The 130,675-nt window shown below is 35.7% G+C and overlaps 5 protein-coding genes and 1 long non-coding RNA gene across 12 annotated transcripts in view; 3 read left to right on the plus strand and 3 right to left on the minus strand.

The window, feature by feature from the left end:
* Positions 1 to 14,302, minus strand: part of LOC125778360 (uncharacterized) — a 15,561-nt gene extending 1,259 nt beyond the window's left edge. Inside the window, exons 1-2 of the long non-coding RNA XR_007422653.1 lie at positions 13,302 to 14,302; positions 2,531 to 2,767 (exon numbers count right to left, since the gene is read on the minus strand). This is a non-coding gene — a long non-coding RNA (uncharacterized LOC125778360). The remainder of the gene's footprint in view (positions 1 to 2,530; positions 2,768 to 13,301) is intronic.
* A 19,238-nt stretch (positions 14,303 to 33,540) lies between these two features.
* Positions 33,541 to 35,287, minus strand: LOC105225112 (glycerate kinase). Its single transcript, XM_011203450.3, has 2 exons — positions 34,019 to 35,287; positions 33,541 to 33,953 (listed from the first exon to the last, which is right to left on the minus strand). Exons 1-2 carry the CDS (start codon positions 35,177 to 35,179, stop codon positions 33,618 to 33,620), a joined length of 1,497 nt encoding a protein of 498 aa, XP_011201752.2. The 5' UTR covers positions 35,180 to 35,287; the 3' UTR covers positions 33,541 to 33,617.
* Positions 35,288 to 37,356: 2,069 nt separating this feature from the next.
* LOC105225111 (pancreatic lipase-related protein 2) lies at positions 37,357 to 40,403 on the plus strand. The gene is made up of 6 exons (XM_011203449.4): positions 37,357 to 37,919; positions 37,981 to 38,092; positions 38,148 to 38,536; positions 38,593 to 38,778; positions 39,491 to 39,656; positions 39,720 to 40,403. The coding sequence occupies exons 1-6, from the start codon at positions 37,877 to 37,879 to the stop codon at positions 39,934 to 39,936; spliced, it is 1,113 nt and encodes a 370-aa protein (XP_011201751.2). The 5' UTR covers positions 37,357 to 37,876; the 3' UTR covers positions 39,937 to 40,403.
* LOC105225121 (inactive pancreatic lipase-related protein 1) lies at positions 40,181 to 45,352 on the plus strand. The gene is made up of 6 exons (XM_049454566.1): positions 40,181 to 40,220; positions 41,480 to 41,582; positions 41,640 to 42,028; positions 42,097 to 42,291; positions 42,351 to 42,522; positions 45,241 to 45,352. The coding sequence occupies exons 1-6, from the start codon at positions 40,181 to 40,183 to the stop codon at positions 45,350 to 45,352; spliced, it is 1,011 nt and encodes a 336-aa protein (XP_049310523.1).
* A 422-nt stretch (positions 45,353 to 45,774) lies between these two features.
* LOC105225110 (phospholipase A1 member A) lies at positions 45,775 to 73,394 on the plus strand. 5 transcript variants are annotated; one of them, XM_049455854.1, is made up of 5 exons: positions 45,775 to 46,088; positions 50,606 to 50,995; positions 71,177 to 71,887; positions 71,963 to 72,131; positions 72,902 to 73,394. In XM_049455854.1, the coding sequence occupies exons 2-5, from the start codon at positions 50,902 to 50,904 to the stop codon at positions 73,011 to 73,013; spliced, it is 1,086 nt and encodes a 361-aa protein (XP_049311811.1). In that variant the 5' UTR covers positions 45,775 to 46,088; positions 50,606 to 50,901; the 3' UTR covers positions 73,014 to 73,394. The 5 variants fall into 5 exon arrangements, with proteins under 5 accessions (XP_049311811.1, XP_049311815.1, XP_049311821.1 ...); XM_049455858.1 differs by having other exon boundaries at positions 50,677 to 50,995; XM_049455864.1 differs by having other exon boundaries at positions 45,775 to 46,042.
* Positions 73,395 to 87,228: 13,834 nt separating this feature from the next.
* Positions 87,229 to 114,068, minus strand: LOC105225120 (vesicular glutamate transporter 1). 3 transcript variants are annotated; one of them, XM_049455840.1, is made up of 10 exons: positions 114,018 to 114,068; positions 112,923 to 113,115; positions 109,124 to 109,794; positions 96,668 to 96,992; positions 91,453 to 91,689; positions 90,488 to 90,681; positions 89,960 to 90,419; positions 89,694 to 89,879; positions 88,596 to 88,796; positions 87,229 to 88,285 (listed from the first exon to the last, which is right to left on the minus strand). In XM_049455840.1, the coding sequence occupies exons 3-10, from the start codon at positions 109,171 to 109,173 to the stop codon at positions 87,995 to 87,997; spliced, it is 1,944 nt and encodes a 647-aa protein (XP_049311797.1). In that variant the 5' UTR covers positions 109,174 to 109,794; positions 112,923 to 113,115; positions 114,018 to 114,068; the 3' UTR covers positions 87,229 to 87,994. The 3 variants fall into 3 exon arrangements, with proteins under 3 accessions (XP_049311797.1, XP_049311798.1, XP_049311801.1); XM_049455841.1 differs by having other exon boundaries at positions 114,014 to 114,067; XM_049455844.1 differs by lacking the exon at positions 114,018 to 114,068 and adding an exon at positions 113,860 to 114,004.
* Between the last annotated feature and the right edge of the window lie 16,607 nt (positions 114,069 to 130,675).

A 130,675-nucleotide genomic window follows, 5' to 3' on the forward strand; every position in this document is an offset into this window, starting at 1 on the left:
TGAGCGAGCGCAGCAAGAAAAACAAATACTTATAATGAGAGAGAAAGAGTGAGTGCTTAAGGCTAAGTGCATAGTGAAATGTTGAGGAAAGATGTGGCAAGTTAAGTTGCTAGACTTTTATCGATATTGAAATTCTTAGAGGGATACTTGTCAAACCAACTATCCAGGTATGCAATTTCCAAGAGGCTTAATTGTGAAGCCAGCTGTCAACGATTACAATTTTCTAAAAAGATAGGTGTCAAAGTATACCATTTCCTAGAGGGATATCTGCCGAACTAACTGTCATCGTGTGGCATTTCTTAGAGGTGTGGTTGTCAAATCAGCTGTCAAAATATATACATTTTAGGGTTATAGCTGTTCGACTACCAGTAAAATTCTCTAGATAGATAGCTGTCAAGTCATATAACTTCGTAAAGAGAATAATTTCTTATAGGGACAGCTGTCAAACTAACTATCAAAAAATAAAATGTCCCAAAGACATAGAGGGATGTAAATCCGATAGATATATATAGAGAGGCAGCTGTCAAACTAGCTTTCATGGAATGGAATTCCCTAGAGGCTTCGTTGTAAAGCCAGCTGTTAAGGAATAAAATCTCCTTAAGGGATAGGTGTTAAAATATACAATTTCCTAGAGGAGTAGCTGCCAAACCAACTGCCATGGTACGGCATCTCAAATCAGCTGTCTAACTTTTTAAGGTTATAGCTGTTCAGCTGGTAGTACAATACTATAGACAGACAGCTGTCAAAGCATATAACTTCCTCATTGTCATATCTGTTCAGTCAGTCAGTAGAAGTTCCTAGAAAGATAGCTCTCAAAGTATAACATTTCAAATTGTAGAATTTCTTAAAGCGACAGCTGTCAAATTAACTGTCAAACTATGGAATTTTCTAGAGGGACTGCTGTTAAATCAGCTGTGTAAATATATAATTTCTTAGAAGGACAGCTGTCAAAGTATCCAGATGTTATAGAGAAAGCTGTCAAATTGTAGAATTTCTTATATGGACAGCTGTCAAACTAACTGTCAAACTCATTGCCAGCATTTGTAGAGATAATTTTAAATCCTTTAAATCACTTTTTCTCTAGTCTTTTGGCAGTACTTCAAAATGAAAAAGTTTTAAACCCAAAAAACGCTCCAAAATCCCTGTTTCTATGCAATACTTCCTTTATCTACACGTTTTACCCACCAAACAACCCTCTTCTTTACCTCTTTTACCTTGTCTCTCTTCATCACTCCACTATGCTCATAGCCTTATGCCGCGCACGTTTAATCGCATGCACAGCGCATGCCAAACTTGTTGCCTTCGCGAATTATCATAAAATCACGATACACTGTAGTGTCAGCACCTCTGTGTTGTGTGCTAGATGCACAGATCTGTAGCGGGTCCCTCATAAATATTCAACCGCAATGGGGATTACATTAATTTTTCCATTTGCTTTTTAGTTCGAATGTGCTTTTTTCAATCTAATAAACCATTGGCAACCGCGGCACCCATAATGATTTTTGCTATTTACTATACTTTCGCATATATACTATATTTGTTGTATTTGTTGCCGTGTGAAATGCATAAAATGGTTGACAATTATAAAATTAATTGTTTTAAAGTAATTGCAGTGCGAGGTGTTGGAGGTGAAAATTGGTTGTCGCATTAAATGAATGAATGAACAAAATGTTGCAAGTATTTAAAAGTAATTACACCTTTAATCCGCATTAGCGACAAATGACTTATTTTGAAAGCTTGCATTGGGAAAATATGATATTATTGGCTTAATGCTAATAAAATGTTAAAGAAATTGTAAAATAAAAAAAATATATATTTTTTTTTGGTGGACAAAAACATCGACTGGTCGGTAAAACCTACAGGAATATAGACGGGTAGTTTGAATAATTTAGTATCCCTGCCAATTAGATTTATATTTTTAAGATTGAGAAGGAAAATGGTAGGTTGCGATAGGGATACTGACGAAGAGGTAGAGACAAAAATATTAATAGTGTTAGAAATAGAGATGGAGATGGAGATAGAGACAGAGAACGAAATAGTGAAAGAGATTGAGATAGATTTAGATGCAAGTAGAGGTGGAGATTGAGATAGATATAGATATAGATAAAGGTGGAGATAGAGGTGGAGATGCAGATAAAGATAGAGATGAAGATAGTGCATAGTGGATCTGCGTGGAAATTATGCACAACTCTAAAAAGTATGTCAACGCAATTGCTTCTCTTTGCTTCACGAAGGAGAGTAGTCAAAAGCTATATAACATATTTATTATTTTTTAGCAAATTTTAGAAAAACATAGATTCTGCATAAATTTTACATGATATTTTTTTATTTAGTGCCTAAATTAGGCCATTTTTATATATTATGCAGTATGCATATTTAGTCAAGTCACAAACCTATTCGTATGAAGGTGAAATAGTTCCTATTACTTTATGTTCGACATTCGAATGGTTGAAAAAATTTTGAATTATTCCCTTTTCGTAACTTACAATTATAATTTTTTTACTTAAACTATCAATCTGTCTAAACTCACCACTTGTAAATTAGTTAAAATCCACAATTCCTTCGGCTGTAGTGACAATAACTTCCATATATGCGATATAATGAAAATCACATCCATTATCACATATTTAGCAGCACAGAAATCATTTCGTTGAATTTTAAACACTTCAAAATTTGTATTTTTTATATAAAAAGGTGAGCACAAAAAATTAAAAATCAAACACTTCTTTAGTTAAATTTTATTCGGGAAATCGTGGCGGTTAAAATCCTGGAAAAGTGTCAGAAAATTATTTTTTTTTAATTTTTTTATTATTTTTTTTTTTTTTTGTTTTTTTACACACGTATTTTTTGCGCTAAGCTAAATTGTTAAAAAAATATTATCAATTTTTTTCGGTGCCTTAATTTTTTTTAGAAAGTAAGCTAAAATTAAAACAGATTAAATTTCACAATTTACTATTTTTTTTTATTTTATAATTTTTTTTTTGTAAAGTAAATTGAATTTTATCAAAAAAATTTAGTGTACAGTGTGTATTTTAGCACTTTTTTATGGAAAATTATAAATTTTAATTTTTTATTACATTTTTTTAATGGTTTTTAATTTTTTTACAAGTATTAATTCCTGTTATTTTTATTTTTTTATTACTTTTAAATTTTATTAAATATTTTCAATTTTATTAATTTTTTTTTCAAACTACTATTTTTACTTTCTTTTTGTTAAAGCAAGCTCAATTAATTTGATTTTTATTAAAATTCTCAGTGTAACATCAAACTATTCTTCGCTTTTTTTTATGAAAAGAAAGCAAAAATTATTTTAAAAAAAACATATTTTAAAAAATTTGTTGAGATTGTTTCTTTTTTTACAAATTTTAATTTTTTAATACATTTTTTTGAATGTATTTAATTTTTTACTGTTATTTCATCCTGTTATTTTTATTACTTTTAAATTATATTAAATTTTTTCAGTGTAACTTTTTATTTTTATTTTTTTTGGAGAAAAGCAAGCTGAATTAGAAAAACTTCTTAAATTTTTTTAGTGTATTTTTTAACTTTTTTGCACTTTTTTAGTGAAAATTGAGATAAAATTATTTTAAAATATCTTAAAAAACAAATTTTAGATTATTGGTTTCGTATAATTTATTTATTTTTTAAGATTTTTTTTTCAATATATTTTATTTTTTTACTATTATTTCGTCCTGTTATTTTATTGCTTTTAATTTTTTTAATTTTGTAACATTTTTTTCAGTGTAATTTTGTGTTTATTTTTAGGACAACGCAAGGTAAATTAAGAAAAAATAAACTTCCTAAAAATTTTTTCAGTGTATTTTTGAACTTTCTTTTCAGTTTTCTTGTAAAAATTAAACACAAATTATTTTTAAAAAATTAAAAAAAAATTTAAAGTTTTTTATTTTTTAATTTTTTTTATAAATTTTTTTCAGTGTACTTAAAAAAAAATTTTAAAGCTTTTTATTTTTTAATTTTTTTATAAATTTTTTTCAGTGTATTTTAATTTTTTTTTTTACTCTTATTTATTCCTGTTATTTTGAAATATTTTCATGACCTTTTTTATTTTTATTGTTTTCTAATTATTTTTAAAATATTTTTATGGCACTTCACATAACATATTTCAAATATTTCGCGTCACATTCCACACAATTACGTTGGCATTTATGTAATTCGTCGTTACATGCATAATAAACAGGCGAGTTTCCTTTTCACGAGTATTAAGTATATTTCTTTCTCTTTATTTCTAAAACTTGGTAAAATTCACTTTTTAATAAGGCAACATTTTGTACAAGAAAATGTCATACTTCAAAAAGTAAGAAACAGAAGAGAGAAATGGAAATGCGACTCTAATGGGCGTTAGAAAATGTAGTATTTCCTTATTCAGCAAAATGTTGACCAATGAGTACATATCAATTACAAATAACTATACTGTAAGCGCCCAACACGCGCCAAACTAATGATCGGGAACAACAACAATAACAACACTAGGCGCCGTATCGCTTTATCGAGCAAATAAAGCCAGAAGGCGATGTAATGAGAAGGAAAAATGAAAATATTTAAAAACACTAAATAAAAATTTATATTAAAAAAAAAGTAAAATACAAAATTTTAAACAAAGATTAAAGAACAATTTTAATAATTTTTTAATTATTTAAGTTAAATCAATTTAATAAGCGCACTTTTCTGCATATAACTTTTGCTTCTATTCCTCGCTAAAATTTATTTATTTTCCATTACACGATAAATGAAACATTTGAAATCGCAATTGAACTATCACACCGCCGCGACGAGATCGGTTGAACGCCGCGCAATATCTATATATTCTGTGTATATGGGCGAGTAGGCTAGGCGCGGCTAAAGTTTGATAACTAGTGAGCTAGTGCGTTGTATAGCTATAGAGCGGCGCTTAGTGGCGCTTCGTGCACAGCGCTGACAGTTGGAACAAAGATCGCGCCAGTCAGCGAACGACAGCACGAACGCGCAACCGAGCGTTTTAGCGCTATAAACTTAATGTAGAATTTCGACGAACACCAGCTATGGCCGAATGATGCGCTATTTGCGTTAAAGTAGTGTGCGTAAGCGCCTAACTTCGTAGACTTCGTGCGCTGCACGATATGAAACATTTTAAGCTTAGTCGCTGTAGCGCTGTGTTAGTGTCAGACAAGTGACGGCCAGAAGTCGTATGGTGTGCGCGCAACTAAGCGCTGCGTGTGAGTATGTGTGAGCGCGCGCTTGTATTGCCGTTTGATAGTCAGCGCGCTCAAACGAAAAATCTAACGCGCGCAATACGCGTGTACATGTGTGAGTGTGCGAAAAACCGCAAAATAACTGAAAATGATATGCGCTTTGAGGCGCCGCACCTTACGAGACACCGCGCTGCGCGTATATACGAAGCGGGGAAAGGTGCGCGCGCGATCTTGAGACCTTTTTGCCAAACCGCAGACTATAACAGTTTCAGAGCGTACAGCACAGCGCTCAAGCGTCAATAAGAAGTGGAAGCCATTCTTATAAAATACACACACACACACACACACACGTACGCTTAACCTAAATTTTCTGCAATTAAACGATAAACGCACGCGACACGCTTGTGTAAGTCAACGCGCTTAAGCTTATTGCATTTCAAAAATATAATTTGTTACTAATTTGTACATTTAACATGCGGCGACACACTCATCTCACTTGCCGCTGTACACTCCGCTTGCTGCGCAGCTCTTTTTGCTTGAACTTGTTAATTTTTATTTTTGCTCTTGCTTTCCTCGTATTTTTATCGCTCTTTTCGCGCGCGCGCGCTCTTCCCTCGTCTGTTGCGGCTCGCAGCGCTAGCAGACGACAACTAATTAAAATCTTGCGCTTATTCGTCTGCAAGCGAATGCTAATCAACACTTGAAAACCAGCGGCTTTCGTCTTTTTTGTTGTTATAAGCAAAGTGGGAGCGCGTCTTTGAGATCGCGAGCTAAATAATTATTTAAGCGCGTACGCGCGCTTTTGAGCTCAGCAGAATTAAAGAAATAAATCAATAAGACGCGCTGCAATCTCAAGCCTTTCACGCCACTTTTCACCTACTTTCGTATCAATTTGGTCATAAAGCTTATTTTAGGCATCGGTTTTTTTAGTTTTCTTCACAGCATTGTATTTAGCGCAAGGCTTTCATATACATATGAGCGGTTTTGTATTATAGAAAATAAAAATCGGTTTTTGTTATTAAATCATTTAACTCATTCTTTGCTGCTTCTTTGTCTGCGAGATCACAAGCGCAATCCCAGTGATCGCTTGAAAATCAGCTAGAAACGAAAAGATTTCGATAATAGTACTCAAATAAGGCATCCACAGATCAACTATGTTGTTGAGCTTAAGCAGTGATATTCGTTGTTGCTTGTTGGCAAGAGAGCAGCGCTCAAACTTAGCATTTAAAGAAGTGACGAATCGAACACGACCATGCTTATTTTTAGTTTTGGTAATTTATACATATTTTCAATGCAAATTATTGTTGCAACAGCCTTGCTGGCTTCATTGTTTCGTGTTGTTTCTTATCACTGTAAATTTTTTTTTCGTTTTTATTATTTTATATTTTTGTTACTCAGCTTAGTTGCCGAGTGCGCTCTCTTATTTACAACTTAAACTACACTTACATATTCTCATAATTCCTACACTTTTGCACTTGGTTTGTTTATATTCTTGAAGGCGGCGTGTAAAGCACCGCCAAAGCGTCTCATATTTATTTATCAACAACTGTAACTAAGTAGAGAGATAGCACGTCTTTTTTAAAGAAACTAAGTACTACAAATACATTCATACCGTCACATACACTAGAGCACATAATAATGTTTATATTTAAAGATTTTCGTATAATCATATATTTAGTATAAACGCAGTTTTGAACAGAAGCGCATTAAGTGATTATGAGCACAGCGCTGCCAGACTATATTCGAACACACGAAAGGCGTGCCCATTTTCATTGCAGTAGTGTTAATGCTTTTTGGTTGGGAAAACGTAAACTTCAGAATAGATTTTTATATATTTTCGAGTAATATCAGGCGTCTATAACAGCTCTACAATAGTACACATACTTCTGAGGCAGTTTCTGATAAAATGTAAGACGTTTAAGATGCCATAAATATGTGCCGTTCAGTTTTATCCCGTAAAAGAGAGGAAGAGTTTAATTTGGTGTATGTAGTAGGTATCTTAACACAATTCACCCTGAACACCCCTAAATCAAGCGAAAATAGAAGAAGTAGAGAAGACTAGTTCAGAAAGAAGCCAATCTCGGCTGAGCTTGGTCCAGCGAATAAATTCTTAACGGCGGTCCCGTAGGGCCAGTCCGAGTTAGGGATTAGTACGTAGTTGTACTATTATGCAAGTTCAGCATGGTATTATAATCTATATTAGGCGTGGTTCCGAAAAAGGTGTACCCTTAGCGTACAGTCTGATTCGTCCATGTCGTCTAGGACTGACGGTATGTATGAAAGATCGATTCAAAAGCACTAAATTATGTTGATCTTACTTCATCTTAGCTCATGTTCGCCTATTGTAAACCACCATAGTCCTTTCTGACCTTTCGAACTGTGACGTAACAGTTAATATTTCGGAAACCCACTTACAAATCTCTACATCAACAAGATCATTGTAAGTCTTTATGCAGAGCTGCTCTAGTGTTTGACATTTAACGAGTCTATATTGCCGAAGCTTATCATTGAGCTTACATAAGGCTTCAAATTTTAGGAAGCTGAGTTTTTAATTTTAAATAAGAAACATAATAATTTCTGTAGTCCAGAAATCGGATAATAGAAAATGTACTATAACATACACATATCATTTCTCCGATTGTCCTTGACCCTGTTCAAGAACCGCATTCATATCTGCTATCGAAGCGAGTACATACATATTGTCTCGTTCACTAAGTAATTTCGTTTGATTTCGTTCCGTCAAATTCGATCTTGAGGATGTACCACCTCTTGGAAGGTATCTTGAGGTCGATATGAATTAAGCAAAATAGTTGATCAATGCAAATCGTTGAATACAAATTCAAGAGATTGTTGAAATATACAATTTGACTAACCCGACTGTTCCCAAGTACATACAACGAGGATTAATTTCGAAGCTTGACATATGAGTTTCTCATGTTTTTCCAGAACGAAATTTGCTTCTTCGCATTAACTACCGTGATTTTCTTACCAAACGTCAAACAAGTAGTTCCTTTTTTAAAGCGAGTGACGACGCAAAATGCATTGTTCACTAAAATGTAAAGCGCAAGAGATCATGATCTAAAAAGAATGAACTACACTACCACTTCGATAGGATAGGTTATCATTCTGACTGACATTTCAAAAGATTCAAGTTGTATTTTAAGCTCCTTAAAGAGAAAACGAAATTCCTTAGTGAACGACCCAGTAAATGATGAATAATATAGGAAACATGATATGTGAACTATTTCTGAGTGAAACATGCAGGTTTCAGGCTGGAAAATACTCTGGCTACACTTCTTCTTCTTTATAGGCGTAGACACCGCTTACACGGTTATAGTCGTGTTTACAACAGCGCGCCAGTCGAGCTAAAGTGTGAAGGCGAACCATTCCTACCTAGGGTTGGTTTGATACCCGCCACGTAAAAAAAAAATCAGTAAAAGGGAAACAAATTTGGCAACTCATTTAGAAAATATCTCCATTTATCTGTGGGCTCGGTACAAGGGATGACTATATGAGTATAATTTTTATTGAAGTTGGGTGTAAGGCTTTTCAGGGAAAAGTCAACTTATTCTCAGTTTTTAAGATATCGACCTTAAATTTTGCAGACGTTCTTTTCTCCAACAAACCGCTCATTTGTCAGAGCCCCAACTGATCGATCCAACTCAAGTCTTGATATGAAAAACTTTTTTATTTGATAAGTCATCTTCATGAAAACTTACGTGGTTTATTTTAAAAAGCAACGGTACAATTTCCGGATATATGGTTGAGATCGGGCCACTATAGCAAACAGCAGTCATACACACTGATCGATCGAAATTAAGAAAACGATCGTTTCGCACCCATGTATGCTATACACAATGCACCTAGGAAGGGTACTGTAGCTTTTATGGAGCCAAAGTTAACGTTTAAGATCTTACATAATTTATTTCACATTTCATTTGCTTACTGCTTTCGTCATAATTCGTATATATTTTAATTCGTTTTTTTTATTTTTTTTTTTGTTATTGAATCTTTGCCTTTTCAACACGACGCTCCAGCGCGCAAGTGACGACATTCCCCAGCCGCTAGTTGCGACAGCGCTTTTGCTCGCGCTGCTAATGCCGTTGCTGCTGCTGCTGCTGCAGCTGCTGTTGTTGTTGTTGCAACAAGTTATGCTCGTAATTAAAATATTGCACTTGTTTTTCCGATCCTCAATCATCGACGTCAGCATCACAGCAAAAAAAAAACATGTTTGTGTGTGCACAGCGGCCGGTGCTTAGCTTGTGGCAAAGAGCAGGGAGCACCCAGTCGTGTGGCGACATTGTCAGCGGCGGCGGTGTGTTGCAACAAACTTGGAAAAATGCTGACAGCAATAGCCAGCCGTTGCACCAACAGCAAAACAAAAAAACACAGCAGCAATAACAGCAACAACAACGTGACAACGTCAACAACAACAACACGGCAACGCCACTTGCTTACTGAGGTGCTACAGCATTTGGTTGTGGTAAAAATCGAAAACTCGTTCATCGGAATTTTCTAATAAACGACGGACACGACGGCCTGCGATCGAGAGTATTGAGCAAAGATCTGCTGATCGCCAGCAATAAGTTGTTGTTGCTGTTTTTTAAGCTGAATTTTGCGCAGCGGCAGTTAGAGGTGAACGTGCGGCAGCTGCAGCAGTGTGCAGTGCGTGGAACATTCCAAGGCACGCAATAATTTTAATAAGCACCTGGTTGCTGCTGTTGCTGCTGTTGTAGTTGCTGTTTTTGTTGTTGCTATTTGTGTTGTGCTGCGCTGTTGCTAAGTTGTTCATGCAAAACCGGCAATCACATAATTCTGTGTTTGAGATTTTGTATTTTTTGTTGTTGTATTTTTTTGTTTTTGTGTTGCGTTTTTTTGTTTTTTTGTTGCTTGTTTTTTGTTTCTGTTTTTCTTGCTCTTTGTTTTTGCTTTTGTTTTTCTTGTTTGTTGTTTGTTGTTTTTGTTATTTTTTAGGCGATGGAAAATTTTTACTCCAAATCAGAGCGCAAAAGTTGTTCAAGGCCGTAGGAGATACGAAAGAAAATGCAAAACAAAAGACGAAGAAAAACAACAGAAACAGGAAAATAGTGTTCGTCGAAGAAGAAGAAGAACTGCATTCCTATTGACATACATTGTAGTTAGATGCGAGTACTTCTTTGCTATTTAAAGATCGCTTGCACTAACATTGCACTGGGCAACAAGAAACTTGCGTATTATAACTTAGACAAGGTCTTACTTTTAGTTAAAATTCAATTTCTTAGCATAGTAATGCAACTAAGGAACGCCTGGGACCATAAAATTAAGTAATATTGTCGTCAAATCTGTTCAAAAAATATTTGTTCGACGAAAAAAGTTCTACTAATCCTAAATCAACTCTAAAAACCCACTGCTACACTGACAGTATTTTGTTTGCTCAAAGTTAGTATTACAGGCCAAGCGTACACCCGAACCATAAAAAATATTTTCGTTAAAATACAAGTTTTTTATGTCGAGATCTGAGCCTGGATGCACCAGTTAGTAGTCACCTGCTCACAGAGTCGGCCTATAGTATATAGCCACTGATATAAAGAAAGCTGTTTCATTACTGTAACTTCACGAAATTTGACATAGACAATTATCCAAAGTATTGTCACAATCTCCAAAAGCATTTTTCCGATCGGAAAACTGCAGCATATAGATTTAATACAAATATATGGAAAACTTTTTTCCCTGATAAGGTTTCTTCACGAAATTTTGCATAGATTACGATCTCAGTCATTACTACATTCTCCAAAAATATCTATATAGAAGCATTACGGTTCGCCAGTTCTCTATATGTATTCATCCTAATATTTTTGTTCGAAAATACTTGGAACTGAACTTTCTTATAACCTCTTGGCTTCTAGTATTCGGTAAATATGTCTATTAAGATTTAATCAGACTGAAAAATTATGATCGAGTAACAACAAATGGTTTTCCGGCTTTTTAGATTGCTCTAACCGGTCCACAAGTTACCCCTTAGCGCTGCAATCGCTCTCAAATTCACATTCCGTTGCGTAGTTGACGCGATCGTCACACTGACACAAAGCAGATACAATTTTTTTGTAAGAACAAGTAAGAAAGCGCTACGTACGGGTGCGACCGAACAACTCAAACTTTCATAGAGATTTCTAATATGTTGGCCGATATATGTGGTATAAAGTCACCTGTTAAGAATATGGGAGCTAATTCAACATTGCACGATTCAAGTCATTTTTGACACAGAGACATATTATTGTCAGGAAAAGATTATCCCTGAATTTCAATCATGTACATGTCTCTTACATTGACCGATATTTGCGGTAAAAAGTCAACTATAGGTACTGCGATCTAAATATTCGGTACTTAAGGGCTTGATCTGTTTTTTTCTTTCGATTTGGACAATTTTTGGCCATAACTTTAATTAAATTCTTCTTCGTCGTTTTCCGAGAGTGAAAGTTATGTGTTATATGTGAAGAAGGCGCGGTTGCATTCCGATTTCGCCCATTTTTGGACTGTGAAATGGGAATGTCAAAAGAATGTCATGTACCAAATTTGGTTGAATCCGACAGGACCGATCCCGAGATACGTTGTTTCCTAAAAATGGGCGGTGCCACGCCCACCGTTAAATTTTTTCCCCGGCTCCTATAAAGCTCTCTCATGCCATTTCGGGGGTAAAATGTAATGTTTCTGATGTAATTAGTTATTGATTTATAGCACTTTAAGTGGTTTTGAACAGTACCGTTATATGGGAAGGAGTCGAGATATCATCCGATTTCATCCATTTTCACACTATCGAGAGAAGTTTTTATAATATTTGATTTAGGCAAATTTGGTTCTTGTAGCTGTAGTGGTCTGGTAGATATATACACTTAACCCGTTAAAGGGCGCGGTCACGCCCACTTTTACAAAAATTTCACCCTACAGCCGTTAGTTGAACAAAACTATAATACTCTGTAGCAACATGTTGCAAGCGTATAAAAATTATTGCACCAAAAAGACAAAAAAAAACGTTTCTGACGCACTAAAAACAATAACAAAATATGGCGACACTGTAAAAGCGACAACAAAGCAAAGCAAAACAAAAAAGTAATAGAAACATATATATAAACAAGTTGAAGATATTCAAGATATTTATTGCTATTGATTATTATTGTTGTTCTTGTTTATAATATGTGTTTTAAGCGCTAGTGTTGTTGTTGCTGCTGCTGCTGTCCGTAGCTGTTTTAATTTGCGCGACTCGGCTGTTATTAGCATTTCAATAACTTCAACGCTCAACACAAAACATTTGTGGATTTCTTAGATACATTTTTGTTTGGAATTTTTGGCGTTTTTGAAGACTCTACACAAAGCGGTGTGTGAGCCTGTGTGCGCATGTGTGTGTGCTTTTTAGTATTTCTTTGCTGCTTTGTTTGAAATGCTTCAGGCTTTGGCTACAAGTTGCTGAAGTTGGTTTGCCTTGTCCGTTCAACGGCACACACATACACTAACAGGCATTTTTACACATACACTCATACACATACATGTGTGTTATATTACATGCATGACACTTGCGCACGATAGAGTGGCTTTGCCAAGCAAATAAACAAAGCGGAAAAACAACTTTTTTTAATTAATGCCTTAATTTAATTATTGTATTATGCTTTAGTGGCGCATTTTAGCTGCCGAAGCGAGAGCAGTTTTGCATACATTTTTCTTCACTTTTTGGTGATCTAATTTCATTTTTTTATTTTTTCCATTTTATAGATTTTTTTGTTGTTAAAAAATATTTTTTCGCACACTTTTTGGTTAGAAAAATTTGAAAGAATAGTAGAAATGGCAATAAATGCGCAATTTCTTGAGAAAAAAAATTAAAAAAAATAAAATAAAATTTCCTCACTCACTATAAGATTATAAAAATTCACAATTTATATTTCAATTTTTTTTTGATTTTGTTTCATTTTTTTATTTCATTTTTTCAATAATTAATTGATTTTGTTCTGCTTTTGAACTTGAATTTTATTATTTTTTTTTAATTTTAATTTTTATCTTCATTTCTTTACCACTTTTATATACACATATTTATATAAATGTCGTTTTATATATATATTTGTATATATGTACTCAAATACATACATTTATTTATATCAACTTTTCTTCAATTTCCACCGAAATCTTCCGCGTTCATAATTTTAAACTCGCTTGTCGCGCGTCGTCAACTATTCGGCCGTACTTTCTTCGCAGCTAGCCAAGGCTCCGTGTGTCCGGCCTTTCGTGTCCGTCTCGTATCGATCGATCGATTGGTCGTTGGTTACGTTACGCTACGCTACAGTGATTTGATCGGTCGCTACGTTTGACCAGATCAAAACGCCACTCCGCGCACGCACTCACTTTTTCGCTTTAGCCCGAACACTTTTTGTTGTTGTAATTTCTTTTTTTTTTGCTACAATAAAAATATTTACTATTTTACTTTTAGTATTTGTTGTTATTCATTGTATTTTAACTTATTGGATTTTTTTTTTCGTTCGCTTTCAGCTGCAACCGCATACGTTTTAAACTTGACTCGAGCTCGAGCGTCGCAGTCTCATACACTTCGTGCTTTGTTTTGCTACTAAACTTGGTCCAGCCCCAGTTCGCAACGACCAGCGCAACGCCAGCCGTCAATTGCCGTTCAGCGCTGTTTGGTATTTGGTTTCAGCTGCGAGACGATGCCAACACCGTCAACGACGACGACAGCCGCAACGCAGCGCCGAAGCTCATTTGTTTAACCACGACCGCGAAGTCGTCGCGTTGCTGTTGTAAACGCAAATGCCGTTGTTATTGTTGGTGCGAGTCAGAGCAACAAACCAGGCGACAACAGCAACATCAACAGCGCATTGGCAGCAGCTGCCGCTGTGAGCAACAGGCTTCAACGCATAGCAAGCGCAAGTAATGGTGGATAGCAACTGAACATGCGAGCGAACCAACGTTGGCAGCGTCGACGCAATATCGGCGGTGTTGACGTTGACGGCTGCCGCAGACAGCAGCAACAAGTTCAGCGCTATTATTGACGATTTTATTTAAATCATTTGCCCTGAATACACTGAGCAAAATTGTCGCACTTCACATATAAAGTCACTCGAAGCAAGCTTAAGCTTGGGTTGTGGTCGAATGACTTATATTTTGCACTGGATGAAAACAGAAAACTAATCGTGAAACCTTCGGGAGCTTCCAGATTTTCACATAGAGTTGCGAGAGCAATTCAAGATCTGTTGGGCAATCGGCTTTAGTATAACTTTTTCCCCTTTTGACGAATGCCTCGACATAGCGTGATCTATCTATACGGCAAACATGTCTCTTGAAGGGAAATGTCTGAGTTCACAAAAGAGGTTATGCTCAAAACATAAACAGAAGGTCTCAAGACAACTCGAGTGAACGAGAGCAATATGCTATTTCTACTGCAGTAAAAAGAGCTCATACATGTCAAGGCATCCACGGCGTCTCAACTTTTCTAAAAGGGCGTTAGTGCTACACTGGCTCTATAGAAACTGAATTTGGTGTTCTATTATTGGACGAACACAGATTTCGCCATATTTTTGGAATCAAGCTCTGATTTTCAAGATGTAACTCTTGCAGCCTTAAGATTGCAAAACAGTTTTTCGGGTAAGTCTTGTGAGATAATACTGAGCCTTCGACTTTTAAAGGTTTATTGAAGTGGCGCAGTTTACAAGTGTCTTAATAGTTGGGTTTGAAAAAAACCGCTCGTTCGCCGAAAATGCTCTAGCATTAATCTTGATTTAAAAATATGAGTCTTGACTGAACCAAATGTTTGGAAAAAGACGAGAACTGCTCTCTAGTTCGTACTAAGTGATTTTCCTTAAGGAATTTTCTCGGGTAAAAAACAGTCTTTTTTAAATTTTTTTTCATATATCGAACGCACGAGCTCTCAAGGCTGTATCTCCGAAACTATCTCTCGAATCAATTTGAAAATTTAGGGCAAAATTTCAGAGTTGTTGTTGAATTTAATAAGAACAAAAATTTTTTTGAGACCCGTAAACCCATGTAACCCCTAAATTTGCATAAGAAAAAAATCAGTGGTGCATATCAGTGAAACTTAGGCTAAATACCCAGTGGAATGAAAGAAATGCAAAAAAGAGAACAAAGAAAAGTCCTTATCCATTAAAATTAAGCATCCAAAAACTTGAAAAAAATGTTTTTAAATTGAGCTTGAAAAAATTTAAAAAATATCCATTCCAATTTTTCAGAATACCAAGGAAAGAAAAAAAGTTTTTTGCACCCACCATAATATAAGTTAAATATAAAAAGTGCGTTCCAAAGTAAAAAAAAAAAAAACAAAGCAGAACAAATGATTTTTTTCGGCAAATTTTTGCACAATCCAAAAGCATGTCGAACGAGTGTTTTAGCTCGTTGGCCGGTATGGCCGCCAGTATGCCGATGCAAGCCTTTTGAATGGCCTCTACGTCTGCATAACGCTTTCCTTTCATGGGCAAATGCATTTTTCCGAAAAGGAAGAAGTCGCATGGTGCCATATCAGGTGAATACGGTGAGTGGTTAATGGTTAAAATGTGATTTTTGGTCAAATAATCGGTCACAAGCGTCGATCGATGAGACGAATTTTGAACAATTTTTGGTCGTCAATCAATTTATGGGGAACAAACCGTGCACACACCTTTCGTAAGTCCAAATCTTCGGTCAAAATGCGATAAATCGATGTTTTGGAGATGTTCAATTCCATTTCCATGAATTTCAATTATGATTTCGGCTGATTTTTGATGAATTCACGCACAGTTTCGATGGAATTTCCGGTGATCACGGATTTTGATTGGCGCACATGTTGATCGTCATTTATGTCCTCACGACCACTTTGAAAACGTTGAAACCACTCGTGCACTCTGCTACGGGATAGGCAATCATCGCCATAAACTTGTTTCATCAATTGAAACGTTTCGGTAAAAGTTTTACCAATTTTAAAACAAAATTTAATGTTGGCTCTTTGTTCGAAGCTCATTTTCGCACCGATAACACAAACATACTGACACTTAAAACGCAATAACTTCACTTCCAATCAATGAAATGTCATGAAATTTTCACTGGACAATCGATAAAGATAGGAGATTCTAACGCACTAGTCGACATGTAGATGATGCCACCAGGGGGCGCTAAATTTAAAAAGTTTACTGTCCTGTCTTGTTTACTTTGGAACGCACCTTGTAGTATATGGTATATACATATATTAGGGTATTTTTTTTAACTATTAATTTTTTTCAGCCCCGTCACGAAATTTCCTTGAAAATACCTTAAAAAAATTCCCTGAAAATTTTAGCCCTTAATATTAACATTAAGAGCTGGAGCTGGCCATAGAAAATACACTACAATCGTGAGTTTTTATTTTTAAACTCCTACAGATCAGAGGTATTTTATGGCATCGCTTTGACTTTAGACGCATATCTCTCAGAATTGTTCACTCTACAAAAGTGCCCAGCACAACAAAGTCGTAACTCACACCGGCGAGGTAGTGCGGGGCTCTAAACCCGATTTTTCGAAGTATTTCGCGTTTTTTTGTATATATCTCGTAAATGACAGGAGCTATAGAAAAAATGTGCATGACAAATTTGTAGGAAATTTTATTTGCTATAAAAAAGGCTTGAGGTGAAAATCGCTATCATTGATACTTCTCGAGATATTCGGCTATTTTTGACTTCATATAAATAATTTTTTGCCGGAATTAAAATTAATATATATATATATTTCTTTTTTATTAAAAAATTTAAATAATAAAATTGAATTTTAAAAATAATTTTGCAATAACAGAAAATATTTTCAATTTGCTTAAGTTTTTTGTGCGGAAATTAAAATTAGTAAAATTATTTTTTTTTTATTTAAATTTGAATATTGAAAATAATTTTGCAACAATAATTTTTTTTTTTGCGGAAATTAAAATTAATTAAATTTTTTTTTTATTGGAAAAATTTTTATAATTCATATGAATCATAAATTTGAATTTTTAAAAATTATTTTGCAACAAAAAAATGTTTTCAGTTTGAAGCGAAAGCGCATGGCATGTATTCATCAATTTAGAGCGATTAAAAAAAATTATCGTGACTTGTTACTTCGCAAGCGCCAAGTGTTGTAATATCATTTACACTATTGAAATTGATATTTTCTTTGTTGTGGTTTGTGGTATAGTTTTGGTGACTTCGTATTTTGTTGTTGTTTTTTTCTTTTTGAATTCTTTTTTTTATTAATTTATAAGAGTTTTATTGGGACCTTGGACTACTTACATACATAAATATATTATATGGCATTTTATGTATTAGATTTATATTACCATTTTGTGCAATTTCTAAATTAATTTAATTTTTTATTTTTAATTATATTAATTTTTAATTTTAATTTTAAAATTTATTTATTTATTGTATGAACCTGTTGATCTACGAGTATGTATTGTCTGACAGCCAGTTTAATCTAACCTAACATACTTTAAAAGTCAACATAATTCGTAATTAATTGACAGCTCAAGCTTCATACTCCTAAATGTAGGCAATAAGCAAATAAAATTCACCATATCAAATTGAGGTGAATTAATATTATTTCTTATATGTGAAATTCAGCTCATTTCCAAAAATATGTACATTTTTTAAGCTCAGTTATTTTATGAATATCAAGCATATCTAAAAATGTTCATTGGTTAAACTGCTTTTGCTTCAAAATAAAGAATATCGTATATCGTAAATTTCTTCAGAACACCACAACTTTTTAAAGCGTTGATAACACAAAACACTTGATGAGTCATGAGACAGTTGTCAGTTTCAGCTATTTCCGGCATTTAAATGATATTAATTAAGACCGTAAGTCATGCAAAAATTTATTTTTATTTCTATGCTCTTTACGAAAAAAAATTATAATTTGTCCCCACTACAAACTAGTTTCAACAAAGCACTTTTTATTACTTGTATGCAAATAGTAACGCTTAATTATTAAATAATCGTATAATTAACTTTTGTAGCTATTTTTAAACAGCATACCACAACAAAGCACAACAATCAAAGGGAAAACACGGTATTGCCTTAGCTCCCACATGAACTGAGTACGCCTAGGCGTATGAGTAACATTTGAATGGCACTGAATTCTATGGAATTCTGTGTATGTATGTGTGTGTGTAAGCTGGTACTCATCGCATGCTGGCGTGAATGACTTTTAGCGATTGCATGTCTGCTATCGCGCAAAATTATCACGAATTAGGTTTTTTTAAATAATTCATAAGATTTTTTCTTTGTCGTTGCTCGTAAATCGCTTTGTGTTACACTTCTATACACTTGTTAGCAGCGGAGATTTTTCGCTTTTGCTTTAGTTGTTGCTTTGTTGTAGGAAATCATGTAATATGCTTTTTATCATAGAAAAATTAATATTTATATAAATATGCGCACATTTTGCTTCGATGTTGCAAAGCGTGTTGATTAAACTCAACTCGAATTTGTTAATGAACTTGTTGTGGGGAATTTGAGTGATTTTGTGTTCTAAAAATAAATTTTATTTAATTTACATGTAAATTTTATGAAGCATAGTTTTGTCAAAAAAAATTAGTTAGTTGTATTTAGATAACTTATATCTTTCTAAAATCTTTAATGTTATTTCAAATAATGAATCTGGAAAAAATATTTTTTTTTTACAATTTTTTTTTAAATTGAGATTAGTAATTAATTTGAAATAAAATTTAATTAATTAAATTAAAATTAAAAAAATTAAAATTTTGTTACTTAATAAAATTAAAATTAATTAATTTTAAATGAAATTATTTTTCAATTGAATAAATTAAAATTTGAAACATTTAAAAAAGTTATCTTTAAATTAAAAAAAAAAAATAATTTTAATTACATGAAAAAATTAAATAAATAAAAACTATAAAAATTTTTATTTAATTTTTTTCATTTAATTAAAACTTTTTTAATGCTTGTAAATTTTAATTTGATTTTAATTTATTTAATTCAAAACTAGTTCCACTTAAAGTAAATTAATTTCAATTTAATTTAAAAAAAAATTAATTAATAATGTACGTAATTAGTTAATTAATTTTTATTAAGTCAAATTAAGATAATTAATTAATTAACTAGTTTTTATTAAATCAAATTAAAATTAAAATTAAATTACGTAATAATTTTTAAAATAATTAATTAAGTAATTAATTTAATTAATTTATTTTTTTTTCAATTTTTTAGGTGAAATTAGTTAACATTTTTAATTTTATTAATTTAAATTTAATTTAAAAAAATTGAATTAGTCAATTAATTAATTTAATTTGGAAAAATAGCGTTCTTTTGCTTAATTTTTTTGTTTTTTTTTTCTATTACATATATGTACATATATACATATGTATGTATGTATATGTTCCATACATTCTTCAAAGAACTCATTATTAGAAATTTAGTTGGATTAATTGAAAATTATAATAAACGAATAAAAAGTAAACGATAATGCAACAACAAAAACAAATTTAACTTAGTTTACACTTGTTGTAAATGTACAAAACATACAAACACACAAACACCAACAGAGTGTATAAGTTGCCACTAGCGCATGTGCAATTGATTGTTGTAAAAAAAAACAATGCGACAGCTGTGGGCTATAAATTCTATAAATAAATTTGCAACAACAACAACAATATGTGTACTCGCACAATACAATGTACAAAAATAGTAACAACGAAACGACAACGACAACAATAATAGCAATAAAAACAACAATTAGTTGGAAACTGCTAAATAGTTGTACATATTTGCGATTGTAAACAATACCAGCAACAAATTGTTGTTGTTGTTGTTTTACATACTCTTAATAGCAACAAATTGTTGTAGTTGTTTTTTACATATATATACTCTTAATAATTTATATTTAATTTCAAAGTATAATGTGTTTAACTCGAATGTTTGTTGTTGTTGTTGCGATTTCTTTGTTACACTTGTAAGCAACGTGTAAAGTGTGTGTGACATGTGTTTTGTTGTTGTTGCATTTGTTTTTGTTTGTTGCGATTTGTTTACTGTTTTTTAGCTGGCTTTCAAAGCTGCCGCCTGGTGTTATTTTCCACTGCCCACAACAAACAGTAGCACTAGAGAAATAACAAGAACAATATTATTATTATTGTTGTTTTTTTTGTTTTATTTTTTGTAATTGCTCCATCCACTTGCATTGTTGCTACTGTTTGATTATGCATTGTTTGTGTGTGTGTGTATGCACAATTATATATTGTTGCTATTGTTGTTGTTGTGTGTGTGTTTTTTCGCAAGTAATAATTAGGTATATTTATTATGATTTATTGTTGTTATGCGATAGACATATGTACTGCCACGATAATGTGTGTACAAATGGCAATAGTTACAACAATAACAATAATATTTCACATACAAATATATACTATATGTATATTATATAACTTATATGTATATACATATATATATGTATTTATTTATTTGTCTACATCTGACACTTGAGCGAGTGGCAAATTCCCACTATGAACACAGCATTCTTGCACTTGCAAATTAGCTTGTCTACATTATGCTTATTATTACTGTTATGGGAGGAGAGAGATACAGATACATACATATGTACATATATGTATGTAGATATGTATACAAATATTTTTATTTTATATTTCTTTGAAATTCAATTAGTTCATGGCTTTCAAAGATAATTTAAATATGAATACATGAATTGTATATCTCGTTGGCGGCCTCGGCTACAGCAAGTGGCTGTGACATTTATCAACCAAAAGGGTTTTCCTAGAAATTATAATTGAGTAACTTACATATTTTATAAGTCATCACGATCTCCTCTAAATATTTTGTTGGGTTAATGTTGACACAAATGTCCAAGATCGATATAAAACGATTTAATCGACCCGTGCTTGACCCTAGAGACATTGGAAAACGGCAAAGCAAAGTTGTAGACCTAATAAGTAGGTTGCAGGCACTCGATTCGATGAGCCCAATTTTCGTGTACTTTTTCCACTAAATCAAGCTTCTAAAGCTTAAAGAGAGTCTGGTTTGATGCTAAAGACCAAAGACTTCAAATAATCATACAAAAAGTAATCTAATGGTGTTAAATCACAACTTCTTAGAGGGCATACGTTGTCCTAATTTCTTGAAATCTCGAACCTCCAAACTTTTCTCGCAATAATTCGATTGTTGCACCTGCTGTATGACACGTAACTCCGTCTTGTTAAAATCAGATATTGTCAAGATCAACTTCCTCCAATTGCGACCATAAAAAGTTGGTTATCATCGACCTGTACCACTTTCTATGTCGATAGTAAAGCTGTCACCAGCTTCGTTTTGAAAGAAGTACGGAGCGATGATTCCACCAGACCAAAAGCCACAACAAACTGTCAATTTAGGTGAATATAATGGTAATTCATGAATAGTTTGTGGATTTCCTTCGCATTAGAATCAATAGTTTTGTTTATTTACTGCACCGCTCTGATGAAAGGGAGCCCCATCGGAGAAGATGATTTTCTCAAAAACAATTGTTATCGTTTTCAAGTTGTTCCAAGGTAAAATCAGTAAAATCACACAGTGGTCCAATGGTTTCACTTCTTGAACAAGAACAATTTTATACGGATATACGCACAAATCCTTACTCAAAATCATCAAAAACACTTGCCTGAACGGCAGCCAGATTTTCATTACTTCGAGGGGTTCTTTGTCTTATTGGCTCTTGAATATTATGTAAAGAAAATGTTAGCTTTAAATTTTCAAAAATTCGGCTAATAGCGTGCACAGGTGGACGATTATTGCGACGATATTTTATTATTTTGATAATAAAAATGAATAATTTGAAATATTTTCGGATACGAAGAAAAAAATTAAAGTTCATGACATACTATATTAAAAATCGCCACATCGACATTTAGAAATCATATCATGCTTACTGAAAAACCCATCGTGAAGAGCTTTATATTTCTGGCACAGCCGAGGTTAACGTTTTTTCTGTTTTACTTTAGTATCTCGTAGCACGGGAGTTTGACAGGTAGGTGAGCAGGAGTACTGCTAGGATGTGTTCCATTAGCGCTGGATGCGCCATTTTGATGGTCTACCGTAGCACCGCTTTCATCTTGTTATCTCGTGTCTAATGGGTTCTAAGTACATATTTTTTTAAGGGTTTGTTGTAGCTGGGCATTGGCATAGACAATGGAAGATAGTTTCCATATTCCGTTCTTTGTTGGCTGGTGATTTTCATAGAATTATATTAAAAACTTGATTATGAGCCAAAGGGACTTTTTGACAACCGAAGACCATATTTAAATTGAGTTCACATTTCGCAAGATGTAGCTATAACAAAGAACACTAAGACTTTTAGAATTGATAGCTTAATACTTTTTTCAAAAATTTTTCCAAGTTATAACAACAATAACAACACTCGCTGAAAGTAATTCGTCATATTAATTGCATATGTACAAATATGAACGAATAATCCCACAAAGTTCAGTCTTCGAACTCATTAACCACAAGCGTTTTAATTTTTTTTTATAACATGAATCTGAACTATATAAATACATTATATACGAGTACATGCACTTACAACAATAACACACACACAGTAGCAATTCTAAAGTCGTCTTCATGTCTGGCCGAGCAATGCTCGAATTAAAAATATATGTGAGTTCTCATATGCATACATATGTCACTTGTATAACAAGCCAATGATGCCAAAAATATGAGTGTGCCTATGTATGTGTGAATGTGCGGCAGCTCCTCGTGAATTAAGCACACAAGCGGCTTGCCTCATTCATGCCACCGATGCCACACAACCTCAGCCGAGTACATCTGTGGAGTTTTTTCTTTTCTCTGCTTCATTTTTCTTCCACTAATTACGCATTTTTTTTCGAACATTGTTTCAAATAGCCACACTCGAGTACGCGCATCGAGGCGCAAATGAACAAGTCAATTAATTTAAAGCTTGTGTACTTGGCGCAGAGTGCCACGCATCGACACCAACACCAACATGACACTTCATTAGACAGCGACACTGCGACACTGCGGCCCGGCGTTGAGAATTTTACGACCAACACACGCACTTAAATGGTGATATGTTTTACTTGTGTGTGAGTGCTTTTGTGGCAGCCATTTGGGCATTCAACCAGTTCACTTGTCATCCAACCATTCATGCAGACCAACCGGCAGCAGGCAAACTGTGCGCACTTCGAGTGCCACGAACGCTTTTAATTAATAAATCAACGCGACATTTGCACTCTTCATACACATACGCACATGTGCCGGCACATATTCACACATATATACGCACACTGAAACTCAGGTCATTGATAAGCTTGAAGAACTCTTCAGGGTTCAGAAATGTCTTAATCGCTGAGGGAATTCGAAAACATGATGTGCAATTTAGCTTGTTGTTATTGTTAAAATCGATCCTTTTCGAGATTCCCTACTTTTTTAAAGAAGGAAAACAGAAACTTAAAATTTTATAGAATATGTTTATTATCATTCGAAAGAACATTTTTTGGCTTTTATTTTTTGAAAATTATCTCTGTCAAATGTTGGCCGCGGCTTCGTCTCAGATGGTCCATCTGTTGACTCCAATTTTCTATTTGAACGAGTCGTTCGAGCTTTTCCACTGGTAACTGGTGAATGACAAGCGTGATGTTTTGCTCCAACGCCTGAATCGAAGCGGGATTGTCCGCATAGACTTTAGGCTTTACATAACCCCACAAGAAAAAAGTCTTTTGGTGTGATATCACATGGTTTTGGCCAATCGACCGTTTCAAAAAGTGAAATTATCAGTTCCCCGGAATGTTCTCTCAATATATCCATTGATTGTTGTAATTTGTGGAAGGTGGCACCATCTTGTTGATACCAAATGTCGTCGAGATCACGAGCTTCAACTTCAGGCGTTATATAGTCGGCTATCATGGCGTGATAGTGGTCAATTTTGCTTGTTTACCCTTTGAGCCAGAAATGGGTCTCATCACTGAACAAAATTTGGCTCGAAAACGTCCGATCTTCTTGGAACATAGAACTAAGCTATGTCGCTTTGCAAGATCGAGCGGCTTCAGTTCTTGCACAAGCTGTTTTTTGTACGCTTCCAATTTAAGATTTCGACGCAAAATGTATCAAATCTTTCTATAAGTCAGTCCGAGAGGCTGCGAACGGCGCTATATCGACTCTTCACGGTCTTCGTGTACACTTTAATAATTTGAATATGCCACATACTCACAACCACCACCATATAAACGCACACCAATTATTTCAGTGGTGGCTGTCGGTGGCTGTTGCCGGGGTCGTAACACGCTTGCGCCGCCTATACGCCTACAACTATGCCATGTGCTATGTGCGGCGCGTTTACTGCAGACAAATTGACGCGCCAGCAATTGGACCAACACACAATTCCAAGTCTCATAATAATTTAAATTTAGACTCTGATCACAGGCAGCCAGTTTGGCAGGCAGCGAGTAGCCTCTAGCGGCTAGCGCGTAGCAAAAGCTGTGAAGAGCATAAGCAGAGCAATAAAAAGGCAATTGGCACACGAGCAACATTAAAATCCATCAAGAACAGCAAGCAGCAACATGAGCAATTAGCGACAGACACTTCACACGGAGGCGGGCGGAATGCCATAAAATCATAATAAAAATAAAATAAATTGAAAAAATAATAAGCGCTTGTGCTAATATATGCAGCATGTGAATTTTATTACACCATCGCGACATTGCTGCGGTGCGACGTCATGCGCTGCATGTGCTCGGCTTGCCATGTTCGTGTTGCTGCGGTGCGCGCATGCGTAGAAAGTGCGGAAACGGAAATGCTTTCGATGCGTGTGAGCGTGTGTGGTCATGTGTGGGCGTTTCGTGCCTACGCGTTCTGCGCGCTCGGGCGTTTTGCGCCATAATTGTCTTTCATGAGCGACAACTGAGCAATTTTACATGATAATTATGAAATATTTATTTATGGTTTCAATGGCAGCGCTGAGTTTTATGCGATTTTTTAGCACTTCCTGGATGCTGATGGAGGAAGTGATAAAAATTTAATTAGCACAAGTGCGTAAAATTAACTAGCCAGCTAGATAAGAGCTGCGATGAGGGTCAATGAGAAGAAAAAATTTCGAAAATTTTATTTTTTTTTTATTGTTTTTTTTTACACTTGAATTTTTGGTTTTTTTTAAAGGTGGAAAAAGAAATATAAATAAATTATTCTACAGAAAGTTTTGTTATTATTTGTGTTTTATCGAATATTTGGCGATCACATTATTGTTGTAACTTCACAGTAGGGAAAGGCTCTGTCTAACTAGGATCCAGCATAAATACCAACATCAGCCAGAAGAATCTCTCTTGTAACAGGTGCTATCATGTCCTTAGCCTTGAAATGTAGAACCATCTGTCGAAAAACCAAATCAAACGCTTTATAAGTCACTCAATATACCCGTTATGCTGTATGGAGCGGAAACATGGATGACAAATATGGAACATGGACGACGACGAACAGCCCGGCGGATTCCTTATGAAAGTTATTGAGAAAAACTCTCAGCAGGACTTCCAACTTCGATAAATAGATGAACTGGAACAGCACTGTGGAGGTATGGATTTAGTGTGGCGCATTAAAATACAGTTCCTTCCCCACCTGGTCTTTCCAACGGAGTTGAGATTTTCTTCTTCCTCTGCTTCCCCTGGCAGTTACTGCGTAGAATACTATCAGAGTTGGAGTGTTTTCATCCATTCGGTTGACATGACCTAGCTGGCTTAGCAGCCGTCTATTAGTTCAATGAACTATATCAAGGTCGTCGTATATCTCGTATAGCTCATCGTTCCATTAACTGCGGTATTCGCCGTGGCCAACGCGCAAAGGACCATAAATCTTCCGCAGAACCTTTCTCTCGAAAACTCGTAACGCCGACTCATCAGATGTTGTCACCGTTCAAGCCTCTGATGATGAGTGACTTGTAGAGTTTGGTCTTTGTTCGTCAGAAGAGGACCTTCAGACCCATTTGTTTCGCTTCCTTATCCATTCTGGAGAAAGCAGAACTAACGGTGCGGTCGTTGAGGCCCAATATATCAAAATCTTCGGCGTACGCCAGCAACTGTACAGAGTGTATGGAAGATTGGGCTTTCTCTATTCAGCTCTGTAGCTCGAACTATTTTCTCCAGGAGTTGACTGAAGAAGTCGCACGATAAGTAGTCACCTCGTCTGAAACCTCGTTTGGTATCGAGCGGCTCGGAGAGATCCTTTCTGATCCTTTCTGATCAAAAGCAACTTTGACATCGATGAATCGAATCGAAGGTGATGTGTGTCGATCCTCTTTTCACGAGTCTTTTCCAAGATTTAGCGCATGGTGAACCTGGTCAGATTTTAATTTCCCAGGTCTACTAATAATTTTTATAAGGCAATTAAAATGTGGAATAACGTCCCTGTACTTAGATCCGTCGATTTTTGAGCAACCCATGTACTTGTGACTCATTGAGTTTCTGAAACTCTTACCACTAACAAATTGTGTACGCCATTAAATTGGATCTACAGTAAATCTACGACTGCAATAACGCGAGTTAAAAACCAACAAACTCCTCTTCCAGCCAGAATTAGCTGAAAGTATTTGCAATCAAGTGGAGATTTCCAAAAACCGAAACAAGTTAAATCGAGAAAAAAGTGTGCCACCAATTAAAATAGCGAATAATACTTCAAAGCTTATAGTCACAACCCAAGCGTGATCACATCGCTTCGACCCTAGATATCTACATAAGTCCATATATGTATATGTATGTATGTAAATATGCCTGCATACTAATAGGCGCTTCAACCAGCGCCCGGCGCTCAAGCTCAAACTCATTAATGTGGCATCAATTAATGCAACTAATAAATTATGTGGCAATAACATGTGACAACAACAACCAAATGCCGTAAAACCAAAGAAATAAATTGCAGATAATAATAAATAAACGAACAAGCGCCAGGCGGCCACATACACACACATATGAATGGGTGTAGAGTGTACCATATACAAGTATAAGCATGTTCTTAGGAATGTGCGCTAATCAAGTGGGCGCTCGCAGAATATGGCAACTACCAAATGCGTGCAATCGCAATAGGGTCGTATAGCAACAGTCCGCATGATGCGGTTGTTGTTGTTGTTGTTGTTGCTAGCAGCCTAATAGCCACAGCCACAAGTGCGACAACGTGTTCGGCTGTTTGGTCCGCTGCTCGTCTACGGCGCGGCAGCCGGCTGTGTGGACTTGCCTCAGTGTCAGGCAGACACTTTGTGCTCAATTTTGCTAATGTAAAACAAAAACAACAATAATATTAATAATACAAGTGATAACTTTATTTTATTATATATGGTATGTGCCAACATAGGCGTGTCTAGAATGATTCTCTGAGGGTTACGTTGGTTTTCAGACCTCAAAAGAGGTTCAAGAAAAGTCCACTGGAGATAGTATTTGAAAATATATGTATAGAACATGGGGGTTCCATTAGACCTTTCTTTAACTAGTTCTTTATAGGTTTTACTGTAAGCTACAGCCTTCTTCTTTCACCTTTTCTTCAATTATTTTTCCAGGAAGCTGCAAATCCATCTGAAATATGATATAACTACGTTCTTATTTTTCTTTTCTGATCTCTGCGATGTCCACCAACTTGTTTTGCGTCATCTAGATACAAAAAATATTTCTAAGGCTTGTCGAGGATCCTCAACCCTTAATCCAATAACAGATCTGGTAAGTTGATATATTTTTACCTTTACCAATGACCCAAGCAGTTGAGCTTTAATCGGTCAAGATAGTTTTAGTTGTTGTTAGGTAAAATATACTGAAATTGTGAAACTCTATTACCGGATTTTAACCCGGAACTGTTCACTGTCGTAGTCACAATTGTGGTGATAGCGAGTCCTCTTTTGTTTATTGGAGTTCTCGATTACATAACTCCAGATCTTGAGTGCTAAAAGTAGTAGGTGTGCCTATATTAGGCATTTGAATCGGCAAAACTTGTTCCCACGACAGTCGGCCCGTTCCAAAGACAGTCGGGTCCACGTAACTGGAACGGACACGGACTTTTTAAGCGCTCAAAAACTGTCAGCTCGGCAGAATTCTGCCGCTTTAACAACAACAACACTTCTAACTTTCAAGAAACCGAGGAGGCGGTATTCAAGGCTTTTGAATAATAGATGTTAGATGAGAGTTGGACAAAAGAACCTGAGATACTTAATGAAAAAATCTGAAGAAGCTATGAACCAACACAGCAAATCTAATTTAGCCCCGTAGAATACCGATATTTAACAGGCAGTTGAGGGAACCAAGGCTAATGTAGGTTTTAAAAAGTACAAAGAAAACTAAGGACGACTTAATGAAAACAAGTCTGAGTTAAGACTTGAGAAGAAACAAATGAAATGTTTAAGGGCTTGGGGAATCCAATTTAAAAAAAGTGTTTGAGAACTGATCTGATGTGAAACCAGAACTGTCATGAAATTCAAGGAAAAAATACGAGTATTGTGTAGAGAAATCAAAAGTGGACTTGAATGAAATCGAATATGAACTTTAAAGAAAACAATATAATCTAATTGGGCTTGAAAGAATCAAGCCAGTAGGGATCAGAAAGAAGATAGTCTTTCAATAGATTGAGAGAACTAAGCGTGATGCTGACTTCAGAAAGAAGACTGAAGACTTGAAAACTTCGATAAAGACTTCTATTAAGGACTTGAAAAAAAATAAACTGCTTGATAATTACGAGAAAAACTTCTAGAAAGGATTTGGAAAAACAATTTGAAAAAAAGTTATTGAGAACTTTGAGAAGAAAATAGTATGTATATAAAAAAAAGAAAAGAGTTCTTGAAAGTCCGACATGAAACTTAAAGAGTTCAAGTTAATCTCGTATTATGGACTGGAGGAAAATAAGTCAGAAATATATAAAGAAAATAAGAGAGTTGTTGAAATAGTTCAAGGAAAATATAAAGAAATCAATAAAGTCCTTGAAAGTCTGACAAGAATCTTAAGGAGGACAAATTCATTTAAATAGACTGGAGAGAAAGAAGCTATAAGGGGTTTGCGATCAAATTCTTCAGATGCTTGAAAATTTTAAATTTGCTTAGCTTTCTTCGAGATTTCGACTTTATCACAGAGCATTTTCCGACACGATTCGAAAAATATACTTTAATGTCACTCAGAAGCACATAAGGTCTTTCGCATTATAGTCTGTATAAGATATTAAGGGTCGTATTCTCAATTTCTGTTTAGCAGTCAGCTGTCAGTTCATTTCTAGTTAAATAAAAAATTCTTACCGAGGAAGAGAGTCTGGGTTAAGTTCACCAGAACTGTGAGATGGTTGCTAACCAGACATTGAGGCTGTCCTAAGAAGATTTTAAGCTGGGTTTTAGTAGTATCAAAGGCTTCTGGCTTGAAATGCCTTAGGTAATAAGAAATCATATCTGGATGTAATTGTAACCCCCAAAGGCGCCCTCTGATAATCTTATTACCAAGTATGTGGGTACCATAAATAAGTATATTCTCACCTAAATTGCAAAATAGCGTAACATCACTTTTCAGAAATTTATAGGCGAAGTAAAAACGTTATAATAAAAACCATTCATATTGAAACAAAATTGGAATTTGGGTTATAAAATGGTTATATATCGGTTATCATATACCCATACACTTTGAAATTGGGTTATAAAATGGTTATATATTGGTTATCATATACCCATACACTTTGAAATTGGGTTATAAACTGGATATATGTATCTTGGTTATCATACAGTCATATTGAAACAAAATTTGAGTTTGGGTTATAAACTGGTTATATTTTGGTTATCATATACTCATACACTTTGAATTTGGGTTATAAAATGGTTATATATTGGTTATCATATACCCATACACTTTGAAATTGGGTTATAAACTGGATATATGTATCTTGGTTATCATACAGTCATATTGAAACAAAATTTGAGTTTTGGTTATAAAATGGTTATATATCGGTTATCAAACACTCATTAACCTGAATTTAGGTTATAAACTGGTTATATATTGGTTATCATACAGTCATATTGACGCCAAATTTGAGATTGGGTTATAAACTGGTTATATTTTGATTATCAAGCAATTTGAGTTTTGGTTATAAATTGGTTATCATACACTCATACACTATGAGTTTGGGTTATAAAATGGTTATATATTGGTTATTATATCTGATTTACGATTTTTTTGATGATACATTATTTTGCATTTTAGGCGACGATATGCTCAGTTCTCTTACTATCGTTTTACTACATATTCATATACATTTACATACTATCTACACACATACATGCAAATGTATTTTATATGCATATTTGAACAAATTCAATTGAACTTTGCTTTAGTTGATTTGTCACTTATTTGCATGCGAGAAGAAGGTTCACACTGCGGTCTCGATTCAATGGAGGACAAACAAATTGAACAGCGCAGCGATAAACATACACACATACACATAAGTAGACATACATACATACACATACATATAGTTGTTGATATGATACTGCTTTGTTATGTAGATACTCATGTATATATATTTATATACATACGTTTGTTTGTATGTGTGTGTCCATTTCAAACATATTTCCATGCAATTTTTCCAGCGAAGCGCCGATGATTCAACGCCGGCGCAATCATTTGCCATATTTGACACTAATTGTCATGTGAGGAATTTCACTTATGCGAATGTGTGGCAGTTATACTTGTACATACACACGCGTACATACATACAGATTTTCAAATATTTTTTAAGCAAAAGCATAAATTAGTAAAGCGAGTAATTGAGGAATTTCAATAAAAACGGAATTAAAATAAGTGCAAGAAAATTAACACGCAGCCGATTTGAAACATATGCACATATGTATGTATGCGTGTACGTATGTATTTACATACATATGTATGCGGGTATGCTACTAAGAAATTTATGATGACTCAAGGTTGTTGGTTGCTAATTAAAATTTTATCTGAATTCATAAAAAATGGACAAGCAGACAGGCAACAATCAGCGAAACAGACAATCAAAAAACTACAGGCCATTGTAAAGGGTGATCCATTTCGAGGTTCCCTACTTAAAGAAAAAAAAAACAACAGAAACTTCTAATTTAATGGCGAATGTTTATTATCATTCGAAGGAACATTCCTTCGCATTTATTTTTTGAAGATTATCTCTTTCAAATGTTGGCCGTAGCTACAGCTCAGATGGTCCATCCATAGAGTTAAATTGTCGCTAACTCGTTCGCCCATTTCGACTGTTAACTGGCGAATGAACGTGTGGTGTTTTGCTCCAAGACTTGAATCGAAGTGGGATTGGCCGCACAGACTTTAGACCTTACATATCCCCGCAGGAAATACTCCAACGGTGTGATATCATATTGGTGGCCAATCGATCGGTCCAAAACGTGAAATTATCTGCTCACCGAAGTGTTATCTCGCCATCTTGTTGTCGCAAGATCACGAGCTTCAATTTCAGGCATCAAATAGTCGGTTATAATGATGCTATCGTTATCGCTATTGTCGGTTATGTACTCATCGACATCATTTTTGAGGAAATTTGGACCGATGAATTCACAAACTACATCAAACCGTGGTTTTGTCATAATAAAGTGGCCACTCTTGAAACTCTTCAAGTTGGTCTTCCTTTCAAATCGACAATTTGGCTTGTTTACATACTCATTTAACCAGATCGGTCTCATGTCTGAACAAAAGTTGGCTCGAAAACGTCGGATCTTTCTGAAACCTTTCAAGAGCTCATAGAATGAGGACGCTTGGGACGGTCGAGTGGCTTCAGTTCTTGCCCAAGCTGTATTTTGTACGTTTTTAATTTAAGATCACGACGTTAAATGCGCCAAGTCGTTCCATACGTCAGTCCGAGTTGCTATGAACGCCGCCGAATTGATTCCCTACGGTCTTTGTGTACACTCTCAGCTACGGCTGTTATATTGTTTTCACTGCTTACTGGACGTGGTCTATTCGGTGAAACATTATCCAATAATCGTGTTTCGAATAGTACGCTCAGTAGGCCGATTTTTCCAGAATAATCAATCTTCGGGAACGGTGGGGATCATTTGCTTCATCCACGACAACCTTGACAATGTCGCTATCATATCTCATTCTCAAGGAATCTTCAGTTACGTTGACACCATCTGGTAAAGCCTAGAATCTTGTATTTCGCCTGATACTTCCCGCAGCAAAGTGAAGTCAGCACGACCGGAATAGTCACTATTTTCAGTCTGTACCAACGTGGCGGTGGATTTGAATGCTGCACATTTGTAAATGTCACTGGATCTGCAACATTGTGTTCAGTGGATCTTGCATCGTTCAAATATTCCAGATTCACCAGTATTTTCTGGTACCGTGTTCAGAATCGTCAGGTTTCTTCTGCAATGACAGTCTTCGTTCGGTATGGTCAATATACCACCGGTTTGGATTCCATCGCCAAAGACAGGTCTAAGACTTTCAGCTATAGGAGTAATACTCTATGTAGCCAGATTCGCGCGATTATACCAGCTAACAGCTCTACATAAACCAAAAAGTAAGAAGGTAGTGGTAAACCTTTTCGTGGACGGGACTGGGTGGTGAATAGAATTGCTTCTAAGCTTAGAAAGAATGGAAATAATCGTGTTGTCGAGGTTTGTCTCTACTCAATGGTCATGGCGTTGAAGGTTTAACATTAACTCTACAGTCACCCCTCCTTCACAAAAGTCTTAGCGAGTTCAGGTTCGTTGGAATCCTTAACGAAGGCTAAACAAACCGACCCGAGTTCCTTAACAATTTAGAAATTTTAGGTTAACCAATACAAGACCTAGTAAAACTCCGTGACGCCATCAATCTGTTTCGATCGGAACTGAATATATGTATATACGCCATTGCATAAATCGAGATTTCCAGGTTACAGCTTTTAATCGACTTCTGCTATGCTAATGAGGCGTTTATAGAGGGAATTGACTGAGGTCAATTGGAGAAAAGATTTAGAAACTCAACTATCGTATGGGGTTCATAACTCGATAATCAGTCCAGGACGACAGTTTTTGTTGTTGTTGTTGTAATAGCAGACAACATTCCTGAAGTAATTTGGAGGTATGATACCGGTTTGACAGTCCTCGGCGGGGAAAAAATCCAATTCCGATCCGTTTGGGTTACCTAGACCCGACTGTCGCGGGCACGGAGTTTCTTTTGTTCCTCTTGCACGACCACCAGTTCCGACCTGACTAAAAAAAAAGCATCTCCGAATAAACCCTGCAGTCTGCCTCAAGAATGTCTCAAGTATTAAAAGCTTTATGGACACAATATCCGGAAATTTCAAGTTTTCTGAGGCTAGCCCTGAAGGAATAACATAATAATAATAATAATGGGGTAAACACAAAAAAAAAAAAACAAAACAAACACAAATTTCTTTATATCACTTTACTGTACGACACATTATCTTAGTTTCCTTTCAACAAAACTTGTCCACCCCTACAATAAGACTAAACTACAAGCAACAATTGGAGATCCATCACGTTGGTGCCGGTGTGGCCAGTAATCACATGATATTCACCAGCTTTCAGGTTTTTATAAAAGTTGTACGAATCACTCTGCTGCAAGAAAGACTCCACATCGTCCAGAGTATTAGCGTTGTTCGCCAAAAAATCGCTTATCACTAAATCACAACCGATAGCGCCAGCCGCCGGCGTTGGACCATCAATGCCATCTGTACCGGCAGAGAGAAAGATAACGTTATTAAAGTCAGCATTCTCATAAGAAGTGATTGCCATGCGTAGAGCCAACTCCTGGTTGCGGCCACCCAAACCGGCACCGGTGACCTGAAATAAAAATGGAGGAAGGTTTATGCCCATATGCATAGTGTTATATGCATAATACAACTTACCTTAACGGTCGGTTCACCAGCCAAGATCAATAGCAGTGGCTTCTGTGTGCGCTCACACATGAGCAGTGTTTTTAAAAAATGCTGGAAGATGCGTGAATCGAATGGAAAGCGGCTTTTCAAATCGTTTTCATTTAAGTTACCTTTACGAAAATCACAAATGCTTTGCAAGAAGTCTGTATATTTGTTAACCAGCTGCTGTACTTCACCCTCAATCGTTGTGCTGGCTATAAATGGATTGTAGCCACATTTGAGCGCCTCCTGTACAGCTTGCGCTGTAGCTACGCGATTATCGCCCACCACGTAAACCGAGTTGTTGAGCGCTGGTGTCAACGGTTCCTTTGCCTCCGACACTTCCACTAATTCACGTATGTGCTCAGGCAAACCGGCAAATAAGTCATACTTTTCCAATATTTCCTTTGCTGTTGAACGCTTTGATATCACAGCACACGTTGGTCCACTTGCTATTATATCGACCGGATCGCCAACGACGTCACTGATAACAAACGAAATAACTGCAAAAGCTTTGCGTGCAGCCGCCGCCAAGCGTCCACCCTTGATGTCGGACAAGGCAATACGCACAACATTCATCTCATCAATGCTGGCACCACAGTTGGCTAACCGCCGCACCAATTGCATTTTTTCGCCCAGCGTTAGCGGCGGTCGCGGTAATGGTAACAATGCCGAACCACCACCAGATATCAATACAAAGAGTATATCGTTTTCTGTCATCTGCGCAGCAAGCGCTTTTATGCGTTTTGCAGCCTCTAACGCCTGCTCATCTGGTTGATTGTTTGGTGCGCCTTCGATAACATCAATAACCGTACCTGCTGACAACTGCATTTCGGGCACATCACGAAATCGTTCGCTTGTACCCTGCGGTATGCTCAGCACACCACTGACCAGACGTTTCACGAGCGATTTTTCCAATTGTACTGCCATGCCAAGCACAGCTTTACCAAAGCCAACAACATGACAATGTTTACGTGTTATATCCAAAGTTTTACCCTGTATTTGTATGCTCAAGCGGCGTCCATCCGTGCTCACCTGTGGCCGCAAGGCATATTGGTTGGCCTCACTCAGCAATTGCGCCGGCCGCACAGCTTCCACCGAGCGTTGGAAGATGTGTCGCAGATTCTGTATATGTTGCAATTTTGCTGACATGACTTCTAGTATTTAGCTGATACTGAAGACATGTGTTTGGTTGGTGATGGTTTCTTATCTCTGCATATAGCTGTATACTTGTTTTGATAACAAAATTGTCATTTTAGCTATAAATAAAAATAAACAATTGCTGCTGATAATGTAAACAGCTGTTTTTGTGCTGTCAGCTACATCAAGCATGAAATTGTTTCAAGCATAAAAGTTTTCACGGTCAGATGGCGCGCTGCACAGTTGTTAAAGTTGGTTTTCCATCATATAATTTATATGTAAACGATTTAGATAAGCTCGACGGCGCCCTCTCGTTGTAAAATTGTTTGCAATCTAACGGCACTTTGTTTGTATGTATGTTGCATGCTTGAAATAAAATGTCAGTTTTCAAGAACGCGTGCCTTTTTCGTTAATGAATTTGCTTATTCCGCAAGAAAAACTAGTTTTTACTAAATAAAAATTGTGGTAAATGACTTAATTGTTGCGCGCGAGTGAAAGTAATGTGTCAGAGAGTAAAATGTGCTAAAAATATTGTGTAAAAGTGTTTTGTGCAGAAGTGTGTTGTATGTAAGTGTTTTGTGTGCAAAGTTATCATTTCCCATACCGTTGAGGGGAAAAGGAAATGCCTTCTAGAAATTTCCGTAGTTTTCCGGCCGCAAAGGAAATTTGCGAATGAAAAAAAAGTAGTTTGTGAATATTCATTAATAATTTCATGCTCCGATGTAGAGTATGCTGTGAAAAAAGTGTAAGAATGTGCGTAAAATTAGTAGTTTAATATGTTGCTGTGTTAAAAGTTGTGTGTTTTTTGCAAAAGCAAGGCGATGTAGCCTCGGTGGTTAAATGTTTATGAAATAAAATGTGAAATGGTGAAGTGATAAAGTGAAAAAAGGCGAAGGAAATTTGCCAAGAGCAATGGAAAAAATCGCTCAGGCGAATATGCAAGTCAATTGTTATTAGTTTGTGCCAATTATTAGAGTGAAAAAAGTGCGTAAGTGCAAATGCTTTAATATAAAAAAGGTTAGTGCAAGTGTTCGTTTATTTAAGAAGTGCTCGGCAATGTCCGCACGCAAATGAAAGCTGCTCGTGTAAAAATTTCAACGAAATGGCCGCTGCTCGGATCCATAAATTATCTGCATTTTACATACAAATATGCATTTTTATAAGCATGTGTTATACATACATATATGCATATACTCGTATACACGCCTCAACAGAAAGAAAATTGCCTTTTAGCTCACACCGTTGTAAAATAGTAAGGTAAGTGCCCGACTTAAATTATGAATGAAATTATATGATTTATTAATTAATAAGTAAACGAATATATGTATATGTACATATATATTTGTATTATTATTTTTGGAGCAATATATTTATACTTACATATACATATATTAAATACTTTATATTCAAAACGTAAATTTTATTGTGCAATATTCTGATATTAGCCCTCTATCCATAGAAGAAATGAGCCTGTAGTCATATTTGTATGTATGATTTTTTGAAATTTTTTTAAGCCCTCTAGATGCATAACAGACACATATGTATGATCATATTTATATGTACCATTTTGAATGTAGGGACTGCTAATGTTGATCCATAAGAGGACACATGATTTTAGTTATATACATAATTTTTTTATAATTTTTAATATTTTCATATTTTTACATAAATTTTTTAAAGAGATTTTTAGGAAAAATATGCATATAAAAATTTCTAAGAACTATATCTGCAGATAAACGTAAAATAATAATTGTATTCGGCTAGCCGTATAATCATATTTTTAGTTAAAGGATTTTATCCAATTATAAATTTCAAAAAATCGATTTTTTTAGTATATTGAAAGTATTCACATATTATATTTGAAAACATTATCCTAATATTTAAAGTTGATCCGCAAATAGTTTCGGAGGTATAAGCATATTTATAAAAAAAATTATTTTAGTGCAATTTGCTTACAAAATTTTAAATGGATTTTTCTCGGAATGTTTAAAGTCGGTGCAAAAAATTTCTCCAAAACGGTTAAATCGATCTACTTCTTAGATATATTTATCAGGTAATTTAGGTTAAGTTGGATAGATGGACGAGGCGACCTCAGGTCAAATTAAATCTTCGAATATTGCAATGTACTGTCTATCCGACCCTGTTTTTAAAAACTGAAAATACAAGTGTTTCCAATTTCACTGTAATTGTTGCTGCTTTCAAAGCTCATATATAAATACTAATAAAATAATGTAATGAAAATAGTTGATACCTCCACAAAGAGACACCTTCGCACACTGTCCTCAATGCAAAAATATAGGTAAAAGAAACCGCTAAGCCCGCATACCAACGACATGTTGACAGCCATGGCGAAATCAAATTGAACTTGAGCCACTTAAATTTCTCCATTGGGGGTACCAATGGCATGTGGGTGGTTTATTAAAATAATTCAAATGAAAACAAAAAAGCTCGGACTTGTAATAGAAAGTGTTTAAAGTTTGTTAAAATAAAAAAATAACAACAAAAACAAAATTGACAAACATAATTTGTAAGCTCAGTGGGTTGATTGCGCATTTTTACAGCTATGTGATAATACATGTCGTCGCTCCAAATTATATACAAATAAATGTGAAAATCGTGTGTCGCACTATAAACACGCCAAACGCTGCATTTTGTGTGGCATTTCTAAAACTACCGCGTTCCTTGTTGGCACACGTTCTACGTTGAAAAATGCGCGCTTTCAACGCCATTCTAACGGTTATTATATTGCAAAGTAATGTGAAATCCTGTGTGAAATTATTTTGTAATTTATAAAAAAAAAGTTTTTCTTTTAGTTTGTCAGAATTCGTTGTGCGCCAACCCGATACAGGGTCTTTTCGATCCGAAATGTTTTGTCGCGCAGAGTGAGTGTCCCAACGAGAATGTCACCTTCTGGTTGTACACAAAGTGAGTGAAAAGTGACTTTTAATTTCAAAAAAGTGATCTCCGCCATATTTTCTAGCGCAACAGCCAATACACCCGTGCAACTAAATCCACTCAGTCTACAAAAAAGCGATTTTCCCGTGCGTCGACCCGTCAAAATACTCATACACGGCTATACAGGACATCGTGACTTTGCGCCGAACACCTTTATACGACCAGTGCTGCTGCAGCATGAGGACGTCTATGTCATCTCGCCCGATTATGGTCCGCTGGTGCGCGAACCGTGCTACACCTCGGCTGTACAAAATCTGCCTTTGGCTGCGCGTTGTCTGGCACAATTGATTAACAATCTGGTCGATCAGGGTATCGTGCAAAATGAGGACTTGCACGTGATTGGTTTTAGTCTGGGCGCACAAGTGGCTGGTCAAACGGCAAATTATGTGACGCGGAAATTGCAACGCATAACTGGTGAGCGGCGTTGTTGTTGTGGCGTATTTAAACTTTAGTTGGAAGCTTCTTTCTAGGATTGGATCCGGCAAAGCCGCTGTTCATCACCGCTGGCAATGAACGCAAGTTGAGTAAAGATGATGCGGATTTTGTAGACGTCATACATACTGATGTGTTAGGGCGTGGTATGATGCATCCGATGGGTCATGTGGACTTCTATCCGAATTTCGGTTATATACAGCCCGGTTGTGAAGTGGAGGCTGGTATGTATTGAAATAAGTACGAACTGGAATCAAGAATATGTAGGCTTATAAGGGATTTGTATATTTCAAAATGGTATAGAAGCTCGTTAAGCTCTTTAGTTTTCATTGATTTTCTCTCTTGTGACTAAACAATGTATTAAGTGAACAAACTTCTGAGGCTACATTGGTATCTGCATTAAAAATCTCAACTGAAGTTTGATATAAGAGTTGTGTTTTACTATAGTTTATAGGCTTCTAATGCTTTCACTAAGTTAAAACTACGTACAAGATGTTTGAGACCACATTTGTCGATCCTTCAAAATTTTCTGAAGCTAGATATCATTTATAAGGTTCCAACACAGGAGTTCTTCTTTTCTATGGCTTCACAAAGGACTACATATAGCAGTCCACGTGCGATCTCTCTTGATCAGCCATATGACCTAATCGAACTCAGATATCAGATTTTCATTTTACCATGACTTATATGCTTTGAAAGCTCTTACCAAATAAACGGTATTGGCATATATGTTAAGAAGTTTCCTCCGAAATTTAGTCTATCAGGTTTAGAGATCTTTAATTCACACACTTTTCCAAACTTCCGTTATGTTTCGATAAAATGGGTCCGACAAAAACCTTCCGAAACAGATCAGACACTTTCTTCCGACCTCTTCGGCTCCAATTCGTTCAAAGTGTTTACCTCGATCGTACATTTTTTATGTCTCTCTGTTTCAAGAACCCGGTAGCTGTAATCACGAACGCGCACCACGTTTCTATGCCGAATCTATCAATCCGAAGCAGGAATTCTGGAGCAGCCGTTGTACGAATTGGCTTTATTTCGTGCTAAATATCTGCGGCGTGCAATCGAATGATGCCAGGATGGGCTATCATATTGATGAAAGGTAAAAAATCAGCAAACATCTATGAAGAAATTAAAGAAACCATAAAACACAATATATTTGTAGCCTCACAGGCATATACTTTCTCAAAACTTCGAACTCTACACCTTTTGCGCTCGGCCGTATGAAAGATAAACTGCCAGAACAGCAGCCGAATTGGCGCGCGAACTACAATCTCGATATGCTGAACGAAGAGGCCTGCGATCAGCTGCTGATGTGTCGCTTTCTACGCTACGGCGCCGAATATGGCATGGATGTGGACGTACCTCCCGATTTTAGTTGAATGTGACAAATATTTAAGTACAAAAGATTTCCGCGTGGTTTCAAAAGGAAGTTAATTTAGCGATTAAATAATTGTTTTTGCCTAAAATAATACTACATAGCTTAGTTTAAGGCGTTCCCACTTGTGTAAATATTTATAACAATTAGCTATTTAAACAATAAAAAATGTAAAGTCTTATTAATTATGTGGATTTAATCGAAATTGACCCTGGACTTTAGCTGGGTGTTGATAACGGCCTTTCAATATGTGTTTCAATGATGATTCGCATATGAATTTCATTACGAGTAATTATGAGGGTACAATTAGCATATTAATGTGTATAAAGTTAACGGTTCTACTGCCGGCGTGTGGCATTTATCAATTAAAAATTAAAATATGAGGTGTGAAATTAGTTGTCTGTGCGTAATTATCGCGGTTATAAGTGAGTAATATTTATTTGAAATATATATGGTGTATATATAATAGGTCAATTGAAAAGTCCCCGGCCTAGCATTAAAACACTTTTTTGTGCAAAATAGACCTCAGTTTCGGCGATCACCGCTTCATTAGACGGAAATTTGTTCTCCACGAGCTTTCCTCTTAGATCTGAGTACTGGAATCAGTCGCTGGGTCTCAGGTCTAGAAAATACGGTGGATGCGAAAGTAATTCGAAGTCCAATCAAGAATTTCAGCCACTGTTTTCATTGACTTCTAACACGATGTATTGTTTTGGTGATACCGCGTTTTCTTTGTTTTCTAATGCGGCCGTTTTGCGCATTGCAAAATATAGACGCCATAACATTGCTAGCCGCCTGTGGCACCGGATGATTGTCGATTGGTCTTCGGAGTGAAATGATGGAGCCGTGATTCATCGATTGTCACATATCGATGCAAAAACTCGGGTTTATTACGCTTAAACATCTCCAAATACTGCTCCCAATCATCAACTCCTCGTTGTTTTTGGTCAAAAGTGAGCTCGAGCGTCACCCACTTTGCACAGAGCTTTTTCATACTTAAATATTCGTGAATGACATGAGGTACACATTCAGTTGCTATCTTTAGAGTGCCTGATATCTCGAACAACTTCATTTCGGGGTCATTCAGAGTTATTTTCTGGACTTTTTTGATGTTTTCGTCGGCAACAACCTCATTTGGTCGTTTACCGCGTTCACCGGCTTCGCTGCTGATTTCACCACGTTCATACTGAGCATACCACTCTTATATGGTTGATTTGTCTAGGGCAATATTCGGGACCTCGTTATCAAGCCAAGGGTTTACTTCAGCTGTATTTTTCCCTTCAAAAAAACTATATTTTATCAACACACGAAATTATGAATTCTTCCACAATAACAAAAGTTGCTTCCCTCAAATTGGCATAATTCACAAACTAATGATCAGACAGCTGAAAAATTTACACAAGCGCCTTTTGAAGGTTAAGGCTAACCAAAACACAATTAGATTTAATTCTAGTAGTGCAATCTACGTGTCAGGCCGGATACATTTCAATTGACTTGATATATATATTTTTAATATTTTCAATTTTTACCGCTTAACCCCGTTAAAGTTTTGCCGTCTGCCGCCAAGATCCGTGCTACCTTTCCCTTCGACTGTATATATGTGCGCGATGAGTGTCCCAATGAGCATATACAATTTTGGCTCTACAAAAAGTGAGTGCATGAAACTAAAGTGTGCGTGAATGAAATAAAATATAAAAAAATCCACAGCATCTCAACTGAACCACAACTCTTAGATCCACTTAATCTTATAAAGGCCGATTTCGAACCCCGCTGGCCTTTGAAAATTCTCATACACGGCTTTAACGGTAACCGTTATGCTTCGCCGAATCTCGAATCGCGTTCAGTGCTCTTGCGCACCCAGCAGGTACATGTGATCTCAGTGGACTATAGCAGGCTGGCGGCATTTCCCTGCTACTACCCGTGGGCGGTGAGCAATGCGCGTGTCGTGGCACGCTGTTTAGCGCAACTAACGGATAATTTAATTGAGCGTGGCATTTATATGGATAAAGATATACATTTGATTGGCTTCAGTTTGGGCGCTCAGATCGCTGGATTGTCGGCTAATAGTGTGAAGCAACCTTTGCGACGCATAACAGGTGTGTTGTAAATAAAACTAAATACTTTCGAAATTACGTCTCTCATCTTCGATTACATTTCTCTGTAGGTTTAGATCCCGCTGGCCCCGCCTTCGTTACTTATAATCGCAGCGAGAAGCTCGATGCCTCCGATGCCCAGTTTGTCGATGTTATACACACAGATCCGTTCTTCTATTCGACTTTGGATCGCAGCGGTCATGCCGATTTCTATCCAAATTTAGATAAGTTCTTTCAGCCTGGTTGTAATATTGTGCAAGATGGTCGTAAGTCCCGCGTTTCTTATTCATATGTTTTCTTAAAGTTATTTTGTAAACTCTTAAAGGTTTACGTAATTGCAATCACTTTCGTGCACCGCTTTACTATGCCGAATCGATTGCTAGTAATCGCGGTTTTTGGTCTTATCAGTGTGGTGAGTGGCTGAAATTTGTCATGCAGCAGTGTCGCGAATATGCCAACATGCCACACACTCAAATGGGCTATTTCGTGTCTAAAAAGTGAGTACAGTGAACATAACGCAATTCAAGTAATCCGAAATTAACTGTATTAATCATAATCATTTTGAATAAATTCAATTTAATCAATATACGATTAAAAATTAATTGTATTATATTCAATTTAAGTCAATTACTCTAAGTAATTTAAACTAGTCTAAAAAAATAGTATGTTAAAGACAAAGGGTTTGACTAAGGTTGCTTTTTATATTTCGGGATTAGAGAGCAAAATCAATTATTATTAGTATCGAAAATCGCTTTATTGTTGTTCAAAATATTCCCCATTCATCTCTATCACTTTTGCAAACGTTTGAACCAATTGTCGCAGCATTTTTGCCGCTCAGCTTGAGGCATCTCCAAAGCATGCATTTATCAACATGAACCGTCTCTTCAGGTGTCGAAAAACATTGCTTCTAGTTCTTCTTATACGTACGGGAATAAAAAAAGTTATTCGGTGCCAAGTCATTCAAGACTATGATTCATCAAATCGATGTTTTAGGTGCTCAAACATGCGTTGCTTCCATCGATGTGTAAGAGCTCGCATTAGTAACTGGAACGAATCGGAACGGATCCGGATTTTTATCCAGGCAAAGACTGTAAACTCGGTACCATGCCTCGAAATTACTTCAGAAATGTTTTCTGCCGCTACAATAACAGCTCGCATTGTTGCTATACTGAAGAGTGATCCGTCTTCGGTGTTGTGATTTTCCGATTTTTTGGAAGACAACTGGGAGATATGTGTACCACTAAGAATTCACTGTTCTGCTTTGTTCGGATAATTTGGTTGCGACATGGCCAGTTTTTCCAAAACACAGGCAATAATTTGCTTGAAAGTGCTTCGTGCGCGAAAAGCTTTTGTTGTTCGAAAATTGTACAAAGTAAGCGTGCGAATTCAAATTTTCTTCAAGTTAATACCTAGCCCAGAGAAGTAGACTTTATGTTACAAACGCTATCGCTCCCCGTAAGACTCCGATTTGAAAACAAAAAATTCGTACAATTGCAAGGATATTCAAGGGCATTAATGATTTACAGTTGACGTAAAAATAGTAAATAAAAATACTTCTCAGGCTGTTTTGGATTGCTTGACTGAGTATTCTTTGAGCATGCGCATGGTCACCAGAAAAAAGAATATAGACAATATTTTACAATTTTTCTTCGACAATAATTGATGTGAATACTCTTTACGATTCCGATGCCGTAGTAGTCAATCACGCTCAATTTCGGTTTCATCCACTCTACTCCCCTAATTTTTATGTCAAATATGCATCACTCTTTGGAAGTCCAATTGTCGGAAATATCGATTAAATAATTGTAATCGTCGAGTCTGACTATTATGTAACCACTATTACGATTTTTCAGGAGCATAACATTGCCAAAGCGCTTTGGAACTATTTAAATAAGGCTCGAAAAGAAAACGGATATGTAGGTGCCATACGTGTTAAGGCGAAAAAACTTCATAGACCGAATTTCTTTTGAATCGCAACGAACTCGATACATTTCTGAATGGGATAGTTATACTCGTAGATACTGAAATGTAAACCACTTATGACAACGTCAAGTGAAAACGGTCACAGTGAGCATCGCAAATGTTAACGAAGACACGATTGACGGTCAGTTAGGTGGAATTTGCATGTAATCAACTATTAGGTGAGCTGCTCACCTACGGCCAAACTTTTAACTCTTATCTGTACTGTCGACAATTGAGCCGTTTAAATAAAGCAATCTCCCTGAAGTGGTCATCCGTGGCCAATAGGCGATGAATTCCATTCCAAAAGGACAACGGCAGATCACCTCGGTAGTGAGTGATTATAAGCTCCTTGAGTGTGCGGTTTTTGTGTATCCACATTATAGTCTGTACCTCCCATCAACTGATTATTACCTATTCCTGTATATTGTTTCAAAAGAAGCTTGTGAACAGCGACGTCCCAGTTGTTTGAAAATAGGAACGGAAGTTTTTATGAAATTACCTTCAGAAAGACAAGATGTTTTCGAATAAAACGATGCCTATCTGACTTAAATCGAATCATTCTAACTATGCGAAATAAATATTCCATTTTTGTACAATTTTTGAGGAATAACTCTAGGACATGTTTGAGGAATCTGACCATTATTTTCTAAACAGTTTTATCAGGCTTAAACTCAGTGTCTGATATAAAAATAACTGAATGAGTAAAAAATCAGAGGAAATAGTAAGATAATCGTCCCACCTAAAATGCACAATAAGCGTAATATAACTTTTCATAAGTTTATAGAAGAAGGAAAGTGATAAAATATAAAATACTCATTTTGACACAAAAGTTTTGGTTATAAAATAGTTATATATTGGTTATACCTGGCAGTGGAAGCTGATAATTTAATGGCACGTCTATTCAATATGATGTATTGAATCCTAAACCATAAAAAAATCAATTTCGATTTTTTAATGATACGTTTGTTTTACATTTTAGGTGACGATATGAAAGAAAAAAGATATTTTATTAAATCATAGATTAAAATTAAATTAAGTGTAACAATAAATAAAAAGTTAAATTCAAAATGAATAATAATTAAAAAAAATAACTAAATAATTTGTAAATAAACTAAATTAAAAAAAATTAAAAGTTTTAAAATTAAGTTTAATAATAAAAATTTTATAAATATAAATATTTTGTATATAAATATGAATTTAATAAATTAAAAGTTTTAAATAAACATTTGGAAATGCTTATTTAATTTTTTTAGTGCATCTGGCTCCTACTTTTTGCAAACTGAAGCATTCGCGCCATTTGCCAAGGGTCCGATTATCGATGTGGAACTGAATATATCTAAACCAGCTGTAAATAATACAAATTAAACATTTTCTAATAAAAATTTATAAAGAAAATATATTTAAAAATATAGTGTATTATTATTTTTTTCCAAAATTATTTTACTCCCATAACTAAGCTCACTTTATTAAGCCATATCATTCCAATACAATAATTTATTATTTCTCAAGTATTATTAGCCAAACAAACGTATCATCAACTTCATTAACACTCATAAGGTTTTTACCGCTCAAGTACACGCGCACTCCCCAAAATCAAGTTCGTCGCTTAAGTTTTTCGTGTTTTGCTTCATCCATTTACACGCACACCATGCATTGCATGCGATGGGCGCCACTCGAGCCAACCCCTTGAGCGTGTGCCAAGCTCACAGCTCGCAGCTCGCAATTCAGTAATTCACATTTTGTAAGCTCAAAATACGCTCATCATTCAAACGGTGCGCTGAGCGGTGGCAAAAGCATCACGTACGAAAATCTCATGCAAACCGAAAACTTTTCGACAAATTGAAAAACTTACAATCCAAAGCTGAGCGCTGCGCTGTGACGGCACAGGCGAACGAAAGCAAAAGTTGGCCGACAGCGAACAGACAGTTTTGAGTGCGCAAACGCGACGGCCACAAAAACGCGCAGCAGACCGAAAAGGCGAAACGGCGGCAAAGCAAGCGAAATAAGCGAGAGTGAACGCGGCGGCGAAGGCAAAACGTGAATGCGAAAGTAAAAGTAAAAGAAAAGTGCAAATGACGTGCACATCCGCAGTGCGGTGAAGGTGAAATTACTACTAAAACAAGAGCAAAATAAATATTACAAGAAATGATGATAAAATTAAATATGGAAATAATAGAAAAAAAAATATAAAATATATTAATAATTAAAATAAAATTAAAAATAATAAAAATTAAACATAAAAATTATAGAAATAAAATTTAAAAATAATTATATTAAAATATAAAAATAATGAACGGAAAAATATACCGCTTAAAACAGTTGGAATTATAAATATTTTGTTTTCGAAGCGTGGCTCCGGTAAAGTGGCTGCATGCCTCTGGGCTACTCGTTGTACCAGCTGTCAAATTGCCTACTTAAGCCGGAATTGTTAGAGACCAATGACCAAAAAATTATATTACAGCATCGCGGCTGGTGGGCATCAAGGCAAGCGAGTGCGGCAAACAAATATGCGTGTGTGTGAAACTGTAAAAGTTGTAAACCAGACGCATGCGCGTAGTCACATAACGCCTACAATCATATGTGCATTAGTGCAGGTCAATTTTTTTTCTAAATTTTTTTTTTAATATAAAATTGCTATCCGAGAAATATTGTATGGGTCTCAAACACCTACAAGCATATGTGCATTAGTGCAGGTCGATATTTTTTAATAATTTTTTTTTCATATTAAATTGCTATCTAAGAAATATTCTACAAATCTTTCTGACCAATTTTCCCTAAGAGATTATGGGTCTGAAAGCCCTACAAGCATATGTACATTAGAGCGGGTCGATTTTTTTCAAAATTTTTGTTTTTACAAAATTTCTATCCGAGAAATATTCTACGGATCATTCTGACTAACTTCGCCTAAAAGATTGTTTATCTCAAACGCCTACAATACTACATTAGAGCGGGTCGAATTTTTTCTTTAAAATCGCCAAGCGCGAAATGTTCCAGGGATCATTCTGACCAACTTCGTTTAAGAGATTGTGGGTTTCAAACCGGTTTTAAACAGCCGATTCTTATATCGGTATAATCGGTTATTTGGGAGATATGTATGTGATATAGTTGTCCAATCTGGGCGATTTCGATAAGTGATCAATAGAATATCAAAATATGCTTATGTATTAAATTTCATTCAGATATCTCAAAAACTATCGAACAAATTTTTATAATCTCTAAAAAGCTTTCCCTTAGACATTACTGGCTCGAAAGCGGTTTTAGATCCATTGTCTCTTTTTTTGAAATTTTTCGGAATGTTTCGGAGAACATTTTCCGGATAAACAATTTTTTCGTCGTCTTAGTTTTTTTTCACCTATAAATCGACCCGCTCTAATGTGCAAACATGCATAGAAATTATATTTTTTCATGTATATCTCCTCGTATGTGTGCCGCGTCGTGATAACTGTTTTGCTAATAGGCAGAGTGCCCTAAACAAAGCGCCGCGATAAGCGTACCTTGACCCACCAACTGACAAACAGACAGTTACAATTCAAGTTTAAGCGCCGGGAACTAGTCACAGTGATAAAGCGGTGCGTTGCCTTCTGTTACATAATTGTTTTCATAAATTTTTCTCGAATTTTTTTTTTTTCAAGCCTATATACATATTAACTGCGCACTGCGCATGTGCCTGTTGTATTAGTTGTATTTGCATTGAAAGTTGAAGTTGTAGTTGTCATGCACAAATAGAAATGTTGAAAAAGTGTAACACGTCCAAGTTAAGGCAAGCGACCGCTATGTTGTAAACTTAAATAACTTGCAAACAAATACATACTTATTACTTATATATAAATATACATATACATATGTAGCAGTATACATATACATATGTATGTATGTATATACTTGTGTGTGGCTGCTTGTGAATGGAAATCAACTATATTACGTCGAATTGCCTTAATCTGGCTGTCACCGCGCCGCCGTGTGCTCGTTTTAATTAACCCCATTCCGTGGGCCATAAAAGTCATTGGCATGGCAAAGGCGCGTCGAGCGGCAAAAAGTGATGAACTACTAAACCAAAACTCACGTTGCGTTGGCCAAGCGTGTTGTTTGTCTCTTATCAGTGGTTACAGTGCTATTGCAGTTACTTTACGGTATTTAAATGTGGATTATGTACTTACAACTCCACAAAGTCGAAAGTGAAATGATTTGTGTGATAACGGTGATAAGATATATCTACACAATTGGATTAAATGGAGTAAAAAAAAAACAGTGAAATAAAAAAAATAAATTGGAATATAAACATAGTAACAATTTTTTACTAAAATAAAAATAAAATAGACAATAAAATATGCAATAAAAGGCAATAATAAAGGGTCTACCAATAAGCACGATGTGATGTTATAACGAAATAAAACACTAAAATTTGGTCAACATAGATTCGGTTTCCGTTTTTTTTTTTATTTGTTGTACAAATTACCCCATTTATGATTAGAAAAAATTGCTGGCCAAATGGCCACCACTGTTCCGTTTGCATAGCTCCACCCGTTTACGCCAATTTTCGAAGACCCCGTGCAGCATTTCGGCTGGAATTTCGGCTAAGAGCGCTGAACGTTGCCTTTCCACTTTTGGAGCGTTGTTGTTTGACCTTTGATTCAACATACCTCCAGAGAAAATAATCTAAAGACATTTAAATCGCTTGAGCATCTGTCAATGAATAAGTTTTTGCGCCAAATTTAAATTAAAAAGTCTTACTACTTTTTGGCCATAGCAAAAAAAAAACAAAATGGTAACGTTTATATAAGAAAAACATGGTCAATAGTTTTGTTCAAAGTATTACCCATCTAAAGCTGCAACATTTTCCCATCTTCCTCGCAATTTGTGTATTCCATCGCCAAGGAACTACAGCTTCTTGACTGTCAAAAATTTAAGCCAATTTTCGCTTATTCTAGTGAACTCGTTCTACATCGACCGGAACAAATGGTAAACAGAAGGTGCAAGTTCTGGACTATGAAACCTGTGCAGCAAAATATCCTAGTCGGTGTTTTCCAAATAGTTTTCAGTCGGCCTTGTAACATGAGGGCGGGTTGTCAGGATTAAAAATTATTGACTCATGAGTAGTTTTACTGCCGTTTCTCCCAATCATTCGCTATAGTTTGATGACCTGTTGTCGGTAGTGCTTTTCATTAAAGTTCATTATACAGCTCGTCCTACTGATCGCACAAAATAAAGAGCTTGGCTTGAATATTCAGCTGTGCCATTGATTAGGCTGGTTGGCCTGATTTTTGATAATTTTTTTCCATTTAATGGATTAATTTTTTATCACCAGTCACAATACGATGCAAAAACAAATATTCTTGAGTCATTGAAGCAGCATTACTATAATGCAAAATCGTCCTTCAACGTTCCTTGGCTTAAAATCATTCATATAGCACACGATTTCATCGCTTTTTATTGCCCCCAAGGCCTAAATCGAAGCGGGATTGTTCGCATTGGCTTTGGATTTCACATATCCGCACAGGAAAAAGTCTAACGGTGTGATATCACACGAACTTGATGGCCAGTCGACATGTACAAAACATGAAATTGTCTGCTAACCCAAATTTTGTTCTCTCAATAAATCTATTGATTGATGCAATGTGTGGGAAGTGGCGCCGTTTTGTTGAAACCAAATGTCGCCGAGATCACGAACTTCAATTTTCGGCATCAAATAGTCGTTTATTGTGGCGAGATAACATTTTTGAAGAAATATGGACCGATGATTCTATCGGCTCACAAACTACACCAAACCGTTTGTTTTTTTCTGGATGAAATGGCAGCTCTTGAATCTCTTCAAGTATTTCTTTGTACCAAAGGCGTCAATTTTCCTTATTTACATAACCATTGAGCCAGAAATCAGCCTCATCATTGAAGAAAACATAACTCGAAAACGTTGGATCTCCTTGCAACTTTTCGAGAGCCCATAGACCGAAGCGATGTCGTTTGGGAGAGTCAAAGCTTCAGTTCTTGCACAAGCTGTATTTTGTACGCTTTCAATTTAAGATCTCGACGTAAAATGCGCTAAGTCGTTTCATACGTCTGTCCGAGTTGCTGCGAACGGCACCACGGTTTTCGTCTCACCTACGGCTGCTATATTTCCTTCACTACGTGCTGGAAGCGGTTTATTTGGTCGAATATTATCCAATAATGAATGCTGGGCCTCAAGATGGGTGAAGGTGTTGCGAACAGTACGCTCAGTAGGCCGATTATGTTGACCATAAGTTGAGCGAGGCGCGCAAAACATATTCTTTACAGAACATGAATTTTCATAATAAAGTTGAATGATTTGTAAACGTTGTTCAGGCATTTGTCTTTCAATGATGAAATGCCAAACAATACAGAACAAAAATAACATAACAGCTTAACAGGCCTCATAATAGATATTTAAATAATAAATGTAGTAAAAAGAAATAACATGAAAAGAAATATGTGTATAAATGTTTATATGACAAAGATTGCATAAGTTAAAAAAACAACAACTGCAGAACTGAAAAAAAAAAAATAATTAATATTAATTAAATCAACATCTCACTAAAGAATTGGTTACATTGATTGAGCTTGATATCTACAATCAAATTAAAATAGTTTATTTGATTGTTGCAGAAGCTTTATTATTTGCAGCTGTACTTTCTATAACTCTTCAAACTATTAAAACAGAAACCAATTATTTATAGTGTAAAGGTGCATACTGAAATTAAATAGCTGACATCACGGCGCACTACCTTCAAATCTAGACGAATAACTTAAAATAAAAAAATATTAATTCTAAGTGGGCCATCTGACAAACCAATTACTAGTTTTAAGAAAAAACATAAATAAAAAAAATAGCAACAATTTCCATACTAACACACAACGATATTTGTGAGAATAAACGCCATAAAACCTCGAATTGAAATAAAATGTGGTTGATTTGCCGCAAATACAACACCAGCATTGTTGCCACATTATTGCTACACATTATTCTGCTACTCAGCTGTCATGCGGACTACGCCGGTTAGTATTAGCTAATTATACTTAGCACAGAAAATTGCCATTACATGCACACGCACCATTTATATACTATAAGCGTGTATGTAATTACATTTGGCATAAATTTCAAATAGAATTCTGACGCAAAGCACACTTTTCTGTTATTTTAAATGAATTTAGATGAAAAAATGGTAGTATATAAGTAATTCCATAACAAAAAATAAATAAAAAAAGTATACGAGGCTTCTTCTCTTAGGCAGAGTTTAAGCTAAAAATATTAAAAAAAATGGAAATTTCTCTGAAAACATTTTTTTGTGTTTTTTTTTATTAAAAAAATATTGTAATGTGGAAAATATTAAAAAAAAATAATTTTCTGTTTGAAACAAAATTTTTTTTTAATAAAAATTTTTTGAATAAAATTATAAAATGTGAAAAATATTAAACATTTTTTTTTAAATTATTTTCAAAATTAAAAAAAATATTTTCGGTTTTTGTAATATTAAAAAAATTATAAAAGTGAAAAATATTAAAACAAAACCGAAATAATTTTCTTCAACAAAATTTTTAATTTAAAAAATAGGAAAAATAATCGAAAAAGTAACATTAAATATTAAAAAAAAAATCCTTTTGAAACAAATTATTTTTAAAATTAAAAATTACAAGAAAAACAAAAAATAGTTTTTTAAATAAAATTTTTTTTTTAATTTTAAATTCCAAAAGTATACTTGTATATATGTATATATATTTTTTTAATTTTTTAATATTTCTAACTTGCAAAATTTTTTGGAAATGTTAAAAAAAAAATGAAAATAACGAAATAAAAAGTTATTCTTTATTTTTTTTTAAATAATGTTTACATTGCATAATTTTTTTAATATAAAAAAAAACAAAAATAAATTTTTTCAAACAAATTCTTAATATTTGTATTATAATGTGAAAAATATAATAAAAAATTAAGGAAACAATATTTTTCAAAATTTTTTTTTTTAAATAAATGTAAAAAAGAAAATAATTTTATTTCTAAAAAATTTTTAGCCAAAATTTTAATTAAAAAACGAAAAAGACTTTTTTCAAACAAATTTTTAATTTTTCTATAACAATGTCAAAAATAGTTTAAAAATATTAAAAAAATTTTGAGAAAAGTTATTTTTTTATATTTTGTTGTATTTTGCACATTATTGTACAAAAATCAAAACTTATTTGAAAAAAGTTATTTTCGTTTTTTTTAATGAAATTGAATTTTCGATTAAATTTTTTTTTAAGTATTTTCTTTATTTTTTATATTTTTTAAATTTTTTGACATTATTTAATTTTTTTTTAATATTAAAAAGGATAAAAAATATTTTTCGAAACAATTTTTAATTTTTGTATAATAATGTGAAAAGTATAAAAAAATTTTTTGTTTGAAAAAAATTATTTACGGTTTTTTTTTAATATTTGTCACATTGCATAATTTTTTTTTATTTCTTTTTTCTTGTAAAAATTCTTTATTGTTAATAGTTCACTTCATATCTATTAGTTAATCATTTTATGTTTTTTGTTTCGCCTGGTAACCTTATTCCCCCTCATCGCGTCACTTCTCATCGTATATTTCTTCAACATCTTCAATCGCTTCTGCGCCAAAAAACTTTTACTTTCATGGCTATGTAATATTTATGTTTGCCCTTTCTTTTTTTCTTCCTTTCAACTTTGTTTTCATACTCTTCGCAATTTATTTGTTTTTGTTAATATATCCATAATGTGTTTATTTTTGTTGTAGCGCTGTTTAATATTTCAATTAACAACAAATGTTTGCCTTAAATGATCGATTAACAGTTTGATGGTGTATTAGCTCGTGAGACGTGAGCATTCAAATGCCGAAGCTTATGTTATGAAGTGTAGGGAGGTACGGTACTTATGTATTCGATTTGTATATTCACGGTGATAAAACCATCACGATGTTATGTCAATTTGGGCGATTTTTTATGTTAACTTTTTCAAGTTTCTTTGGAAAATTTTGCATTACACCAAAAGCAAAGATTTTTTTTTTGATTTTTCGGAGAGAGAAGTTTTTTTGTTGATCTCTATTGTCTTTTCTAAAATATATGTTTTTTTTTTGTTTTGTCAACACCAAAAGAAGTGAGAAGATTTCACTTCTCCAAGACATTCTCTGATCACAACTCCATAATCCTTTGAACTTAAGAACTACTACTCTACTGCTAAGAAGCTACTCGTCTTCGCATTACCTTGGTTCCTTGACGAAGCATGGACTTTTCGACTACATTTTCGTCTTGGTCTTGAATTTCGCCCCCTCTTTTCTCAGTGTAAAGAAAGCGCGCTTCTTTCTTCAACGCTTAATAATATCATCTTTATTTTTACTGTCAAATTGAATTGACCGCTATTGGCTATAACTCATGATTTAGTGCTTAATTTGTTTAAATCGCTTTCGTTTTTAATAATTTTAGTATATTTTTGCATCACACTGCCCTTACTCTGGCTGAGTCATCTGTTAATTGGGCACATTTTATTGTTTTTTCTTTCTCGGCTGCATGTAATGTGCCGAAATGCGAAAACAATGTAAAAGCGAACGCGGAGCAACATCGATTTCAACTTTCTTTTTAGCACCTGCCCAAAAGTTCAAGCAAACTATGTCAGCGTACTTATGTGCATGAGTGTCTGCGTCAATACCAACAATGCATACAAATTCTCATTAATAATGGCACACACTTACTTATATATTAACATATGTACATATATAAATATATTTGTATGCCTATATTTTCACAAACTGCAATGTCATTATTTATGGCTTTAAAAATAGGACCTACATACATTGTGCGTATTTGCATATAAAGAAATAAATTTACTAGGGTGGGTCAAAAAATACGATTTTTTTCGCACGGTATATTTTCTTTGAGGTGTCTATTCAACAAGTTTTCAGAATATCTAGCAAAAAAAATTTTTTTTTGCCCACCCTAATACATATGTATCATTTAAAATTGCAAACCAGATAGTCTTGTAGGTTAGGAATTTTTCTTCTCTTCTTGGTGATACTTTCTAAGATGTTTTTATCAAACAAATTTTCATAGTATCAAACGAAAAAAATATTCGTTTTTTTACCCACCCTAATGTGTACCTACATGCTTGTATACAATTCCTCACACTTCTGCTAAAATTTTGGTCAACTTCACACGTATGTACCACTGTTTCATTGATTGTGCAACAAATTGAAAGTAACACCGCTGAAATTATTACACAAACATACCGACATTCATACATACACATGCACTTTGAAGTACAGAGTAAGTAAAAAAATAAAAAAATAGTTTTGCAATTAACTCATTTAGTGTTCATATAAAACAAATGGCTCATTTCAAGCTGCAATAAACTTCCCATTTAGCCCATTTATTTGCACGAGTTGCCATATTTTTTAGTTTTATTATACCTTTAATGACTTCCTTAATACGAAAGAATATATTTTTACGTGTTACGTTTTTGTAAAAATATAATTTTTTTTCTAAAATAATAAACTTTAAATAACTAGTTGGCTGTCTATTCTGAGCTTGTGAGCTTTGCAGTTTGTACGAGTACAGTAGTTTTGGAAATTGTTAGTTTTTATATAAATATACATATGTATATTAATTACTTTTGAAGTTAATAAATTTGATATTCCTAAGCCTTTAATTACTTCCAAGTTATGCTAAAAATATAAATAAATAAAAAGTCGTCGCTATTCTTCAAGTTTTTTTCTTCCAACTATTGGATTGTTTACTTGTTTAGTTTTTTAATGTAATTTCAACACAATTTTTTATTGTGTAAAGCATTTTATGAAATTACATATTCTATTTTTTGACCCTATACCTTACGGGCAAGAAATTGATTCCACATTCTTAACATTTTTGACCCTTGCAGGCAAAAAACTGGTCCAAGTGAAGGTTCTCCCAACCGAAAAATTTGGAAGAAACCAAAATAAGTAATAGTCCGATGGAGCCAAGTTGAAGAAAATGGTGAGTGTGGTAGCACATCTCACTCAAGCAGCAAAAGCTTTTGTCGGATCATCAAACGTATTTGAGGTCTGGCATTATCCTAGATTTTTTTAGAAGATTACACCTTTTCTATTGATAAATTCTGGTATCTTCTTTTTCAGTACATTACTTAATTTGTCTAGCTGATCTTAAACACTTCAGGATTCATTGTTGTACTGTCGGGCAAAAGCTCATAATAAACGATCCTTTTTGAAATCACACCAAACGTACAACATAACCTTTTATTGGTGACTATCGGTCTTTGAAGTAACTGGGTCCATTTAAGACCAAATTTTAAATTCCCTTGATCTCAAAGCTGATCTCCAGGCAGACACTGAAAAGAGGTTTCTGTAGGTGAAGAAAATTTTGCTGCTTAAATTTCTCATTTGCTTAATCCAGATTATTTTTTATTTTTCAAACTTATCATAAGATGTTTGGGGACTATCTTCTGATTTTTGAATGGTACAAACTTGTGGAAAAATAACCTCTAAAATTGTGAATCAAGAGGTAGAAGTTTTATGTTGTATGAGACTTTGTTCTGAAAACATAATTATAGCTATGTATCCGTGTTTATCAGGATCAGATCCCCCATTCTTCTCGACTACTCGTATTTGTCCGATACCTCAAGCTTACCAAAAGTTTAAATAATATTAAACGGAATGTATTATATTTTAGGCTTAAATTTTGAATGTTGATCTAAAGATTTAGCATTGAGAACCATAATCTGTGGTATATGTCATCGAGAAGTGATAAAGATTAGACTGCTAAATAACTACGTCAAACGCTCTTTTTAGTTGGCTAAAGAGTAAGAGTGTTTATGGTATGAAAATGTTCAGTTTTCGAACAGCTTCGGTAGACCCAACCATCTATATTTTGTATTTTTCTCATAATCATTTTATATTGCATTTTAACTGGTGTTATCATGGATGCGGTTTCCAGAAATAAGTGTACAGATATTTTGATTATAGAACATATTGTTTTCAATTAAAAAAATAATATTAAAATTAAGCTATCTGATGCACAAAAAATGCAACCATAAACATGAATAATGCTGTGTCATAGACTTTACACTTCACTTTGCGCGGAATTTTCTAGAAGTCCTTGAAACACCATATTTTGGCGAAACATATGCCGCATAAAAGCTTAATAATCAATAAACACATTGCTATTGAATATGATTATTAATTGGGTTTACCAAAAGCAGGCCGCAAAAGCCACCAATTGAAAACTTTTCGGCGAACGAAGCGCAGAGAGTCCGCAAAGCAAACCAAACCATTCAGCTTAGCAATGACTAAACGAATTTTACATTGTGCGTTAGTGACGAAAAACGATGGAATTTAAGATAATAACAAAACGTGCGAATTTATGCGCAGACGAAATTCGAAATCAAATAAAAATGCTGTAAAGTAAAAACTATAAAAATTTTAACGCAAGCCTATAAAAGGGCACAAATTGGCACTGACAAGCGGACTAACACGCAGACTGACCGATTGACAGACCGTTTTGAAGCTTCAGTGAATAGAGTGCGAGGCGGAATTTCGTAGTGATGCATTCGACAAAATGTGTTAGTAGGCAAAGCAAAAAGAGATGCAAATGGCAAACAAAAGAAACGAAACGAAAAATTATGTGGTTTTTTTTATTGGTATTTACAAATGTAAGCAGCTTTATTCATGTTTTGGTGTTCCCGTTCAATAGTGTCTCTGCTACTTTTTTTAAGCTTTTGCACTCATAATTCGCACGTACGTTTTTTATTTTGACTCTTCGATTTTTTCATTATTGCTTTACCTTTTGGTTTGATTTTTTATTTAGTATTTGTTATTGTTTTTTTTTTTTTTAATTTTTGCTATTTGTTTTATTTTATTTTTTTTATATAGTTGTGAAGGACGGGGATATGTATAGAGTCGCATATTGAAAAGTTTGTGTCTTCAATCCACAGAAATCGTTAAAATACTTACATATCTAATATTCCAAATCATCGCAAGGTCAGCCAAGTTATAATATAAAATTTACGTGACATACAAAATTCAATAAACGGTTCAACTAACTGCCTTGTTTAAGCGCTACGAACATATTGGAATAATTTTGCTTAAATCGAAGCTTTTATATTGTAGTGTTAGAGTTGGTCTTGTTATCAACTTGATTGGAAAGCCTACAAATTGGAATTTTTACTTCTTTTCCATACCAAAAGCTTCCAATAACCTCTCAAAACATTTCCCAAAGGAGGAATGTGGTCTTAATGTTTTTCAGCTAAGGTCTAATGCCAATCTTGTTCCCATTGCTTGGAATCAAAGTGTAGTTGTGACAAACAGTCCGATAAGACCGTAATCGGTTCACTGTGGACCCGCACGCTTTATGCGAGGGCTCTGGAAAGCAGAAAGAGCCAGTAGCAAACGTAATTTTCAACAACTGTCTGGGTTTCGACGTTGGGGCGATTTCGGGGAGTGTTTGAAACAAAACGGTTCAAGAAACTAATTTCCAGAAACAAATTAAGGTGCTTGTAGGATTTAATACCAGTCACTGCAGTCTGCGGTGTTATCTTCACTGCTTAGGGTATTGTACCATGGATCTTTGCCGCTCCTGTGACCAAAAAGCAGGAACATCTGAGCACATATACCTGAACTGCCCCGTAATTGCAAGAAGAAGGCGTCAGGCTATTGGGCAGTTAAATCCGGTGAAAGAACACATTACAACCAATAACTCAGGAGTTTAACTAAAAAACTTTCTTTTAACTCTGTTAGGTTAGGTCGTAGGGTTGATTCAAAAATCAAAGGATCTCACTTGGACAGATATTTGTTCTTGTGTTGCCTAAAAATTCCTAAAAGACCACCAGATCTTCTTAGATCGACGAACCGTTTTAAATTTTCGACAAATTTATTAAGAAACCTATGGCTAGGTTCTCCAAGTGTGTGTACCAAGATATTTCAACCGAAATCTGCCAAGAGCCGAGTAATGTTCGAGAAAGTGACAAGATGACTCCGTTCCCATGACAGATGGGTCTACGTAACCGGAACGGACCCGGATTTTTATCCGGCCAAGAACTATCAAATCGGCAGATGCTCTGTCGCTATAACAACAACAACTACACATCGCCTTTCTCTCTACATTTTTGGCAAAGAGTTTCCGATAGAATAGTTAGGCCACCGCGAGTAAGTTTATGGGACAGTATCCAGTTAGAATACCAATAATTGCGGCGAAATTAGTTTTGCTATTAGCCACGAGTTCGAAGAACCTCTTATATTTTAGTCTGTCGGGCTCTAGCAGGCTCTCGCAGTTGCACAAGTTATGGTTGTTGGTCAGATATGGCTGAGATCACTGGAGGTCCAGAGGCTTAACGATAGATCGCAAGACAACAGCGGAAACCCAACTTCTTTCGTATTGGATGAAATTGGGGAAAGAAAGCCCTACCTAACAAGCTCATCGGCTTTACGGTTTCAGGCGATTCCATGGTCGGGCACCTATTAAGGAGTATTGACTAGGTTAAACGCAGCGTTGTAATAACAGGAGAGGGTACAAAAGACCACAGGTGACAGTGCATTCCTCAAATTTAAATCAAGTCTAATCTAAGTGAAACTTGGAAAAATCTTTTGCAAACAACTTTTCCGATCTACTATAAATGGTTTCCATATAATTCACTTATCTAACATATTATTGTCGGCCTTATCTGCTTATTAGTCTTGTTACTCTCGCTCTGCTCACTCCACTATGTGCATAGCCTTAGTCGCCAAATTTCAGAAATGCGCATGCGTAACGCACCTTGTCAACACTGAAGCGACTAATTAAAATATATTTTGTACTCATTCACTTGGCATGAACTTCGGGGGGCATACCCTATTATATATGTACATACTTGTGTATAAAAGCACCTATGTGCCTTCCAATTTATGTTTGTTTTTTCAACAACATTCGCCAGCTTGCTTAGGACGACCATGTGCGCTTGTAACCAGAGTTGTATTATGGTTCAATTAATTTGTCTGCTATTTTTATATATTTTTTCACTTTTCTGTTTTACTAACTTTATTTGGTGTAAATGAGTGTCAAGGTGGATCTAACACACAGGGGCTATTATGTTTGACTACAATTAAATTACCAACAAAGCATAAAGAAAAATAAATACGTATATAAAACATATGTACATAAATTGGTATTCGCATATTTGATTGATAATTGGGCTTCCAACTTTGCTTTGAAAATTCGCTTTTTTCCGATGGCAGTTACAAGCGCACGTTCACTTTTAATTGTCGTTGAACTCTTGCACAATATTTTCTGAACAAATTGCTCGAGTTCAAGAACTTTTCATAATTTATACAGTTTATATATATATTTTTTTAATTTTATAAACGCTGTACTTAGTTTGACAACAATAAATAACTACACAGTTATTTTTGGAGAGGTTCAAGGCAGCGAATAAATTCCTTTACTTTGACTTTTTTAAACTTTGTTGTGTTTTTGTTTTAATAAATCGCCGAAAAACTTGTAAACGCTTATTCGAAAACAAATTTATTTCTGAAATTGTTGAAACTAATAATTTTGGTGTTGCCGCCCAATTTGAGCTGGTTATTTTATGTTCTTACAAAAAAAAGTAACTTAAAAGTAAATATTAAGTTTCACCTGCATCAGGCTTAAATACCGTTCACAGCGCCATTTCTTATAGCCTAAAGGGTATAAATGATCTCTATCCTGATTTTGATCAGTCAGTTTGAATGGCAGTCATATGCTATAATAGAGCGATGTCGGTTGCGATCAATGATCAGCTGGGAAGAAAATGATGTGTGTAAAATTTCTGATCGGCGTCTCAAAAACTGAGGGACTCTTTCCGGTATATACAGACAGAGGGACTGACACGGTTGGGTTTAACGTGAGTACCGTCGGCGTAGCTACAAAACAAAACCTTGCTCAGCGCTCCAAACAATGCAAGCTTTATTTGCCGCCAATTGGTAAAGTAGAATGGATACCGGATTTCAAAGTTGATCGGGTTTGAGGCCCATCTAAAACCTCTGCTGTACCTTGAGTCCGGTACTCGTCCACAATGCGACTCCACATTTAACAGACATAAGGTTTGTTCTGCCGCATTTGGTTTTACCCGGGGAACCACGAATCTCCGTCCGATTGTCGGTAATGAACATTTTGGAATAAACTCCAAGGGTTTACTAATTGCCGTGGTACCTGAATTAAGTCTCTAGTCAGACCTTGTAGCCGAAGATCCTTCCAGTTGACCACCCACTCAACTCATTACTGGTGACATTTGTAGCTTGAACTTCAAATGTCTTCTCATTCATAGCCTCTATATTTTTAGGTCAAGCTGAATATTATATGTTGCACTATTTTTTTTACACTACTATGCTTATATTTCTAACCAAAGACCTACAAAAGACATAGGAATTTTTGTGGATTTTAGTGCCCGACAGGTATGCCTTACCACGGGCATATTCTCATCCCCTGATCCGCTGGTGGAGCGAGGAAAGACTGGCAGGCGGACACGACTAAATTACCTCAGCTCACTCGGATGTTATATATAAACTTTAGAAGACCTTCAACGTTCTCTTTTGGGTGCTACAAACTTGGGATATAAAAATAAAGAATGGGGCACGAAAGACAAAATTGTTTATAGTTATTTATTTATTAAACCAAAGGTTACGATTGAGCCTTTTTTTTTGAAATACTTTGCTCTTTATAAGATTCGAAAATCTCTTTTTTTCAAGTGTGTTTGATTTCAAGATCATAGCAAGACATTAGAATAGACATGAATATGGAGATTTTAAGAATGTATTTCTTTCTATTGTCCTCCACTTCTTTCTTTACCATAGGAGACCTTGGCTCTCTGTTTTCATTTTGAATGTCTTCCTACCAGAAAATGGTGATATCAAAGAGAGTAAAGAGTGTTTCACGTGCATCAGAGTGTTAAAGAAATAACTTCGCCTAGTCATTACAGTTTACTTTACATTTTTTTTTTCATTTTGTTGTTGTTATCTTTTTGGATTTTCCGCATTTTATCACCAACTGAAGCGTAGAAATCGAACCAACACTTGCGAGGCACTGCGCGTGTCCGGTTGCTTTGGTTTATTGAACCAAATATCCGAAATATGCCTTCACTTGCGCTAATCGCTTGTACTCGTTGTCCAAATGCATTTCTTAATAAAATTGTTGTGGTTAGCAAGCGCTTGAACACGGCTTTGTAATGCATGCCTGCATAAATATTGATGTTAAATGCATACAAAATATTGTGAAAACTGTGTTTTGTTGTTACAAAATATGTTTTTTTATCGGTTGGGTTAGCTTCAAAGCTTTTTGGTTTTAGTGGGCGTATGCTCACATAAATTTTGAAGAATTTGTGTGGAAAATGCGAAAATATCACGCTACATTTAACATCCGCTTAAATTATTTTATGAAGGAAGCCAATTAACGGAACAGTTCCTCAATTAAAAAAATACATTAAATGCCTGTTTTCTTTTCCAGAAATAGTTACTTGCTACTTACTATGAGCAAGAAATAGTAAGACTTTATTTATAATTTTAAAGTTCTTAATTTATTCTTTAATAGTCGCCCTTGGACACACCTGTGCCAACGTTTTTTCCAATCCTCGAAACAGTTGTTAAAGTCAATTTCTGGAATAATCTTCAATGCGCATAGCTCTTCACGTGTAATGTCTTCAATTGACTCAAAACGGTTTCCACGGGGCGGTCGTTTGAGTTCGCTGAATAGCCAGACGTCTCTTTAAATCTCTAGAGTATAAAATGGTCGGTTATACCCGTACTCTTTTATATACCGTACTTTTGAATATATTTATATAAAAAATGTCTTGAATGACTCTCAGCCAATTTTCACTCAACTGCATGAGTGAGTTCCTCCACCAATGAATACCAAATAAACCCCAATGAAAACGTTTCTTAAAGCGCTTCTTGCAACTTAAATTAATAACTACAAAAACCACTTCTTGCTACATGCAATTATGACTGCAAAAATATGCGCAGGAAACATAAAAACTCGGTCAGCTAATAATAACACTCGCCTAACTCTTTATATAAATAATTACATACAATCTTTTTCAAGCGAGTCACAATTGATTTCATATTAATAAGCCTCGAGTAATTGCAAGTATTTCACATCGAATTTCCTGCAAGTTGCCTCCATGAAAACTGTTTTTTAGTTGTTTTTCTTCTCACTTCATCAATTTTTTTGCCTTACAGTCCAGCCTTACCAACCAAGAAGGAAATCAATGTACGCTTGAGGAACTTTATCATAATCGAACTGCAATCGAGTGAGACATGGAGTTAACAAATGCAATTAGTAGGTACCGGCATGCTAACAGACAGACATACACATGTGACATATCGTCGTGACATAACAGTTCATAATTTGTGCGTTTGTATGTATTACGTCTGTCAGTTAAAATATGTTGCATGAGTGGCTTTTTCAAAATCGCAACATGGAAATTGTTGCAATTTCAACGAATTGCGCAATATTTAATGAAATAGAAATGCTCATGTCTTTGTGTGTGTGTGCGTTTTCCCGCATTTTATGCGCTTAGGCAATTTTATGGTCGGTTGGGCAGTCAGAGATGACATAGTTGCATCAACAAAGTCGTTATTAATAAATCTTAGCGAGAGTTGTGTGTTACATGAAATATCTTTCTTAAAAAAAAAATATTCAAAAAGCATATTTACACCTAACAACCAACAGTGCTCAATTTTGAAGTCGCCGCAACCAAATCTCTCCAAGAAGCGCTACAAAAGAAAAATGAGTCAGAATTTATAATCCTCAGTACAAAATAGATGCGCTTTGAATTCTGAGAAAACTATGCAGGCTACCTCTCTTTCTCTCTCTTTAAGCAGACTATCTGCCTGATTTCTCCAATGCAAATACAAGCTACCTCTGCCTCCCTCCCCTCTGAACAAAGCAGGATTTCTGTCTGATGCCTCTCCTATATAAATGTAGTTTCTCTCCGCCCTAGCTATCACCAAAGTTCAGGAAAAGTGATTCAAAAACTTGTGGGATTCACTTGTGAGTTGCTAAACTTTATCCCAATGCATTTCTATAGTTTTTATACCTAGAACATGGTAATATTAACTTTGCCACGAGGTTTGTAACACTCACAATGAATATCGGAGACTCTATAAGATATATATAAATGAACAGCATGTCGAGCTAAGCAGAGTAAGCCACGTCTGTCTGTCTGTATGTACGCAAACCAGTACCTCAGCTTTTGAGATATCGCTCTGAAATTTTGCTCAATTCCAGTTTTCTTCAAGAAGCTTCAAATTTTTGGAATTGCAGATATCGAACCCATATAGCATATAGCTCATATACATACTGAACGTTCAAAATCAAATTTTTGTGTGGAAAACTTTTGACGAAATATCTTCAAAGCAACGCTATAGGTAAAGTTAGGTTAGCTAAATACCCAGAACTCCGAGGCATGGATTGAAAAAGCCATCATATATCGACATAACTCCTAGAGACTGCCAAAAATTTATTGAGGCGGCTCATATCAACTCTAGACAATTCACCGGGTTCGAAAAAATTATGGCAACCGCAATGCTTCAACCTTAGCCTGGCGAAAGCTGGCTATTTGAGGAGAAAGTGATTCGAGATTTCCACCTCACCTTCGTCATTACAACTTTGACAGATTGTGCCGAAATCTTTAGCCTCTCCGCGTTGCAAGTGTTCTATCGTTACTGCGAGATGAGCCTTGCTAAAAGCTAGCTGTTCAATCGACTTTTTTCTTTTCACCCTGAGCCAGAGGGATTTCGTAACGCTACAAGGGCTGATTACTGCCCATAGCTGAGTTCGCGTGAAGCCCATTTTTCCAGTTGCCAAATGCATAAAGACACGGGAACTCCTACCCTTTCTCATCTTCATGGATTTTGGGTCTGAGTGCCTTTTTTTGCAAGCTTTGTTTTACAGTTTCCGATGGTTCCGCTGTGGCCAGGTACCCAGCCAAGTTTAATATAGAAGTAGCTAACTAACCTTTACATATTTAGGCCATGTTCTTGTTGAGTAGCTTTGAGCTTGAGCGACCTTAAGGATGCAATACATCGGAAATGTACAATTGCTGCTGCCTTGATTTCTGCCACTTCTGCTTAAAATACAATAAAGTCGTCTGGCAATCTGAAGCAAAAGTTGATTGATAGCTCCTGACAGAAGACTTCTTCTTCAACCTTCCATGGAGATACGATCTATTCGTGAAAAAGCTCACTGATCCTCTTCTTCAGCGATTCTACCGAAGGCATATGTGCGCAGAGAAAATGCTGCTGGAAGTAGCAACGCGTTAATCTCCTAACAAATTGGTCAGATCGGACCACTATGCCAGGCAAATAGCTGCCATACAAACTGGCGGCTCAAAGTCAAGTTCTTATATGGAAACTTTTTTACCTGTGAAGGGTGCTATAAACACATATATTAATTATTATTAAATTTATTTAATTATATCAGAATTTATCTACGACTTCGAAGTTATGAATGTCAACAGTGTGATGACGGGGATACCAAGTTAAGCTATAGCGCCATACAGGCAGTTCCCTTTCGTACTGTTGAAAGCGACTTTGAAATCGACGAAGAGGTGGTGAGTGTCGACCTTGTATTTTCCTAGATTGCGCTAGTCTATTGTATATTTTCCAAGTCTAAAGCCATACAAATACGGTCCAATCAGTTTGTTGACGGTGGGAATCATTCTTTCACACAGTGCTCTAGATAGAACCTTATATGTATGTAATGTTGAGGAGGCTTATCTCACGGTAGTTGGTGTAAATTGTGTGGATATCGAAATATGAAAAACAACGGTATTTTTAACTTCACACAAGAGGCGTACCTTATGTGTTTATTTCTCCTACCAGGAAATGCCAACTATGAAATGCCAACGAATTCCTAATTGCCAAATTGCAACGCTGAACTAAATCTGTGGGTCACTATTACTGTTATGTAACAGTTATATTACATTTCAACAGTAGTGATTTACCAAAAACCGTAAATGCGCGCGGAAGACAAGATCGCTTACATACATACATGAAGGCTTAAATGGTGCATAAGCACACAGATATATTTATATATACATACATATGTGTACATGTATATGGAGCTAAATATGTGCACTTTTGGTTTCAAAGCAAATGCGAGTGCAATAAAAATTGTTGTAAAAATAAATGAGCGGAAAAATGCGAAAGAAATGGTAATGAAATTGGCAAAAGTAAATAGTAGTAAACAAAAACAAAAACAAAAGAGACAAACAAAAACTGACAGTAGCTAAAAAATAAAAAACAAAAGACAACAGCATTGACTTTCGTTGGATGCAAATAAATCACATTTACATATTTACATACATGCAATTCATATACACACAGTATAAAAAATACACAAAAATATTATATGTGAAAATCATACAATTTGTGCACTTCGTATATGTAACAATAGTAGCATACACATACACACCTATAAATGCCACTCACGATGTCACCACACACACACTACATACATGCAAACATAAATGCATTGAACTGTTGAAGACGCCAGCAGGTACCGGTTACTTCGACTGCAACACCAACAATACGCGTAAAGCGACGAAAAGCCAAACAACATAATCAAAACAAAAATAAAACGTAATACAAAATATAGAAAAAAGCGAGTTGCAGCGCAAAATGAGCCAACAAACGTTTCATTCGCGTGCAGCGCGTCGGATCAGCCGGCTTCTTGCAACATCGCAACGTTACCGCAGAGTGTAGCCGAGCAGAAATGCCAGTTACGAGCGCAACGCAACGTTGTAATAACAACAACAACATACCATTGGTACGTGGAAACATTGCGGAGCGGCAATAACAACGAAAGCCGTTAGTTGGTAACTGTATGAGACACTAAATATTGTTACTGCCAGTATTTGTGCTTGTGTATTTGCTTTTGTGTGTGTATGTGCGCAATTGCCGCCGTTTTTGGCTGCTGTGCTAATTTTTGCTGCTCACTCACGTGGAATTTCAACGTCTCGCCGGGTGATGGACAGTGGAGCGAGATTACAAAAAAGTTTGAAATATTTTTAAATAGTGTTCGATGCTTTGGCCTTAAAAAAGAGGTCACTTATCCGAGGATGTTGTTTCTTTTACTCTGGCAGGGTTTTTTACGTGGCGGGTTCCAAACCCAGCGCACAACCCTGTGGAGAGGATGTTTCGCCTTCTCACTTTAGTTCGTCTTCAAACGGATGCTTTGGCTACCCAGAGAATACTTGGTCTAAGACCGGAAGTCGTGAGCTGCTTGAGCCATATGTAAAAGAATCGTTTCTAGCCACTTCTAAGTGAAAGGCGGTCAGAGAACTTTCCTCACTTGCGTGGACTCCTACTTATGACTACATCCTCCTCACTCATTATTCCCATTCTACTGTATATCCAGAGGCATAGTTGATGGCAACATATGATGAATCGACATTACGAGTTTTCGAGCGCTTTGGCAACGGCGAATATCGCATTCGATATCTGGTACAATATACATAGTCATTGACATAGTTCAGTGAATTAAGAGACAGCGGCTCCTTTGAAAAATACATGTTCAAGCTTTACTCTACTCACTCTACCAAGAAGGCATCGGTTGCCTTGTACTGCTGGAAAGCAACCCTTGGCAATTGGTTCCTCACCGAAAGTAGTATTCTGGCTCTACGACACCACAGTCAAGCCCATTATATTCTATTGGATCTTGTATGGTGGAGAGCCCTAGAAAAGACCACAATTGCAGGGAATTTCGAGAGCGTTCAACGAGCAGCGCCCAGCAGATGCTCTAAAGTCCACTCAAGCCATGGCGCTTTTCGCTGGAAGTTGTTTGGCCGAAAAACTTGCTATCAGACTCAGAAAATCTGCGTTTTTAAATGAAGGCGTGTCTGAACATTCGGAAATCCTCAAACGCTTTGACTTTATATCGTTTAATTTGGGTCATGGTGAGTAGAAGCCGTTGGAGAAGAGACCCGGACGTTTATCCGGCCAAGGACTGTCAACTCGGCAGAATTCTGCTGCTACAACAACAAAAACAAGAACACAGGGGGTAAGCTTCTTTATGGATAGCTCGAATCTTGGGGGGAGGGTTGGTTGAGGGGTCTATTGTCAGGAAGTCGCTATCTACTTTAACTTCATACTTCCTGACTATTGCAATATTTTTCTAGCTTTGAGCTCACAAAACGTACGTTCACTTTGAGTCCCTTTTTGCGAAGATGGATGCCATGCTGCAGCCGAATCATAGATAACTGTAAACTGACTAACTGACAAGAATGGGTACCCTAGCTCCGCTATCCGTAGAATGCGAACGGGTAGGTGCTCCGTTCTTCTTTAATAGCTGTGCTTCGCGGGAACTCCTGGGGGTTCTGACAGGCCATTGACCTATCGGCGTTCATGCCATAAGGTTGAAATCTTTCTGCACACTATCTGCAGAAGCTCTATGGAAGAAGACGAGGTGAAAACATCTCAGCACTTGCTTCTTGATTTTCCCACCAGATAACCCACCGAACTGCTAGGAATAGAAATTAAGCGCCTGAGAAAATTTTTATCTATTATTAGTAGCCCAAATCTGATATCCGGATCGGCCATCAAACCAAACCTAACCTAACATTTACTTCACTGAACTAATTTATGCAAATAGCCCACGGTGCACCTTTCAAATGCATCACATTGCTACCGTTGGTAGCTGTAGGTGGCGGATAACTATTTAATGGTGACCACAAGTTTGGCTTAGTGAGTTGGCAATTTTTCGGCTGTCCGCATGTAAAACACACATACAAACATACATATATATGTATGTACATATATGTATATTTACCTGTATGAGCATGCATGTTGTTGTCATTACTTTTCAATTGCCTATTAAGCACGCTCATCACGTTGTTGTTATTCGCTGGTGTTGCCATGAGCTTCAGCTTGCATTTATTGTAGCGTTGCTTTGTTAAATGTCTTTTTTTTATGACTTTTTGTTTTTGGTATTCTTATATAATCCTCATTTACGTAGCATATGTACATATGTATGTGTGTATGCGGGCCGTTGGTCACTGTCAACTTCACCAACGGCGATGACTGTGTTGCTCGTTGGACTGTGAATTGCATTTTCATTAGTTCATTTTTTGTTACTTGTTTTTGCTATTTGTCAACTTTTTGTTTAAGGAAGCGTTGCATTTCTATGTGATTAGATAACCTGCGCAGAGTTCAAGTTGCTCGACCTGCAAGCAAAATAAAGTTAGATGTCGGTGATTAATATGTTGTTTGGGGCACAATGAGGTGAAGATGATGATGTAATATATTACAATATGTTGTTGGTGATGTGTGGATTACAATCGTGTTTTGTTTTGGGATTACTATGCACATTAGCGCTCCTCAGCTCTGACACTTGTAATATTTTTATGGAAATTAATTAGGAAAAATATAGTGCCTACGAAGCCAATGCGGTTGAGGCCAAGGCCATAAACTACTGTATTTAGACAATGCCACTTATGAGCCGACAGACTCTCACTAAATTTAGACTGCTCATAATTTGATCTTAAAATGCCGATATCGTAAAGTTGATCTTGTTACATACTACTTTTATACTTGTCAAATTCCGATCCCATCCATGATTAAGTCGAGAATATAAATAAAAAAAATCTAAAAAAACTTGTAGAAAAAACGTATTCAGATAAATTCCAAGTATTTCAAGGTTCTTGAGATCTTTAATTATTAAATCTACTATTACAGAACCCCAAATGTAAGGTTTTTTAATAAGGTGTCGATCTATAGCCTAACTCATATAAAAATGTCTTTTAAACGAAGTGATCTCTACGCAACAAGAGATTTTCCATATCTTCGAAAAATCGTGAGTTCGAGACAAGTTTTTAGCATTTAGAAAACCTGTCTCAGTTAAATATCCCATAAATCTTTCGCAGAACCTTTCTCTCTTAAACTCATAACGTCGACTCATCAGACGTTGTTATCGTCCATGCCTCTGCACCATATAGCAGGACAGGAATAATGAGTGATTTGTAGAGTTTTGTCTTTGTTTGTCGACAGAGGACTTCTGAATTATCCACACAGTCCGAAGTAGCACCTTTTGGCAAGAGTTACCAACGCAGGTTAGATTTCGAGACTGACGTTGTGCTTGGTGTTAATGATGGTTCCAAGAAAGTCGAAATTTTCTACGACTTCGAAGTTATGACTGTCAACAGTGATATGGGAGCAAAGTCGCGAATGTGATGATTTGTTTGTTTGATAGCAGGAGATATTTCGTCTTGCCCTCGCTTACTACCAGACCCATTTGTTTCGGTTTTTTGTCCAACCTAGAGAAAGCAGAATTAACGGCGCGGTGGTTGTGGCCTATCATATCGATGTCACTCTTATATAAGATAGTACCTTCACTCTTCGAGAGCTCTGTGCCTGCAATTGTTGTCTTCAGCAGTAGATTGAAGACGTCGCACGATAGGGTGTCTCCTTGTCTGAAAACTCGTTTGGTATTGAACGGCTCGGGGTGTTAATTTTCGATCCTAATGGAGCTTTATATTCGACGCAGAGGTGGTGTGTGTCGATCTTCCTTTGACGGGCCTTTTCCAAGATTTTGCTCATGGTGAATATCTGGTCAGTTGTTGATTTTCCAGGCCTGAAACCACACCGATAAGATCCAATCAGTTTGCCGACGGTGGGCTTTAACCTTTCACACAATACGCTCGCTGGAACCTTATATGCGATGTTGAGGAGGCTTATTGTGGCGCAGATTGTGGGGTTTTTATTTTTGTGAACTAAGCTGTGCATACCTTAGATTCAAATCGTCGGGCATGCTTTCGTCCGAACACATTCTAGAAAGAAACTGATGCATGCTCTTATCAGTTCTTCACCGCCGTCTTTGAATAGCTCGGCCGGGAATCCATCGGCACCCGCCGTTATTTTTTTTTTTCGTTTTTAGACTGGTAATTGTTATTCGAACTTCTTCATGGTCGGGCAATGGAACGTCTGCTCCATTGTCATGGACTGGGGAATCGGGTTCACCATCGCTTGATGTTATGCTATCACTACCATTAAACAGGCTCGATAAGTGTTCCCTCCATAATTTTAGTATGCTCTGGGCATCAGTCGCTAGATCACCTCTGGGGATTCTCCAAGAGTACAAGGTTTACCGTCGAAAAATTACCAAAAATTAACAAAATAGCGTCGGTTTAAAAAAAGTAGAAGAATACCAAAAATTTAGGTTTTAAACTGCCAAAATTCGATTTTTGACTAGATCAAAAAATTTGTGGGTCATTTTATGATGATTTATATACAACATGCTGGAACAATTTACTTAATTACTTAATCATATGTCTCTGGATAATCACTCAAGCAAGTTTGAAATAAACTAAAGAAGCTGATTGACACTAGGTGTGCTTCTTAATATGAAAAAATTCAGGCTCTTTCTTTATGTTACAATCAGCTATTTAGATAAGACACCTCTCTCTTTATTTAATCGCCGTATCTCAACCTATAAAATTCAAAAAATTCTAAACATTATTTAAGAATAAGCATTTATCTATGTTTTAGGCATTAAAAAGGTGTATGTATTTGCTAAACAATAGACAAGACACACACCTTTATTCAAAGAAGTGAATTTAAGCTAAACATTTGTAATGAAGCAAAAAATAGCAAATATTCAAACTTGCCGCAGCGCAATTCCACTTTCGAATAAATAAAGGCAGCGCTTCCGCATATTGAACTGAATAAACAACGGTAAATTTCGGTCAAAAGTAACCGGTTTAACAATGCCAAAGCTTGCAACACTAACACTTGATTCGCATTAATTTGCTGTGGCATGCTGCGTGTGGCATGTTGCATGCATTATCGTCTCGTTGCAATGTCGTTTGGCAAGTGTGAATCCACTACTTCCGCCAAATTTTCTTCAAGGCAACAGCAACAATAACAAAAGTAACTGCATAAATTGTTGTTTGGGAATTTGGCGTCACGCGAATCAAACCAGTTAACGGTATACGAAGACACGCAATTAATTGTTATGATTTGCAAATGCAACAAATGTAATTCAATACACGCAAAAATTAAGTTTTTTTACGATTTGAAGATAAAGAGGTTTCCCATTTATTTGCATAACATGTGAAAGTGTTTAGATAACGGAAAAGTGTGCAATTTTCTCAAATAATAACTCATATTTTCACAAAACACACACACACATCATCGATTTAATACTAACCACATACACGAGTACTAAGCATTAAAGCCGATTGGCTTCATCTTTGCAGTCGCACAGCGTAAGAACGACACGAATCAAGTGTACGTGACCGATTCGTGCCTGGAGAAGCCATATCGTTGCCCACATCCGAAGATACAATTCTACCTCTACACACGACGCACGCAGCAGAATCCCGAATTCATCGATGTGCTGGACGACAATGCGCTCTACTACACGCACTTCAATCCGCGGCATCCCACCAAAATCATCATACATGGCTTTGGCGGCGGACGCAATAATAGTCCCAGTCCGGATCTGCGCGAGGCCTACTTTACCGTCGGCGATTACAATATCATTATTGTAGATTATGCCGAAGCGGTGAAGGAGCCGTGTCTCAGCCAAATGGAATGGGCGCCACGTTTCGGCAGCTTGTGCATCTCACAGTTGGTCAAGTATTTGGCGCGTCATCCACGTGGCGTGCGGCCCGATGATCTACACTTCATCGGTTATAGCGTGGGCGCACATATTGCCGGACTGATTGCGAACTATCTGAAGCCGAACGAAGGTAAGTTGGGTCGCATAACCGCCTTGGATCCGACCATTTTCTTCTATGCGGGCACGAACAACTCGCGCGACTTGGACTCGAGCGATGCGCATTTTGTCGATGTGCTGCATACTGGCGCCGGCATATTGGGTCAGTGGCATTCAAGCGGTCATGCGGACTTTTATGTGAACGGCGGCACGCGGCAGCCGGCGTGTGTGGGTTCAGCGACGCTTTTTCGTAGGTTTTAGTGTTGTTTCCTTGATTGGAACTTATTATTATTTATTTGTCGATTTGTGTTTTGATTTTGTGCAGAAACCTTAGCCTGCGATCATACGAAGGTGACGCCGTACTTCATCGAATCCATAACCTCGACGCGTGGTTTCTATGCGGGTCCCTGTCCGAATCTCTTCACCTATCTGATAGGTTGGTGTGAGCCTAAAGATTCGGATTATGTGCTGATGGGCGAACATGTCTCGCATGAGTAAGTAGAAAGTAGCTGTAAATAAGAAGGATGGTCGTGCATATTTTAAATTGTAAACTGAGAAGAAACTTAAAGGGAAAAGTTTTTGGAGAGCTGTAAAGTGTAATATGTCGAGTTTGAGGAGAACGAAATTTGTATCCAGATTTTGTGAAAGGTTTCCCTCATCATTGTTCCCACAATTCTATTCGAACTCATATCAACTTAGTTTAGTTTAAAGCCTTTGAAAATTTCTTCTTCTTCATGTTTTATAAATATAGTATGTCTCAAAGTAAAAGGCGGTCGCATCAGTTGTATACTCCAAATTCGTTCAAGTGGTCCTTGAATAGTTTACAGCCCCTCGAAAGCTCGAGTTTCACACTTATTTAATAGATTCACGAGTTTCGAGTATCAGTTTTTAGACCTTTTCTAACGAAACAAATCTATCGTAAGACCGGTCAATCTCAAGTTTATACTTTCAACATACTCCCTTTACAGATAGGAAACTTTTACCCCGAAATCACACTACAGAAAGTTCTCTATCGATATCATATGATCTTAAGAGCCTAGCTTAGTACAGAACAAGCCCCTTTTGGTGCATCTCTCTAGCATAACTTCCTACCCACATCAATACCAAGATAGTAATTCCGTTTCCTCTCAGTAAAACCGTGAGTTCTCAGCTCAATACCCCCACCTGCTTTTCAGTGTGTGTTCAGACAATGTAACCAGTAAAATTATGAGTTAAGGTTTAAGAAGTGAGTCAAACATTTTCCATCTTTACAATACTCTTACAGTGCTCGAGGAAATTACTACGTGACCACAAATGCCAAACCACCCTATGCGCGTGGCTTTCCGGGGAAAGGACGCTCCGCAAACAATGGCGAGTATCAAGGCGTGCGCAGATAATCCCAACTACCTAGAATCATATATATGTATATATAAAATATGTTAAATAACTTAGTTAAAATTTATTACTTCTTTGTATAAAAGTAGTGCATATTTGTGATTTTAGTTATAGAATTGGGTATTTTCTCACTGTGTACCAGTTAATGTATTTATGTTAAATATTGTAAATTTCGAATAGTTGGAAATTTAGGGGTTTAAGTGTGTAGGAATGGAATTATGTACATATGAATTAGGGTGGAAATGAAATATAAAACTGTTTTGGTTTTGAAATTGTAACAGAATTCAATGTTTTTAAAATAAAAAAAAATAAGAAAAATTATTTTCGAAAATTTATTCACTTTTTACATAAAATATTGTTGTGAAGCTATAATAATTCATTTTTTTTTTATTTTGCATCAAACCAGTTTGAAATTTAAATTTTCTGAAACTTTTGAAAATAAAGTATAATTACAAACATTTTGCTATAAAATATTTTTTTGTTCTTATAAAAGATTTTTATTGTTACTTTTCACAAACAGATTTTGATAAACAGTGAAACTTATTTCCACGTTCAAATTAAAGCACGTTTTACTTTAAATATTTTTTAATAATTTATAATAACATTATTTAGAATAGTTTATATTTTAGTTTTGTTATATAAAAAGCCATTTACTTACCTAACAATAATTTTGTATATACATTAAACAAAGAAAAAAAATATTTTATAAAAAAAAAATTATGAATAATAAAAAAAAATTTATTAGAATTTATTATTTTATAAAAAAATTTTATTAAAAATAAAAAAAAATTTTGTTTTATAATTTTTTTTTTAATTTGTATACAATATTTTTTTATTTTTAATAAAAAATTTTTATAAAATATTTTTTATATTTTTGTAAAATATTTTTGTTTGTTTTTATAAAATATTTTTATTGGTTTTTTATGGTTATTAATTTTAGTTTGAAATGTTTGTACAAAGTGTTCTCTCTTAGCGTTATATATTATAGAAAGTGCTGTATATTTGATATGTAATATAACAATAAAATACGAAAAGCTAAATTTTTGTTTTAATATATTTAAAATAAGTTATCATTAGCATTTTGTTCGAAAATAATATCCTCCTTTATTTTTTGCCACCTTTTAATATAATTATATATTGTTTTATAGCATAAATGTGTAGCTAGTATGGACTTTTTCGAAGATTAAGTTTTATATTTCGATATAAGAAAATGAAACCAAATATTATTACTATCGAAAATCGCTTTATTGTTTTTCAAAATATTCTTCATTAAAATCTATACGCTTTTCTTGAGTTTTAACCAATTCTTAAAGCACCTTTGCCACTCTGGTTGAGGCCATGCCTTTTGAACGCATCAACCGCCTCATTAGGTGTAAAAAAACGCTGATCTCTTAGTCAATTATTTTATGCAAGTGAATAAAAAGCTGTCATTCGACGACTCATGAACTGCCACGATGTCGTAAACATATTTCGAAGCATTGCTCTCGTATTTATTTAACATTTTTCTCGAACGACCGGCATGAGCCTTTTTTGAGCGATTGATAAATTTTCAAAACACAAGATAAAAAGAGAAAATTGTATTTGGCAGACTTTTTACAAAAAAATGCAAAGTTGTTACTTTTTTTAATCGTTCTAATTGAAAAGAAAAATTCTTCGTTCGAGACATTGTAAAATTTCATTAGGATCGCTTGAGTAGTTCGTGGGAAATCTTGACAACCGACACAGTTTCTTCGAAAAAAATTAGTTTAAAGTATTAAGCGACGATAACAGGTCAATCGAGAAGTCCTCATCCTGTCACATAGGTAGCACTGCTACAATTTAATTCATATGGGTTTTAGTCAGCCTTAACCTATGTTCAGTCGTGGTAAAATGAGAACTGAAGACGGTGAACAAAATAGACATCCAAAAGAGTTACCGACGAAAACATCAAAAAAGTCCACAAAATAATTTTGAATGACCCTAAAGTGAAGTTGTTTGAAATAGCAGGCACTCTAAATATGCCAACACATCCAAGCTCATCATTTCATACAGAAATATTTGGGTATGAGAGAGATTTCTGCAAAGCGCAAGCTCACTTTTGACCAAGAACAGCGACGAGTTGATGCTTCGTAGAAGTGTTTGGATATGTTCAAGCGTAATACACCCGAGTACCGGAGTTTTTGAAACCTGGCTCCATCGTTTCTTTTCGAAGTCCAATAGAAAGTCCGTCTGTATTTTGGGGATGCGCATGGATTAATTTTTTTTGACTGCCTTGAGAAAGGAAGTGCATCATCAACAATACCAACAGCGACTTTTGCATATCATGATTGGACCGTTAGAAGGACAAAATCGCAGAAAAATTGTCGCATTTGAAGGAAATGAAAATACCGCGTCACAAGTCAGTGGAAACGATAGCAAAAATCCATGAATTGGGCTTCGAGTTACTTCTGCATCCATTGTATTCTACAGATCTGGCCCTCAGCGTTTATCTCCTGTTCTTAGATCTCAAAAGAATGCTCATTGGTAGGAAATTTTCGTCGAATGAGGTAGTGATCGTCGAAACTCTGGCCTATTTGGAAGCAAAAGACTAATCGCACTACAAAAATGGTATGAGAAGGTTGGAGAGCCGCTATAATCAGTTTTTTACTCTTGAAGGAAACTAAATTGTTTACGAGTAACGAATTTTGACAAAAAAAATGTGTTTTACTATGATGGGGACATTTCAATTGACCGCAAATTTTCAAAGCTGCATCTCCAAAACAATTGCTCGGAGCAACTTAACAATATTCTAGAGGTGAATGTAAATGAAAGTTCGAAGATGCTTAGCTTTTTAAGATTTTTATATACATTTATATAATAGGTAAAAATTTATTAATATTTCTCAACAGCTTTTTCTGCTATATACTTGTACTTATGTATGTCCTTTTAGCGGGTTCTACATATTTTTCTTTGATTTGCTCTGACTAAAATGGAAAAGGAAGTTCGAAATTTGCTTAATTTTTCCGAGAAAATGCATATGATTTATATTAAATTAAGTATTTTATGCTTGAGTGTGAACATGGCATTATTATTTAGTTGTAAAATCCCACAAAATATAAAACATATTTTCTTCCCCTTCCCCAAAAATTTAAAAAATCCAATATATTTTTGTTTTCCTTTCAAACATTTCTCTTTATTCTTTTAATTTCATAGTTTATTACTTTTTTATATATATTTTGTATGTGAGTTTTAGACTATATATGTAATGCATACATTTGTTGGAAATACATTATTCACTGCTATTGGAACTTTCAAATGCATTTACAATGATGGTCTATTGTTTTTACAGGCTGCAATTACTTTAATATTTTACTTTAATTAATTTATTTATTTTTTTTTTGATTTTGCTTTGTGCTTTCAAGTACTAGGCAAGTGTATATATGTATGTATTATATTCATGTATATATGTATTAAGTTTTCTTACACTTTTGCTGATTATATGCAAGTATTATGTACTTTTATAATATTAGCAATTGAAATAAATAACTATAAATATTTTGTTCGTGTTTGGCTGGGAGCAAGAAAATGCACATAAAATACACATTTAAGAATGTTTTCGAGAACTCGCTGAGATTTTTATATTTTAATTTAGCTGCAAAACAATATTTCATGAGATTTATGTTTACAGTTAGCTTATATGTTTCAGTTATGTTGTTATTATTGCATAATTTTGATGTGCTTAATGAACTTTAAGTTAAATATTTGGTTATTTTTTTGGTTAAACTTTTCGTAATTTCCACTTTTATATATACCTTAAGATGTTATAAATCATGTTTATTTTTTTATATATATTTTGTTAGTATATGTATGTATATATGATATTTTTAAGTTCAAATAATTTATAATTTTTAAGCTGCATATTAATTTTTTTGTTTTAATTTTAGCTAATACATTTTATTTAACATTATTCTATAATTAATTAGAGTGTTCAGTCGATTATTTGTTACAGAGCTTTTATTTTACAATTAATTTTGTAGTCTTAATTTTTTAATTTATATAATTTTTTAAATATTTTTTGATAATTTTTTTATCTATTTTTTTAATTTTTTTAAGTTCAATGAATTGATGTTCTGCTGATTTATAATTATTTTACGTCGTTTCAAATAACCACTTTTACAATGAGATCAGCAGCTGCGTAGTAAAAAAACATATATACACTTTTACTCAAATTAAATAAAAATATTTTTTTCTCGAATTAAATTAAACTTTTGTCCATTAAATTTGTTCAATTAGTAATAAAAGATATTTTACAATAACTAAAATTCAAACAATTAGGATTTGAGTGCTTTTAGAGTAATACACTGTGCATTAGACCAAGCACACAGTTAAGCAAAGAGGAAAGCAGCGATTTTGGTAAAATAAAACTCGAAAGTATTTTCAGTCGACTTAAATGTTTATGTTGATTGATTAGCTGGTTGAAAAGGGAGGTGCGTGAGACCGCACGAGATCACACCTAGACCTTCATTAGGCACATTGTGCTCCCGAGTGCTAACCACATTAAGCTGATTTTTGCCACTTCACCTACCCAATGTCGCTTATGTTGAAGCATTGAGAGCCATTGGAATGGTTTCTTTAAGTTTTATTATAATTTTGCTTATATTAAATTCATTTGATGCAATCAGCAGTGCTTTGTCCTTTGTGAAAAAGGTGCTTGAGTGTTTTTTTTTTTGTGCTTGAGTATAATCTGTGGTGCCATAATATTTAAGAGCGCTCGTATATGAATTTTTAGAAGTGCATTTGTTATTTTAGTTATTTTGCGCCTAAAAGTGTGCTTGAAGTATTATGTGCATTGTGCTTAAGGTCTCAGAAATAATATATTTTTCACAAAAAACATTTTTACTAAGTGCATGAATTAAAGAATGTGCCTCGAAGTAGAAAAAAAGTTGTAGGATATTATTGCCTAAAACTATGCATTAAAAAATGGATAGGTACAAAAAATCACTTAGTCGCAAAAGAAAAGCGATAAAGAAATGAAAAATTAAGCTATAACTGAATAAAGTACTTATTTGTTTGCCTAAAAATTTGACAGAAAGTGCATTGTGCTATGTGCATGGTGAAAGTAAGTTAGTATGAAAGATCAATATTGATAGTGAAAGGAAGTTAGAATATAATTGCAATGTTAGTAGCGGTTAATACATGTGCTTAGGTGTGAATACGGTGCCTAAAACTGTGCTTTGTGCTGCTAAATATTAGTTTATGCCGTTTGTGCAAAATGTGCGCCTATAAGTATACCTCAAAAATGTGTATGCTTTGAAGTTAAATATTAGTAGCGGTTTATACATGTGCTTAGGTGCCTAAAACTGTGTTTTGTGCATCTAACTATCATGTTGTGCCGTTTGTGCAAAATGTGCGCCTAAAGGTATACCTCAGAAATTTGTTTACTTTGAATTTCAATATTAGTAGCTATTAATAGATGTGCTTAATTGTGCAAACAGCGCCTAAAGATGTGCTTTGTGTTTATAAATATAATTTTATACAAAACGTGCGCCTAAAATTTTTTTGGGCTTGATTTATTAGTAAAATATATATTTACATAGATGAGTGCTAATAATAACAATAATTTACATTCAATAAACATTCAAATAAGTTACTTTTTATAAGGAATGCGAATATAAATACGTTGTGCATTGCTTGGCGCCTAAAACTGTGCTTGTTTGTTTGCGATTTGAGTGCGTATATGGTTGAGAAAATTAAATTTTGTATTGTACGTTATGTGTAATATTTCCACTTCTTTCAGTTACAGTGCTTAAGAATGTGATTATTTTGCATTAGACATTGTGCAATATTTCTCAAAGGGAAGATGAAATCATAATTTGTAAAGGAAAAAAAAGCGAGGAACCAAAAAAATCTGCTAGAAAATGGTGCATGTTGTGCCTAAAAGTGTGCTTTACAGTTTTTTTTATTGTGTATAAAGCAAAGTTGTGCCTAAAAGTGTGCTATGGAAGTGTAAGATTTTGAGTGCATACAAATATCGGACAAAAAGAAATTAAAATAAAGGCAGGTGAAGAATAGGCTAATAGTTTTGAAAGCAAGAAATAAATATTCACTAGATACTCAGATATGCCTAAAACTATACTTCAATTTTCGTCATATATTTTTCTTAAATGTGAAAATATGTAACAATATAAATGGGAAATCAAGTGATTGTAAATAATATCATAATTTAAATAAGAATAATGAATAAAAATTCGTGTAAAAAAATTTCAAAATAGTATTAACTAAAAAAGATCAAAATTAATAATATTTAAAGCATTAGAAAACCGTATAAATTTATGGTTATCTTTGATGAAATTTTTTTTTTATTTAAACAGCTGCGATCTCTTCGTAAAAGTGGCTAGATATTTAGATAATATTTTTTCAATTTTAGCAAATTTTACTTTTTAATATATAAATTTGTATAGTTAAGATTCCATCAATATTTATCAACACCTTTCTATACTCTATGCTAGTATTGATGTCCTTTTGGGGGTTTCCACATGGTTTTCTTTGATTTGCTCTGACTTAAATGGGCGGGTACTTGCCGGAAAGGGAATTCGCATACACTCAAAGTATATATGCATGAGTTTAAGTAATGAGTCACATATTTGCCTCCTTTAAACTTTATTAAATTATAATGTGAGTAACATATGTATATACACGCACACATATATAGTACATATAAATAGTTTAGTTGCAAAAAAGTATAATTTTTTCTTCAAATTTGGCTACTTACTAATTGCAGAAGTATACATTTAACTACGAGCACATAACTTGAACACATATAATTGCGTCGTAATGAGTAGAAAAAACAACAACTATAAATTTAATTAGAGACACACGCCAATATATACAAACATACATATTCAAAGGTGCATAGAATAAATTTAGCTTGATTAGCATAATGACAAAATACATTTTTATTGCACAATAAAACGCACATGGCAAGTAAACAGTTACATACATATGTACATAAATACTTAAGTAGTTTTTTTTATAAATGTTGAATATTTTTGATGAGTTCATATGCAATATGCGTTTTTAAAGGCCTGCTAATTGATGAAGGTTTTGGAGGTTTCTGGTATTTATGCTTTGTATTCGTTGGAAATTAAATATTAGTAAGGTTTTTATAAGCGGAATGTTATTCAATACATTTTAGTAACCATGTGAGGTCTGAAGAAATAAAAAAAAATTAGTTTAGAAGAAGTAAGGGCTACTAAGTGCCTTGTAACGCCAGTATGCGAGCAGAAATGTAAATAGAGCTAAGTTTTCACCCAATATTTCTAGTTGCCTACTCTTAGGCGCAAACTGTATGACTAGAAAGTTTTATTCGTGTCATAATTTCGGGTGTTCAAACTTGAAAATGTTGCCTACCTTTAGGCGCCAATTTCGTAACTAGAAAATTTTATTAAAGACATATTTTTAGGCGTTAAAATGAATGGTTTGCTTATTGCGCAAAATTGAAGTTGAAAATATTTTAAAATAGTTTGTGGAAATTAAAAATGAGCATCTAATATTAATCAATGTTGTATTGCTCACTCTAACTGTTAAGAAATCTTGCTGTTCTATATGTATTGCATACTTTTAGTAGCCTAATAAAGCAATACGTGCCTGAAATCTTCTGTCAAAATATTTCCAGTTAGCTACAGTGTTTATATTTCTCACTCAATTGCCTGCAAAATATTTTTACTCAATTTCAGTGCTTAAACTTCTTATTCAATTGCCTGCTTTTAGGCGTTAAACATACTAAAAAGTATTCACAGTATTTCTATGAATTTTTAACGGACAATAATTGAAATTCTTTCATTAGTTCGTTACATTTTCGGTTGCTGCATACTTTTAGGCGCTTAAAAATAATTTCTATTTCACAAAGAGGTTTTGTTTCCGGTCTCTTTAGCCCGCAGTGTAAAATTTAATGAGTGTAGTAAGCAAATTAAATATTTTTGAAATAATATTTTTTTTAATTAAATTTTTTTCTTCAACTCGTTTTCTGGAAATTCTGCTGCTTGTAGATTCACTTTTAACTTGTTGTTTTTCATATATATTTAATTTACATGTGTTAATTATAGCACATCTTATAATATTCCTACTCATTCCGTATATTTTTTGTATATTTTTAAATTTTTTACATATTCTTATAATTTTTCGAAACATTTAAGCATTTCAATCTTCGTTTACTTTTCTTTACTAACTATTATTGCAGGAAGCCTGTGTGGTGGTGTATAGTTTTTTACAGTAAATTTTAAATAATTAATTTAATTACTTCATATTTTTAACAACTAAATTTTGTTTAAATTTTTGTGCTATATTATTATATTTCACTTACAATTCTTCTTTTATATTTTATAGTGCACAAATAAAGTATTCGGAAATGTGTTTTTAATACTATGTTTGTAATGCCGTGCGACTGGCTCACTTGGCTGCATAAATATTTACAATAAATTAATTATAAAATATTTTGAAAAATAAATTTTTGATAAAAAGAAATATTTTTTTATTTTTAAATAATACAGTTTTTGTTATATTTTAATAAAAAAAAATATATTTTTTATAATATTTAAACATTTGTTTTTCAAAAAAATAAAAAAATATATTTTTAGTAAAAAAAAATATTGAATTTTTTTTTAATATTCGAAATATGTAAGTTATATAATAAATTAAAGCATTTTTAAAAAATTAATTTTAAGTTAAAGTAAAATTATCGAATTTTAATAAAAACTGTATATTTTTTTATCATATTGAAATATTTTCTTTCGAAAAAAAACTAATATAAAAATTAGGATGTTAAGAAAAATATTTTTACTTAATTTTTTATAAAAAATTTTTATTTAAAATTATTTTTATAATATTTGAAAAATATAAATATTATAATTTATAGTATTTTTTAAAAAATAAATTGTTAGTTTACAAAAAATTATATAAATTTAATATAAATTTTTTATCATTTTATCATATTTAAATTTTTTCTTTCAAAAATATAACTAATATTGTAAATTATAGTGTTTCAAAAAAAAAGATTACGGATTTTTTGGTTTATTATTAATAATAGAATATTATAAAAAAATTAATTTTTAGTAAAAAAAAATTTACATATTTTAGTAAACAAACTTTTTAAATTTTTTTATAATATTCATATATAATATTGTTATATTTTTTAAAAAATAAATGTTTAGTTTTTTGTATAATTTTTTTTAATAAATAAATTTTGACACCTTCAGAAACTGAAATATATATTTTAAGATTTTTTTTAAACATATAATTGTTTCATTGTTGGGAATTTTTTTCTTCTTTACCTTAAATTGTGTAAATTTTCAACTCAATTAGTGGTTTAAATATGTCGTAAAACACTTAATATGGGTTTTTACATAGGTTTATGTGCGTATGTATTTTTATTTACAATAGTTCTGTACTTAAAAGTATTCACAAAAGCATTTAATGATCATTTCTTACTGACTCCATACGTATTTACACATTTAACTGCATTTAATTATCTTTTATAACATTTAATCTTAATTGTTACACATTTTCAATAATTTTTGTTTAACAAATAATACAACTTCAACATTTATTGTATTTAAAACCATTACATTTCCATTACAATTTCTAAATTAAAAGTATAACTCTTTACATAATAATTAATTACAATTAATTTCACTAATAACCCATACGTTTGTTATATATTTATAAGTCTCTCACACACTAACACTACTTAGTTTTACTCGTTCACACACTAATTACCTACCACGCCGTCAAACTAACAAACTACTCGTATTTATTGTCAACACAGCCTTGAGAGTGAGTGCCTCCCAAATTGAAATGCTTGTCTACAGCGAGCATCGCTCTCCACGCCATCACTTTTACGCTCTTTTTTATACACTCATCCAATGACATTTTCGCTAAATTAGTTATGTGTTGTACAGACAGCTGCCGAGTGTAGTCAATTAGTAATTTTTTTGTTTGTTATTTTTGCATATTTGGTTTGTTATTTTTACATATTTAGTTTGTTAATTTACTAATTGACTCAATTAGGCAGCTGTCTGTTTACTTGCTTTGCTTAATTTACACTTAATTTAGCTTTAATTATCTTTCTACTTCAGTTTTTTACATTATTTTCAATTGAAGTTTATCTAGTTTAGGCTAATGTTGCATTACACATGTCCCGACGAGAATTTGTAAGTAAAATAAATTTGCTAAGAAGCAGAAAAAACGGTACATATAGTAAACTGTTATGCTAAATACCCATTTATATACAATACACATATTATTATCATAATAAATTCTTGAATATTTCCGCTTTCAAATTTAATACAGTTTTTTATTCTCAAACTATGCTAATTATTATTATTTTTATAATAATATTTTTTAATAATATATTTTGATTATAGCTATTGTGGAATTATTGTCGCTTTCACAAGCAGTTTATTAAGCTTTCTTATTAGCATATAATATACTAAATATTATTTTATTTTGCTATAATTTTCTTATATACATACGAACGCATATTTTCTAATTAATTATTGATTTTTTAATTTATTTATTTTCAAATTACTTAATTATATGAGGCTATATTTATTATGTGCAGTGTTCTTGCTAAACTATGCTAAGTTACTAACAGTGTGCGAATTTATGTGCATTAAAAGCTCCTCAAAAGCTTAGCAAGCAATGAAGCTTTACTTCGTTGCAAGCTCTGTGCTGATTTCTAAACATTTTTCTACTATTTTTTTTCTCTCAGCGTATAATTTCACACAAATAAGTATGTATGTTTATAGTGCACTAACTATTTCTAGGCATATTTTTATTTACATGAAAGTTATAGTTATAATAGCTTAATTATTTGTTAATTGTCATATAGATATTTGGACTTAATTTTGTAGTTTAATTTTATATATAATTATATGTAACTTATTTTTTAGTTTTCTGCGCTGTACAAATTACTTGAATAAGAATTGACTCTTTTAGTTTGAAAATGTTCACATTTCATACAAAATTGTGTTTCGATTTTTTTTTTGTTTATTTATTATGTATTTGCAATAGTGGCTATACGTACAGATTTTTTACTACAAAAAATAAATTTATTTAATGAAAAAATATTATAGGAAAAAGTAGTATTTAAAAAAGAAATACAAAAAACATTATTTTATACAGGAAAAAATAGGAAGAAAATTAAAAAAAAAATTTATATATAAAAAAAATTTAAGAGTAGGAAAAAAATTGTATTTAAAATAGAAAAATATGTCTATTAAATTTTTTATTCTATAACTCAACTTATTTTTTTTAACAAACTTTTATCCAAATTAAGTTCACTACAATGAAAATCCCCATTACGGGCAGCCCTCGTAGCCAGACATCTACCATAACTGCACAAATATCGTGAACCCAACGTTTTCTAAAAAATGTGTTATACATACACAACATAACTTTGTTTTTGTTTTTTCACAAAGAAAGTTTACTACAGTGAAAATTCACCATTGTGGACACTCGTCATAGCGGACATTTCTTCTAACTAAACATCTCCCATAACTGGACAAATTTCATGAACACAACGTTTTCACTATTATTTTCGTACAAAAGCAATTCCTATAACTGGGCATGAGTACGTTCCAATGATTGGACGCGGATACCATTTTGGTATTATAATATTTCGTTATCGTTATTATCTCTGATAAACGGAAAAGATTTCATAAATTTGTCAAGAAAGTTGTGTAAAATGTATAGGTCCCGCTACGGAACGCAATGGGCTAAATGGCATTCATTCACTGCTGGCTGACATTGGCTCACGTTTATTAGTTCATTAGCTGCACAAAAACAATGCAACAGTCAGTGTCCGGTTATGATATATATATATCCCAAACTAGACATTACAGTGTCTACATTATGATCTGCTACATTATTGTTTGTCGCTTATGTCTAAGAAAATATCAAAGCAGTTTTAATTTGAACTTCAAAGGCATTATTGTTCCATACAGATGATACTTTTTTATGAAAACACTCCATCGTGCTATCTGAAATTTCAAATTTCAACACCTTAAGCTCATCCAAACATTGCGCAACATTGTTGCTAGCTACGTTTGAACTGAAACATACAATATGGGAGAAAGTATTGTGGGAGTTAGAGTGGTAAAGAAATATGTTTTTCAACACTCTATTAAATATTGAGAAACTTTGTCAAGTTTGAAAATAGTTCAGCAACATTTGTTTCGTAATATTTGCTGTGCTACATTTTTTTGCGATAGGGTCGAGTTTTGTTCGTTTTTAGTAGAAAGCCATGTAGTTTTTAAGCACTGAATACACAAAAAATATATATGTGTTTCAGAGCTGTTCATGATGTCAACATGTGTCTGGCAACATATGCTACAGAAAAATGTTTGCTTCTCAGCAACTTTTGGGAACAAAATAGGTTCAAAGTATAGAAAATATGAACATATATAACTATTTCAAAAGAAACAGATTTTCTTATTAATTTTTTTGGTATCTAAAACGACTATGAATTTGAAATGAATTCTGAAATTATTTTTATATTACAAAAACTAAAAAATATTATTTTGAGACAGTTTCATATTAAGATTTTTTTAATATTTATAATTATTAATTGAAAATATTTTTTAAAAACTGTTATGACAACTATTACCAAAAAATAATTACTATTGAATATAAAAATAATTTAAAAACTATCAAAAAATATTTTTAAAAATTAGTTTTACATAAAAATATTTTTTATAGTTTTTTTTCAAAAAATAAAAAAATTCTAAAAAGTATTTTTTCAATAAATAAAAACAATTCAAAAAATTATTTCTTTGTATTTTCAGATTTTTTTAAATTAAAAAAAAAAATTATAAAAAATATTTTTAAAAATTATTTTTATATTCATTAGTAATTTTTTTTCTAAATAATTTTTTTTTTTTACAATAAAAAATACTTTTTCACTATAAAAACCATTTAAATTAAAAATAAAAGAATTTAATTTACCAATACTAAAAACGTTTTTTTACATACATACATATACAAATATAAGTAAAATCTAAAACTACGTTAACACTTAAAATACACACATTAAAAAATTAATTTTAAAATGTAATTTATTTTTACAATATTTTACACTATATTTGCATTTACATAAATATTTGTCTACGCTTTATTTACCATTAATATAACAAGTTGAATATATGAATATCATAACAATAACAGTTTAGCTTTTATTTAACATATTTAACTTACTTTTTTTTCAAAAATGTAAGTTTTTTTTATAATTTCTATACATTTCTTGTGTATTTGTTGCATTTGTCTACAATGAGAATATCATTAACGGTAATAATAGAAAACATCAATATAGTTCACTTTCGTTTAATAAGTTAAAATTATAACGGTGTATATTATATACAGAAGGTTCAATTATTTTTAGTTCATTGTGCTGTTGAGTATTCGGTTCAGTGTTGCATTTAATTTGGTTTCAAATAATATTTTGTTTGTAGGAAGAGAAAAGTTAACTATGAAAGTACCTGATTATACATACAGTGTGTCAAAATAGTATTAAAACGCCAAATAATTGATACTAGTTTATTTTTTTTAAGTGGAATGGTATTTTTCGATAAATAAAATAATAAAGAATATATTTTTTTTAATAAAAAAACTGTTATAAAAATTGATTTTTCTTTTGAAGTATAACTGATTTTTTTTGAAAAAAAATTAAAACAAAAATAAAAAAACAGATTTTCAAATAAAAACTATAATTTATAATATTTATAAAAAAAATAAGAAAATTGAATAATAATTTTTATAAATAATATTAAAAAAAAAAAAAAGCAAAGCAATTACAAAAGCAGTTATTTTTGCTTTTATGTATAACTGTATATTTTCGATAATAAAAAAACATTATTTCAAACATAATCAAAAAAAAATAAAATTTATTGCTTTTTATTAATAAAGTAAGAAAAATTAATAATAATTTTTTATAAAAATATTTTTTTTTATTATTTTTTTTATAAATAATATCTTTTTTTTTTAAACACAACAATTTAACAAAAACAAACAGTTCTAAAAATTGATTTTTGTTTTGAAATATAACAAAAAAAAATAAAACATATTCAAAAAATCTAAAATTTATAGTTTTTTATTAATAAAATTAGAAAATTGAATAATATTTTTTAATAAATAATATAAATATTTTTTTTTAATAAAAATAATTTATACATATAATTTTTTTTTTTTTGAGAAACTGAAATTTGTTAAAGAAATTTTAGTGATTTTAAAATAAAATCCATTCTAAAGCAACAAATTTACAAAAAAAAGAGTGCATATAGTTTTTAAAATTTTTTCGAAAATTTCGTTTTGTTTTTAAATAAATCTTTTACTTCAGTTGTGTGCCTAAGTTCATTCGGTGCATTTAAAAATTAAATATTTTTTAATAAATATTTTTTTCCATGTGCTGATAACCCTTTATCTATCATAGAACTCAAATTTTATATATGTAAGTTTGCATACTTCTTGTTAGCACTGTTATAGTTGTTATAGTTAATATTTTAATTATTATGCTGCTTGTTGTTGTAATAATTATAGCTATATGGCATTTTATATATAATTTTTGCTTTGGTTCGTACTTTGGTTCCAGTAATTTGTAAGTGTTTTGAACTAAATCCAGAAATAGTTATAAACATACATATGTACATATGTTGTACATATGTACAACAAAAACAAGTTGAAAGCTATTTTTTGTTTACCGAAGATATACTATATGTGGGATATTTGCGCTAGTCCTTAGAGTATTTCCTATATTTGCCAGTTTTCATTATTTCAGCTTGTGATAATATTTTTTGCTTTTTGAATTTCGAATACTTTTGCTTTCTGAATTTCGAATATCTTTGCTTTCTGAATTTAAAATATTTTTGCTTTTCGAATCTCGAATATTTTTTTCATTTTGAATTTCGAATATTGCATTTTGCTCAATTTTCCACTAATTTTCATGTTCACTTGCCAATCGCTCAACTCGCTCACCCTACTGTGTTTGATAGGGTTGTTGGTAATTTGGTTGCTGTCCTTGTTGTGGGTATGACAAATGTTGCGGGTATTGTGGATCATAGCTTGGCATTTGCTGTTGTTGTTGCGTGTAATCATAAGCGCCATATGCGCTGGCATCAGCTGTCTGCTCGGGCATAACACTCTCCTCGGGTATAGTGCCACCCGACATGGCGGCGAAGGGATTATTGGCCACGTGACCGGTCGCACCATAATTGATGGCATTCGGTTGTTGCATTTGACTCTGTTCTGTGTATTGCGGTGTGACGCCCTGTGACAAGGAAATTTTTAGTAGAAGAGATGAAAACAAATATAATTGCAATGCATTAAAAAGCAATTTTGTGTGAGGAAAAGATATAAGTGAGCTTTGATGGAGCTTTTGTTGTGACAAAATGCACTTTATGCCCCCTTCTCGCTCTCTATCTCTTCCCCTAGATTTTATAACATAAAACTTATGATTCGTAAAAGCATTTTACATAATATCTTTTATTTGTAATGCCACGATTGCATGTCAATTTGTATTTAAGCAATTTTACTGTCTTGAAATCATAACTCTTTAAATCATTTGCTTTCAAACTTACAAAAGATGTCTCTTTGGTGTAACCGCCTTGGCCGGGATCTTCGGCGATTGCGCCCATTGGTGGCGCCCACACCTGTTTCTCTTCGTGCGGTGGCTCGGCCCAGGGTTGTAGTTCACCGGAAGCGAAGATGCCGTAGAAGGTGCAACCGATTAAATGAACGCATGCGGCAAGTGTGAAGACTTTGGTCCAACAAGTGTGGGGCTGAAGCAGAAGTAAATAAAGTTCTCAATATAATAATAAAAATATCACGCCTAGTAAGTTAGTATGTATATAAAGATCTGTTTATAAAAACACAGCTGAAAAGCTTTGGACTCTTTCGATTCTTCTACGAGTAAAGAAGCTTCAAGAAGTGAACACAGAACTTCGTCGTATAAGGCTGGACTGGATATGTTCAAATTCGAATTGAAGAGAGCCAAGAAACCCTCGTGGAGAGCCTGCTGCAGAAGTTTAGAGGGTTGCCATGAGTCGTCAGGACTCCGGCACATTCTCGGGAAAAATCTATAAAAAGCTGATATTGGATGGACTCTAAGCAGTGAGGAGTAACTTTTGTTGAACCACTCAGCTAAAAAAGGGAGACCTCTGGGAGAGCTGTGCAGCCTTCTGGACATTCTAGATGCATGCTACCACACCTGGACGCCGAACTCGTTGAAACCTTTAAAGTCCTCGAGTCCGGATGGCATTATAGCGGCGCAACTGCAACGGATGATCAAACTGTCATGGAGCTGTCTAAACCTATCTCGCTCGTCTTTTTTTCGCTCAACCCGAGGCCATAGCCGAATTTGGCATTAGTGGTCTCAACAACTTTGTGACAGGCTCAAAGTGCTTTTTCGATATGTAAGTGTCTTACTACATAGGAGTATTCAGGTACCACAACGGATCGGCATTCTAAGCAGTCCAAGTGGGATCTCTCTCAGAATCGGCAGCTTAACCTAATTGCACACAGAATGTAATGTATGTTTGGATCGAGAGGGACCTCTCGCTAAGTACCATTGTTCATGATGAATGAACACTTCTTGGATAGGGATGAGATTCTATTTGTCTTCTCACTAATATTTTCATTCTCGAACAATATTTTCGCTTCAAAACTTCGCTACTTACATGGTCACGGATCAAGCCATCCAAAGCGTAGGGCACAATTATGCCAGCCAAGGTACCAATACCGTTCGAGAGACCCATCAAAATACTGGCATAACGTGGAGCAATATCCAGATGATTTACATTATAGCCGGAAATGGCGAACCCACTGAACGCAACACCGCAAGTTAGAGCAAACATGGCGCCAGTCTAAAGTACAAGAATTTAATGACACATATTAAATACGTCAATCTATAATTGTATAAAACCGCTGCCAAAATCATACTCACCGCCGTATCGGAGTGCGCGACGAAGAGAAAGAACAAACCCTCCATACCAAAACCGCCACAATTGAACAGTTTGCGCACATTCGTGGTCGACATGATGCCATTCTTACGCAGATGATCGGCCAACATGCCACCGAATGGCACAATCGTGGTCATAATCAAATGGGGCAGCGAACCGATGAAACCGGCCTCCTCCACCTTAAAACCGAACTTATGCTTGAGGAAGGACGACTGGAAGAGCACGAGTAGATAAAAGTTCCACGAACGACAGAAGTTCGCCACAATAATGGCATAGACGGGCATGGAGCGCACCATCTCACGCCACGGTGTGGTGCTCAACGACGGCATTGAGGGTTGCATGGAGGTCTCGCCGAGCGATTTCTCGATGTACTTCAATTCCGGTATGCTGATGGCAGGATGTTTGCGGGGATTCTCAAAGCAGAGCCACAACCAAAAGAGGTACCTAAGGAAATTATTGAATTATTGTATAAAATATATTTAAAGTATTCGGTGTCTTGTTTGTTTGCTTACCATGTTATGCCGAACATGCCGTAGGCATAGAAGGGCGCCTGATAGCCAATCGCGTCGGCGAGCAGACCGGACAATGGCAGACCCACCACAACGCCCGCATACGAGCCGCTGAATGCTAATGTGGCCAGACGTGAACGCTCCATGGGTGGCGCCCAAAAGCGCCAGATACCATGACAAGCCGGATAGGTGACACCCTGTAGTGGACAAAGGAAATGCAAAAAAGGTTACATAGAAATAGAAATTTTCAGAATTTATAAGCAAAAAAAGTTGCATTGTCAGCAAGGACTCATAAAAAAGTATAGCATAGCATATATTTAATATTATATTATTGTTGTTTTTGTTAACTTATTTTCACTATAGTTTGCAGAAATAAATCGCAGGAAACAGGAAATGCAGGATTTTTATTGCCCTAGCTTCGTAGAAAAAAAATAAATAAAACGAAATAAAAGCCAAAAAAATAACGATTTGCTCATCAAAAGATGGCGAAAGGATTTGGCAGTAGCAACCCTCAACGCCTAAAAGCAGATTACATCATGTTTTCATTGCGCCAGCCAACACAACAGTCATATTAATATTATGAAAAGAGAGCTTAATTCAAGCATGTGTGTATCCAGCTACACGCACATACACATATACATATGTAATCTTAAATAAATATACAATTGCTTTGCTTTTATATGATTGAATTTCATTTAGAATGCCTGCAAATCATACGCCGGCTGAGCTGTGCGCAGGCAAATTCGCAATTTCAGTAAAATTCAGTAGAATTCAAGTGGCTTTGATCTGCTTAGCGCAAATCGAATTTCATACAAAACGCTACATTGCATTTCCCGTTACTTTGCTGATACTTATGTGACAAATATTGCTTTATATATACATATGTACTTTATATAACTGTCTCTCGAATTTGCTTTCACAAACGCAGTCCTATTTTAATGCTCTTTTTTTGTACTCCTCGTACTCACCTCAAATAGTCCCTGCGTTACACGTACACCTATCAATACATAACCATGACACACGGCCATCACCACTGGCACCAACAAATGCAACGTTGCCGAGCATACAATTGATAAACCGAAGATTCTATTAGCCGGAAATCTCGATGCTATGAAACCACCCGGTATTTGTGTGACCAAATAGCCCCAGAAGAATGATGAATCCACATGACTCTCCACAGCGACGCTCCAATTCATGAATTTTGTCTGAAAAGAAATGAAAGTAATATTTATATACAGTGTGCTATTTATTTTAGTGCATATATATTTTCGGTTTTAGTGGGGAATTACGTAAATATGTGTGAAAATACTTATACACAAAATGGTAGATCTAAAAAAAACTATAAATCTAAAAAATTTGCATCTTTTTGAAAAAATTTTCGTACACTTATTTCAACCTCCGAACATTTTCCTACAGTGACTTTTAAGTAGCTTTAAGAAAAAAGAACTGTATTGACCAGTACAGACGATCAAAACAAGATGTTCAATTCCCACAACAGCTGGTTTTATGTATTGAACCGAATTTTCTCCGGCCAAGGACTGTATTTTCGAAGATCTAATCCCGATTAGATCGGAACGCCTTGCAGCAGGGTTGCTACGTGTTCTCCTGACTTCTGCTGGCATTGAGTCCAAACCGGGCCTGGAGGAACTTTTCTGCTGTGTCTGCGTCAAAAGGTTGCATCCGAATTTCACCTCGGTTAGGTGTAATACATGCAATGGATGAAGCCATCTTAAGACTTGCTCAAGCTTAAGACACATAGGGAATGGATCTCGAGTTACGTGGCCCCATACTGTCAACACATTAATGCGACCATAGCCTCTACGGCTATGCAATCTGCACCTAGTTCCACCAAGGTGGCCAACAAGAGACCTCTACGGTGCACAGGAGCTCATGTAGGCAACCTGACTCCCATTCAAAAAACGGTTAATAAATTTATTTTCTGAACGCTCTGGAATATTGAAGAAATTTATGATTGCTATCTTGTCCTTAAAAACTCGGCGTTATATCGTTACATAGGAGATAAAACGTTAGGTTTTACAATTTTTTTGTTAAGCAGACAACTATAAGAGTTATTACTAGACACATTTTCTCGATAATAATCACATGGGGTCGTAGACTAAAGCCTAAATAAATGATATACATATGCTTTACTGATTCTTATGTCAGCCGAAACTCTTCTGAAGGATTGAGTCATGTGTAGAAGTTCACGCAATTGAGGAAAGGTCTCTGAGTGCCATTCACTTGGCAGTGGTCAGAAACGATTATTTTACACATAGCTCAAGCAGCTCAAGACTTCCGGTCTTAGACCAAGCATCCTCTGAGTATCTAAAGAACATGCGTTTGAAGGCGCAGTAAAGTGAGAAGGCAAACTATCCATTCCCAGGGTTGTGCGCCACGTAATAGATGTCCCCAATTGAAAGGAAAGAACAGTCACCGATAAGTAACCCACAGCCTAGTTATTCTAAAATCCATAGGTTACCAGATCTATAAAACGTGTGTCTCAAAGCGAGGCAGTCCACGCTAATATAACAAAGAGGTTAGTTAAGGCTTCCGTTGAGGTTTTCATCATTTTCGGTCTTCTGGAACTAAGGAAATTCCACAGAATTTACAAACCAGAATTTGGTTCAAGTTCCCACCGAAGCTCAAATCTAAAAATACTGGATGTATGGTATTCTGGAGTGGAGGTTCTGAGCTAAACATTTCATAAAAGATTCACTGATGGTTTCCGAAGGCTTCCAAGGTTTTACAAGTGGCTTTGTAGACTCGATAAGCTCGTAATAGCTTTCTGGGTTGGGGATCTGAGCTAAACTTTTCACAAAGGATTCACTTATAGTTTCCGAAGGAATATCCACGACTTTTTAAAGTGACTTTCTAGGCTCGATAAGCTCATAGGAATTTCCTATGTAGGTATGTTTCACCAAAATTACATATTTCATTAGTAACGCGATTGATTAGTTTGAAATGTATTTACAAACGTTGTGATTTTTAATGAAGAGTACAGTATTGGTTAGAACTAGTAGACTAGAGGTGAGGTTTCTTAATACATATTTACCGGGATCATGTCTTTTGAAAGACTGGAAATTAAGATATTCGAAGCGCATCAGATATTAAGTACCTTTCTTCAGTGGGAAGAAGAAAAGTAGCAGATTCGAGGCTGCCTGTTTAAGCAGTTGGCTTCATATAAAAACCTTACTCAATTCTCTGAAAGAACACACAACTCTACCACTTTGCACTACTCAGTTTTAAACCTCATTCAACGCTCTCCCGTAACACTCCATCAACAAAATATAAATGTATCCATTAGCAGCTGCAATAATGGGACTCGCAACAACAATTGTTGCAGCTGCAGAAAAAAGCACATAAGTTCACAAATAAACTCGCAGCATTCAAGTGCGCCGCATTGAAGTGGAAAATGCACACACACACATACACTTTTGTGCAGTAATATAACCACAATGCATATTTTGCTATTTTGCAACAAATGATGTGGAATCTCGATACCTAAGTGCATAGCAACAAAAGCCACAAAGCTGAGATACCCATCTGAGTGGAAGTAGGGTTTTGGTAGGGGACTGGCAGCAACGGAAAATAAGCGCAGAAAACATCCTGTTGTCGACGCAAAACTTGGCGCCAGCAGTCGAAAGCCCGAATACTTGCTCGCCAAAGCGCCCTGAAGGCATTATTAACGAGCGTGACGGAATTACGCCCATAACCATTGAAAAAGGAAATCTCTAAAACATTTACAAAACATAGCAAGTATGTTATAAATAAAAGAATATTTAAATGCGGAGAGAGGAGAGAGCAGAGCGAACGCAACAAAATACAAATAAAAGTATGAGTTGCGAATTATGAGCTTACGCTCGTGAAATGGGCGACGCCAGGCAGTTGCTGGCGTAAGAAAATTTAAGTTAGCATTGGCAAGTGGAGAATGATACAAATATATGCATATATACAAAATTACAGATTTCATTGGTATATACATACATGCATATATTTGTATCTGGTTGCATATGTATATGCTATGAAAGCCAACACAACGAAATTTGAAACGTGACTTTGGCCTTCGGCATTTTTCGCAAATGTCAAAAATTAATTGACAGATATTTCTCTCGTCAGTCATACATATTCGTGCTCTCGCAAATTAGTTAAATTTCAGCTGCCTTGCCTTGTGAATAGTCATATCATTAATTGTAGTGGATATAAGGCATCTTATACATGTGTGATATGTTATATAAAGTACACATATTAGGGTGCGCCATAAAAAGATCCGAATATAGAATTTATGGTTTAAAATGAACCTATGGTATATGCCGATAAAAGAAAATTTTCCTGCAAAGCAAAGTTTTTAGCTTCATTTTAAGAGGTACGTTGAGCATTCAAAGCTTCCCATATAAATAACACGTAAAAATACCTTTTCTTGAAAACGATCATAACTTTCGATCCTTTAAGGATAAAATATTTTACATCGCGGATTTTAGTAGGAAAAACAAACCTTTAAAAAACTGCCTAAAAGGTATTTTTTCAAAAAATGCTTATTTTTTCAAACCTTTCAAAAGTGTCTCAACCTAATGCTTATCTACCAATTTATGTATATTGGTGCATTTTTACTGTAAATTTCGTCCTTATTATACGAATGCTAATTTCAAAATTATTGGAAACATTTATTCAGTAAAAAAATAAAACATCCGATTAACTTTAAAATTTGTAGGACTCGAATTGAGTTTTATTATTAAATTTCTTTGGCTCTGTCTACTATTTTCCGGACAGCCTCTTCTCACATGCCATGAAGCTTCCCTTCCTTTACTCATAGCAGTGAAGACACGTTTAAAAATTGTGTCTCCATTAAGCCAAGCCGCATCATCAGAAGTTGGCATAGACGTGGCCGTGTTTCTATCCATTTTCGCTAAGAGCTCATATACCATCTTCAGTTCCTCTACTTGTGATCGGTTTTCGGGGCTACTCCGGTCAATGGATGCAATGATTATGTACCTCTAGGCTATCTCGCTGGTCTTTATTGCCATCTTGGAGGTTGACGGTTTTTCCTGGTTCATCCTAATATTAAGCTTTACAGCTTCGTCATTTCGCTTCGACCGTGGAGCAGTTCCCGCTGTTTCGCTCTCAGTGAAAAGCTGCTTATTGGCCGAAATCCCCTCTTCGATACGGCTCCTGAATTTTGGTTCCTTCGGCGAGAAATGTGGTCGCAGTGCGTAGAGCTCTCGGGCTTTCTCTATTTTTCCTTCAGCCCAAGCCAACCTTACCTCCTCCTTCTTCGTTCGGTTGGACTTGCAACTAAGTTTTTCATGGCCTTTGACCGTCGCTTTGTAAGTAGCTTTCGCTTTCAATCCCTCCTTGCTGGTCCGCATTACCGCATCAGCATCCTTGGCATTCCCGGAGAGTGTAGCAAAGCTTATTCGTTCGTGTTCACGCTTTCGAGGTCTGAGTCATCAAGAAACGTAACACCATTGCATTATAAAGTAAGTTTCGCTGGTGGTAGCAGCCACTTCTCCCACCTAGGATTGGGCTGGTATCCCAGTCCGATTTTTTTCATAGTTTACCTTCATATTCAGTTTCATTTTCAGACAATCACTACCCCTAGTGTTTCATATCCACCGACAAATACCTCATTACTCATCTCCATTCCTGAATGTCGTACCCGCCAATGGTAGCAGCCACTTCTCCCACCTACGTTGATATTCCAGTTTCCATCGTTTTCCTCCAAGTTGAGTTTTATTTTCAGGCCATCTTTAACCTGGCAGGTACCTCATTAGCAATCTTCCTCCGGCAAGGTCGTAAAGTTACCAGAAAGCGAAGGTTAAAAGGCGCCGCCCGCATCGCCCAAACAAGCTCTAGGAACGTCTAGTTTTTAAGCCGAGACGGTAATAACAAGGACGTCAATTGACAAGTCAGCTCCTACTTGGCAGATATCGCTAAGAAGATTTCCTCACATTGGTTACTAAATAATGATTTTGAGTATTCGAAAACAATACAAAATACTCGAGATATCCTCTTTACAAAATAATCGATATTTCTCTATATCTTATATTAGAAATATTTCATTCAAAATACGATATTTTTTATTTTATATAATTTTTAACACAAAAAATATTATGCCAGAAATATCTTAATTAATTTTAAAATTATTCTATCATAAAATTTGTCTCTTTAATTCCCCAAAACACTCACATGATTTTGTTCCCCTTTCAGCTTTGCCGCCGACATATTGCAACGCATGCCGAACGATATCATAAAGCCCACACAAGCCATCACGGCAATCGTGTAACGCGCCGGCAAGCAAGGACACTCGGCTTTGCAGTACTTGTCGATTTTACGTAATGGCGGGCGTTCGATCTCCTCGAAAGAGGCTGGCGAATCGGGTCTATCATCGTCATATGGTATGCCGCCGCCTGGCCCGTCGCCGATCTTATCGCCGTCCTCCATCTCTTCGTAACCGCCATAGCCGCCATGATAGTTTTTGGAGATCTCGAATTTTTCAATATTCGGTTTGATGCTGAAAGGGAGAGAAAAAGAGGGTACATTAAATGATGTGGTGAGTGAGATTTAGTTATTTGGTTATATATTCATTTATATAGATATTTTTAAAATAATTTGGTCCGCCTCTTCAAACAATTTTTATTAAAGCTAAAAATCAGTGAAATGCTATAATATTTATTGCAAAGAATCCCTCCTTATTTTTTTCATTTTATAAGACACCTTGATTATGACATTCGCATGACAACAAATGCTGACCATTCCCTGGGGTCATATAAATTACATCTTAATGGCCAAGTGATCATAGAAAGTACCGTGAAGCCACAAAAATACCTGTTGATTGGAAGCTTTCAACATAATTGAGCAATAAAATCTGAGAAATGCGAAGGCGTGCATGGAAAAAACATGACCAAGTCACACAGACACACAAATACACTCACATTCTCACTATTATACCACACGAAGGCACACCGCACGGCGGCACTAGAATTTACCGTTGAAATGTGTGATACCGGCAATCAGCGGCAAATACGAGTGCTGCCACCCCAACAAACAACAACAACAACTTGCCACAGCCTCGCCTCAACGCGAAGGGAAACCAAACCAAACTCCCACGGGAGCTGACAGCAGCCAACAACCGGCAAATAAGTGCGAGAGTGTGAATTTGTTGCAATGATACAAACTCTAGTTTGCTGGGGTCGTACAGTGCAAGGGTGGTGTTGTTGTTTTTCTGCTCTTAACATGCTCGTTTGTATGTATTTTGCGCTGTGAGCTGAGTCATACGTGTCCAATTGAAATAAAATTCAATTTTATTAAGTGCGTATCAATAGTTACGCGTTGCCAGTTGTTGTTGTTGTTGTTCCTGTTTTTGTTTTCATGGTTTTGTTGTTTGCAATTGTAAATATTTTTTGTCATTTTTAGTGAGCTCACCTTGTGTGGTAGGGTTAAGGTGGGATGCTTTTAAGTGAGACCTTTTCTGAAAATATTCGAGCTCGTTAAGAAGAAGGATATCAGTATATTCATGAAAATGAAGCGTGGAGTACGAAGATAGTTGGCAGGAAGTTCCTATTACTGAATTTGCCTTTCATTTTCACTGGAGTTCTATATTTTGAAAGTATCCAGTTTCGAAAAACTGGGGCAAAAATGTATCGGAGGGTACTTGTCAATGCTTAGCGAAGTCAAAAACCACGGTATACAAAGCTTTTCGACCAACAGAATGTGATACTTTTATATTGGCCCAATCTCAGTATTGCACAGCTATCAATTTCTCTTTCTCTTTGTCCTTAAGTTTCTTAACTAAAGATATATAAAAAATTCCAAGAAGATCCATCGTTTTCAAGCCAAATTGTTCAAAGATGATGCTCATTTCTGGCTCACTGGGAACCGTTATCTCGCCATGATAAACGACTATTTCATGCCTGAAATTGAACCTCGTGATCTTGGCGACATTTGGTTTCAACAAGACGGCACCACTTCCCACACATTACATCAATCAATGGATGTATTGAGAGAGAAGCAGATAATTTCACGTTTTGGGCCTGTCGATTAACTATCAAGATCGTGTGATATCACACCGTGGGTCTTTTTCTTGTGGGGAGATGTAAAGTCAAAGGCCAAGCGGACAATCCCGCTTCGATTCAGGCCTTGAAGCAAACCATCACTTTTATCATTCGGCAGTTACCAGTTGAAATTCTAGAACGAGTCATCGAAAATTGGACTCAACAGATTGATCATCTGAGACGTAGCCACGGTCAACATTTGAAAGAAATAATTTTCAAAAATCAAATTCCAAAAAATGTTCTTTCGAAAGATAATAGTCATTCCCGATTAAATGTGAGGTTTCTGTGTTTTTTCTTTAAAAACATCGAAGTGGATCACCCTTTTGATATTTTGCTGACTCAGCCTCTAAGCTGATTCGGCCGTTTTTCTCGAAACTCTGTTTTTCCAAACGATACACACGATTTCTCTGTTTCTACTGTATCGATTTACCTAAAATTTTGAGAGAGTTTTTTTAAAAGCTTCGTTCAAAAGCTTTATTTAATTTTTTGACTCACTTTTCGGTAGTAAAGTAAATATATCCTAGTCTCTTTTTTTCTTACGGATATATATTCGTGTTTATACCCTGCTCTTGCCGTTCAAAGCCATCGCTGACAAAATCAATTAACAACACAAAAGATCGTTGTCATAACAACAACACAAATAATCTTGTTTTCGCCGCCATTTGAAGTGCTTCAATTGGCTTTTGTACTTTTCCAACGACTTACTGCCAATTATTTGGGTATTTATGAGTAAACGGCATAAACTGCTGCCACACTGCAGCGCAGTAGGCAAGCTGGGTTGCTAGGGTCGAAATTTTTCCGAGCGAAAAATGCGTAAAAAACAACAATATGCATACCTAGCTTAGATTCCTCAGTGGCTTGACAAATAAACTGGCCGTACTAATTGCCTGGAAGAATGTGCTTAGTTGCAACAAACCAAAAAAGAAAAAGAAAAAATATCTTTTTTTGTTGGTAAAATATTTTCTTTTTTTCGAGGTAAATTTCTGCTCTCAGCGCCTTAAACTATGCAAGTTATTCGGTCCGGCACAGCTCAACGCCACATCAGTGGTATATGAAGAGTAATATTGGCACACATTTCACTGTCAAGCAGCAGTAAAAGTTAGAAATACACACACACACACACTCATACACACATAAATGACCAGCAATGTCGTGCTTTAGCCACTAATCAACCCACTTACAAGCCACTGGTCGCTTCATTGCTCTCTGCTGTTTAAATGCCACAACTCCTGCTTTCTTATTTCCTTCTTTATCCGATTGTCCCCTCGCAAATATATGCCAGTTATCTCATAATTCAAATATTTGCCATTTTTTCTGGCACATGCACTCACTCGCACACAGACAATTGGTGACGCTCTCGCCTGCTTGCTTGTTAATGTCCTTGTTTTCGCATTTCTAAGTAGTTCGTTTGCCAAGTCCTGACAGCAATACATTCCTTTTCCTGTACACACACACACACGAAGACGCACAAAATAGTTATAAATATATGTATATATCTTTTCGTGTCCGCTTTTTCTCAATCACTATGAATATCGTGTATATTTTTATGTGCTTGTGTGTGTGTGCGATGATTTAGTTGCCCTTTAATGTCAGCCAGTTAGTCTGACGCCAATTTTATTTTGTATCTCCGCTTGATTGTCGTGTTATGCGCGCATATTCTGCTTGGTTTATTATGGCGCGCATAGCCTTGTCGTTACAGTAAAAATTTTGCAGACTTTTAGGCGTCCAATAGATTAAAAGTAGTGGCGCCAGAGCATTTTGGAGTTTTTAGCGCTTGCAGCGAGGGTTTGTCTATGACGGCAGTGACGTGACTGGATTTGAGAATTTGTGGCGCTGGCTGCTGCTGCATCAAGCAGACTGGGTTTTGGGGTGTTATGGAGTTTCTGTAGTGTTTTTTTTGTTTGGATATCTATGTGCTATATACTCATATATTAGAATTTGGTAATACCAAAGCAGTTTGTGGGGAGTGTTACGGCGAATATATATTTGAATTTCGTATCAAAAACTTGACTTAAGGAAATTGTAGTAAAATATTCGGTCGTTGACTAAGTAATTTCGTTTGAAGACAATAGCTGATGTTATTGAATTAACAGCTTTACCCTTATGTTATTTATATTGTTGTTTGTAAAAAAAAATAAATTTTTTGGAATAGTTTTTGTTTGGTTTCGAAGGTGAATGGCATTATCGGCATATTTTAATGTTTTACTATCAAAAAGGTAAACAAATAGTTCAAGCAATGCGAAAATAAGTTTGAAAAATTTCGATCCCGCAATTTCGATCTTTAGGATGCACTTCTTCTTGGAAGAGATCTCGAAACCGATGTGGATAAAACTAAGTCATTGCTCGATACAAAATGTTGAAAGCTTAAATTTTTTGGATGGAAGAACCGTCACCTCAAGTTAGGAAGTCAAAAACCACTACCCGCGTAGATGAAAAGTTTTAGGAGCGTGGAATCAATATCTTGTCCGAAAGATGGCAAAAGGTATTGGATAAGAAAATAATATATAATTTCATAAAATGGCTTACACAATAAAAATTCATGTTTAAATCGCTCTAAAATAACGAAATTACTTGGGTAACGACCCAATACTGAGATATGCTCATATTTATATGAGAACTAGCTCTTCAGTTTTCGAGATATCGATCTGAAATTTTGCATACCTTTTTTGCTCGCCAAGAAACTGCTTATATGTATGTCGGGATGGTCAATATCGAATGACATTAGCATATACGAGGTTTGACAAATAAGTAATGAGACTTATTTTATTGCCGTGCTTGTGGTAAACCTGAGACCTTGTGACCCTTTCTCTTTTTCCGGCATCCCTCCCCTCTCCATTGATATATGTACCATCGCTCTAACTTGTTTAGTTCGCCTGCTGCGTCAAGTTGAGTAGACGCTTGTTTGTAGTGCTCGTCACGAAAATGGAAAAACGAAATCAAGAGCAACGGATCGCGATAAAATTTTGCGCCAGATTGGGAGAAACAGCTTCGGAAACGTACGCTCAAATTGTAAAAGTGCATGGTGATAGTGCTCTTAGACCCGGAAACCATATGCCAAAGCTCACAAAGGTTGTCTCCGCGCGCCCCCCGCCCAAAAAAAGCTCGCATGAGCAAGTCGAAGGTGAAAACGATGATTATTGCCTTTTTTGATAGCCGTGGAATCGTCCACAAAGAATTCGTTCCACCGGTGAAAACTGTGAATCAAGTCTACTATTGCCAAGTACTCGAAAGATTGCGAAAACGAGTCAACAGGGTGCGCCCAGACATCGCTCGTAACTGGATCCTTCATCACGACAACGCGCCGTGCCACACCGCCCTCAGCGTGTCCCAGTATTTGGCTTCTAAAGGGATCGCCGTGTTGCAACAGCCGCCTTATTCGCCCGACATGTCATCCTGTGACTTTTTTTTGTTCCCTAAAACAAAATCGCTGGTCAAAGGAAACCATTTTGAGTCGATTACGGACATCCAGGCGGTCGTGACGAGGGTACTCGCGGACATCCCAGTCGAAGCGTTCCAGAAATTTTACGAAGCATGAGAAAACGCTCTGGAATCGCTGTATAGCTGCCCAAGGGGACTACTTTGAAGGGGATGACAGAGTTGTAGAATAATTTTCAAATATACGGTTCTTATGGAATCAGTCTCATTACTTAATTGTCATAACTCGTAGCTGCCGTACAAACTGAGAGATCGAAAACAAGTCCTTGTGAGGGGAACTTTTTATTTGAGGAGATATCTTCACGAAATTTGGCATGGATTATTGTACAAAATAACTCTACAATATCTGTGTAAAATTTTCATATCGGATCAATATATCGCGTTACTGCCATACAAGCTCTGTATTTTCTCATTTCATTATAAAAGTTAAGCAAAACCTTTAAAAAGGGCCTTATGTGACTAATCCAAGGCTGTTATAAAATATTTATTAGTAAATGTTTTGTTATGCATATGCATGAAAATTCTACTGTAGTACTATAACACATATCAGACACTGTGGCCTCCTCCATCTAGGTCTACTGCAAACTCTGACTACAGTAGTGTTGGAGACACAATGCTCCATGCCATGGATATGAATATAAAGACGCACATTAAGAAACCATTAAGATGAAAGTGTTGTGTAGTGGCATTGTGAATGAGCAAAGCAATTTCAATTACAATGCCAACAAGTGGAGTGGGCGCAAGTGCTGTACGCTGGGTGGCGATGAATATGACATACGGCTTGGCTTGGCGTAAGATTTCTGCGGCTATCAATTGCCAATGCGTTGCCAGCAAGGCACTTGAAGGAGTACAACAACAACAATCGCATACGAAGACGATGACGAAGAGGTGAAGAAGAAGAGAACAGCGAATGAGTGCGGAAAAAAACGGAAAACACTTTGTGCGTCACCAAGCTGCGAGTGTGGTGGGTGTGTGGACTAAGCCAAGTAAATGAAAGTGAAATGGAAAGCAAGTGTCAACAACAAAAACAACAAAGCGACATATCAAAAACATTTAAATGAATCGAATAGCGGTTTATTGTGATGCGATTGCTATGTAGTTGTGCTTACGTATTTGTATATACATATATATAAGAATATATATACTCTCTTCATTCCAATTCAAATTTCGCATTCAGTGTAGGTCGATTTGTTGTGCGCTTTTAGGCGCGCGAGCCAACGCACTTCTCGCAGACGCGCCCACTCACACACGCACAGCGTAAATGCAAAAAGTATTTCTGAGCGCGGAAAAGTCATCACGCGCTGTTATATTCCTCCTGTTGTGCTATACTATGATATTCTCTGCCAAGCAGCGATGTGCTGGAACAATGGCGTTGTTTGACAGACACTTGTGCGCGTCTTCTCGAGGCATCCGACCTCCTTAAGTGGCGGCTGTCAGCGTGGCGTTGTAGAAACGCTTGCTTCTAACTAACTTTCGCCTTCTCTGTATTTGATCTGAATAAAATTTTCACGCTTTGCACGCTTTTCAATTACATTTTCTTTGTTTGCCATCAAGTGGCTGAAGAAGTGTGTGAGGCCCCCATACCTTCTCCTTTTCCTGCTTTCAGCACACTTTCATTCATTTCAATACTAATTTACTGCACTTAGTAATGTTAACGGCCGCAATTACGCCATTTAGCTCGAAGTTTAATAATTAAAGTGAGGTTATAAATAGTACTAGGAGCTATTTTAGCTGGATGAAGAAAAAAGGAGTAATATCGCAAACTATGATTAATATGATGAATAATAGTTCTTAGAATCGGAGACTGCTTTCTTCTGACCTCTAAGTCATGTCATTTTATTTATCGCTCAACTGTTTTGTCTGAGTTTCTATAAGCATGATGGTTATATAAAAAAGAGACAACATTCAAGAGTTTAAATTGGCTCATACAAGCTTCAGTTGACATAGACGCCAAGTAAGCCTTCATACAAAAGCATTATTAACTATGCAAGACTTTCACAATCCAACAACGAATTTTTGGGTTCCAATTAAACGGGTGGAAGAGACACCTTTTCCACCTTGGTCGGGTTCGAAGCCAATCTAAAACCTCGGCCGTGCTGTAGGCTCCGCACCCGGTCGCAGTGCGAATCCACAATGAATTGAATTTTTCAGTCGTACCAGCCTTTAGGTTTAAACCACAGCCACCACGAATCTTCCCAAACGGCCAAACCCAATGAGCAGATTGGTGCGAACTTCAACTTTAACTACATAACTAATGTCCGTGCTACGAGATTATAGTCTCCGGTCAGAACTTGTAGCTTTTGCTATTACCAGTTGAGCACCCAACAAACTCAATGACTGATGATATTTGTCGCTTGAACTTCTAACTTCTTGACTAAAGTCTTTTCATTAGAAGGAACCTCATTCAAAGTTTATAATATCAGTTCAAACTGAGTATTATAGTACTATTTCTGGCAAAGACTATGCTGACATAGTGCATATGGATTTTAATTGTTGTTGTTCTAAGGGGTACATACTCCTCTTTAGGATGGTAAGGGTTAGCCAAGTTGTCGTCGACGTCATTTAACGGAAGGCCCAGTTAACTAAACGTGCTGTTTCCACGGGGTCGGACCAAAGTTAGAGCGGTTTTAAATGAGTGGGGTCGGTAGGGTATGCAAAGAGGTGGTCAGTACATATATTGAATATGTCGGGGTCTATTCTGCGTAAGTAGGTGTTTAATCTGCTACAATATCCAGAAGGAAGCTGCGTTGGATTTTAGTCGCCTCTTACGACAGGCATAACTTATCGCGGGCAAATTTTGCCCTCTGCCCACTGGGGTAATGCAGATTGATCGATAGGCATTCATGTTAATCTAAAAATCTAGTCCATTTGTCAAAGTCGTATGGAAGGTAAGATCGAAACATCCAGCCACTCTCTTCCCCATTGTCCAGCCTTTGTAAGACATAGCAGAACCATTGGCCGCCTCAACAAATGTGTGACATTATCGATTTATATGGGTCTTTATGATAGTTTTTTATTGAAGTTCTAGATACCTCAACGGACCGGTGTTTTAAGGAAGGTACCTTTTTGAATCCACCATTTAACTTGACCTAACCTATTCTAACCTTTGAAAATGAAATTAATTTGTCTAAGCTCAAAGCATTTGGCCACCGCAATCGAGTCCTCTACTAAGGCTAAGTGTTCATGGGTTAAAATCTTAGCTAAGACTCAAATAATAATGGGATAAAGTCTAGAACTAGAACTAACAGCCTTAAGGTAAAATATGCATTTTATCCAACAAAATAATTCAAAGAATGCATTAATCAGATACAATACAAGGACGACTTTAAACCATCTACCAAGTTAAGGGAGATGTGATCAGGATGGAAATTTATGAATATTGCTGAAGCTCTTATCAGAAATCTCCAAGGGTTACCAAATACACTGTCCTGCGCCCTACTCGCTGGAAGTATCGTTATTAATCAATTACTTGGAATCAGTATTTCTTCTTCTGTCGTCATTTCAACTAAGGTTACACTAGGTTTAAATTCTGGTTTTGAATCGAGAGCTAAGTATGCTGCAACCTTCATAAGCAAGTTTATGACACCCTAAGTTTTTAATTAGAAATGATGCAATGTTATAAAAGCTTCGGACACACACCGCATACTGCAGAATCATCGCTTCAATGGTAAAACCCATTCAATAAATTTTATGTAATCCTTCGTATGTCCTAAATGACATTTCAAATTACTCAATCACTCCTGAAACAGCTAAATATATCGCTCGATACTCTAAATTACATGGCATTCCGACCGCAACCCACGTCACTTGCCGAAATCACATACCCATAACACCTACGCAGCTTCTGTTACCTAGCAAATAGAGTTGAGAGCTCATAAAGCTCGCACTTCATAAAAATTTCCGTTGAGCGCGTGCACTTTCTTCTCGGCTTCATCCTGGTTGCACGTGCATGGAACGTGTCCGGAATTCCGGCTCCACAAGTGCGAGACATCAACGCCTCCTGGCGACGCACCCATCTATGTATTACTGAATGGCGTGCACCGCGTGGCATAGTCGGCATGCCAGCGCGTTCAATGTCATACGCTTGGAATTTCTACGTTCACAATTCACGATTCTTTTCTTTTCTTCTCACTTTTTTCTTCAAGTTTTTGTTTGTGACGCAAACCACTCTCAATTTTTGCTTGTGTCATCGGCTTGTCCTTCGTTGACTTCTCTAAGTTATCAGCTGGGTTTGAGTTGTTATTGGTATGTCAATAATTTTACAACTTTCCGGCGACACAAATACACGGGCGCTTTTAGTCTTCTTACGCGATTTAATGGACCTTCTTTCCTTCACTAAAAGATCTGCATTAGAGAGCTGTTCGTAGAGTTAATATTTTGTTAAGCATGATTTTGTACTATATAAGTTGACTTTGTGGCTATAGCATCTGGGTTTTAAACTGACGTAATTTTTGTATCTAAATACTCGTAAGGCTAAATAAGTGTGTCGAAGAGGTCAGTTAGTGAACGCATTAAATATACATAATGTAGATCCATAATTTTTCATGTAGTTCAGTGATACACTTTATATCCTATTGTACGAATTAGTATTGAAAGTATATGATTCTAGATATTTATTCAACTAAGTTTCTTTAGCCAAGAAGAAATTTTTCATAAAGTTGCATGAAGACTTTTTAAAAAGAGCTTATATAAATTCAATGCAAATTAAGCATTATTAAAAAATTGTGGTAACTGCTCAAAAACAGTATTGCTTATAAGGAGCCAAGAAAATACGACTGTTAGGACATTTTTCCGCATCAATACAGACTCTGCAGTTTTGAAATATGACATTGGAACGTCTGCTGATGACCGGGGAGAATTGTCCCTAGATTTTCGAATCGAGTCAAGTTGAGAAATCCTAAGAAAATTGTTTTGGAGGACAAACATTATTTAAATTGCTGTTACCTATATTTTATAGTTCTATATATATTACCGTTAACTTTGTATGATTCATTAAAAGGTCGATTCCATTTTTTTTTCTGATTCTGCCGCTCAGTTGTAGAAAAGTTTCCGGAAAGAAAAACATCATATTAACTTATACATTATACTTTAAATCGAATCCTCACCAAGTCAAGAAAGTATCGGGAATTTATAAATATACCAAAATTTTTCAATCAATATCCAAATTTATTTTATCGCCTTCAAAGTAACATCCATTTGAAGCAATGCACATGTGCCAACGTTTTATAAGAGCCGGTGTCAAATTTTGACAATGAGCGTGGCATCGCCCACATTTAGGTGAAAATCCAAATCTTGGGACCCGCTCAACCGATTTCAACCAAATTTGGTTTGTAGTTTTACATTTCAGTCCGAAAATGGGCGAAAACGAAAAACCATACCTACTTTCCATAAACACAATTTCTATCAAAATTCTATCCGATTCTTTCCATTTGCTAATATACAAATCAAAAACCAGCAATTGTATCCGGATAAAACTTTTCTTTTTGCCCTTATAACCAAAAATTGTTCAATTTAAGTCGCAAGATAGCGAATATATCGAACCCAGTTCCAACCTGTGAGATATATTATAGAAATTTTCAGATAATTCTCTTACAACATTAGTATGCCCGTGTGTGGAAAATGGGTTGAATCGGATCAAATAATTCTCTTAGCCCCTATATACCAATAGAAAGATTTTCGAACTTCCGGCTTATTTTACTTTCTAGAACAAATTAGTTAGTAAAATGCAAATTTGTTTGTAATCAATTTACGGTTTTGTCGAACAATGATTTCTTTCGCAATATTATAAAAGCAAAGTTTTGGCAACACCTGAATGTATTTCCCCGGCCTTGATCCCAGCAAGTTATAAGACTATGAAATGTTTGATTATACATATATATTTTTTTCAAAATCCGTCCAAATCACCTAATTCGTAAAAGTATGGCTACTGACGAGATGTTTTAACCTTGGTCTTGCAGAAACTGTAGTTTCCACCACTCCTTCCCGAATATATTTTGGAATTCGCGTCTGACAAGATATTTTACCTTACCGCATGTATGCAATTTTCTAGACTAGATTAGAATAAATTCGCAGAATAAACTCGCCGACGGGCTACTTCGTGGTCACCGTTTACTAAGCTCACACGAGTTCGATAAAGGACAACAAAATCTCAGCTTGATCCCAGTGCTATTCATTTGGGACAACGATGCCATTTCCTGCGTTTTCGGTTTTACAATTTCCATCGATTCCCCTCAATTTTGTACCCAAAAAAATCGGTTGATTATATTGCTAGCGCACCTTCTTGACTAACCTTCAGCGTACAGTCAGCAAGCTCAAAACCATTACTGCTTCTTCTATCGAAGTGGACGTTCATTTCTGTGAATGAGGCTGCACTTTAAAGCGGTATACTGCTATAATGGCGGTCAGAATCTTGCTCAATGAGCTTGTAAAAGGCTTTTTTCGGATAAAATACATAATTTCGAAGTCTTCTGTCTGACACTCCACCAACCATTTACTGCGGACTAAAGTATTACAGGTTATTCTTTTGATTTTCGTATCTCTATAAAAATAATTGATGCTCTACCAAGCTTTGTTTAAGCTGTTGCGGTGGCCCTTTCAGAGATAATTTATATTTCACGATGTTTTCTCAAATATTCGATTATCTACTTTCCTTTCAAAATTTTCAAAATTTAGTTTATTGACTACTAGGTCTATGGAAGTTATGCGGGCATATAACGAAAAACTGTTTAATTTTTTTTTTATATAAGATAAATGTCACCATAGCAAATTCAAATTATAATTATCGCGCTTATTTTAAAAGTTACAGCTCTATTTCGAGTCTCGTCAACCCTCTTTCAAGCTTTGAAATCTTACCGGGGGCCCACAAAGAAAATGAAATATGGTTGGAATTCGATGCAGTAATAAACCGTAACAAATGATTTCATTTTCCGCCAGCTCATATAGCGCCACTGATTTGACTACAACGGCAACAACAACAAGAATACAATTTGATTGCCGTTCAGTCATACTGCAACCACCCAACAATATGACCGTGGTCTGCCGAATCTGTCCAGTCAGTGGTCCGTTAAATTAAATTTCGAACTTTGTGTGAGACTGTTCTTTTTATGTTGTTGCTTTTGTTGCTATTTTTTGTACTATTCTGCAAAAGCCAACTTACCCACTGAAAGCGCCCGTTGCCTTCTCCTTAAAGGCTGCTAAGCCCTTCATGTTGCTGGTGCTACTGTTGTTGTTGTTGTTGTTATAACTTTGACTGCTTACTTTTTGGTGTTGTTGTTGTTTGTAATGCTAACTTATTGTTTTCGCACACTCGTGGTTGGTCGCCGGTATATTTCACGGAAAGTTAATTACCGCTTCATGGGCGGTCCACAGCCGCTGCCCGTACTTCTCACACTCGCCACTAAGCAATACTGCGCGTTCACCGTTACCACACTTATTTTTTCATCACCTTTACACGCACTAATACGCTTATCTGCTGCGCGCGTTAATTTCACGGCAATTCATTTATGCGCCTAAAGTTATGCTACACTTTTCGTTTGCAACGCGTTTCTACGCCCAGTTTTCACTTTAATTCGCTGTTTACGAGCACAATTCGTTTTTGGCACACATCGGCACGCACCCACACATGTGTAGCTATAAATATATGTGTGTGTATATTTTATTATTGGATTTTATTACATTTGTAGAAATTCATAATTTCATTCCATAGGTTGTGTGTTGCCTTGCAGTTGTTGTTGCTCAGCTTGTGTGTTGTCGGGCTATTTGTTTTTGTACCAGCAGCAGAGACAGCAGTAATAACATCAGTTGCCGTTTTGGGGTCATTTTCCATTTCTACAAAGAAATCAGAGAGAAAAATAATCGGAATGAATTTCGCATTTCACTGAAGCGTGTTCATTTGCTGATAAGCAAATGGTAAAGTTTGTTATGTGCAATTTATTTGCTACACTCCCTTCCCTCTAACTACTTACGCTCCTCTCTTGTGTTTCATAAGCGGATTATTTTAATAAATTTTTCTTTGCGCTCCGAAAAAGTGATGAGTTGCGTAAAATTGTGCATTGCTGCATAGTTTTGGGAGCAAAAGACAAATATATTACTAAGGAAATTTTTAATGTAGAAAATGGCTTGGTAGGGAAAGTTCAAATAATTAGTTTTAATAAAGTCTTAAAAATGTTTATGTTTGCTCGTAATGTTTAAAGGCTTCATAAAGATTCAGCATTCTTTTTGGAGCTGAACAAAAATATTCTCTATACTTGATTACAGAATGGAAATGTTATGTAGATTTCAAAGTTCTCTTATAAAGTAGACCCACAAGTTTTTTTGCCGCCTAACGTCTATAGATTCACAGCGGAATCCCTTGCCCTCTTCACATCGGATTGGGACCGAGTCGACGACCAACTGCTGTGCGAGATCCTTTTGGCCTAGAATAGAACGCAGGTGATGTAAACTTATCCTGAGTAAAGTTCATCTTCCCACAATGGTAGAAGTTTTTACTAGTTACTGTCTAACATATGTACATTCATGCGTTAAGGCTTAAAATTTTGCCGGACGTTAGTTGTCAAAGTTGTTTGGATGGTATACAAAAATAAAAGACAACCACTGGATAGAACCTAAGCCATTATCTGTAGCTTTATGTGGCTATTTTTTGATACTATATATGCTACCCATCTCTCAATTTTAAATAGTAATTTTGGGGGAAGATTTAGGTTGAAAAAAATTGATATGTTAGTGAGTTATCAATATCGTTCAAAGCGACATTTTCAAACACTATCTTGACCATTTTACCTGCTTCTCTAGGAGCTTTCCTCCAGGCTTCGGATTTAAATAGTTACACTAGTTTACAATAATTTTGCCACTGTGATGTTAGAGGCCGTTTCTTTACATTTTTGTTAGCTAAACACGAAAATGGTTTCATAACACGTAGTATTTTTTGTGTTGTAAACAAGGTGTGTAGTGGTCAAACCACCACCATTTACTAAAATGACGAAAATAGCTGTAAGTGATGAAGAATTGTTGAACTCAAATTCCTAATCAGGACAGCACAAATACCCCTGATGCTTCTTAGCACATCAGTAGCAAATTTTTCCTTCAGATTTGTTGAGCAGTGTTATCTAGCCTCCTGGGTCTGTCAAATATCACGACGCCTTTAATTTAATATACTATATAAAAACAAGTGGAGGGCTTAGGAATTTTTTAAGCTAAATGAAATTTTTCTAGACTTCTGAGTCCAAACTTCTACTACAAAAGCCTTCAATTTAATTTAGAGTAAAAATTTACAACGGCTTGGAAGATCTTGGAAAGCGGTGATTTTAAGCTCATTAGAACAAGTCACAGTTTCATTTTAAAATGGAATGCCTTCTATGGAATTGTATCCTACCTAATTAATGTCACTATGGCGCAACTTAGTACCTGTTGGAAGACTCTTTGAATATAGATTTGAAAATAACTAAAATATTGGCGCTTAGATTATTTTCAGATACTTGACCGCGCTAGTTTTCATATATCTGGAAGATCTTGAAAGTTATCCGACATATGGAGGATCTTAAAAAAGTTCTCTCTTGTTATTGGACTTCGCAAAGATTTTTGTAAAGGCAGAAAGACATAAGAAGCCTAATACAGTTCATTATTGAACTATTTTTATACACTAAGCAGGGTTAAGAACACTATATATATAGTGATTTGTATGGATATAGCTTTGTACGGAAACTGGGCTGATCAATTTGACACACAGGCATACTACTACTATTAGAAAATAATGTGTACTCTCCGAATTTTTATAATACATATTGACCGATATTTTCGATAAAATGTTTGCAATTGCTACTTTGATCCACATATTCGGTATCTGGGGGCTTATAGTTTAGGTACGATTTGTACTATTTTTGGTCATAAGATGACCTACTTTAAGCGCACTATTCGGGCTCATTGGCGCTTGATTTGCATCTTGGAGAGTGAATGAATTAGATGAAAGGTAAATTTGGGTTATATGGGAGGTAAGCCCAGTTGTAGTCCAAATTCGTTTGTTTTCACATAGGTTTGTTGGCACTGGGATGTCAAAGTAACATTATATTCCATTGATTAATATCGGTCTATATCCCAGAACAGTCGGGTCTACGTAAGAAGATGGATCCAGTTTTTTTATCCGGTCAAGGATTGTTAACTCGGCAGAATTCTAGCGCTACAAAAACAACAACATCCGTCGAGAGGGTCTTGAGATATGGCTTTTCACCGAAATGTGGGCGGTTCCACACTCTCGTCCATTTTTCACCGCGGCTCCAGTAAAGGTATAGTATTTATTTACCGATTTATCGCGTTTTTAGTATTTTTAACGGAACCGCTATATAGGATGTGGGCGTGTTTATCACTCAATTTTATCTACTTTTACAGTGTCGGTTGGGTGCTTAGGGGATTTATACTGACCGAAGTTGCATATTGAACCTTACTTGGTTTAGAAGATATGTACATTAAACCTCTTAAAAGGCAGGGCTGGGCCCATTTTTTTAATTTTCAGCCCACAGATATGGTAGCAAGCGATTTTCTGTGCAAAATTACCATTCTAACTAAATCTTATTTTAGTGGTTAGTTATCGAATTTATAAAAAACTTTTGGTATATCATTTTATCTGATAAAACTTTAGATTGCTTCCAGTCCAAGTGAGGATTTAATTCCGTCGGCAACAGAATCTAACGCTTAATCAGTTCCTAACTACCATGTTCTATAAATTAGTTCTGGAATGAATGAAGAAACTTTGCTCAACAGCTCCCGAGTTGATCAACCGTGACCTAAAACTTTTAAGATCTCAACTAATAGCTGAAGATCAAGACACTTTCAAAAATACTGGCTATTTAGTCTCCAAAGTCGTTGAGCTTTATAAGTATCTTATTTTAGTTATTAAATTTTTTTATTTTTTTTTTTTTTGTTTTATTTTATTTTTGTTATTTTTTTTTTTTCAAAATACTCACACTTCAGTTCTATATAATCCATTCTGTCATATAATTTCGGTAGTCTCATGTGCATCAGCAGAGTTATATGCCAAGAGGTTTGAATATTTTATGTTAGACAAACAAAAAATACACTTAAAATTTATCACAAACAAGGTACATCGATACAATTACTGATAAGTTACTTTGGCGTCGGAGTTTTTAACGGATTTTGCTGCGAAAATTATTTGCTGATTATTAAAATTAAATTTTTTTTTCAAACCGAAAATTTTCCTCTTAGCACAATAACACACGAAGAAGTTATGAAAACTTAAACGTAAAAAATAAATGAACTAAAAATTTCTATAAAAGTGTTAAGGAACTTAAAAGTTGCTCCAGCAGCCCTGGCGACATCTCGCGAACCGAGCGTTTGGCTGCGCGAGCAAAACGTTTGGAGCTCTAACGGAAGACTGCGAGCGTTGTGATTGTTAACTGCAGCAACTGCCAAGGCAGTGGACGTGGAAGATCGCGGTAGCTTATCAAATACATATTTGATTAGGTATTCGCCTAGCATGTAAAGACAGTGTTGCAAAGCTGAGATTTGAGCTAGGTGCGCGCTGATTGTTGAAGCCTTGAGGAGAGTAAGTGCGATGCGAATGCGAGTGAGTGAAGGGGATAGTTGAGCGAGTGGGTGCAAGGTTGGACAAGCGTGGGTTAGAAATTATTAGGGGTTCTGATGACTCACATACATACAATTAATGTATGTGTAGCGCTCCCACTCGCACACGGACTGCGTTGCTGCAGCGGAATAACTGCATATGAGTGAAAAAAGTGCGCTGCAAAGTCAGCAGCGCACATTGGAAGCCAGCAGCATTCCAATAGACTTTCTTTTGCGTGTGTATGTATATATGTATGTGTGTATGTAATATATAATGGTATATAATGAAAGCGAGCTGTGAAAGTGAAAATTTTCGAGGACCTCGCTGCTAAGCTTTTTTGACATATTTTTCGCTTATAATTTAATTAAACACTTATTGTCGAATATTATGCAACACTTTCTTCAACTATTTTTAATTAAATTAATAATTTTTTTATTTGTAATTTTATATATATTTTTTTTTCTGAACACTGACTAACACGTTGAGAGCTCCGCTTGGACCGATTACACCACACAGGAGGACTACGCACGAAGAACTAGCCTCAGTATCCTTTTTAGCCACACATGCCTGCCGTCATAGCCAAGCATGAGCGCCAAATTCACCACACCAGCTATACACCACCCGCTCTAACGCAAGCTGAAGAAGAGCGCAGCACTAGTGTGGTGAAAAGCTGTGTGCGCTTCTTTTACAGAGACACGCTGCGATGCAAAGGAATTTTCATTGCCTCACACACACACACACGCATACAAATTCACTAACAAACATTCTTCTATGTGTGCATACCGTTATGTAAATGGCTTCGAACAGGCGAGGGTGGCTTGCGCACAGCAGGCAACAGTTACAACTGTTTAGCTTGCTTGTACAACACACACACACATACACACACAGGAATACGAACGCACACACACACACAAGTGTTCACTTTGCGCGCCAGCTGAGTGGTATGGGTTGCCACCTGTGCGACTGGCCAATCACAGCAGCGACTAGGTGGAGCTGTATGCGCCAAACTCAGCAAATATACACACACACATACATGCATATTTTTCAGTGAAAATATGGCGGCTGACAGCAGCTTATATAACAAATATACAAGCAGTTATATAAGAAGCGATATTTTCCACAAGCAGTGTGATATTCCAACAAATATACTCGTATATACATAGTAGACAAATAGACACAGGCACACATACACACATACACACATACACACTTACACATATATTCACCCATTCATACACATAAACACATTCACCCAGCCTTTCATTGAATGGCAATCGTGCGTGAAACATAGTTAGTTTGTTGCCAAGCTAAGCGCATTGTTTCAGCTCCATGCCACACAGGCAACTCGGCACTGATATATGAAATGCCACATTGTCTTGCCACAGCATATTTTTTACATGTTTTTCCTGCCGCACTGCAAGACGTGCACTCCATGCCAGGCGCAGTTCCATGTTGCTCTGTTCGGACCACATTCGCTTCCCTTCTATTTATACTCGTGCATGTGTGTGTGTACGCGCTTGTTGACTTTACAGTCGGCCATTTTGAATATGACGCTCACCTTTACAGCCTATTTTAAGTCACATACTAGTGTTTTTCATTCCATGAATTCCGCTACAAGCGCTCTTTGACTTGTTTATTGTTGGCTGTATGTGATTTATGGTTCAAAAATAAATTTACTGTTTACTAGTATGTGTTTAGAGTGTAAATGCGTACATTGCGGTTAATAAAACTAAATATAAACAAGTAGTTGCATCTATTTTTAGTGGCTATATTTATAGTAAATCGATAAATGCCACACGCAATGTAACTTTTCTATGAGTTTACAGCAATTTTCTAGTTGCACGGAACCACACAGAAAGTTTTCAGTTTTGCGACAACCCTTGAGGTTTCTGTGTGCAAAATAATAATTGAAGTTGGTCACTTAAGGGCTTAGTACCATCTAGACGCATGGGAGTAACGCGGGGACTAATAATAAATAGCTAATCCATTTCGTGATTCCCTACTTTTTTAAAGACAAAACTCAGAAACTTCAAATCTAATGAGGAATGGTTGTTATCATTCGAAAGAACTTTCTTTGGCATTTATTTTTTAAAACATTATCTCTGTCAACTGTTGGTCACGGTTACGTCTTAGGTGGTCCATCCATTGAGTCCAATTTTCGATGACTCGTCCGAGCATTTCGAATGGTAACAGGCGAATGACACGCATGATGTTTTGCTCCAAGACCTGAATTGAGCCGTGATTGTCCCCAGAGACTTTACATATTCCCACAGGAAAAGGTTTGACGGTGTAATATCACACGATTTAGGTGGCCAATCGATCGGCCCAAAACGTGAAATTATTTGCTCACCGAAGTCGTCCCTCGATAAATCCATTGATGTTTGCGATGTGTAGCAAATAGCGCAGTCTTGTTGAAACCAAATGTCGCCGAGATCATAAGCTTCAATTTCAGGCATCAAATAGTCAGTTAACATGGTGCGATAACGATCTCCAAAATCGGCCAATGATTCCACCGGCCCACAAACTACACCAAACCGTTGTTTTTTCTGGATGAAATGGCAGCTCTTGAATATGTTCGAGTTGCTCTTTGTCCCAAATACGGTAATTTTGGTAGTTTAAATGCCCTTTGAGTCAGAAACAAGCCTCATAACTGAACAAAATTTGTGAAGTTTGAGCAGCCTCAGTTCTTGCGCAAGCTGTATTTTGTACGCTTTCAATTTAAGATCTCGACTCTATCAGCTACGGCTGCTATATTTTCTTCAGTTCGTGCTGGACCTGGTCAATTCGGTCGAATATTATATAATAAATGACTCTTACAACAACGTTAACTCAGTTATTGAATCCCAGTAGGCCGACGCAAACGGCAGCCATGCCCGGATTGCTGATCAAGAAAAGTTTTCTATGAGTTTGGTTGGATCGCTTGGGAGCGAAATTTTTCATCGTAGTGGTGCTGTCAACAATTGGACCATCTGAGGGAAGCAACTACCCAGAAACGTTTAGCTTTGGTCAGTAGGCGAGGAATTGAGTTCCATCAGGGCATAACAACGTCTCTCACAAAGTTAATGAGTCGTCAAAACTCCCAGAAGCTTGTTGCAAGGTTTTTTTTCGCATCCGACTTACACCGTCACAAGACTCTATATAGAAATGGGTATCCATGAACCCTTTCAGGGATAATTCGAAGCATGCCGGAAGATTTTAATGATTCTCAAGCACTAATATTGTTTCTTTTTTGTATTGGAAGGTATCTTAATGGTCTTAAAAATATGTAGCGTACTTGCCATCCCGACCTTATCTAGGCCACGTTCATAACCCCTTAAACCCTTGTAAAGGCATATTTTTGTTATGACTGCTTCGGCCAAACCTCTTAGTTTATTCTTTAAATACCTCTTGAACCTTATTTAGCTGCATCAGCAATGAAAATGTGCTACTTAGTCTTAGATGTCCACAATTTATAATTAGCCATTTAACTTTTGACATTAAGTTGCTTGAGGACTTGTTAATGACCAGGAAATGTATTGCTGAGACTTTAAAACCAATTCCAGATGTTATAAGAAACTTTTCATAGTAACCTCTAAAAAATATTGGATGTTTGTAATCCGCTTACGCGCTTATAGCCGAGTTAACAACAGGGCGCCAGTCGTCCTTTCTTTTCGCTGTTTGGCGCCAATGAAGATTCCAAGTGTAGCCAAGTTCTTCTCCACCTGGTGCTTCCAATGGAATGGAGGTCTTCCTTCTCCTCTGCTTCCCCCGGTGGATACTCTCAAAGCTGGAGTGTTTCTCAATTGGCTATTCAGTCCGAAGTGGTATCAGTTGGCAAGAACTATTGAAGAAGTCGCCCAATAGAGAGTCGCCTTGTCTGAAACCTCGTTTGGTATCGAACGCCTCGGGCAGGTTCTTCCCGATCCTTGACGGAGCTTTTGATATTGCTTAAGGTCAGTTTACACAGACGTACTAGTTTTGCGGGGATACCAAATTCAGATATAGTGCCATAAAGATAGTTCTCTTGCGTACTGTTAAAAGCAGCAGTGAAATCAACGAAGAGGTGCTATTATGTATCGATCTTTTTCACGAGTCTTTTCCAAGACTTGTCGCATGGTGAATATCTGGTCAGTTGTTGATTTTCCAGGCCTGATAAGGTTCAATCAGTTTGTTGTCTTTTACACAGTAAAATCTTATATGGGATCGTGAGGAGGCTTATCCCACGATAGTTGGCGCAGATTGTGAGGTCTCCCTTTTTGTGGATTGAGCAGAACACACTTAAATTCCATATTTTACAAAGAAGCTGATGTATGCTTAGTTCTTCGCCGACGTATATGAATAGCTCGCCCTGAAATCCATCGGCTACCGCCGCTTTTTTTTCTAGATCATATCTGGGGGTTCTACAATTATTAGTTTTATTTTATTGACTGTCCGGGGTCGGATTTATTTATCTCTGCTTTTAAGGATACACCATACCCGTTTCAAAACCCATCGCGCCGTGAGTTAAGATCTTGACTGAGACAAAAAATTTACTATATTGGCAAACAATGTGAAAACTTCGAGAATTATCGTAATTTTAAAGTTTTTTTCGATATTATTTCTATTAGAAGATAGGAAAGGCTCTACTTCCGGAAGAATTTTTTCCAAACCTGTGTTCTTCCTTCTTACGCCAAGTCCTAAAATATTTACATATCAATCAAAGTTAGACAGCCTTTTTAACCATAACTAAGAATCTGTTAATAACAGTTCCATCTTACCCTATTGACAGTCGATATACCAGGATTTGTTTCAGAGTTATCGCAGCCTGACGGCTAAAATCTTTACTGATTTCGTAACTTATTCATTATATTGGTTTCAAACTTCGTGCTTCAATATGTTGATGATGGATTCTTCTACAGGAATACTTTTAATAATAGTCCACCTATAAATATTTCGGTAGATATACATACTTAACTCTTAAATATTTATATTTTCCCCTTTTTCACTTAATTTACCGGTACGCCCATTTCTACAACGCATTAAAAATCTAAATCAATGTGCTCATTAAATTAAGATGCAAATTTAGATATCGCAAAGCAAAAGATCTCATTGACGTGACCATCCGCAAATCAAATTAAATCAGCAGCAACAAAAAAGACTCAAAGTACTTACATAAAGTAGCGTCGTCCAGAGGGAAGATTCAATAAGGGGGTGGTTCACGGTTATGCACTTATTGCAATGACGCAAACTTGCCTAGCGATGCTTGGCGACCGGATATTATCAGTGAATTACGCATATATTAATGCAAATGATGGCAATGAGTCCCCCCAACGCACTCAGCCATTGACGCCCTCCATCACTGTATACCCAACTACTCCGTGGCAGAGAAGTTGAAAGTGGGCGTAGCATGCAACAACTTAAATGAAAATGTCTGCTAGTTAATTTACCGTTATGAAGTTGTACATTATTAACTTTTGTCCTTGAATCCCGGGCAACCGTTGCCACGCTACGCCATGGTCACAACCACCTGCGCTCAATGCCACACACACACACTCCCTCCTCCGCAAAGTTATCTCTGTATCAATCAGCAAACTTTGTTAAGTGAATAATCAAGTTTTTTTTATTTCTGCTGCTTCCCAAATTCTTTTGCGTTGTGGCGGACATTGATGACTTCAAAAGTTTCCGAGAAGTTCAGAAAATATTTATTAAACTTTTTTTACTTTTTGGGAATAACTCAAATATTGTTTTATTTAAAAAAGATATACTAAAGAATTGAAGAATAACTGTCATTTCTACCTGAAAATAGTTTTTAATGGCCTTGAAAAAGGAAATCTCTTTTGGATTGAAGTTTTCAACAGCAAAATCATTCCCCATAGACAAGAATATTTAATAAACACTTGTTGTCAGGTTCGGTCTATAAGATGGATGCTTAGGAATCACCCAACCAGAGGCTTCTGTCGAGTCACTATCAATGTCTGTAACCTGGCGTTGTCCTTTTGGCGCACAGTTCCTCTCCTATTGAACACTTCTGGGAGACTGCTTACTTCTGACGGTCCAGTTATTATTAGTACGGGTCCAAATTAAGAGTTTGGGAGAAGCTCATACTAAATGATCATTATTGAGCTCACGGTAATTCAACCATGACTGTTTTTGCTTGATGTTGTCACCTTTCTTCATCAGTAAACCATTCCCTTCAGAAATGGATCGATTTTGTCGCGATTCACCGACTATTCATAGGTGGAGATTCGAAACCATAAGGTTTAGATTAGGTTAGGTAAATCGGTAGATTTCTCGTGAGGCTAAGAGACCTTTGTCCTTTGTAATGCCCATAACACCTAGATGTTGACCTGAAAGACCTTCACATAACGAGGAGGCCCTTAGAGTTTGCCATTATTTTTTGAAGCGGCTAATATTACGCCCCACTCTGGGCCTGAAAGCTTTGCAATCCCGAAACGACGCGAGCTCGGGTGAATCCCATAGATCTAGCGACCGAATCCGAATGCGCGAAGACAGAAGAAACCTGCTCACTCCGATCCTAGTGGAATTTAGAATTGCTTTTTCTTACAAGCTGATCGGCTTTACAATTTCTGAAGATTCCGCTGAGGCCAAGCACTAAGAAATTTTAATACAGAAGCAACTTGATGCAGTTTCTAGTGAGATCATGCAATCCTTGACTAGCTTTGAGCTCAGTGCCTGTAAGGAAGCTCTGCTGTCGGAGTAGATGCATACTTTCCTAAACTACGTAGATGACTGCCACCTCCGCATGAAAGACACTACAATAGTTTGGCAGGACTTTTTTGTATCTATCCTTATTAAAGAGGTTTCAAAAGTTTTTGGTGCCATCTTCAGACCTAGGTAATGAAGACAGTGCTTACATTACAATCGGATCCGGCGATTTCCTTAATTTTATCGATAATATCGATAATTGACCTTCCAGATCTTTGACATCAAAATTTCTGGAATTGGAATCGACAAGACCGCTTAATTCGCTCTAATATGACCACAAACTCTTTAAATATTCAGACGCCTGTCTTGTCTTCTCGAATTTATTGAAAAAAAAACGGTAAAATATAGCCCATTTCATCTTTGTTGGTGTCCAACTTCGACTCGAGCTCAAACAATTCTGAGACAAGCAATCACAAAACCGACTGAAAAGTTTTTGTTTTGTGTAAAATCCTATCCTATCCTATTTTAAAGCCAGATAACGTAACCTGAACGTACTGGATGTATTGCTTTTTAAAAGACCTTTATCATTGTGTCATTCTCAGTCGAATATTACGAAGAACCGGTGTTTGCGGTACCGCAAAGGAACAAATCTTGAAATACATGGTTGTGACTTTATTTTAAGATAGTAGTATCCTCATAATATTAATAAAGCCTTTTCCTGATAACAGATTTCTCCATGGTCTCAGCGAAAATCGCTTCCATCTAGCAGTTTCACTCTAAATACCTCAGTTTGCATAATAATTTTATGGCGAGCTTAAAATTTAATGCACGTAAACAGCTTCTATTAATTATCACAGAATGAAGAGCGCATTAAGACATTTTACCGGTATACGCACAAATTAATAAAATGAGATTTTAAGCCTCACAAGCCTCCAGCTTTACAAAGACAACAAAACAACTTGCCTATAGCGCTTCACTCCCGTCCCAAACCATCAACAGTGATAATACATTTGCGAACACCCAACCAGGCAGGGAAGACACACAAATTTCTCACATCAGCGCGTAAAGCTACAAAAGCGTGTCGCCCACACTGCCGTGTAAAAGATATGTAGCTGCTTTAGTAGCTAAAGGGTTGCACTCACTCAAACCAGCTTTAATGACACTTGTCAGGGACTTACACCTCCTGTGCCGCCCAGTGCGGCGCACTGTCAACACCGCGCCAACACTCCACTAATTGAAGCCAAAGAATTACGTTAAATTGTATTGTCTTCCATTCTTCCGCGTCCGCGTATACCGTTGCCGCTGCCATTAGTACAGGATATTTGTGTTGCTCGAGGTAGTTCTAACGGTAGCTGCAGCGTTGTTGGCAGCGCATTAAAATGCTGGAAAATCTACGTAATCCTTGATAATTTCGTTAATGGCATTAATCACTCGGCGTTGCGTTCCGTTGCTGCCGTTCTTGCTAGCCGAAGTTGTTATTGTAGTTATATCAGTGAGAATTATACGCATTCGGCACTGCGCTGATTGTGATTTCAATTCTAAATTGCTGTTTCGACAAAATTTCACAAACAGGTTTCATTTTAAGGATTTCGAGGATTAAAAAGAGAGTTCTACAAAGTAATTTTTGCTTACTGAGCGTTGTCTTTTATGAGGGTATAGTAAACCTTCGAAAAGGTTATAAAAAAAGGTTTGAAAAAAACTTCACAACTACAATTTTTTATTCTTTAAAATGCACATTATTGTGGATCCTTGATTATTTCAACACCGCTATTACTCTATCTATTCCGAGTTGACATGATTCGAGAAGTGTTCCTCATTTCTTCTGTTCGTCGTGAATGTCTTAATTTGATAGCATATACTGAGTTTTCCCATACAATTAAACCTTTACAGAGTTTGTCCGGAAAGTAATAGGACTAAGAGTCGATTTAATAAGGATTATTGAACCAATCATTACAATTCTTAAAATCATTCAAACCTCCATCTGCGTCACAGAAGGCATTCTCCAGAATACGGGGTTTTTCCGAAAAGTAATAGAACTGATTTTCTTGCGGCGCGACTGTACTTTGGAGCTTGCGCGCACCGACTTGATTCGGTAGAGGGTGTTTCTAGCTAACGAACGAGCACGTGGAGAGTCGGGACAAACATTTTCGCGCGACTTCTTTCTGTGAGTAGTGCAAGCCGAAAATGCAGCGTTTGTTAGAGCAGAAGTACGCGATTAAATTCTGTGTGAAACTCGGTAAATCTGCGACTGAGACGTTTTACTTGATAACACAGATGTTGCTTTAGCAAGAAGACGTGTGTTTCGGTGGAATTAGGCCTTTTTGGAAGTCCCGGAAAAGGTCGCTGATGAATACCGTGCTGGGAGACCTGCGATTCGACAAACGCCGACAATGTAACTCATGTACGCAATGTTTTAGACTCAGACCGTCGACTAAGTTTTCGTTTAATTGCCCAGTTATTAAATTTATCAAAAACTGTGGTTCATGACATTGTAACCGAGCACTTGAACATGTGCAAGGTGTGCGCGAAAATGGTCCCAAAAGTGATCACTGACAACCAGAAATTACGGCGAGTGGAAGTGTGAAAAATTTGAACATGTGTGAAAGTGACCCCCAATTTTTGAATAACGTAATCAAAGGTGACGAGTCATGGTTCTTTGAGTATGATCCCGATGAAAGGCAATCATTTTGAGACGACAGAGGGGATCCAAGCAGCATGCTCCTCGGTTCTCAAGGCTATTCCGGAGAATGCCTTCTGTGACGCCTTCAATGCGTGGAAATGACGCTGGCTGCGCTGTATCGACCCAGAGAGAGTCTATTTTGAAATTTTTTAAGGAATTGTAAGGATTGATTCAATCAATTTTTTTAAATCGACGCAGTCCTATTACTTTCCGGACAAACCGTATGTGTGGACCTCAGTGCCCATGGTTGATATAAATTAATCAGATACCAAATGTGATAGTAAGCCTTTCATCCTTTCTTCGAATAATAAGTCAGTCCCGATGGCTGCGAGTTCTTTTAGCAATCTCTAATTTTGTACACAGCGTTACTGGGTTGTGATGTAATTTTCTTCGTTGCCTTATTCTGGAATTGTGTCGACTGAGATTTCGAAAGTATGGCTATGCAAGCTTATCTGTTTCTTCTTCTTTCTCTTAATGGGCGAAGACACCGCTTACGTGATTATAGCCGAGTCAACAACAGCGCCCCAGTCGTTTCTTCTTTGCGCTACGTGGCGCCAATTGGATATTCCAAGCGAAGCTAGGTCCTTCTCCAATGGGGGGGAAAGTCTTCCTCTTCCTCTGCTTCCCCCGGCGGGTACTGCGTCGAATACTTTCAGAGCTGGAGTGTTTTCGTCCATTCGGACAACATGACCTAGCCAGCGTAGCCGCTGTCTTTTAATTCGCTGAACTATGTCAATGTCGTCGTATTTCTCGTACAGCTCATCATTCCATCGAATGCCATATTCGCCGTGACCAACGCGCAAAGGATCATAAATCTTTCGCAGAACTTTTCTCTCGAAAACTCGCAACGTCGACTCATCCGTTGTTGTTGACATCGCCCAAGCCTCTGCACCATATAGCAGGAGGGGAATTATGAGTGACTTATAGAGTTTGGTTTTGTTTTTCAAGAGAGAACTTGCTTCTCAATTGCCTACTTAGTCCGAAGTAGCACCTGTTGGCAAGAGTTATCCTGCGTTGGATTTCTAGGCTGACATTGTTGGTGGTGTTTACGCTGGGTCCAAGATAGACGAAATTATCTACAACTTCAGAGTTATGACTGTCAACAGTGACGTGTTTGCCAAGTCGCGAGTGCGACGACTGTTTGTTTGATGACAGGAGATATTTCGTCTTGCCCTCGTTCACTGCCAGACCCATTTCTTTTGCTTCCTTGTCCAGTCTGGAGAAAGCAGAACTAACGGCGCGGGTGTTGAGGCCGATGATATCAATATCATCGGCATACGCCAGCAGTTGTACACTCTTATAGAAGATGGTACCTTCTCTGTTGAGTTCTGCAGCTCGAACTATTTTCTCCAGAAGCAGGTTGAAAAAGTCGCACGATAGGGAATCGCCTTGTCTGAAACCTCGTTTGGTATCGAACGGCTCGGAGAGGTCCTTCCCGATTCTGACGGAGCTTTTCGTGTTGCTCAACGTCAGCTTACACAGCCGTATTAGTTTTGCGGGGATACCAAATTCAGACATCGCGGCATAAAGGCAGCTCCTTTTCGTACTGTCGAAAGCAGCTTTGAAATCGACGAAGAGGTGGTGTGTGTCGATTCTCCTTTCACGGGTCTTTTCCAAGATTTGGCGCATGGTGAATATCTGGTCGGTTGTTGATTTGCCAGGTCTAAAGCCACACTGATAAGGTCCAATCAGTTTGTTGACGGTGGGCTTTAATCTTTCACACAATACGCTCGATAGAACCTTATATGCGATGTTGAGGAGGCTAATCCCACGGTAGTTGGCGCAGATTGTGGGGTCTCCTTTTTTATGGATTGGGCAGAGCACACTTAGATTCCAATTGTTGGGCATGCTTTCATCGGACCATATTTTACAAAGAAGCTGATGCATGCTCCTTATCAGTTCTTCGCCGCCGTGTTTGAATAGCTCGGCCGGCAATCCGTCGGCCCCTGCCGCTTTGTTGTTCTTCAGGCGGGCAATTGCTATTCGAACTTCCTCATGGCCGGGTAAGGGAACGTCTGCTCCATCGTCATCGATTGGGGAATCGGGTTCGCCTTCTCCTGGTGTTATGCGTTCACTGCCATTCAGCAGGCTGGAGAAGTGTTCCCTCCATAATCTAAGTATGCTCTGGACATCGGTGGCTAGATCACCTTTGGGGGTTCTATAGGAGTATGCTTACCTGCTAGTCTGAATAATACGTGCTCTATTATCGCTAACAGCGCCATTTTGATACGCTATTCGTAAGACCTTAAATATTGCCATCTCTTTTCATTGTTGTGTTCAAGCCATTTGATGACCTCAGTGAAACTAATTACTTTTAGAGGATATAGTCAGATAAATTTCGAGCTGATTCAGGATATTGCTATGCCCGTAACCTTTCATGTTCCAACTTACCATTTCCTTGAAAAATCTCGAATCCTAAGATTCATCAATCAATGACGAAGAATAAAATACTGGATATTATTGCGCAATTCTGAAGATATTTTAATATTCTGTAATATATTTATAAACAATATACTTCGGTATTCAACTTTCAAATCCCTAAAGAGAGATCTTGACATTTTCTCATTCAGTATTTTCAAGTCGTTTTGTCTGGTGAATAGATTTTTTACATTTTTCCATTTTTAATGCTACTAAGAATCCTTTGGAAATTTATTTAAAGCATTCTTCATTGCATAATTCTGGGAAGAAATCTATTTTAAAGTATATTTATCGACGTTCTCTAGAATGCAATGCAAATTTATTTCCAACGCCAAAAAGATGACTACAGAATTGGCTCCTCCTTTGCATAAATCAAATCAAAATGTCCTTGCGCACCTACGCATACAACGTTATGGAAAAAGATACAGCTATAAATGTGTGCTATATAGACGACGTCAGTGCAAAGGTCACGCATACAGAGCCAAAACAGTACACATACAGGCATAAATAACGAATAAAAACATCAGTAAATGGCACTGCAGAGCTTGCAACCACCCAGTGGTGAACGATTTCATGTCAGAATGTAGACATAGCTGTATGTATACCTCCCTCAAGGGTATGTATGTGTGTGTGTGTACGCGCTTGGCTACATTGTATCCGACTGTGTTGGCGCTGCGCACAATCCTCTTGCGCCAAAAAATGCTCGTGGTATGCATAACCGCACAAAGGGATGTTCTGCGTCGACGTAATTCACCACACCCGCTCCCCAAATAACACACACTTCTGTGGTGTTGGTTGGCAAAGCTTTGCCTGAAAAGAAAGCTTTCACAATTTTTTCACCAGCCATGGTGACAACCAGCCGATTCGGTATAAAAGGCGTTTGCCAATGCATGGTGACCGCCATTCCTACCGAAAAGGTTGAGTCACGCGGTCGAAAACAACAACTGGCAGTTTCAAGCAGAAAAGCAAAAACAAATCAGATAGCAGTTAGTGACACTTTGCCGACGGCATTTCAACAACAACCAAGTTCAGCAACTTTTGGCGCGCATACTCTTCTGCAACTCGTCGTCGTCTTCGTCTTCGCTCGGAAAATGAATATCGCTGGGAATATAAAGTTCTATCGCGGCATTATCGCTTACAGGCTATCGCTAATGCTACGCACTCATCGCAAATATCGGCGCATCGCTTAAGTTCGCTCAGCTGTATTGTGAAAGCTTCTAATTTGGTCGGACAACTCTTTTTGGTCACGGCTGATATATCGTCAAATATCATGAAAATTTTAAAGCACAACTCAATAGAATATCATATAAAAACCATATCAATTTCGGTTTAAATGAATACTTAGTTATAGTATATATGTAGTAGTAAGTGGCATAAGTATGTGTAAGAATCTATGAGAATATGGGAGTATATTGTGGAGCAAAGTTTTGGCTTGAACTTCCATTTCTAAGGTGTGATCTATTGTGAATAAATATGGTAAATCTTTGGATCAAATAATGTACTTATAAAGGTTTTCTTTAACAGAGGTTTATGCTGAATTGATATTCAAGAATTTTAATTGAAATTTTTCGAAAATCCTTGAGAGCATTATGTATTTTTATGGTGTGTAGGTATCCACATTTCATTGATTCTCTCAACTCTGCCTGGGGTTTTGGCCCAATTCTTCGTTTTGTGAAGTTCGTCTTGTCATACAAATTTCTAGTCGTGGATTCTATGACGGCATATTGGTAGTTTTGCCGGAATTGCGGTCTATCCTATAGGAGATTGACATATCTCCTTGCACTAACTTGCATGTGACTTTGTCGTAAAAAATTCTATTAATTCTGAGTTGTACCTAGTCTAAGTTATATCAGCATTGGCCGATGATACGTCGCTGGCACAGTTGGTTTAGAAAACTCCGAAAAAAATATTTGAGTAGTGTCGAATATTTGAGCTATAGTTCAGCACTGAGAGAGAGAGAGAGATGAAAAATTACTTAAGCTTCCCATTATGTTATTATAACGATCATTATGTTTCCGCTGCGTAAAATGATCAAATGTTCAAAAAAGTTTTCTTGATGAATGGTAGATATCAGCAAGGTAATATTAAGATTCAAAGAAACTGCAACTACTCATTTTAGCCACTGCAATTATCTGAATCGACTTTGATTGCTGAAGAGCTCTTTCTTGGTTTGAAGTGTTCCCTAAGGGCACGACCTCAATACAGAAGTTGGACTTAAACTTTGGCGATCCTTTACTGATCACTCTATGGGTTCACAATTACTATAATTTTGCATACAGGTTATTAGCGAAAATCAATCGTACGACGCTGTCCGTCCTTATGCGTAGAGACGAACTATAGAGTATAAAGTTCTCCACAGGGAACTACGCACATGCGTAAGAAAAAAATTGAAAAGCAAAGACAAAGGTTTGGAACTTGGAGATTGCAATTTTTGTCTGGTATATGGCACACAGTAGCACACCTATACCAAGAATTATATATGAAAAGTTCTTTTATTAGCTTCGAGGAGATTCAATATTGGCTCGATCTTAGGTTTTTCAAAATATACTTAAGGCTTATGCCTTAGCTAATCCATCAGAACACCATATATACCATATTCTTGTAATCAGGAACTCATGGGGAAAGAAATAAAATTAGGGTTCTACAAATTTCACTGTTCTTCTAGGTGCTATTGAGGCGTTGTAATTTCTATGCGACTAGAACGATCCAAGAGCCTTGTTCCTTAGCAATACTTTTATTTTGACAGTTGCATTAGAGATTTATCTCTAACACACCAACTTATAGCAATGATTTCTGCTAGGAAAAATATCGAAAAACGTTCCATAGGTATGGAAGGTTTGATAGGTGCTCTTGCACCAATGCCTTCCGATGTCTTCGAGACATCAGTGTATTATTTACTCTCATATAGACAAAGCGGAATGACTTCATCACAAAACTGCTAAGATGAGTTTGATTCAGCATAATTCTCCTGGATGAGTAGATGGATGAGATGTATTAAAGTGTTTCACAAAAGCGCGAAAGCCAAAAAGGTAGTAACAAGATTGTCCTACTTCGGCTTTTTTAAACAACATCGATTGACAGCATACGCAGAGAACCTCTACAACTGTAGAAATACCACAAGGACAAAGACTAGAAGCTTTCTTGATCTTTTGCGATTAATCCCCGGCAAGAAAAATCTTACTATTGCGAAAATATAGATAATGCGAGGCTTAGTTGTAGCAGAGCGGAAGCAAACAGCAGATGATCGAACCGTTCCCAGTTAGATGGCATAAGGATGAAAGTGAAAACAAATTAAAAACTGCGAAGAGTTCATACTGGTTTCTAAAAAACACTTCCAAAAGGAATAAGCAATTAGCAAGAAACCGGTATGCATATATGTACATATATGTTTTAAAACCATTTTTTAAGTCGCTACGCAGTAAAAAAGCGGACATCTAAAACAGATCTCGACCATTCCCATAAAAGTCGACTCAACGTTATTGGAACGAACCTGGATTTGTTTTTGCGGTCAAGGACTGTGAACACGGCAGTATGCCTCAAAACTATTAAGGCAATATTTTTCTTCGCTACAAAAATAACATGACAATTCTGAGTTGGAACTATTATTGGAGTAGAACTTGACTTGACTTATTTAGGATTCCCTTCGCAGTTACTATTAAACAAAAATGCATAAGAAGAGCGGACTGACTATAAATCATATGAACAGCTGCTCGCTTCGACTTATCTGAATCGTATTCAATCGGATTTTTCATTTTCCTGTTACTTAACCTGTAGTTTATTGAACATGCTTCTGATCAGGTCTACTCGAAGTAACTCCAGTGCTATGTCTCTAAAATTTTTTCACAGCGAAGAGCTCAGACCAACCTGCTGTCGGACTATCGATTCTGCAATTTCCTTTACCGTAAATGTATCGACTATATTTAATATAAAATTACGAACTGTTTGACTAAAAAATGCAAACAGAAAATAAATTGATTTCAACGAAAGTATTTATTTACATATGTTAGTACGAATTTCAGAATCTACCAGTTGGAAAGAAGAAGAATTTCCATTTCTAGAATTCATTTATTAATATTTTTTTTGCCCAATCGACATGCCTAATAACTGCCAGGCATATAATTATTCGATCAAGAGATTAGCAAACAGACAAATACGGCGCACAAAGGCCGAAGCGTACACGTGCGCCTGGCTGTGGGCTGGCAAAGGAAAGCTGGGCGGGCTTCGAAGGATTGCAAGGCCTTAGTCAACACATAAGTGCGGCGCACAATTTGTTTGCGAACAAACAAAACGGTGGCAGCGAGTTACGCAACATTTTCAGTGGGCGGCGCAGAAATTTACATATCAACGCGAAGCTCTACAGGGTAAACAAACATACATACATACACGCTTAGATACCGTTAAATGCATAGCAATGGTATAAATTGCTGCAGCAATTTTCGAACAAAGCTTGTTGTGATTTAAATTGTTTATTTATTTGAAAGCAACATAAAAACGCGCTCTCGAATACATAAGTACACATGTAGAGTATATATTTTTGTGTGTGTGTCTAACTTATGCGACGCACTAGTTCATCGCCCACTAAGTCAATAAATATCTTGGCACTTGTCATCCCTTTTAGCCTCCGGACATCTATCTTCGTGCGTCCTAAAACTGCGCTCTGTCTCTCTCCATCTCCAACTCTCTTCTCAACGCTTTGGTTCACTGTTGCGGCTTTGCTACAGCATCCCTGGCTCTCCGTGTACTGTAATTAAACTTTTCACATTTCAAATTTCAATTTTGTATCTCTTTTGTTTACTCCCACATTCGGGTTTTATTGTTGTTGCAACATTTCAAGTTTTTTACGCTGCAAGTTCAAATGTTAAAGCTCGGTAATGTATCCACTCGCACATAGTGTACATAAATCTTTTTCCCCAGCTCCGCCTTGTTTTTGTTGACATATGCAAATGTTTTGCCATCGAAACAGATTTTATGTTTTGCTTACTTTTATGTCTGGGCATTTTATTAAATTGTTTGCGCTACCGAGAAGATGTAGTGGGCTTGGGTTGGAAAGGGCCAAATGAGAGGAGGTAAGCTGAGCGGTTATGGGCGGTTTTGCTTTGTGAAAAAGGTAAAGACGAAACTGCAAAAGTAATCACTACATGTATTTTTATGATCTCACGAAAATATTATATACAACAGCTAAAAAGGTTCAATTGAGAAACCTAGGTTCCAAGACAAGGAATATATAACTTGAATTTTATTGTACCAGTCTGTTTGGTTCTGAATCCTTCCGCTTAAGATAAATATTTACGGAATTTATGGGAATACAAAAAACAATGTCTCAAGTATCACATCATTATATCTTACATTTAGAAACACTATATCTTGATCTAGATCTACGACATTGTTTGTAAAAGCTGCTTGCTTCAAAACTT

This window comes from Bactrocera dorsalis, chromosome 1 (genome assembly GCF_023373825.1).
Source record: "Bactrocera dorsalis isolate Fly_Bdor chromosome 1, ASM2337382v1, whole genome shotgun sequence".
Classification (NCBI taxonomy): Eukaryota; Metazoa; Arthropoda; class Insecta; order Diptera; family Tephritidae; genus Bactrocera; species Bactrocera dorsalis.

Bases quoted from the DNA above. Each gene is read 5' to 3' on its own strand.
- LOC105225112 (XM_011203450.3), bottom strand. From the start codon at position 35,179: ATGTCAGCAAAATTGCAACATATACAGAATCTGCGACACATCTTCCAA. The intron at 33,954-34,018 runs GTAAGTTGTATT...TTTTTATTTCAG, and splicing joins CTGGTGAACCGACCGTTAAG to GTCACCGGTGCCGGTTTGGG.
- LOC105225111 (XM_011203449.4), top strand. From the start codon at position 37,877: ATGCGCGCTTTCAACGCCATTCTAACGGTTATTATATTGCAAA. The intron at 38,779-39,490 runs GTATGTATTGAA...CTCTGTTTCAAG, and splicing joins CGGTTGTGAAGTGGAGGCTG to AACCCGGTAGCTGTAATCAC. The intron at 39,657-39,719 runs GTAAAAAATCAG...ATATATTTGTAG, and splicing joins GGCTATCATATTGATGAAAG to CCTCACAGGCATATACTTTC.
- LOC105225121 (XM_049454566.1), top strand. From the start codon at position 40,181: ATGTGTTTCAATGATGATTCGCATATGAATTTCATTACGA. The intron at 42,292-42,350 runs GTAAGTCCCGCG...AAACTCTTAAAG, and splicing joins TAATATTGTGCAAGATGGTC to GTTTACGTAATTGCAATCAC. The intron at 42,523-45,240 runs GTGAGTACAGTG...TAATTTTTTTAG, and splicing joins GGCTATTTCGTGTCTAAAAA to TGCATCTGGCTCCTACTTTT.
- LOC105225110 (XM_049455854.1), top strand. From the start codon at position 50,902: ATGTGGTTGATTTGCCGCAAATACAACACCAGCATTGTTGCCACATTA. The intron at 71,888-71,962 runs GTAGGTTTTAGT...GATTTTGTGCAG, and splicing joins GGGTTCAGCGACGCTTTTTC to AAACCTTAGCCTGCGATCAT. The intron at 72,132-72,901 runs GTAAGTAGAAAG...ATACTCTTACAG, and splicing joins GGCGAACATGTCTCGCATGA to TGCTCGAGGAAATTACTACG.
- LOC105225120 (XM_049455840.1), bottom strand. From the start codon at position 109,173: ATGAAGGGCTTAGCAGCCTTTAAGGAGAAGGCAACGGGCGCTTTCAGT. The intron at 90,420-90,487 runs GTAAGCAAACAA...TAATTTCCTTAG, and splicing joins GGCATGTTCGGCATAACATG to GTACCTCTTTTGGTTGTGGC. The intron at 88,797-89,693 runs GTAAGTAGCGAA...CTTCTGCTTCAG, and splicing joins ATGGCTTGATCCGTGACCAT to CCCCACACTTGTTGGACCAA.